General features: G+C 51.3%; 5 protein-coding genes and 1 non-coding gene across 16 annotated transcripts; all 6 read right to left on the reverse strand.

The window, feature by feature from the left end:
* Window positions 1–20,823: 20,823 nt before the first annotated feature.
* ARRDC2 (arrestin domain containing 2) lies at window positions 20,824–27,791 on the reverse strand. Of its 5 annotated transcripts, none has more exons than XM_072947386.1 (8): window positions 27,382–27,791; window positions 24,333–24,491; window positions 23,967–24,184; window positions 23,336–23,438; window positions 22,995–23,251; window positions 22,658–22,820; window positions 22,261–22,400; window positions 20,824–22,009 (listed from the first exon to the last, which is right to left on the reverse strand). In XM_072947386.1, exons 1-8 carry the CDS (start codon window positions 27,638–27,640, stop codon window positions 21,956–21,958), a joined length of 1,353 nt encoding a protein of 450 aa, XP_072803487.1. In that variant the 5' UTR covers window positions 27,641–27,791; the 3' UTR covers window positions 20,824–21,955. The 5 variants fall into 5 exon arrangements, with proteins under 5 accessions (XP_072803487.1, XP_072803488.1, XP_072803489.1 ...); XM_072947387.1 differs by having other exon boundaries at window positions 20,825–22,009; window positions 23,967–24,114; window positions 24,333–24,399; XM_072947388.1 differs by having other exon boundaries at window positions 20,825–22,009; window positions 24,333–24,399; window positions 27,382–27,520.
* A 1,646-nt stretch (window positions 27,792–29,437) lies between these two features.
* Window positions 29,438–58,541, reverse strand: KCNN1 (potassium calcium-activated channel subfamily N member 1). 7 transcript variants are annotated; one of them, XM_072946970.1, is made up of 10 exons: window positions 53,032–53,212; window positions 48,012–48,494; window positions 47,189–47,284; window positions 43,927–44,345; window positions 41,019–41,160; window positions 37,599–37,709; window positions 36,886–36,988; window positions 33,447–33,517; window positions 32,368–32,437; window positions 29,772–29,901 (listed from the first exon to the last, which is right to left on the reverse strand). In XM_072946970.1, exons 1-9 carry the CDS (start codon window positions 53,197–53,199, stop codon window positions 32,417–32,419), a joined length of 1,614 nt encoding a protein of 537 aa, XP_072803071.1. In that variant the 5' UTR covers window positions 53,200–53,212; the 3' UTR covers window positions 29,772–29,901; window positions 32,368–32,416. The 7 variants fall into 7 exon arrangements, 5 of the variants coding, with proteins under 5 accessions (XP_031545286.2, XP_072803067.1, XP_072803071.1 ...); XM_072946971.1 differs by lacking the exon at window positions 29,772–29,901 and adding an exon at window positions 31,890–31,967; XM_031689426.2 differs by lacking the exons at window positions 33,447–33,517; window positions 53,032–53,212 and adding an exon at window positions 58,462–58,541 and having other exon boundaries at window positions 29,438–29,901; window positions 36,861–36,988.
* Window positions 58,542–66,791: 8,250 nt separating this feature from the next.
* CCDC124 (coiled-coil domain containing 124) lies at window positions 66,792–75,047 on the reverse strand. The gene is made up of 5 exons (XM_006199065.4): window positions 74,998–75,047; window positions 70,452–70,621; window positions 68,035–68,224; window positions 67,373–67,487; window positions 66,792–67,240 (listed from the first exon to the last, which is right to left on the reverse strand). Exons 2-5 carry the CDS (start codon window positions 70,608–70,610, stop codon window positions 67,033–67,035), a joined length of 672 nt encoding a protein of 223 aa, XP_006199127.2. The 5' UTR covers window positions 70,611–70,621; window positions 74,998–75,047; the 3' UTR covers window positions 66,792–67,032.
* Window positions 75,048–95,726: 20,679 nt separating this feature from the next.
* SLC5A5 (solute carrier family 5 member 5) lies at window positions 95,727–107,425 on the reverse strand. The gene is made up of 15 exons (XM_006199066.4): window positions 106,259–107,425; window positions 105,335–105,400; window positions 104,944–104,995; window positions 104,693–104,760; window positions 103,705–103,859; window positions 103,126–103,266; window positions 102,914–103,043; window positions 101,937–102,025; window positions 101,103–101,215; window positions 100,958–101,028; window positions 100,484–100,570; window positions 100,208–100,401; window positions 98,185–98,309; window positions 97,322–97,437; window positions 95,727–96,193 (listed from the first exon to the last, which is right to left on the reverse strand). The coding sequence occupies exons 1-15, from the start codon at window positions 106,613–106,615 to the stop codon at window positions 96,029–96,031; spliced, it is 1,929 nt and encodes a 642-aa protein (XP_006199128.1). The 5' UTR covers window positions 106,616–107,425; the 3' UTR covers window positions 95,727–96,028.
* Window positions 107,426–112,533: 5,108 nt separating this feature from the next.
* RPL18A (ribosomal protein L18a) lies at window positions 112,534–116,085 on the reverse strand. The gene is made up of 5 exons (XM_006199067.4): window positions 115,991–116,085; window positions 114,501–114,680; window positions 113,753–113,882; window positions 112,891–113,000; window positions 112,534–112,679 (listed from the first exon to the last, which is right to left on the reverse strand). Exons 1-5 carry the CDS (start codon window positions 116,006–116,008, stop codon window positions 112,587–112,589), a joined length of 531 nt encoding a protein of 176 aa, XP_006199129.1. The 5' UTR covers window positions 116,009–116,085; the 3' UTR covers window positions 112,534–112,586.
* On the reverse strand, window positions 113,172–113,304 carry LOC116285127 (small nucleolar RNA SNORA68). The gene has a single exon (XR_004194809.2). It is a non-coding gene; the product is annotated as a small nucleolar RNA SNORA68 (small nucleolar RNA).
* Window positions 116,086–121,896: the final 5,811 nt, after the last annotated feature.

Raw genomic sequence — 121,896 nt, forward strand, 5'->3', positions numbered from 1 at the left:
GCCCGGCGGGAACCGCCTGCGGGCATGGCGGTTCCTGCCGAAACCAAAACGCCCAGGAGGAGAGAAGAAAAACACTCTGCGGGCGGGCGGGCTGGGATGGGGATGGGGACGGGGAGAGGCTGGCGCGGGAGGAGGGGCAGGTTTCTCCTCCACCAGCCGTGGTGTGCCTTTCGGTGAGGGGCTGGACGGATGCGTGTCACAGAGTCGGTGCACAAATGTCTCCTGGCTTTGCCGCCAGCTAGCTGTGCAGCCTGGGGCTCTCCAGCCTCAGTCTCCCTATCGGTGGAATGGGGGTAGTTAACTCTCCTTGGGGGCTGTGAGACGCGAATAGGGTGCCTGGCTCCGGAGGCTCCCACCTTAGGGAGCTGTGTCTCTAAAAACATCTTCAATAACACTGATGTCTCCTTTTGCTCAAGAGCACGCAGAAATTTGTTCCAGGAGGGGCTCCTCCCGCTGCTCTTGCATTCCCAGCTCCCCAGGATCTGCTAGGTTGTGTGGAGCTATGTCTCTCTGATTGGCCCCTGCATCTCTTTTGTCTCTCTGCCTCTCCTTCTATCCTGTTTCCCCCTCTTTCTCTTCTGTCTCGTGTCTCCCTATTTCTGTCCATCCCACGCCTCTTTCTCTCTCTGCCCCTCCCTACCACTCTTGACGTGTCTGTCTCATTTCTCTCCCTATCTTTCTGTCTCACCCTATCTCTCTGTCTCTCACTGCCTATGACTCTCCCTCAACTCTGCTCCAGATCTAGACTAGGTCTGTGTCAGCCGGGTCAGCTCAGGCCTGGCCAGTGTCTTAAAGTCCAGATTTCCTGTAACAAGCCAAGATCCTAATCTCCCCCGAGTGCCCCTTTTATGTCCTCAGAGTCCAGCTCCAGGCGACCTAGGGGACTCACCTGCTGCCTGGAAGACCCAAACCACATAAGAATCCCTCTCTAACCCTGAAACTCAGCAGCTCAAAACCCATAGACACAGGGGTCAGCTCTGATTTTTTTAAAAAATTCTTCTTTTTTCAATCGAAGTGTAGTTGATTTACAATGTTAGTTTCAGGTGTACAGCAAAGCGATTCAGTTATGTATATGCATACACATATACATATATTTTCAGATTCTTTTCCATTACAGCTCATTACAGGAAATTGAATATAGTTCCCTGAGCTATATACAGTAGGTCCTTGCACTCCAATTTGTTTTTCTTTCTTTCTTTTTTGTTTGTTTTTCCTCTCTTTTTTTCTTTTTATGTATTTTTGTGTGTTTGCTTTTTTTTTCCCTGGCTGTGCTGTGTTTTGATGGGGAAACTAAGGCCTGTATCATGCAGAGTCTTGTCCAGAGCCCCCAGCTTCAGTGCCATCACTGGTCACCCTGGTCCAACCAACAGGCTCTGTGGCTCTCAGGCTGCCCTCCAACCTACCCCCGCACCCCACCCCCGAAGGCTGGACCCATAAATGGTCACTGCAGATGGTTCCACCCAGACAAGCTGGGCGGAGACACCCTCACCTCCCAGAGCTGGTTTCCCAAGGGCAGGTTTGGCGGGTGGCCCAGGCTGTGTCCCAGTGGCATTGGCAGCTGCCTGGTGCCAGCTGGGAATGGGGACCCGAGGGTGGGGTCTGAGGCGAGGCCTCAGTCCCAGGGAGTCTCTGGGGTTAGGAAGCCCCACAGTGTCCCCTCCCTCTCCTCACTTTCATCATGGTAAGGGGGGCAGGGAGGAAATTTCTGGGCTTCTCACAGGCTGAGGGTCCTTTCTTCAGGAAACACCCCACCCCTCACAAACTGCCTCCAAACCTCTAGGGATCCCCAGTTCTGAGTACCTTACTCTGGCCCAATCTTGACTCTATGAAGCTGGAGGTATCTATATTGGGCCCAGACCCCCCTAAGTTGGACATCTCTCCACACAAGGCAGACACCTGAAGGTAGCCAGGAATGAGTGAACAAGCGAGTGAACAAACACGAGATATACCTGCATCCTAGAACCACAGAAACTAAAGCCAGAAACATCGAAATTGGAATTTTTAGCATACCCCTGGGGGGCTTCCACCCCTGCCTGCATCTAAAGCCAGGGACTGAACAATACATTCCAGGGTGCGACATTTGATGATGTGTGTCCCTCCCCCCAGACAGAATGCGGCTCTGGTGCCCAACGTCCAGGGTTCACATCTTGCCTCTGCCACTCATTGGCCTGAATGACCACTTCATCTCTCAGAGCCTCAGTTTTCCCATCTGTAAAACAGGGATGATGCCCTGGCCTTGGGGCTGTTGTGGGAGTAAATGAATCTGTGTGAAGCTAGGTCAAGCCTAATTTTAACTGTGAGTGGTGAGCCTCCTCCCTCTGACAAGGATTGAAATTAGAGAGAGAAAATCAAAGAAAGATAGAAGGAGATTAGCTTCATCAGGAGATAGCTGACTGCCCTGGTCAAGGAAAAGTCAAGGCCAAAGTCTTCCTTGGGGCTGCAAGGCCAGGCTGGCCTTGCTGCTCCTACTTTCCCCTCTTAACCTTGCTCAGACCACATTGGCCTCCTTAAAGTGCCTTCAACAAGTCTGCCACTTTCCTGCCTCAGGGACTTTGCACAAGCTGTGCCTCCACTGGAGACCACCTTGCCCCAAGACACCCAGATGTTTCCCCTGCCTCCTTCAGGTCTCAGCTCAAAGTCCACTCCTGCCCACATGCCCTTTCTTCCTCTCCTACCATCAGGAGTCTAGATTTTGTTCACAGCAGGGTCAGTCAATGAGCTCACAAATAATCACACTGATAGTGAATCATTTATCAGATGCCTACTGTGTGCCAGGCCCTGGGCTGGGTGGCTGGGGACATAGCTGGGGATAATTGAGACATCCCTGCCCTTGTGGCACTCATGATCTGGGGGCCAGGAGGGAGATGGGCAGTACAGATAATGTGGGACACGCAACCAGATGTGACAGAGGAAGGGTCTTTCCCAATATGTAGTCACAGAGGCCCTCCTGGAAGAGGTAGCACTGGGGCCCAGGGCCAGAATGAGCCAAGGGAGAGAGCAGGAGGTGTGGGTGAGAAGGTTCCAGGCAGAAACAAGAGCTCCAACTTGGGAATGAGCTTGTTTGCCAGGAGGTAGTGGAGGGAGATGATGGGGGGAGGGCAGCAGGGCTGGACCCCATGGGGCCTTAGGGGAGGGTGATGGCCTCCAACTTAGAAACAGTTCAGCACCCTGGGAGGATGTCTAAGCGGATGATAGGACTTGATTTATGTCTCCCAAGGGAAGGACATGACCACATGCGGTCACTCTGGTGGCTGCGTGTTTCTCACTAGTTCACAGATGGAGAACCTGAGGCTCAGAGAGTCTCATGGAGAACCTGAGTCATTCACTCAGCATCCCCAAGTCCAATGTGTCCTGCTGGGAGCCTGAAATCTCCACCCGCACCCCCATCCCGGGCACACATTCCATGCGCCCACTTGCAGATGGGGAAACTGAAGCACAGAGGCACTGGCACTCCCCGAGATCCCCCAGGAACAGCCTTCAGCCCCCTCCCCGTTCTCTGCCCTTCTCCCGCGGCGTCACTGGGGGACTTTCTCACAGGGCGGAAGCAGCAGCCCTGGTTTCACAAGTGGGTGACTAAGGCCGCAGGTCCGGTTTTGATTTGCAAATAGCGTCCGGCTCCAACCGCCTGTTGCTGCCTTCTGGACTGTGTCTGTGCTTAAGAGGAAAAGGCTGGACACAACGTGCTGGCTGGGGAGGCAGGGCGCCCCCGGGGCCACGGGAGAGTTGGGGTCCGGGGTCTGAGATTGCACTGAGCCCTCCTCACTGTTAGCTTCCATCACTCATTCAGTCAACAGCCAATGCTTAATTCATGCTTTATGCTTTGTGCTTTAGCACATTTTATTCTCCCAGGGAACTTATATTAAGTGCATACCAGATCGTGTGTCAGGTATTTACTCACTGAATCATCCCAGCAGTCCTATGAGGCACTGCATGAGTTTCCAGGGAATGCTATAACAGATGACGATAATCCTGGTGCTTAATACAACAAAAACATACTCTTCTGGCTTCTGGTGGCAGCTAGCGACCCTTGGTTGTTCCTTGGTTTGTAGTCAAATCACTCCAGTCTCTGCCTCCGCCAGAGAACTGAGGAACAGAGAGGTCAAGTCACTGATCTGAAGGGCTAGGACTTAAACCCCAGCCAGCTGGAGCCTAGATCTACGCACTTCTCTGCTCTGGAATCACCTCCAGTCTGCTGTGTGCTAGGTCCTTGCCAGGAGCAGTAGACACAGAAAGGAACAAGAATTCCAGCATTAGGAATGTGGCTTTTGAACCTCAGGCTGATGACTGTTCTGTTTATTAGGTTATGATCTTAGGATCAAGGGTCTCCCCTATAGTGGGCTGAATGATTACCCTCCAAAAAACGTGTCCACCTGAAACCTGTGAATGGGACCTTATTTGGAAATAAGGTCTTTGCAGATGAAATTAAGGTAAGGATCTCAAGATGAGCTCATCCTGGATTAGGATGAGTCCCAAATCCAATGATGAGTGTCCCAATAAGATAAGAAAAAGGATGAGATGTGAGACAGAGGAGATGGCCACATGAAGACAGATGCAGAGACTGCTGTAAGCCAAGACATGCTAAGGGTTGTAGGCACCTACCAGAAGCCAGGAGAGAGGCATGGGACAGATTCTCCCTCAGAGTCTCTAGAAGGAACCAACCCCACCAGCACCTTGATCTCAGACTTTTGGCTTCCAGAACTGTGAGAGAATACATTTTTGATGTTTTAAGCAACCCAGTTCATGGTACTTTGTTTTGGTAGCCCTGGGAAACTCCCACACTTCCTCCCATCCCAAATAATGATGCCCCTGTCTTTGTCCTCTTCATGGAGTTATAGGATTTCTTTATATATGTTTGATACTATTCCTCTGTTAGTCAAGTATATTGCAGATATCTTTCCCTAGTTTGTTTTTCTTTTCAATTTTGTTTAAAATTGAAATATATAGTCAGTTTATAATGCATCGATCTCTGGTTTTCAGCATAATGTTTCAATTATGCATATATATATACACGTATTTGTTTTCATATTCTTTTTCATTATAGATTACTACAAGATATTGAATATAGTTCCCTGTGCTATACAGAAGAAAACTTGTTGCTTATTTTATGTATAGTAGTGTGTATCTGCAAATCTTGAACTCTCAGTTTATCCCTTCCCACCCTCCTTCCCTCCAGTAACCATAAATTTGTTTACTATGTCTGTGAGTCTTCCCCTAGTTTGTAATTGTATATATAAAATATATATATATATATTTTTTTTTGCACATAACCCCTCACCCACATGGGCTTGAGTTTTGTGTGATGTGGGAATCCAGTTTAATAATTTAATTGTTTTTAACATGGATTCTCACTTCCCAGATCCTTTATAAGATAGTCTCCCCTTTCTACTGCTGGGACAGACCTTCTCCATCTTGGAGCAAAATTCCTAACCTGCATTGGGTGTCTGTGAGTTGATCAATGTGTCTCTCCTGTGCCAACATCCCTCTGGTTCAATTACAGGCTTTGTAATGGGTCCCAGCATCTGGTAGGACAGGTCACACTGCCTTGTTCTTCTGCAGAAGCATCCTGGCTATTTGCAGCCTTCTGCTTTTCCAGATAAAAATTTGAATCATCAAGTTCCGGGGGAAGAGCTCTGTTTTGACTTTGATTGGGGTTGTGTTAAAACTTTGGAGGGAGTCAGTGTCTTTTGAGCCTCAGCCTCCCTGTCCAAGGATATGATACATCCACCATCCCCATTGCTTCCTTCTTATCTCTTATTACAGCTGTTTTTGTTTCCCTGAAGTGTTCAGAGCACCATTTCCTTCCTTTATTCCTCTTTTCTGATGCAGGGTCCTTTCACCAGATCTTCCATTCACCACTGCATTTTTTTATGCTTTGGATTTATTTTTTAGTTGAAATATAGTTGATTTACACTATTGTGTTAGTTTCTGATGTGCAGCGTAGTGATTGAGTTATACATGTATTTTTTATATTCTTTTTCATTATAGGTTATTACAAGGTATTGAATATAGTTTCCTGTGCTATAGAGTAGGACCTTGTTGTTTATCTATTTTTTGTATAGTAGTTTATATCTGCTAATTCCAAACTCCTAATTTATCCTCCCCCTGCTTTCCCTTTGGTAACCACGAGTTTCTTTTCTATGTCTGTGAATCTGTCTCTGTCTTGTAAATAAATACATTTGTATCACTTTTTCATATTCCACATATAAGTGATATCAAATGATATTTGTCTTTCTCTACTTACTTCACTTAGTATGATAATCTCTAGGTCCACCTACATTGCTGCAAATGGCCTTGTCTCATTCTTTTTTATGGCTGAGTAGTATTCCATTATAGATCCTGCCTGTTTGGAGATGCGTGTCAAGCCCATTTTAAGCTCCTGACTTATCCGTCCTCATATTCTAACTCCTGGTGGAAGCCATGGTTCAGAGATTTTTTTTTCCTGGTGAAATGATAGGTTTCTCTAGATCTAGTCATTTTGATCCCAGCCCATTTCCTCAGGACCATCAAAGATAAGGCCAACCCCAGTCCCTGAATCTCCAGGAATGAGATGAGTCCCCAGGTCCCCTAAAACCTCAGGCCATCATTTCTCACTTCCCCTCACTCCCCCAGCCCCAGCTTTCCCCCAGCATCTCCCAGGGAGGTGGCCCATGGGAAGGGAGGTCACTCTATGTATTAGATGTGCCCCCTCCCTCAGGGGTGAGGAGGGGCAGTCACTGCTCGGGTCATTCTGCCCATGGGTGTGGGGGTGTGCACATGGCGATGGTGGGGTAGGGGGCAGTGTGGGTGTTGGGGGAGTTGGGATGCTAGGAGCAGAATTCCCAGCCGCCCACTCGAGGCTGCCTGGCACCTCTTTCTCAGGCCTGGGCCATTCCCAGAGTTTTCTCAGCATCCCCCACTCTGGTGCCCCTGGGCCAATCTCCAGGAAGAGCTGAGATTTCCCTCAGTCTTGGACATCAGGCCTGGGATCAGCCTCAAGAGCCCAGAGGTCATTTAAAAATGCTCTGTGTCATGGAAAAATTTCAAACACACCCTGCAGTCAAGAACACACAGTGACCCGTGGGCCATCCCCAGATTCACAGTGACCCCGCTGCTCTCACCCTGTGTCCACGACACCTCTTCTCCCTCGACCTTATTAGGTTTGGGCTAATCCCAAGGTCAGGCTCCTCACCCGAGATGCAGAATTTTTCTTACAGGACAAACTCGGTTCCAAAACCAAAATCGCCCCTGAGACCCACCAGAAGCTCGAGTCCCTTTCATCTGTTGGCCTCCAGCCTTCAGAGTCCTTCCAGCATCTCTCCAACCTGAGGGTCCCAACCACTGTCATAGCCTTGGAGCTGCTGGTTGGGAGCTTGGGATCTTGGTTTCTCCATCTGTATGTCAAAGGGGCACCAGTCTCAGGCCAGGGAGGGGTCCGCAGGGCAGACCTGAGGGGTAGGACTAATGGCGCTTGCTTTCTATGCCTCCCCAGCCCCCATCTCTGCTGTTGTCTCCCTGTCTCTCTCTCCATCTCTCTCTCTCTCTCTCTCTGTGTCTATATCCCTCTGCTTGTCTCTCTCCCCTATTTTTTCTCTCTCTGTTTCTCTTTCCCTGTCTCTCTCTCTCTCCGATCTTGCTGTCTCTGTCTCCCTATCTCTCCCTATCTGTGTGTGTGTCTCTCTCCCTGTCTCTCACTATCTCTCTCTGCCTCTCTGCTTGTCTCTCTCTGTCTCCCTCGTCTCCCAATGTCTGTCTGTTGGTCTCACAGGTGTATCCAGTCCGCTGTCTGACTTCCCTGCAACCCCTGCACCTACTGCTGGGCCTCCAGTCTGAGGGGCACAAGCTATTGGTGAACCTCCAGTGAATAGTTGATGGGCTGAACTTTCAAATGAGGTCAAAATTGCACCCACTGGGCCCAGCCCAGGTCTGGCCATCTTGCTCTGAACCTATTAATCCCCCTAACCTGGGGGTCACATGGCTGGGTCCCCAAAGCAGCCCGCTAGGTCCCCTTACCAGGCCATGAGCTCCCCCATTGGTCACCCTGAGTCCAACTTCTTAGTGACTTGGGGACTCTAGAGTCTCAGGATACTGGCCTGGGCTCCTCACTCTCCCCAAGATTGTTCTAGAATAGAAGCAGCCCCAAGACTGGCCTTGTCAAGGGGCATCTGTGCACTGGGGCGTGGCTAGGACAGTGCTGCTGCTCCACTGGGGTGGCCCAGGCCACGCAGGGAAGGCTCCTGCCCTGTAGATTAGCAACCCGAGTATTTGGACAACGGTGAGATGTGCCATCTAGCCTTTACGTTGACCTTCATCAGCGTAAAACAAAACAGCAGCAGAGAGGGCAAAAGATACTAAATCCAACCCAGGATTTATTTATCCTACGTGACAGTACCTACCACATCACCTCCAACCTACTTGGTCCCCACAACAGCCCCCCCAGCGAGGGGGTTCTTACCTCTATAGTACAGATGTGGAAACTCAGGCAGCATCTCTGTGCAACTGTAACAGCCAAAATACCTCCATTTCTAAATGGACTGATCTTTGACCTCCTTCCTGTGTTTATATAATGGTACACTCACATATCTTTCACGAATGCTTTGTGTATATCATGTTAATATTGACACAACTTAAAATACAAATGTGGAGGGAGGGTATAGCTCAGTGGTAGAGCAAATGCTTAGCATGCATGAGGTCTTGAGTTCAATCCCCAATACCACCATTTAAAAAAAATAAATCTAATTACTCCCCCCCTAAAAAAAGAGGGAAGGTGAGTGTTGCTATAGACTGAATGTATGCATCCCCCCAAAATTCATAAATTAAAATTCTGATCCCCAATATGATGGTATTAGGTGATGGGGCCTTTGAGATGTGATCAGCTCATAAGGGTAGAGCCCCCATGATAGGATTAGAAGAGACATGGGAGAACCCACTTCCTCTTTCTTCTCTCCACCCTGTGAGGACGCAGCAAGAAGACAGCTGTCTCCAAACCAGGAGTTCTCACCAGACTCCACATCTGCTGGCACCTTGATCTGGGACTTCCCAGCCTTCAGAACTTTGAGAAATAAATATCTGTTTAAGCTCCCCAACCTTTGAGATATTAATATATATGTTAATATCTATACATATTAATAATATGTATTACCTATAGATAGGTAAATAGATAGATAGATAGATAGATAGATAGATAGATAGATAGATAGATATTAATGGAGGTACTGGGGATTGAATCCAGGACCTTGCGCACGCTAAGCACATGTTCTACCACTGAGCTATACCCCAACCCTCTCTGGTATTGTTGTCATAGAAACTGAAACTGACTAAGACTGCATCCTGGGGTCACCACAAGTCCTTGGCCAGCAGCTTCTTCCTCCAGAGTCTGTTTCCCTGTCTGTAAAACGGGGATACTTATGGAACCAGACTGGTGGGCTTTTTTTTGTTTTATTGAAGTATAGGTGATCTACAATATTATGTTAGTTTCAGGTGTACAATAAAGTGACTCACACAACATTGTAAAATGACCATAACTCAATTTAAAAAAAGTTTTAAAAAAATAAAGTGACTCAGTTATATACATGTATATACATTCAGAGTATTTTCAATCATAGGTTATTACAAGATACTGAGTATAGTCCCCCATGCTATACAGTGGGTCCTTGTTGTTTATCTATTTCATATATAGTAGTGTATGTATGTTAATCCCAAACTCCTAATTTATACCCCCTCCTTTCCTCTTTGGTAACCAAAATTTTGTTTTCTATGTCTGTGAGTCTATTTCTGTTTTACAAATAAATTCATTTGCATCATTTTTTAGATTCCACATATAAGTGATATCATAGGATATTTGTCTTTCTCTGTCTGACTTACTTCGCTGAGTATAATATTCTCTAAGTCCATCCATGTTGCCACAAATGGCAACATTTCATTCTTTTTTAATGGCTAAGTAATACTCCATTGTATATATATACCACATGGTCTTAAACCAATTGTCTGTTGGTGGGCACTTGGGTTGTTTCCAACTTTTGGCTATTGTCAATAGTGCTGCTGTGAACATTGGGGTGCATGCATCTTTTCAAATTCGATTTTTGTCTCTTCCAGATATATGCCCAGGAGCGGGATTGCTGGATCATATGGTAGCTCTGTTTTTAGCTTTTTTTAAAGGAACCTCTATAGTGGCTGAACCAATTTACTTTCCTGGTGGGGCTTTTGTGGCTATTAAATGAGGTCTCTCCCAGCAAGGCCTGGCTGGGCGCTCACCAGGGTTAGTGGTGCTATTACGGTGGTTGTCCTTGTTGCCACCCCAGCCCTCATTCTTGGCCCTGAGACTTCCCAGCTGGGCATCTTGAAGCTCTTCTCTCTGCCTCCTGGCCCCACCCAGCAGCCTATGGCTGTGTCCCATTTCCCCTGTGTGTGTCTCCTGAGATGGCCAGGGCCTTGTGGGAGAGGAGGGTGTACCCGAGAGGCAGGCGATTGTGGAAATTCCAGGGCAGAGGGGATGTTGGGTGATGTTTGTCTTGCTCCCGCCAGGGCTGAGGTTGGGCTGGGGATTTCATCCTTCCCTCTGTGGGCGATTCAGGACACAACGTCCTGCCCAACTTGCCACGCAACCCTGGTCATCCTAAACTTAGCCTAGCCAGCCTTGCTTCTGGAGCTGGAAAATTGTCAAGAGGAGCTGGGGGTGGCATGAAAACAGCCCTTGAAACCATCATGTTCCCTGCCATCCCAGACCCTTTGCACATGCTGTGCCCTCTGCCTGGAACTCTCTGTCCTCTATATCTCCCCATCCAGGTTTCCATCAGGTCCTCCAGGAAGCCCTCCTGGACTTCTAGCACCGAGGATCTCCTTTGGCAGGTCTTGTCCAAGCTGTCAGTGGGCACTTATGGTGATGGCTGTGTTAATATCCATCTCCCTTGTTGATGGAGAGCCCTGGGCAGGCAAGGATTGAGGTGCCTGGCATACAGTAAGTATTCAATAAAGAGTTGTGGGATCAGTTACTGAATTCAGTAACTACTTATTGAATCCTATTTTCCATTCACTCAATAACTCTTTACAGAGTCTTGCAGGGCACTGGGCCAGATTCTGGTTGCTGGGAATACACTATAAATGAAAAAAATTAGGACCCCCTGCCCTCCTGTGGGACCCCTGTGGTCCGGAGCTCTTGCTGATGTTCTAGTGAGACTCTTGAATAATGATACAATTCTTATCACTCAGGCCCTGGTCCTCAGAGACAGATGGTGCATGTATGAGTCAATCATCAGCCCTTACTCAAGGCGCATGCGCATGAGCTCCTGGGCGAGAAGGACGGTGAATGTCAGTGGTACACACACCAAGGACTTCCTCTGTGCCTGGTCTGGAATTCCGTCTGGATCTTCACAACCTTCTGTAGGGGAGGCTTCATCAAAGTGGGACCAGATTTGTCAAATAAACATCACGGCACCCAGGGCAATACATTTTTTTTTTTTAGTATATCCCCAAATGTTGTGTGGTCTATATTTATACTAAAAGAAAAATTTTATTGTTTATCTGAATTTCAGAGTTAACTGGGTGTCCTGTATTTGTTTTGGCCACCCTGTTCCATCCTTGTGCCTTTTTCACATATAGGGAAGCAGAGGCCCAGAGAGCTTAAGTGATGTGTCTAAAGTGGCACAGCCAAGGATGGACAGAGGGAGAATCCAAGTGGGACCACGGGACCCAGTGCCCTCAGTGCTCAATTCCTGCCCTCACCAAAGAGCCCAGACTGAGCCCTGGGTCCTTTGAGTGAGCAAAAGCCACACCTCGCCTGGACTGGGAGCACCCTCACTCCTGGTGCTGGAGGCAGCTACAGGAGAAAGGTCCCCAGAACCAGGGCCCTCTGTAAACAGGAGGAGCCCATCCCACCGTCTGGATTCTGGCATCCGGAAGCAGGGCGGATGGTCTCCTGTAAATAGCCGGTCTCATGTCACTGTAAACAGCTGGTGTGTAGAGTTGTCACAGTGCCCAAGTCTCAGTGTGACTGCCCTGTGACTCGATACCCTGCCACCGGCCCCTGTCATTGGATACTTGGTAAACAGTGTTCTGAGAATAGGCAGCAGCGCCCCATCTGGTGATTGCCGTGCTGGGGCCAGTGGCTGCGTCCAGCTTAAACCCAGGTCCTGTCACCCTGTTAGCCATCCACACTTCCTTGGTTCTGAAACTTCGTAAACATCAAGTCCAAACCTATTACTTGTCAATAGTTAAACACTGTCAGTCATCAACTTGCCCTAAGATTTCTTAGCTGGCGACCTGGAAGCATTTTAAACCTAGTTCTGTTACTTTATAAACAACGAATCCTTATACTTTGTTACCCAGGGGGGTTGACAAACAGCTCTGGCCAGATCTAGAAATGGCTTCCACACTTTTCGATGACTGAAGATGTATCGAAAGAAGATGATTTTGTGACACATGAGAATTATATGAAATTCAGTGTTGGGGGTGAGTATAGCTCAGTGGTACAGCACACGCTTAGCATGCAGAAGATCCTGCATGCTCAGTACCTTCATTCAAAAAAAAAAAAAGAACTGTATGAAATTTAAATTTCAATGTCCATGAATAAAATTTTATTGGGTTACCATCATGCTCACTCATTTGAGTATTGTTTGCAGCTGCTTTCAAGCGAGCTGAGTTGACTAGTTGCAACAAACACAGCATGGCCCACAGAGATGAGATTATTTATAAACTGGATACTTATAGAAAAAGTTTGTCACCTCCCGACCTAAGCTCTCAGGCAGTCCCTGCTCCGTATATTATGCTTAGTATCCTGTTAGTAGTCAGTGGTCCATGATGTTCATATATTGTGCAAACAATGAGTTCAATGGTCCACGATGTTCATATATCATGTAGTGAGTCCCCTGACTTTAAGAGTCACATTCAGCCTGATGTACTGACATGCTTGGTCTAGTGACTATGGTCTCTGAGAGCAGTTAATGTTTCCTGAGATTGTCTCAACAGTCAATCCTGGGAAATGCAACCAAGATGAGACCCAAAGGGTGACTGAGAATTAGGCAAAGGATAAAAGAAGGATCTTGACACACTTGGGCAGGACCTTGAACCTGAGTGGAGGAGCTGGACTTCCTCTGTAGGGTGATGGGAAGCTGTGGCCAGAGTGTGAGTAAAGGAGGGGCATGATCAACGGAACCTCTCCTGACCTTGGATATCCCATCCATGCTATGGGCTGAAATGCCAAAATAAGGACCTGTGTAGGCCTGGAGTCTGGAAGGGAAAGATGCTCTGGATTGTGATGGGTAGGGTTTCAATTCTGCTCCCCCCACCCCCCCACCTCAAACACCAAGCAGACTGTGGGAGGGAGGCAGCAAGGATCTGGAGGCCGGGGGTGAGGCCAGAGACTCTCCCTTAGGGGGATGTGCTCTGGGTTCCCGCAGTCTCCTTTGTTATTGCCTGTTCATTGGACACTCACTGGGTGCTGCAGCCCTGCCCTCTGCGAGATCCCATTACAGAGGGGAGGTGGAGGATGACCGAACCCATCAATACATTGTAATTGTGAATTTTCAGAAGTGCAAGGGAAGGGCTGAGAGAGAGAATGAGGCAGGGCAGCTTAGGTCAGGGAGGCTGAGGGGCCTCTGAGAATGGGGATGTTTGAACTTAGACCTGGAGGAGAAGATGAGGGCCTTGTGAGGCGTGAGGGAAGGGCTAGCCGGGTAGAAGGAACAGCCAGTATAAAGGCCCTGAGGTGGGACTGAACCTGTTGTGATGGAGGCTGTGGAGGCCAGGCCACAGGGGACCTTGTGGGCTTAGGGAAGGGTGTGTAAATGTTGGGATATGAGCCCTGTTTCAAGTTCTCATGGCTTCCCTGGGGCTGGGACATTGAGACACCAGCAAGAAACCCCCATAGCACTGGCTGGGCCTTGGAATATCTTTGGTCTATTTCACAGATGAATCAGTTGGTGTGGCACTGATGTAAGGCCAAGACTAGAGGGGCTGAAGGCCTGGGCAGGGGAGTTTCCAGAACACATGGGCTCTGGGTGGAATGGAAATATCTTGCGTTTCTTTCTTTCTTTCTTTCTTTCTTTCTTTCTTTCTTTCTTTCTTTCTTTCTTTCTTTCTTTCTTTCTTTCTTTCCTTCTTTCTTTCTTTCTTTCTTTCTTCCTTCCTTCCTTTCTTTTCTTCCTTTCTTTCTTTCTTTCTTTCTTTCTTTCTTTCTTTCTTTCTTTCTTTCTTTCTTTCTTTCTTTCTTTCTTTCTTCTTTCTTTCTTTTGGTATAGTCAGTTACATTGTGTCAATTTCTGGTGTATTGCCTGCCCTTCTAAACTATAGAGCTTGGCAGATCCTGAGGGTGATAAGGCAGTAGGCAGTACATCCTGGGAATCAGGCATGGGAGGGGGACCTGGGCCAACTCCAAGAATTCAGCATGTGAGAAACATGGTCCCATGTACCTGCCTGGGTGATGCTAGGCTCCTGAGAGGCCTCAGCCCTGGTCTGTCTAGAGGGGACACAAATGCCTTCAGCCCATGAGGTCAGACCTGGGTCAGAGAAAGCGGGTATTGGAGATGGGGTTTTGGAGGATGAGTAGAAATTTGCCAGCAAGAAGGCATTCCAGCAATGTGACATGCAGTAGGCCCCAATTTGGCCCCATCTGGCCCCTGTGGTTGAGTGACCCTAGACTGTCCATGACGTTCAGGTGTTTCTTCCACTAAATATGGGCAAGGACAGAGCCTCTGAGATTAGGCCAGCTCAGGTTTGAATTCAGGCTTTTCCACTTTCTGGGTGACTCTGGCTGAATGAGGCCACACCAAGATTGGCCCCAGTTTACAGGAGAATAAACTGAGGCTTACAGAGGGAGGCCACTCACCCTAGGATGCCAAGGGAAGTGGTTAAAGCTGGGGCCTGTGGTCAGGACTTGGGGAAGGACAGGGAGACAGTTGAGAAGGAGGAGAGGGGTGAGGCACCCAAGGCCAGTATCCTGGGACCTGAGGGATGGAGAGGGAAGACCAGCCAGGCAGCCTGGCTATGTTTTGCATAGCAAGTGCAAAGGTCCTGAGGTAGGATCACATTTGGGAGCCTCCAGAAACAATAAGGAGGCAGGTGAGCCAGGGGCTGATATGTGAAGGGCAGACAGAAGGAAAGGAGGGCAGAGCAGCCACAGAGGCTATGCAGGGCCTTAGGGAGCAGGAGGACCATGGTGGGTTGGGAACAGGGAGAGATGGAATCCAGAGTAATCATTGGCAGCTGAATCAGGGCTTACCTGGGGATTCAGAGGTCTAGGGAACACCACACAGCTCCTATCTGTCAGCACATATCAGCACATGCCAGCCCGTAGCAGCACAAGCCTGCATAAGCCAGTACACTCTAGCACAAGCTAGCTCTTGCCAACACACACCAACATCCACTGCTGACCAACACCCATGTCTAACACCTAGACCCGGACTCACAAATGCACCAGTCAGCCTGTACCTGCTTCCCGTATTGACGGGAGATGTGTACCATATTCGAGTATATATAAGGAGTATGCACACACCTCTGGGCAACTCCAGACAAGACGGACACACAAACATGTAGGCACACACTGGCGGTTCCACCTATTTCCAGGCCTCCTGCAAACATACATGGTGTGCGCACACCCTCCAGTGTGCGTCACGAGGAGGCTCAGGAAGCGCTGCTGGGGGCTCCCTTGAGAGCTGGTTTCCTGTTTTCAAAGAGGCTGGGAACTGCTAATGGAATGTTCTCGACAGACCCAGCCCCTCCCCCACTGCCTCCGCACCCCAACCCCTATCCAGCCCCACAGAACCTGCACCCCCTCTGTGCCCAGAACTGACCCTTTCTGACAGTGAGATCAGGCTCCAGATGAGGAAACTGAGGTTCAGAGAAGTGCCTGAAGTCCAGACCCTGAGCTCCAACCTGCCTCCCTCTGGAGCACCATTCTTGGGGTCCAGAGTTCACAGATGGGGAATCACCTCCTTCTGCCTGGACTGTGGCCCAGCTTCTCGTGGCTCCTGGGACCACCGCCATGCAGCCCAGACTCTCCCACCCCATGAATCCAGTCCCCCCATTTACCACCCACCTTACCCATCCCATCCCTCTGTGTCCCCAAATGAGGGCCACCTAGGTCACAAACATTAATGATGTGTCAGTCAACAAAGCAGTCCTGGTCTCACCCTCTGGCGGTTGTGGAGGGGAAGGATACAGTCTGGGAGCAAATAAACAAACACATCTGCATCTGTCCCCTCTGTCCCCATCTGTCCCACCAGGATGGCTGAGGACACATTCAACTCTCTCTTGCCTGCTGTGGTTGCACCGGCTGTTCCCTCTGCTTGGAATGTGATCTCTAGCTCCTTAGTGAACTCTTCTTCATCCTTCAAAGCCCCAACACCAATGTCTTCTCTTGGAAGCCCTCCCTGAACCTTCCAGCCCTCATCCTTCCCTCTGGCCCCACCCCGACTCCATGGGGCTGGGGTGTTTGTGGATTCCATCATAATGCCCTCGGGACCTTATTCTGCCATCCTTGGCATGGTGGCAATGATGGTCCCTTATCATTACCTTCAGGGTGTCCCCAGACTCTCACAGTGATTGGCCCAGCCAGAGTCACATGTCCATCCCTAAACCAATCCCTGAGTCTGTGGTGATGAAAAAAGCTCTCATTGGCCAAGACCTGATTACATGTCCACATCTGGAGGCAGTAAATGGACTTGTTTTTTTTTTTTTTTGTCCACTGAAAGGTGGTTAGGGAGAGTAGATTCCACCAAGACCCTTTTACCAAGGACTTAGGGGTCCCCTGTCTGCCTCATTCTGTCTGGGAGTCTTTGGGCAAGTCATCTGTTCTCTTTGCCTCAGTTTCCCCATCTGTGGATTGGGCTCAGCATGTCTGAGATGTTGGCACGCAGATGGCCCATCCAGGCACACACCCCCATCCCTGTTCAGAGGCCCTGTTTACCATGCATCAGTCCCCCATCCTTTCTTGTTCTCTGTGAATCCTCCCGAGTTGGGGCAGCCCAGCGTGGCATGCACTGATGGCCACCAGCTGAGTCACCACTTCCTCCTGGGCCCCTTGCCCAGCCTGATGCTTTCTGGGGACTTTCCTAGCCTTCCCTGAACATCAAAAACAAGGTAGGGGATGACTCCCAGGTGGGGGAAGCCAGGGCAGAGGCACATGTGGACTGGACTTGCATACACTCTGGTGTGGGTTCAAATCCCATGTTCTGTCTCCACCTGTAAAGACCTCATAAATGTTCCTCCTCAGAGTTGGTGGACTCCAAATGTGGACACCCCACAAACTCTCAACCATGGGCCATGGGCGCCCAGAGCTGGAGGGGTTCATGGTCATTACTGTTGTACCTGTTTGGACAGGTGTTAGCGGTCATGTGGGTCTGTGCTAGCTTCTCAGTTGTGTGTGCCCGAGTTCACTGGCCTGTTTCTGGGTCCCTGCACATGTGTGTGCATTGTGGCTGTCCCTGTGTGTAGAGTCCAGTGGGCTTAAAAGACAGACCCAGCCCCTTGCTGGAAAAAGAAGTGCATCTGGTGGTACCCGGAACTCCTTGACCAAAGGCAGGCGGGCTGGGAGATTGCTGGTGTAGGGATCGTGGGGGGCAAGAAGCAGCAGGAGCAGCACACTCAGGAGGAGGCAGCAGGGCACGTAGGTCAGGCAGGCTGAGGGGATGGGGAGCTCCATGTGTAAGCTCGGTGTCTGGGGCAGAGCTGAGCTTTGAGAGGAAATGACATCAGTTCTAAAATATTCACCAAGTGCCTAATGGATGTGCCCAGCACTGTGGATATAGTAGGGCACTCGGGGAAGCAGACATGTAAATTAGCAACATGTAAATATATAAGTCTGGGAAGGGGAAAGATCTAGAAGCAAATTGCACGACAGCAGAGGTAGGGGAACTGAGGAAGCACTCTGCTAGGGACAGGGAGGCCTACAAGGAAGAAGGTTCCAGGAAGATCTGGGGAGAGGGAGGTCCAGGTGGAAGGCGCAACAGGTGCAAAGTTCCTGAGGTGGGGCTGAGCTGGCAGTAGGGCCTCATTCAGGAAGATCTAAGCCCAGAGCAAGGAGGGGAGGCATCAGGGGGCAGCGCTGGTGGGGAGCAGGGCCACCAGGACGGGTTGTCCTGTAACTGGAGCCCAGCAGGAACACATCCCCCAACCCACCCACCCCCAGCACTCCCTGCTCGGGACAGAATGTGCCGGGAGGAGAGGCTGGTGGTGGCTTTGCATGGTGGCTGGAGCAAGGCGGCTGCAGGATTCCTGAACAGCAGCCCAGCTGGGCTGGCTGCCAGCGAGGGCGGAAAACAAGCAGCAGGCGCCAGGCCTGCCTGTCACCCCGTGCCCTAGGCTTGGCCTGGCCAGGGCAGCGGACAGAGATGGTGGAGTCAAAGACTGAGAGAGACAGAGAGGTGGTAACCCAGAGAGATGGTAAGCGAGAGACAGAGACCGAGAGATAGTGAGAGAAACAGAGATGCAGAGATGGTAAGTCAGAGATAGGGGAGACAGAGACAATGAGAGACAGTGACAGAGAAACAGCTAAAGAGACAGAGCAAGAGGCAGAGATGGGGGAGAAAAAGATGGTGAGAGAGGCAGAGACTCTTAGTGAGAGACAGAGAGCAATATGGCATTGACTTTGAATGGGTGACAGGTTTGATTTTAGGGGGGGTCCTAGGAACAAGTGAGAGGCAGTGACACTCTCACCCCCATCAGAGACTTTGCTCATATCAGAGTAAGTGGAGAGTCCCCTCCAGTTACTCAGTCACCTCTCCTTTTGCCTGCTGTGTGCTAGAGCCAGAGACACAGCTCTGACCCAGGCCTGCTCTCAGACTCAGACAAACAAGTGAATATCTAAGTAAGAATTTCAGAGACTGATGAGGACTATGGAAACAATAGGATGGGGGATAGAAGGAGTGATGCGAAGTGGTGACTTGAGGTCGAGGCATCCCTGAAAAGATGAGGCTAGTGGGTAAAGCAGAGCCAGCCATAAGGGAGAGACTTTCAGCAGAGGGAACCACATGTGCAAAGGCCCTGAGGTAGGAACCAGCTTGGAGTATTTGAGTATCAGGGAGGGATAGAGTGGGAGCTGGAAGAGACAGGTGGGAGATCTTAGGAGGAGCGGGGCTTTTATCTTAGAAGAATATTTGTCCACCCTCCTCTACACCTTATGGGCCTCTATGTTTAGCGAGTTCCCCAAATTCTGAACTGCCTGAGCCAGCTCCATCCTGGTTGTCATTTATCCGAATCAGAAAATCTGCCTCCTTTAGGGATCAGGTTCCAGATAGTTGCAGACGCAGGATTCCTGGGGACACGAAGTGGCTTGTCCTCCCAAGTTCCCCAGGGGAAACTTTCACAGAACTGTATGCACATCCGCTGTTGCAATAAACACCTTAGATTCTTCTCAGTTTGGGAACATGGATCTGGAAATTGGCATCTTGCATTTCCCATAACCCAGTTGATGGGGAACTCAGTCCTTCCTGAGGCTGCTTCTTTGGGGTCTAGGTGGCTGTGCTGTGGTAACATCTCCCCTCTGCTGGGCCCCAAGGAAGCCCAAGTCTGACATGCTCCAAGCTTGGTGACAGATCAGTGGGAGCCGGGTGAACCCCAAAATCAGGAGACACTGGGAATCAGGGCCCAAATTTGAACTGGGGAGGGGGGAGATTGAGGCTGTGGAGAGGGGGTGTCTCAGAGTCTCAGATGGGGAAACTGAGGCCCATGGTCACACAGAGAGAAACGCCTGAAACCACATCCCCCAGTGTCCATCCCCTGGGTCCCTAATCCTCATCCCTGCCCTTTGGCCTGGCCCATGGACACTCTGGGCTGCCAGTTAATTTCCACTGCCTGGGAAGGCTGGTGAGCACAGCCAGGGCTATCAGAGAGGTGGTCTAATTTGACCCCACCCAAAGTGGGCAGGGCCTCAGGTCTGGGGTGGAACTTGAGCTACCAGGGAGTGTCATGTGGGTGTAACATTACCTGTGGGATATAGATTACAGAGTTCTAGGGGCAGTTTTGAGTGGCAGCTTCATCAGTCCTTACTGTGAGAAAATGGGTGAGTCACCTGACTCTTTTGGACTCACTTTCCCCATCTGCAACTCCAGGAGAATAAAAACCTCTATGCTACTGTGGCTACCTTAGAGCCCAGTGAGGATTCAAACAACTCCTTGGACATGCATAACCAGAGGAACACAAGTCACAATTGCCATAAGGTGGAAATGACCCAAATGTCCATCAATGGGGACAGTGAGCGGACAAATAAAATGTGGTTCATCCACACAATGGAATATTATTTGGCCATAAAAAGAAATGAGGCACTGATTCATACTGCAATGTGGTTAAATTTCTGAATACATCATGCTGAAGGAAAGAAGCCAGACACAAAAGGCTGCCTATCCTATGATCCCATCTACACGAGCTGTCCAGAACAGGCAAATCAAGACAGAAAGCAGATTAGTGGTTGCCTTGGGCTGAGGGAGGGGGAATGGGAAGTGATGACAATTGGGTCAAGCATTTACCTTTGGGGCTGATTAAAATGTTCTGGAACTAGATAGAGGTGATGGTTGTACAAAATTGTAATTGTCCTAAATACTAAGGAACTGCACACTTTCAAATGGTATATGAATGAACGTCAATAAAACAAAAACAGCCCAGACGCTGTAGATAGGCAGGATCCTCCTGCATCCGGCACTCCCCTGCCCTGCAGCATCCATGCGCCCAGCCTCTGTGACTGCACGAGGTGAGGGCATCGGGCTCCAACCTGCGCTCAGTCTCCCCTGGGCCTCACTTTCACCTTCTGGACAATGGGTCCCTCAACCCTCCTCAGCCTGGAATTCATTCTGAGATCCTGACCCACAGTGGTGTTTAGGGCCACCCCGGCTTCTTTGGCACCTGGGGAGAAGTAAAACACTAAGAACACTAAGCCCAGTCTCTTCCTCCATGCTTTTATTTTTAAAAAATTGTACAAAAGAGGACAATTTAAGGCTTGTCAGAAATGCAGAGTCCCAGGCGGGGGCCCTGCCCCAGCCGGGCTGGGACTCTGCCCTTGGGGGCTCTGCCCCATCATGTTTTGTTCCTCCAGGACACAGGGGGTGTCCAGAAACACCCTGGCCCTTCTGTGTCATCCCAGGCTAACCTCCGTCCCCCTAGCATAGTTTAATGCTCTGCTGTCCATCTTGAAATTCTTAATCCTTGAACAATGGGCCCCACATCTTCATTTTGCAAGTTATACAGCTGGTCTTGTCTGTCCCACTCTGAACCCGGGTTTCTTGGTCCATGCAGTACCCAGGAGTATGCAATGGAGTGTGTGGAGGGGCCCCTGGGCAGCCCAGCCTAGGCTGGGAATCTCTGGCTTTCAAAGGTTTCAAAGGCTAGAGCTGCTGCCCCTGCCACCCACAGGCCCCACACAGCTCCAATGACTTGCTTCCCTGAATGCCTCATTCCTGGGCCCTCTCACCTGCCAGAACTTGCAGTGCGGCCTCGATTGAGGTACTTGCTTTCTGAGCCCCAGTTCTAAGATGAAGGGGGCAGTCTCCAAACATCACTCAGCTCTGACCTTCTTCGACTTTTCCTTCTTGCCTGCCCGCATGCGGAGCTCTTATTCATAGGCCAAAGCCTCATCTAAAATGCCCTTTCCTCCAGGAAGCCTTCTTTGCTTCCCCTTCGGACTTTCCCAGATCAGGGTCCCTTCCTCTGGTCCCACAGGACTGGAAGTATTTCTGTCTGGTTCTGTTCCTGCCAGACTAGAGGCTTCTGGGGGACACCATCCCTGCTCACAGGTCAGCACAGACAGGTTGAACAGTCTCTCGGATCCCACGCTGGGCACCTGATACCTTATGAGGACGGGTCCAGATTTGTCAGATTCCAGATTGGCTCTTCCTCTGTTCTGTGTGATGTTGGAACAGCCCTGCCCACTTCTGAGACTCGGTTTCCCCAACTTCAGTGCACTCAGGTGGGTATGCTCTTAATCCAGCCGCTCCTCATGGCCACAGGGGCTCAAAGCACATGTGCAGCCTCATCCGTTGAAGTCTCCACTGGTCCCTCAGCAGGTCCTGCAGTGTGGCCTCATGGCCTCTGAGGGCGGGTTTGGATCCTCCTGAAGGAAATGATCCCATTAAGTCTCTGGATGCCCCCGCTCAGAAACACCTCTCCCTACCCTCAAATCCTCCCCGCCCTCATCTCCACACCCCCTCTTAGCCAGGGGTAGATACCTAGGATCAGACAGAGATGCAAGCTGGGTTTAGGCCCAGAATGAAATTAAATTTAAAATTCATCTGTGTCTCCCACCCTCACCTTAGCTCCCAGGGCCTGGAGAGGCACAGGGGCTTCGTGGACCCCCAAGCTCACCTCAGAGTACAAGGGTGGAGGGCGGAAGCGGAACTCTTGGATGTAGGTAAAGAAGGGGCCTTCAACACTCATGTCAGTGTCCTGGAGTAGTGGGAAGGGGCTCTGCTCCACGGCCACCACCTCTGAGTAATCGGGAGGGGCTGGAATCAAGAGACACGGTGAGTGAGCAGGTAAAGGAGGAGAGCCTCAGAATTGGAAACTATGGCCAGGAGCCAGCTTGTGCCAGTTCAGAGGCTGTGGAGCTGTGTGCCCTTGGGCTGGGATTCTGGGGGGACCCATGGCTGCCAACATAATTCTTACTAAGCACTTTTACAGGCATTGAGGCTGGCAGAGGGAGAATCAGCCTGGTAGCCACTTCTCTGTCCACCCCCCACCCACAGCAGGACGGGGAACTCACCTTCAGGTTGCTCCGGCAGGACCCCCAGCCCCCAGTCCAGCAGGAAGCTGGCATGGCTGCCCACGCTGGACGAGCGGCTGCCGAAAGGATGCAGAGGGATGGTGCCAATGACCAGCGGCAGTTCCAAGAGCAGCTTGGATGAGCCTGGGATGTCTACACAGACCTGGAGGAATGAATCATAACGGAGGGTGCCCAGGCAGCCTCGGTTGCACCCTCCTTCTACAGAAGGAGGACTTTCCTGGGCCAGGGGGATAGAGGTCCCAGCCCCAGCCTCAGGGGGATCCCAGTCTAAGGGATAGAGCAGATGCAGCCACCCTGGCCTCCAAGGATACTCTACCTTGAGGGCGTAGTCCACATGTAGTACACGGCAGTGCAGGATAGAAGGACCCACAGGTGGGATCCGCAGCGCCCGGCCCTGCCACAGCACCCGCCGCCCGGGGCCCACAGGCTCTCCCGAGAGGCTAGCCACCACTGCTCGTTTCTGTTTGCGGGCACCTCGTGCCATGAAGGTCTGTGTCTGGACCACGGCCGCCCGAGGCAGCACTGGGCGCGTGGAGCTGTTGTCGATCTCGGCAAACACGGGGATGACCTCACCTGAGGGGAGCAGCAGGGCCTCAGTTTCTCCACTTGCAACCCCCAATACTGGCCTTCTTCCCAGTCCAGCCTCCCCCATGCTACCTGGCGTGTAGCCCTTGCGGTCGATCTTGGCTGAGAGGGAGACAAGGCCACGGTTGCTGTACCAGGATCGGGCAATTTTCTCCCGAGCTCCTGCTTGAGGGGCCTGGTAGGGTGGAGGAAAAGGAGGAAAGGGCATGAAACGGGTTCCTCTGTGCAAACCACAGACCCTGTGTAGCTTTCAACCCCCTCTCCCCCCGCTGAAGGAGGACTTGGGGCACGACCTAGTTTCCTCGTTTCTTTTTAACTATCTAGCAACTATTCATAAAATGGGTCCAGGCATACGACCCATCCCATTAAATGAAAAATGAAATTAACAAGCCAAGCGCTTAGTGCCTAACTAACATCCAGTAAACCATTATTATTGCAAACTCTGATTGTGCCCTATTTCACAGATGAGACTTTGGAAGCTCAGAGAGGGCGTTACACTCACCCGGAGCCACACAGCAAATTGGAGCAGCTGGGATTTACACCTGGCTCCAATGGACTCCACAGGCATTCCCATGTCTGCCTCCCTCCCTGCCAGGGCCTGGCTGTGACCCCCACTTTGGGAAGGGAGTGAGGAACCAGTCACCAAGTAGCCAGGATCTGCCTGTGATGCTCCTATCCCACCTCCCCAAGGGCAACCACTCACCAGCAGAGCAGGCGTGTTGATGTCCACTGGCTCAATAACAGTAAACACCTTCCTTGTCCGACAGGCAGGGATCCAGGGCCGGTGCAGGGTGGCCTTGATGCAGTATCGGACACTGCCATGTTTGCCTTCAAATGAAGTCACTAGCGTCCTGTGGGTGGAGAGAAGAAGGCGCTTCAAGGGGCGAGATCCAGAGACAAGCCGGCAGGGATTCCCAAAGACTTGAGGGTATGAGAGACACAAGAGGGTATGAAAGAAAGTCATGCAGCTCAGAGGTCCCCAGATACTAAGCAGCGGAGTCCCAAACCTGGGGAAGGGGGTGCTGCAAGCTTAGGGACTCCCCCACAATCCTGCACCCATATGACTTACGGTGGCAGCTGGAAGCTGAATGGGAACTCATGGCGCCCAGGAGGCAGTGTTGTGATCTCTCCAGTGTCTGCAGGTAGAAGCAAAGAGGGAGGCTCTGTGGCTGCGCCGGGATCCCGAAGCGCCCAGCACGTGCGCCGTGCAGGGGTTCCCCGCCGGTACCTGGCGTGAGTAGCATGGTACGGTGGCTCACAATCTCCACGCGCTCGCTGTAGCTCTGCGTGTACGCGGTGCTCGAGCCCGCGCTGCGGGACTCGGTCCAGTGCACGTGGGCGCGGCCCCGAGCGCGTAGCTTCAGGGAGCCCACGCGCGCCGGGCCCGCCAGCTCCAGTAGCACCCGGCCAGCCACGGTCTGGCCGCCGCTGAACACCGGCTCGGCGCCTGCGCTCGAGCCATCCAGCTGCACCACGAACGCCTTCACCTTGTCAAATAGCATCGCGCCCGGGAAGCGAACTCTAGGTGTCCGGAACCTGGCTTCGAACCGGCGACGCGGCGGCGCGAAGTGCGGACGCTACAGCCTAAGGACGCGAATCAACCTGGCGCGCGCAAGCGCATTTACCAACCAGGCCGGAGACTCCTCACGGTTTGCGCCGGCGCTGCCTTTATACGGCAGGCAGAGGCGGGGCGAGACGCAGGGCACGCCCCCGGAAGTGAGTACGCCAATGGCGCGGCGAGAGGCGTGGCTCCGCCCAGGCTTGGAGCAAAATAACAAACTCCCCAGCTCTCGGCCGGCTGCCCTCTACCCTCATTGACCATGGGGTGAAACTGAAGCACCGAGGGCAAGAGCATGTATCTCAGACTCCCTAGGTAAAGAAAAACTGAAGCCTGGAGGCGGGACCCGAGCCTGAGGTCACCTAGCAAAAGCATTCTACCCATCGGCTTAATCATCAACCGGTCGCCACTTGCAGACGTGACTCGAGGCATGACCAGCCCTAGCTGGAGAAGTGTGGAACGGTCTGACCCTGGCCGGAGCCTGAGCGCCTAGGACTACCTCGGACCTCAGTTTCTCCCCTTCTGTGCAATGGAGGAGGAAGGAAGAAGTGGATGCGGCCTCTTTCCACTAGGGCACCTGCTGCCCCCTCCTCTGATTCGAAACCCGCTCAGCTGGCTGACCCGAGCTAGTGACAGTCTCCTGGAGTCTGAGTTTCCACGTTTGTAGAGCCAGAAGAAAATCAGTCCCGATCTCAGGGGGTTGTGCATGAAGCACTGTGTAGCTTGACTCCTCCCAGAGCCTCTCGGATCAGCAACCCGCTCCCGACACACTGCCACTCGGCTGCGCCTCAGCTCTTTTACCCAAGTTGCTCCTACAACCCGTCGTTTCTTTCCCATCTTTCAACATCGTCCCCCCTCCCCCCGCCCCGCCTCCTCCAACTCCTACTTGCCCTATAGGCCTAGCTCGTCCCCTCACAGACTAGGCCGAGTACCGGAGAAGCTAATGGCATCCCGGGATCCAGTGCTACGGCGTGTCTTTGGGGCTATGGCCCCTCTCTGGGCCTTAGTTTCCTTAGAGTTGGGAGCTGCCTGCTCATGATCTGTGGGACGCCTGCGCCCTCTAGTGGCAGCAGTATGCACTGCTGCTCGAACCCACTCCCTACCTTGGCCAACCCCTTTTAAGTCTGGCTCAGGCCACGCAGGAACCTCCCAGAGACCTCGGCACACCCCGTGGGTGGCGGCCATAACCAGACACGGTCAACCAGTGATAAGGCTCAGATCAGGCCTAAAGAACAGCCTAGAGGCTGTTCACTGAGTGATCAGCCTGGGGGGCTGCCTGGAGGAGGGGTCTATGGGACTGAAATGAGGGGTTGGGACCTTCTCCTAGGGCCAAGTGGAGCCTAGAAAGAGGACAGGAGGCCATAATCCCAGGAGGAGGTGGAGAATAAAGTGACCCTGGGGGGATAGGGAGTCTCATACTGAGCCAGTGCCCTCAGTCCATTTCACAGATGGGTCCCCAGAGGCTCAGAGAGAGGCAGGGCCTCACTGGAGGTCACAAAGCAGCTCCACAAGCTTCACGCTGCCAGTATCTTAAGGAACCCACCAGTGAACGGGACCAGGGAGAGTAGGGTGAGACCAGACCCAATTTCCCTTGAGTCACAGGGAAAGGGAAGTGTCTACAGGGCCCCTTCCTGCCCCACCCCATGCCCAATACGCCTTGGTTTCCACAGCTGGTCAGGCCACAGCTCCCACACCTGGGGGCTGCTGGGACAAGGCTGCAAGTCTGTAAGCAAAGCATCTAGTGTGCACAGTGCCGGAAAAGAGGGGGCTGTGGGTGGGGAGCCGGGTCTGAGCTGCTTCCTGCCTCTGCCCATTTTGCAGACAGGTATAGTAGGGTCTGCCTTCCCCCAGAGGAGGTGGCTAGGGCAGCCAGGGAGGCCAATATCCTCCTCAGCCACATTGCACAGTGCTGGGGCACAGACTTGCTCTCTCTTGCCCCTGTTTTGCTCCTGACTGGCTATATGGCCTGAGGGCAGGGGACTGAGGTTTAGAGCAAGGTAGGGACATGCCTAAGACCTAAGATTCCCAACCTGACCCCACCCCAAGTCTTCTCTTTCCTGGGATGCATTCACACCCCTTCATCTGCAAACACCACCAGAACCCCTAACCCAGGGAAGAACTGGTTCCGTGAACACTGGGGAGGCGCACTGGCGGAACGTGTGACAGGGGCCTTCTTTGGGAATCAGGAACCCCAGGCCTTGGTTTAACGAGGGATCCTGGCTCCAGAGAAGAGGATCTCCCAGCTCCACCAGGGATTCCCCCAGAATCCATACGGGGGCCCCCACCCCACAGCCTCTAGATCAATGGCGTTCCGGCTCTGCAGGGAGGGGCACCCAGGTCCTGGGAGTGGTTCCTGGCAAAAAGGATTTTGGAAGCGGGTAAGTGGGTGAGTGTCCCAGTAGGAGGGTCCACACCCTAGGGAGGAGGTCCCCACTTCTTAAGATGGGTCACCCGACAGCACAGCCTCTAAGTCGAAACTCTGGCTCTGGAGAGGAGCGCCCAGACTTGGGTAGAGGGTCCCTGGGAATCCTGGCTCGGGGGTCGGGGCTGAGCGGCTTACCTCGGAGCAGCAGCTGCCGCCGCCGCAGATACGTCTCCGCGGCTGCGAAGTCGCTGGACACCGCGTTCACACCCACGCTTCGGCCCTCGAGCCAGTGCGTGGCCGCCCCGCCGCGCGCCGCCACTTCGAGCGCTCGCACCCGCAGCGGCGCCGCCGCCTCCAGCAGCACCCGGCCGCACAGCCGCTCCCCGCCGCGGTACGCGCCGCCCGGGCCCCGCGCCAGCTCCAGCGCGAAGCTGCGCACGGCCCCCGGGCGCATGGCGCGGGCCGGGACGCGTGGCGTGGAGGACGCGCCCGGCTCGAGTCCGCCCGGCACGCGCGACCAGGCGCACAACTGGGGGCGCGTCTGCAGACCTCCCTCGTCCTCGCAGCGCCCGGCGCCCCCGCCGAGCTTTCTCCTGCTTCTGCGAACTTGTGCCGGCGCCGCCGGCCCCAGGCCGGGGCGTCGTTGGCTGACTTCCTGGTCCTCTGCCTCCGCCCCCGTGACGCGCCCTGGCCTCCAGGGACGTACCCGCGCGGTTGACTTTGCTACCCGTCAAAGCGGGGCGCGCCTTGCTTTTTTAGGGTAGGCACTGTTGAGTCAGAGGCGGACCGGGGCGGATGTGGCTGGCCAGGAGCAGAGGCAGCCACTCACCCGACTGTGTCTTGTGGTCTCGTTTGTCCCCTACCCGGCACTTTTGGACCAAGCACCTCCCTAGCCTCCTGCCTGGTCGCCCTGCCACCATCTGGTTGTTTCCAAAACACACCAAGCTCGGGTCTTGCTCCTCGTCCTTTGCACTGGCTGTTCTGGGGCTGGAAACTTCCTTCCCCAAATCTACTTTTCCACCCCTCATCCCCACGCCCAAATGTCACCCCCTCAGAGTCATGCTTTGGACTTGTTTATTTCTTTAGGGCTCTGGTCCCTATATTTGTGACTACTGTGTGTTTACTGTGGCTCTCCATCAGACTGGGTGTTCCCAAGGGTGAGCACTGTGCCCTGTTCCTCGAATTTGATCTTACAGAAGAGGAAACTAAGATTCCAGAGGGGCAGCTACTGCCTAGAGTCCCTAGTGGTAGCAGAGTTGGGTCTCGAACCCAGGTCTGACCACAGCCCACCCACACCTGCCCAGACCCTTCTTGTTCTTGTGCCCAACCTATCACCCCCAGCCAGGTGGCCCATGGCCTTATCAGAGGCTGCCAGGGCCTGGGCTCTCAGCGGGACCCAGATTAGCCAGGGCCCAGCATCTGCCAAGCACCACGAGCCCAAGGCCTAGAGGGACCTTTCTGATTCTACTTATGTCTGGAACCCTCCCCTCCATCCTGTCCCAGAGGGGTCTCTCTAACCCCAGGATCACACCACTCCCCTCCCCATGGACTGCCCTCCACCCAGTCCATTCGTCCTTTTGGCCTGTGGACCCCCACATTTAAGGAGGAGGCTCACCCCTCCTCACTCTGTAGCCCCAGATAGGTGGCTTCACTTCTCTGAGTCTCCACATCCTACCCTGGTCAGGTTCTGGTGAAGAGTCAGTATGATCATTTACATTACATTGTCTGTATGCAGCGGGTGCTCAGCCTGTGTCCAATGAAGACTGAATGGCCCTCCTCAATCATGTCACCTCCCCTGCTGGACAATGACCCATGGCCCTGCTGGAGCCTGGCCCATAGTCGGTATTCCAGCAAAGCCAGCTGGAAGGATGTCCTGATGACCTGCTGCCTCCCACAGGTCCAGGCTGGGCCATGCATGGTCCCTCTATGGGTGTTAGGTGGGACTGGAGCAGATGTCCTCCAGGAGGTGTCCCTGACTAAGCTCAGGCCCGGGAGCCTACCAGGCTAGGATGGGGATGGGCTCACTTTGATCCTCTACATCCAGTCTGAGACCTTGGGCCAGGTGTCTACCTCCCATGTCATGATGATGAGTGCCCCCCAGCCACGTATAACAGGCAGCAACTGGGTGGGGTCCTGCTTTATTCGAAACTGGCAAGGACCCCTCTCCTGGCTGCTCCGCACCCACTAGGGGTCAGGGGGCCAGTGGAAGCTCCGGGCTCCCCCAGCTCCAATCAAGGAGGAAGCGGGCAATGGCCCACCCCTGCCCTAACTGGTCGTCCGGCCCTGCCCCGTGCCGTCTGCCCGGATGGGCTGGGTGGGGCGGGCTCCAGTCCACTCAGCCCAACTCAGCTTCGGCTCCTTGAACTCCAAGAGGCGCCACTGTACAGGGCTTCCTGGGTGGCATGGAGGTGGTGGCCACACGATGGCCAAGATTGAGGGGTCCGGTGGCAGGTAGGGCTGTCACCCGCAGTCCGAAGGGGCCACGGGTGGCCACCAGCGTGGGGGACTCCAGGCCACCTGGTCCAGGGGGCCAGGGCCAGGCTGGGGAGGAAGGTTTTGTTGGGGCAGGTGTATGGCTTGGGCGATGAGGCCAGGCAAGGCCTGCAGAGAGGTGCCCAACGCATCCAGGCGGCTTTCAAGGGCAGCCAGGCGGGCCTCGAGCTCCTCGTGCTGGGCGTGCAGCTCGGACATGAGGTCGTACATGACATTCTGGGTCTGCCACAGACAGAGAGGGTGGGAGAGAGAGGAGAGGCCAAGTGAGAGACAGGGAGCGATGGACACACAGAGAGACAGCTGACCAGCTCCGGTTAGGTGGGGGCTCACTAAGGAGACCCAAGTGGGGGGCAACTGTGAGGGCATCCCCCAGCCCAGCTGAAGGGAATGGTGGGAGAATAGGCGAGAGAAGAGAAAGGTCTTGAATGCCAGGCTCAGGGCCAGCAGGCCAGGGGATGGTCAAGGGAGGTCCTGAGGCTGAATGGATGTGATCAGAACTCCCATGAGGGGATGAACCAGCCACATGGCCCGTTTAAGCCAGAGGGTGGTCTTGCGTGATTCTGGGACAATGCTGCCCCAGGGCACACTCGAGGGGGAGGAGGCTCAGTTGTGCTTCCCACATTAGACTGGGGAGGAGATAGGGGCCTGGGGGGAGAGGTTACCACCCCAAGGATCTGACCTGGTCACAGACTGGGGAACACGATAGGCACAATTACTGTGACAGCAGGTGGTGGGGCATCCCTGCCATCTCGACTGCTCCCCGCAACCCAGCAAGCAAAGACTGGTTCTGCCACTGTCCAGGTGGGGCCGGGAGTTGCCGGGGCAGCCAGCCAGGCAGGGACAGCCTCGGTGCAGACGCCGCTCTACCCACCAGGTGGCGCTAGAACATCGTTCCGTGTCTGGGCCCAGCTCCGCGCAGAGCAGACCCCTAGGCGACCGCAGCTCACCGCCCGTCAGCCCAGATGGGAGGACTGAAGGGGTGGTACCCCAGCCCCGCCTCGCACCCCAACCTCTTGCTCTGTGGGAGACAGGTCATCCTTCCATACCACAGCTCCTTACCACACTGTACACTCAGCTTCTCCCTTCCAGCCTCCACGCCTTCACCTGGGCGTGCCTTCCACCTGCTACTGGTAGGCCAACCCCACTGGGGATGAACACATGCCTCTGGGCACCTCCTAGGGCCACAGATCCTCACCTCAGCCTGCCTCACAGGGCCACTCAGTCCCCAGGGCTAGAGAGTAACATCTGGTAGCATCCAGCCCTTGGATGGTTCCTTGTGGACCTCTCTGAGGTTTAATTTTTTTTACATTAGAATATACATTTAATTTTTGTTGGAGAGAGACCAATTAAATCAGCAACCTTGGAAAGCATTAAAATTTAATACCGAAAAACATTTTAACCTCGTTAAGTTAAAAAAAATTAGAAACCCTATAATCCAATCCAGTGAAAGACTTACTTCAAAGAAGCCTTTGTTAAATGTCTTTTGAGAGTACATTGCCGTGATTACAAGGATTAAATAACTTAGAAATTCAAATTTGAATCATGTATATTAATGAAGGAAGTGTGATATGGAGAATCCAAAGTATAATGTCTAGTACCTCAGTTTTTCAAGGGTATTTTATATGTATTCATAGCTGTAAATCTCATCTGACATCAAATTAGTTGGCCAAGGATTTCTATATGCTCTTAAGACTATGCTCCTCCTACTCCCAACTGAATGATTCATTCGGGGTTCTAGAGTATTTTTTTCCTCTGTAGTGTTCTCTTCCAAATTAAGTTTATGTGGGTTAATATCAAATTACATTGCATTCTCTTGCTAGTTATAAGGGGGGTGAGTCCAAAATGTGATGAGTTTCAGCAGTAAAATAGAAGAATTCACATTTTCTGAAGGTAATATGAAATTTGGCTCAGATTGATTAATTGATTAGGGATGGAGCCGATTAGCAAAGTTCACACATAAACTATTTATTAAAGGTCAGGAGAGAGTTCAGGATAGTCTGACAAATATTCCGAGAGCTTGCCTAACTGGAGTGGGGTCAGTTGACACCTTCTAACGGATGAATAAATGCAGGGAATAGGTTGGGACTTGGCATTAGAACCAACAAACAGATCCATTTATAACACAAACTGATCTTACAGAACTCTTTGCAATCAACTTTAATCTCCTGAAAGATGTTTAATTGCTATACAAATAAGCTTTCTCCTGATGCTGTAATTTGAATGTCTATCCACAGCAAAAGCCGTTCGTTTTTCTCTTAAATTTTAGAGCTTGTGTGTTGATGACATTCCTAAATGTAAAAATACCACTTCATCAATTTAGCCCACTAATTACTTCTTCTTATTAAAGCGATTTTATTAGCTATTCATTAAAAAATAAAATAGCTGCCAACATTAAAAAGTAAAGATTTTACACTCAGATGTAGATTTCTAGCATCTCTCTAACCATCAAAGCCTCTGGTCACAGTGGACCTCTACAGACAGGGCCGACGTCCCCTGGTGGCTGGTCCCTGCCCACCCTGCATCCCTTGCCTGTGTCACCTGTCTGTACTATGGGCACCAGCACTGTCCCTCCCTCTGTGGCTGGAGATGGGCTCTGTCCTTTCCTGAATACCCACCATCCTCCTCTGAGGGCCAGACCAACCCCTTCTGGCCCAGGCTGCTGCCCCAACCGCGCCCAGCCCTGCTCACCTTAGCCAGATCTGCAAGCGTATTGGTCTGGTCATTCAGCTTCCCTTGCTCAATCTTCACACTCCGGAGCCTGGGGGACAGGTGGTGGACGGGGTTGAATGGAGGCTGCAGTGGGGCCATGGGTCCTTCCTCCAACCACCCCACCCAGAGGCACCCAATGAGATATGCAGTGGGGGATGAGGGGCAAGTTGGAGGTCAGCCCCCTTGCATCCCCCTTCCCTCCTAGCATGCAGGCGGCAGTGGGGCCTGGGGGGCGGTTCAGCCACCACCCACGGTGCCCACATGCACTCACCTCCCCCCCCCAGGAAGAGACTTACTTCTGAGCTCTGGCAGGACCCGGCGGAGCAGAGAGAAATCACAAGGCAATTTTAATCTCAGCACAGCTGGGTGGCATGTGCCCAAACCTTCCCGCTTCCCATGTGTGCCACCCCAGGGCCAGGCTGGGACCCTGGACAGCGGAAGGGCTGCTGCCCTTGCTTGAGGAGGTCTAGCCTCTGAGGGGGCGGGGTCACCCCTCAGGGATGCACTCTCCCTCCAGCAGCGCCTACCCAGCAACTGCAGCTGCCTTCAGCCTGGCAGCTCCACTATATGCCACCCTGTGCCAAGTTCCTGGCCCCGGAGGTGGCGTTTAGTCCAGAAAACTATGCCTGCACCATTTCCCAAGGAGGAAACCAAGGCTCACAGGGGCAAAGCTAGTGCTCACTGGCATCCCAGCACCTGCCACTCAGCTTCCGCCACCTCGGCCCCCTGGACAGCAGCCTATGGGGTGTGGGGGGAGTTGGCCAGTGTGTGTCCTCACCCCTTCTCTCCATCCCTTCTGTAGCTCAACCAGCCCAGGGAGGCCGTTCCAGGTAGGACTCTCCTCCTCACTGGTCCAAACTGAACCCCTGCACGCCCACATGTGATAGATGCTCGGGGAGGCCTCTTGGGGCGCACCCATGCTGGGTGCTGCCAGGACCCCTGGGAGGACCTGGCCCTCAGTCTGGAGAAGTGGAGGTGGATACAGACACCTCCAGTCCCGGAAGTCTGGGGGTGCCCTGGAGAGGAAGCAGAGGCTTGCCAAGGAGTCATTGACATACCTTCCCCATGGAAGTCATTCTTGGCATCTCTGGAACCTTCCTGTTATGGGTTGAATGGTGTCCCCCTTCCCCTAAAAGATACATTGAAGTCCTAACCCCTAGTACTTCAGAACATGACTTTATTTGGAAATAGGGCCTTTGCAGATTTAACCAGGTTAAGATAACTGATGTCCTTATTTTTTTTAAAAAAAGGGAAATTTGGATGCAGACACACATAAGGAGAACATCGTATGAAGATGGATTGGAGCGATGCTCCTATAAGCCAGGGAGCTCCTGAGTCTGCCAAAAGCTAGGAGAGAGGCCTGAACAGATCTAATGCCTTAGAGGGAGAATGGCCCTGTTGACACCCTGATTTCAGACTTCTGGCCACCAGAACAGTGAGATCATAAATTCTGTTTTAAACCACCCAGTTTGTGGTACTTCGTTAAAGTGGCCAGTAGAAATTCATACACTGCTCAAGCCCATGCTGTGTGCCTCAATCCGTCCTCTCTGAGACCATTTCTTCCTTTTCATTGGCTGTTCATACAGTGCTCCCATCGTGGGACCTCTCCAGCTCAAGAAGATGCCGTGGCTCCCGCATACCTGTAGATGGTACTTCTGGTCTCCCTGGCACTGTGCTCATTCCCACCTCCCTACCTTTGCCCAAACTGTGGACACTCCTTGGTATGCCTACCTACCTCTCAGTTTCTCATCCAAATCTCATCTACCCTTCAAGCCCTGGCGCAAACTTGCTTGATTGCATAAGCTGTAATCGTAAGGTCACTTTTTGGTGAGGGGGTACAGGCAGACCTGAGGGTGAGTGAGACAGTGTTGCCCCAGAACAAAGGGACACAGGTGACTCCCAAAGCAGATGCTTTCTCCACAGACCTGGCTCTCCTCAACTCCTACCCTCCCACTTCCCCCAAAGAACCTTCTGGGACATCCCTTGGGGCAAGATCCAGTGCAGGGCCATGCCTGTGTGCCCCATGCCTGACACAGCAGCTGGTGCCGGAAATGTTTGTGGAGTGACCAAATGAACATACAGAGGGTGGTATTATCAACAACAATGCCAGTTCTCATTTTCAGAAAATACTGTGTGGCAGGCAGGGTCCGGTCACCCCAGCTGTGTGTAATCCATGCTCTTCTCCTGGAGAAGAGGCAAGTTGCTATTGTCTCCACTTTACAAATAAGAAAATGAAGCTTGGAGTAGTGGAGTTGCTTGCTCAGGCCCCACAGTTAGGTGACAGAGACCAGATTGGGACCCAGTGGTCAGTAAACATCTGTTGAAGGGTCAAAAAGGAAGGCCTTGGGGTCACGTGAGGAGACAAGACTAACACCTTGGCACAGTGAAGTCAAGTAAGTGGGGTGCCAGTTCCCTGCCCTGCTTTTTAGGTAATATGGAAGCAGAGGCAAGAAGCAGAGGTTTGGGGTGCCATGTGTGCCTGAGTGCTTGCTCCGTGCCAGGGACTGTGCCAGGCATTTCCACACATGATTCCATTTAGATCACCCCACAGTCCTGTGAAGCAGGGACTGTAATCATGAAAAAGTAACCCAATTATAACAGTAAACATAATAAACGCAAATGGACTAAACTCTCTAGCTGAAAGACAAGGATGACAAGGGGCTCAAGGAGACTTTTGGGGTGATGGATCTGTTCCTTATCTTAACTGCAGTGATAGTTTTGTGGGTGTATATCTATGTTAACACTGATCAAATTGTACCCTCTAAAGAGCTGCTTTTGACTGTATGCCAATTATACCTTAATAAATCTGTTCTTTAAAAAGAAGCAAAAGTGATTAAACAGAATTAAAAAATTAAAGTCCAGCTGGCTGAGCTTTCTTTCCCATGGCTGGTCTCTCCATGTCCACACTCCTTTACCCTCTGGTGCCCCAGGAGTTGGGCCACCCCAGCCACACGCTGGGATCTCCCCTGAACAGCTGCCCTGCTCTATGGATCATACCAAGGTCCTCTGTGCTGCCTCTAGCTCTGTTTCCTAGGGCTGACTTCGTTGTCTTCCTGTTGTACTAGTTCAGATCCTAACACTGTTTACCTCACTTTCCGATTCATCAGCCCGTGAGTCTGGCCTGGGAGGTCTTGGGGCAGGGATCTATCTGGCTCACCTAGGGCAGCCAAATTGAGAATGGGGTTTTCCAGGATGTAAGAGATGGGAATGTATTGGCTCATTCTGAAAAATGCCTAAAAACATATTTTTTTCTATTTTAAATCAGGTACCATCTGGCTTAGCTATAATTTATATTTGAGTGCTTGATCCCACAGCATTCGGAGCTGTTTAAATTCTAGACTGGGCACTGTCCCATTCATCCTATATGTGGCCACTAAGCATTGAAATGTGGATGGTCTGAATAAAAACAGGCTGTAAGTGTAAAATACACACCAGGCTTCAAAGATTTGGTACAAAAAAGATTTTCTAAGATATCCTGTTAATTATTTTATATTAATCATATATTAAAATAATATTTTTGATATATTAGAGTAAATTAATATATTAAAATTAATTTCACTTATTTCTTTTCACTTTTTTTTAATGTGACTACTAGGAAAATTTTAATTATATACGTGGCTCACATGATACTTCTAGTGGACAGTGATTGGCATTATGGTCTATAGGCCAAATCTGGACAGCTGCTTCTTTTGGAAAATGACATTAGAGCATAGTCACACCTATTCATCTTTGCTGTCTTCCTGCTTTAACAGCAGAGTTCAGTAGAGAGTGACAGATACTTTTTGGCCCACAAAGCCTGAAATAATTAATATCTGGTCCTTTACAGAAAAAGTTTGCCAGCTCTGGCTGCACACTGGACTTACCTGAGGAACTTAAACTTGAACTCAGGCTGCACCCTAGATGCTACTGTAACTGGTGCTGGGCATGGCCCATGGGGTTTTAAAAAGTGCAGCCCCCCCCACCCCCACCCCCAGTGACCTCAATGAGCAGCCAAGGACGGGGACCACTTGATTTAATAATTCTCAGGACAAAAGGACAACAGAGGAAATTAAGTCACTTCTAATTACCCAACATGATCACATGAATCAGGCCACAAATTTAATTTTGAGCTTCCTGGAAGCCAATGCAAAAAGGGAACATTACTTCAGTGTCCAAGGGGAAACTCATTTTGGCTATTCCAGAGAATAAAATATGCTCCTTGCCACTTATGTTGGGTGGTTTGCATGATTTGCCAGAGGTGATTGTCTTGGACAAGTGCTGGGCCCATCACCTGCCTCCCTCTGTCCACCCCACCATTCCACTCAGCACAGAAGCTGCAAGCCACCACCAACTGACCACCCAGCATGGGAATGGCCATGAAGAGGCCATGATGAGCTGCCTGGCCTGGTCTGTGGCCTCCTCCCAGCAGGGGCCATGGCTGCCTCCACGCCAGGCGGACACAGAAACGCGAGCGGGAAAGGTGCTGGACTTACTGATGGATGGCTTGGAGGAACTTACGCTGGTGTTTCCGAACCCGGGCGTGGTCTGGCTTCTTCACCAGCCTGGTATGTTTGTAGATGAGCCACGTCTCCCTGAGAACGTTAGCAGCGGCGTTTTTTACCTGAAGCCAGAGAAAGAACAGTTCCTTAGGGTGGGCACAAAACCACAGAAGGCTCTGAACACTTCTGGAAACCTCCAGAAACTCCTGAATATGCCCCCTGGGGTCCTGAGACTGTAAGGCAGGGCCGTTTTCACATGTCCACATCTGTGCTGTGTGTGTAAGTGTGTTTCTGCCTAATACACATCACTCACCATGGGCCAGACCCTTTCTATATACCTTGCAAATGTTAACTCAGGAACTCTACACACACTGGTATTTCTCTTATTTTAGACATGGGGAAACAGAGGCACAGAGAGGCTGACCTGCTGAGGTCACACAGCTTGTAAGTTCCACCTGGCTGCCTGGTCACAGAACCCCTGCCTCTTGCTGAATGGCTCATGGCTGGGCTGCCACTCAATACAGAAGTGGACGCCTGTGGCCATCGCCATGTCTTATGCATGGCTCATGAATGTCCACATGGTGGCATAGCCCAGGGCAGTATGGGCACGCATAGGCAGCACAGTGGCCCACGGGCACATGAGCATCCTGACATGGGTAGAAGTCAGGTGGAGAGGGTCTGCCTTTGACGATTAGGAAGCAAGGTGGCTGTGATGGGGGCTGGTGTCCTTACCCGCTTGGTGAGCTGAGTGTCCATCATGAAATTGTGCACGTGTTTCTCTGCCTTGGTGAGTTCCAATTTCCGGGCCACCACGGCGACCACGAGCGCTGTGCAGCCGGCCCCCTGCATTAGAGGGCAAGGGGTCACATCAGGGTCCACCTCCTATGAGTCCTGGGTTGTAAGTAGGACACCCTCCCTCCTCCAGGAAGCCTGCCTGATTGCTTCCTAACCTTTACCCTCCACGCCCACAGGGTGGGCATATCCTACCTGCTGAGTTCATTGACTGCCAACCCCACTTGCTTAATATACATCAAACATCCAGGGAGCCTGTGCCACAGATTAGTTCATTTGATCCCCAACATCCCCAGGAGGTAGGGCCACTCATCCCCATTGGGCAGAGGGGGAAAGTGAGGCTCGGGGATAGGAAAGGGGACAAGAAACAGGTGGGATCTGCATGAACATGTGGGACTGATGCCCATGGAGGTGGGAGAATTTGGAAGCATTTCCATCAAGGTTTTGGGGTCTGGATGATGAGGGCAGAGACCTAGCTGACATGTTGCTGACCAGTAAGGAGGATTCAGCTGGACGGTCAGAAGGGTGGCAAGAAAGAAGGGTCAGGCCAGCTGTCTGCGGTAGGGTACTTGCAGGAAGGAAGAGGCAAAGTATAGGTTCCAGGATGTGGGGGAGTAAAGGGCAGGGACGTCTCCCTAATGATGGGCTCACTGCTCTTAGCAACTGCCCTCCCCAGTATGCCCTGAGTGGCAGCCAGTCCCCTGGCTAGGGAAGGAGGCCAGAGAGGACTTGCTTGTCCACATGTGGGCTGCTTGAGAGACAGAAAGGCAGGAGTGAGGACCCAAGGTGGAGGGCAAGGCTGAGAGGTAGGGACGGGGGGAGTGGGCAGCAAAAAGTGACACAGGAGGAGGGAGGGGAGAGGGAGGTTCTGTCAGTGAGAATTAGGAGCCAGGGACCCCAGGACATCCTGGTGTCATCAGCTGCAGGAGTGGCTGGGAAGCAGGTGGCGGGGGCCAGTGAGGGGGGCTGTAAGGCTCTCTCTGGCAACTCTCCTGTCCGCTGCTTCCTCCTGCGGCTGCTGCCTGTAGGATGGAAGGAAGGAAGAGATCCAGGCTTGGCCCCTGGGGGCCAAGGTAGTGGCTAGTTTTTCTTACTGATGGAAGGAAACATTTATGGGAAGGGTGGGCAATGGCTGGGGACACTGTTGGACCAGCTGGGGTGGGGTGGATGCAAAGTTGCCCCCTGAGGAAACCCCATCATGTATTCCTGGCCAGGATGAAGGTCTTGGGAGGACTTGAAAGTTCATGTTCAAAAAAACCCTGTCAACCAGGGCCAAGAAACAGACTACCTCCGTGTGGAATACTATGCAGCCTGGAAAAGGACTGGCCAATGACTCTGCACAACAGCACAGATGCCACGTTCAGCAAAAGACATGAAATTCAGAGGAGGCCATGCTGGGATGCCTTGAAGTTCAAGAATGAGCAAATATGTGCTTTATAAGTGTCTGGAAGGGGGTGAGTCCATGGGCAGTGACTGGGTGGGGACACACTTGGGCAACGATGAGGGATGGGACAACAGAAGAATTAGAAACGGAAAGTGGGACTACAGTTAATAATTGGGTGTTGAATTTTGCTAAGAGGGTAGATTTTAAGTGTTATCACAACAGAAAGGAAGCGGTAACTAGCTGGGCTGATGGATACGTTAATTACCCAGATTGTGGTGATTGTTTCACAATGTTTACGTACATCACATCATCAAGTTGCACACCTTAAATATGAGTAATTTTTAACTGTCAATTATACCTCAACAAAGCTGGAAAAAATTTTTTAAATAAAAACATTTTTTTTAAAAGAAGAAGAAGAAAAAAAAAAACAAAAAACAGAGAGTGGCTAAAAAAGACCAAGGTATGACTTCATGTGATACCAGGCTGTGTGGTGACAGCAAACAGCAAGACACATCCCTGGGTGTAAACACTCCTGCACGTCCCAGGGTTGAGGGCAGGGAGTGAGCTGCAGGCTAAGCACAGAAGCAGTTTTCTGGAAGGAGGTTTATCCAGGAGAAGAGAACTTGGCTTTTCTGTTTTGCTGTGGGTTTTCTGGGTTTAAAGCCATCATCTTATCTGAGTGTTTTTCTTTATTCATTTGTAAAGTTCATTTGCTGGGGGTGGGGACAGGGGGAGTGGACTGTGGCCAATCTTACTAGTTTTTTCCCCTTCTATTCTTGCAAAATAACATAAGCAAATATGCAGAATGCCTTTTAACAAAGAGGGGCCGTGACAGCTTGGCCAGGAGACGGTCATGGACCCCCAGGTGGTATCCAAATAGGAGGGGACAAGAGATAAAGAGGGTAGAGAGCCATAGACCTCAGGAGAGGGTGACAATGGAGGATGGTCTACCTGCAGTGAAGGGGGCTGGGCTGAGCCCCAGAAAGATAGTCCCTCCCTCTGCAGAAGGGAAACCATGGTGGGCACGGCATCGTACTTTTGCAAGAACAAACATATCTCTCTGCCAAGAGAAGGAAGGACCCACTTCAGGAAGTGGCCTGGGGTGGACCCTGGTGGGGAAATCAGGTTGGTTTCTTTAGGCCTGTGGGTGTTCACTGATGTTTTTCACAAATGAACGTGTTACTCAGGGGTTGGGGAGAGGAGTTCCCTACCATGCATCAAACAATTCATAGCAATCCAAAACACAGAAAAGCATTTGTGGAGGAGATAAAAGAAGCTTAAAAAGGAAGAAGGTTCCAGAAGAAAGGGATGGGCAGGGAACCTAATGATCGAATCAGGGTAAAGAGAAGGCACCAGAGGTCAAAGTTTGCTCACACAAGCACACGGACTTGAGAAGGCTTTAGTGAAGATGAGTTGCTGCCTGGGCCCAAGGAGTCACACGAGATAAACTTCACATGCAAGGGGTTCCGTGGGGTGCTAAAGACACCCTGGTAGTCAGGCAAGGATGCAGAATTGGCCTATGATGGCTGGCTCAGAGGCCACTGATGGGGTACCTGAGGCATTCATGGTTCTAGGGACTTCATATAAATGAACAGACTCAGTCCTTGCAACGAGCACAGAAGTGGGCACTGGTTATAGCTGGGGAAACTGAGGCACAGAAGCATCAGGCACATTCACATCCAAGGGCCATGAACTAAGCAGGCTGCGGAGCATAAAGGGGCAAAGATGCCACTTGGTTCAGAGTGGACCACAGCACCTGGCCCGGCAGGCACAGCAGGCGCTGCTTATCTCAGGCTGGAAGAGCCCTAGAGGAGATGTCCCAGGAAACCTGAAGGTGCGGATTCCACGTCACATCTGAGGGAAAGAACAGGGTGGCAGAGGGGTGGGCTGACACAGGGAGGAACTCTGAGCAGGTGCAACTAGGGATGGGGTGAGCTCCTCATCAGTGGGGAGTGTGCAAGGGCCCTTGCTCTTACCATAATGCCAGTGAGCAGGCACACACCCTTCCCGCAGTAGGTATGGGGCACCATGTCGCCGTAACCGATGGAGAGGAAGGTGATGGAGATGAGCCACATGGCCCCCAGGAAGTTGCTAGTCACTTCCTGCTTGTCGTGGTACCTGGGGGGAGCCAGGGAGGGCCAAGTCAGTCCACTCTGGTCCCTCTTCCTTCATCATACCCCCTAGGGCAGCGCCAGGAAGACAGGGCCCTGGGTCCCCCTAGCTGCATGAAGGGCCTTGCAGGAAGTTGCTCATTCTGGGGGCTCAGTGTCCAAGGCGCTGCTGTAGGGCGGGGTGGATGAATGGTTAGCGCCTGGGGCAGCCCCATGGTCCTCCTGAAGATACCCACACCCTCCTCCCCAGCATCCCTTCCAACCTTCTACTTTCGCCTGACCCCCAAGCTGCTGGTTATGGGGCAGAGAAGGGTCCAGGTGAGGGTGCGTCCACATGTGTCCACACATGTGCACAAGATCCCCGTCCCAAAGACAGACACACAGACAGATGCGAACATGGGTGGCCAGGGGCACCAGAAGCGGCAGGAAGTAGAGGTGAGGATTCAGGTCAGATACCAGGAAGAACTTCCCCAGCCAGCAAGGCTGAGAGGAGGGAGGAGGATTCAACAGGGAGACAGGAGACTGGGGGACCACACCCTGGGACTTGGGAGTATAAGGGAAGTCAATACCTAGAGGGCAGTACCAGTGGCCCCAACCTCAGGCCTGGAGTTCTTCTGGGGGTCATGAGGGATGGGGCAGCTTGCTTAACCCTGGGGAGAGGCCTGGGGCTCAACTTGTGTTATTCAAGGGGACAGATCTCCAAGGCCTTGCAAAGGATGTGATTTTTGTCCCGATCACAGCTGGTTCTACCTATGGTCAGCCCAGGCTGGGGGGCTGAGGGATTACTTCTCTGAGTCTGGGGCTGGCTTGATGTTCTGCTCCAGCCCGGCCCCTTCCTTCCGCAAAGCCCCTCCAACTCAGGGAGGTCAGGGAGCCTTTTCCAGCTAATCCCCTCCCTCCTAGGCTGCAGGGGCAGGGCAGGGGAGCTGGGAGGGAGGGCTGTTTCAGGCAGACAGCGCTGGGATCAGGGGCTCAAGATGGGGAAGAGATGGAAACCCAAAACATGAGAAGGAGGGTTGGAGGCCTTCCCAGCAGGTTTGGGATTTGGGCATCCCTTCCCTACCGGAAGGTCAGGTGTCATTCCAGGCTGTCTGCTGGATGAGGGGGACCAGAGACTGAACCCTATCTTTCATTGAGGCACCTGAGCCCCAAGCTGCACCAGCCTCCACCTCTTAGAGGATCAGGGCCCCCCACCCAGGAGGCAGGAGGAGAGGGGAACCCACCAGCCACGGGCGGGGAGGCTTCAGGCCTGGCTGGAGCTATGGTGGGTGCTGCAGGACCACCCATAACCAGGGAGTGGGGGACATGCAGGAGGTGGGGTGGGACAGAGCCACAGGGGCAGAGGAGGAAGGCGAGGGGGCGTCAAGCAGTGTCACAGGGCTCAGAATTTAGGATTGGCTGCCCCACCCCGGCCCTGCCTCATTCCCCACCCTCACCCGGCACCCCTGCAACAACCCGGCCTGGACCTCAGGGGTGCCTTGACAAAGGGCACCCTCTCCCAGTTCCCAAGCTCCAGTCCTGAGATCTGTGGGAGCTGGCATGGGGGCACATCAGAGGTCCGAGGAGCCCCTGCATGATCCTCAGACAGTAAGCCCTGGTAACAGATCTCCCTCACCCCCACGAGCCCCACATCAGTCTGAGGCAGCGGCCGTGGAGGGGGAGTCTGAAGGGGTGAGGACTGGGGTTCTGGGGGTGAGTTCAGCCCAGGGACCTCCCAGGAAGCCCAGTCCCAGCACCACCTACCACAGCCCCTCCAGGGCCTTCCCCAGCTTGGCACGAGGCAGGAGAGACCTCCCTCCCAGACAAGCAGTCCAGTGGGACTCCTCCCTCTCCTGGAACTGAGATTGGGCCCTCAGGGACGCCCTTCTGCTCCCAAAGCCTCAGTTTCCTCATCTATAAGTTGGGTTGATGGCCCTCCACCTTCCAGGGCTATTCAGAACAAGCCCTGTACGGGGGTCTTAAAAGCTGGGCCGGTTTTCATTCACCCCAGACCCACTTAACTCTCAGGAGGAGCTGTTCAAGCCTCCTGGGGCCAGCTGCCCCAACAAGGCACCAGAGCTAAGTTCTTTTCCTCCTCCTCCCCACTTTGGAGACAAGGACCCCAGGGATGCCATGGGGATTTGGCCTGAGAGTGGCCTGCCTCCCTGCTGGCCCGGGCTCAACCCAAGACCCACCTGCCTGGCTGCACAGGGACAGGCTCTCCCCACAGCCCCGTGGGCTCACGGCTGGTCCCGGCCCCCCGCCTCACTTCCCCGCTCCCTCCCCTGGTGGCAGCTGATCTTAAATTCCTGGCGGGCAGGACAGCTGGCAGCTCTGTGCACACAGCTCGGCTGAGAGTAGGACTCACATGTTTTCCCTACAGTCCAGTGGGGCGGGCAGAGGGGGAGAAGGAGAGTAGGTTAAATTGTGGGGGAAACAGGTGGTTGGTGGGGGGCATCCCTGTTCCTGCTGCCTCCACCACCCTGGGCCAGAGGTTAGAGGTCCAGCCCATGGAGGGGCCCCCCTGGGGGAAAGGGAGGGGAGATACGGATGGGCTCCTAGAGGGGTGTGGGTCGGGGTAGGGGCTGGGGGTAACTGGGGACACAGGGCTAGAGTCCTAGGGAGGAGGGAGTTGCACATCAGAGTCACTGAGGCCAGGAACTTGGCAGAGGGGCAGTCACCAGGGTCAGGGGACGTGAGGACAGAGTGATGGCTGAGGGAATCCCGGGGTCACTAAAGTCATGGGTGGGTATGAGGGTCATGGGGGTCAGGGGTCAGGGGGTCAGGAGCGCACCTCTCGCAGACCCGCACGGTCCAGGCGGCGATGATCCAGGAGGAGATGCTGAAGACAAGAAGCACGGTGCCCGGGCAGATGGTCATGAGTGTCTTCATGACGAAGCGTGTGTTGAAGGTAATCTTGTTGAGGGCACCGATGCTGCGGCTGGAGGCGTCGGTGAAGATCTTGCTGTGCAGCAGCATGACGCGGCCCAGCAGGTAGAGACGCAGGAACATGGGCACGGACAGCAGCACGTCCACATCGGCCTCAGCCGCCGATGGCGCGTAGGTGAAGGCCAGCCGCGCCGTCCACGTGAAGCGGTAGTGGCCGGGCACTGGGTGGATGGCACACACGGCCAGTTCCAAGGAGATGAGGAAAACGCGCTCGCAGGTCATTGCGATGCGCCAGTCATCTGCCCCGTTATCCACCATGAACAGCTGCAGAGGTCAGGCAGGCGGGTGGCGTGGGTCTCAGACACGTGGTTAGGCCCGGGAGTGAGATCCCCGCCCCAAACCCCATCCGTTTTTTCAAGACACATGGCCTCAGAGGTAAAACTCCCTAGTTCTCAGCGTCAGCCACAATTCAAACTAAACGTGGCACAGGTGTTTCCCCAAAAGTCACAGCGTTGCCAATGACATAACCATCCCATTCCTATGATTATAGGCACAAGGGATGAAAACAGTTGTTCAAGCACATCCTTATGCCCACATCATCCCAGCAGCACTGTTCACAGTCACCCAAAGTGGAAAGAACCCAAATGTCCATCAATGGATAAATGGATGAATAAAATGTGGTCCCTCTATACAGTGGAACATCACTCAGCCATAAACAGGAGTTCTGACACATGCTACAGCGGGGATGAACCTTGAAAACATTATGCTAAGTGAAAGAAGACAGTCACAGAGGCCACCAGCCAGGGTCAAGGGGCCAACGCTGCCACGCCAGAGGGCCTGGAAGGTGGAGGAGCACTGAGCCAAAGGGGGTGATTCTCCCACCCTCAAATCTAATGGACCTTGCCTGGCCAGGTCTGAGACCTGCTTAGGACCTGTCACCCCTTACTTCTTTCATCTTTCTCCCTTTTGGAACAGGAATGTCTATCCTATGCTTGTCCTACCACGTTTTTTGGAAGCACACAACTTGTCTGGTTCACAGCTGGAGGGGAATTTTGTCTCAGGAGGAATCATACCTCGAATCTCACCCATATCTGATTTAGATAATATTGATTGCTTGATTGATTTTATTGACATATTTGATTTACAATGTTGTGTTAGCTTCTGGAATACAGCACAGTGATTCAGTTATACATATATATATCTTTTTGCGTATTCTTTTTCATTATAGGTTTTTACAAGCTATTGGATATAGTTCCCTGTGCTATATAATAGGACCTTGTTGTTTACCTATTTTATATATAGTAGTGTATATCTGCTAATCTCAAATCCTAATTTATCCCTCCCCACTCCCTTTCCCTTTGGTAACCGTAAGTTTTTTTCCTACGTCTGTGAGTTTCTTTCTATTTTGTAAGTTCATTAGTGTCATTTTTTTTAGATTGCAGATGTAAGTAATATCATATGATATTTGTCTTTCTCTGACTTCACCTAGTATGATATCTCTAGGTCCATCCATGTTGCTGCAAATGACAAATTTTCATCCTTTTTCATGGCTGAGTAATAGCCCATTGTATGCATATGTGTGTTATTTTTCATTTATTTCTTTTTTGTTTTGTTTTAATTTAAAAATTAAAAAAAAATTGGGGGGGAGGTAATTAGGTTTATTTATTTATTTATTTAAGAGAAGGTACTGGGGATTGAACCCAGGACCTCATGTATGCTAAGCATGTGCTCTGCCATTTGAGCTATACCCTCCCCTCTACCACAACTTCTTTATCCAGTGATTTAGATGAAATTTAAATGACCTGGACTTAGAGTTGATGCTGGAATAGGTTAAGACTTTGGGAGCTGTTGGGATGGGACGAATGCATTCTGCATGGGAGAAGGACATGGATTGAGGAAGTGCGCCGGGGGCAGAGTGTTATGGACTGAACTGTATCCTCTCAAAATTCATCTGTTGAACAGCCCTAGCCCCTAATATGACTGTATGTGGACACAGGGCCTTTAAAGTGGTAATTAAGGTTACACGAGGTCATAAGAATGGGGACCAGTGTTCTTATAAGAGGAAGAGACACTAGGGATGCGTGTGCACACACCAAAGGCCATGTGAGGACTTAGGGAGAACACGGCCATCTGTAAGCCAAGAAGAGAGGCCTCAGGAGAAACCAACCCTGCCAGCCTCTTACCTTGGACTTCAGGAGAATTGGGAAAGAATACATTTCTGTTGTTTAAGTCACTCAGTTGTGGTATGACACAGTATTTCATTCTTTTTTTGTTTGGCTGAATAATAATAATGGATGGACCAAGTTTTAGTTATCATCAGTTGATGGATGTTTGGGTTATTTCCACGTTTTGGCGATTGTGAATAATGCTGCTATGAACATACGTGTATAAGTTTTTGCGTGGATGTAGGTTTTGGCTTCCCTGGGATGTGAAACTAGGAGTGGATCGCTGGGTCAGATGGTAACTCATGTTTAACTGTTAGAGGAACTGCCAGAATGTTGTCCCCATCTGTACCTTCAGAACTGCTTCCTTCTAGTTCAGGGGTCACTGTCCTTCTCCCCCTACTCCCAGCCAGATGGAGGACCCCTCCAGTGTGCCAGACCTTGGGTGTCTCCTTGTAAGCCCACACACAGTGCAACACAGGTAGGATTTTCGTACACCTGTCTTCTGCCAGATTATAGAGATAAAGGCTCAAAGGCCAGAGTCAGGAGCCAGATCTGACACCTTCTGGTGTTCCCAGGCCCTGGTGCCAATCTGCTGTGGTAACGTCTGTCTGATAAGCCCTGAGCTGGTCTTGATTAACCCCTGAAATAGGAGAACAAACTCCCTGGCACGTGATCAATCATTCAAAAAGAAGAAGCCCGGTGTCACAAACACTGGACTCCATGGCTGCAAAAACGACCCATGTGCACCAGAACTAGCCCCCACCTCCTGCTCCCTCACTGTCTTCTTTACCAAATAATCAAATGAAAATTAAAATAAAGACTTGCGTTACAAGGAAATTTAGAGTCATCTAAACAGTGTGTCTCTGTGGAGATCTCTTTTGTTTTTTCCTATAAAGAGGCTACTGGTCCTCTTAGTTTTCAAGGGCTGGGGTCTCAGATGGCTGGTGTGAGGGGCTCTGAGGCGTGGGGAGGAGAGCTGCCCCAATCCCACCTGGCACTGACCTGGATCTCCCGGGCATGGTAGAGGACGACCAGGCCCAGCAGGATGACGGTGGAGAGGCTGATGAGGCATTTGAGTGCAAAGGAGTATAGGGACTCCTGGGCAGAGAGAACAGAGGGCAGGACAGACGCTGGGGGTGGGGGGGCGGGCAGCCCTCCAGACCCCCCACCTGGTTGTTTCACGAAGGAAGTGATACTCCTGCCCTTACTCCTTCGGCCCGGGCTGACAGTAAGGTGGGCCCAGCCCTTCAGTTTATAAGGCCTGGCCTCACCTGGGTATAGCACTTCACAGTTTATAAGTCCTGGCCTCTTGAAGGCCCAGCATGCCACAATTTATAAGGGCTGGCCTCACGTGGGCACAGCACTGCACAGTTTATAAAGCCTGGCCTCCTCTGGCCTTGACACTTCACAGTTTACAGGCTAATATGGTTCTGATCTCACTCTAGGCTTGTAGTCCAGCTCTTTAAAGGGGGAAAGCTCTTTTCCGCTCCTCAGCACAGCCTTTCTCTGGGGCTCCCTCGTCCTGGGCCTGACCTGGGAGGCAGTCCCCTCCCTGCCTTCAGCCAAGACGCAGCCCCTTGGTGCAGGGCAGAAGGAATGGGCTGGAGCCATCTGCCCCCACCTGCAGCCTCCCTGTCATACCCAGGGTGTGGACACAGCAGGAGGTTCAAGGCTCCCCGTCTTCCCACCTTCAGGGACCCCCCCAGCATCCCCTACCCACTTCTCAGGGCCAACGTAGCCCCCAACCCCATGCCCAAGGGGCTGCGGGGAGCCAGGTGGGCCCAGCAGGGCCTCCCCTGGGTGACCAGGGAAGGGCCATGCATACCTTGGTGTAGACCCCCCAGGACAGCTCTGTCTCCGTCACCATGACAACGATGCCGAACATGCCAAAGATGAGGGCGTAGTCGCTGAGGCGCTTCCGCTTCTCGAAGAGTGCCCGCCGATGGCCCAGGCGGTGACCTACACTTGGGGGCTTCCTTGAGGCCCTCTGCCTGCCTGCCTCGTCTTCCTCTTCATCTTCCTCCTCCTCCTGGTCCTGGGGCTGCCCCCGGGGGCTGCTGGGTGAGGGCTGGGTTGGCTCACTCTTGGCCACCACCACCTGGATGCCTGGGCCATTCGGAGGCTGCGGGGGGTGGCCGGCCTCAGGGTCCAGAGGGTCTCGGCCCAGGGCACCCAGCCCGCCACCCAGCGGCCGTCCCCCGCAGCCACGGTGGTTGTGGCTGTTCATGACTATGTGGGCGCCGGGGTTGGGCTTGCTGCCGGCCGCCCGGGGCCCGGCATGGCTCAGCGACTGGGCTCCCTCGCTGACCTGCAGGTACATGGGGAACATAGTCATGTCAGGGCCTTGCCAACTAACCAGAGGGCTAGGGACACCCCCCACCAAAAACATTCTGAGGCTGGAGAGGCCATGATCCCACTGCAGCTAATATGTGGCTTGGCCATCCTAGAAATATTCAAGTTGGCCTATGTTCCCCTCCTCTGCTCAAAACCTTCCCAGGCCTCTCCACTGCCACTGCACAGAAACTCAACTCCTCATTGTGGCTGGAAGCCTCTGTGATCTGGCTCCCAGCCACCTTATCCTTCTCACTTTCCCCAGAGTTACTCCCTTTCAGCCACACTGGCCTCTTCATTACCAGACTGCGACAAGCTTGGTCCTGCCTCAGGGCCTTTGCACCTGCTGAGCCCTCTGTCTGGAACACTCTCCTGCCAGACCTGTGCCCACTGACTTTCTGTGTCTCCAAATACCCAGAACAATGCTGAGCACACAGGTGACACACAGTAAACACTTCTGAATGCCTCAAGATGGAATCTGCTGGCTGATTTGCCTGGGAAGACTAGAGACCATGTAAGTGAGCAATCAGGAGGTGGTTCTGATCCAGGCTTGTCTCCTTCTAACCTTCAGGCTCTTGGACAAGTTAATTTCACTCTAGTGAGCCTCCAGTTCCTCCCACAGAGTTGTCCAGAGGCCTGAACACACTTACACAGTCACAGAGTGTAGCGAGGGACATATTAGGGGCCGTGGCTGTGGCTATGAGACCCTCAGCTCCCTCAGTGATCTCCAAACAGATTCTAGGACCAAAGCAGCAATCCAGGATTGTACTCTAAGATCTCAGAATTGATTCTACAGGGCCTTGGGAGACATGCTCAGCCCGGTCCTGTAATATCGGGCCAGATCCAAGTTTTCCCACAGAGGAAACCGGCTACTGAGGAACAGACTGTGATCTGCATCCTCAGATTCTGCCCCTGCACAGGGCAATGTCCTGTGGCATCACATGCAAAAGCAAGGACCTTGAAGACAGTGACATGCACATGCTGCCTGGAGTTCAATCTCCTGGGTCCCCAATTGCCAGACCCCCCACTCCACCCCAGCCCACTACCTCTCCTCCCCCTTTGCATGTACCCTCTTCACACAGATTTTCTCTTTAATCCTCACAAACTCCCAAGCAGGGGGTCCTGGGATTTGGGCAGTTTTGCCAATGGGGAAACTGAGGCACCATGTGGTGAAGGGGCCATCTCCTTACAAGATAGCTTCTGGACCAGGCTACCTTGTGACATTCTCTCAACAAGCCAGGTGGCGGTGGGCTTTGGGCCAAGCGTTGTCCCCTTTGAAGAGGCCAGGCAGGCAAGTACTGGAGGCCCAGGAATGGTGGCTGTGTGCACAGACAGGACACCTCCCTGGCCCTGAAGCCATATTCCTGGGGGTGACAGACTCAGAAAATGTCACTTCAGGACAAGTCAAGATGAGCCATGCTGCCAGGCGGGACATGGGTGACCTTGGCCAGGGCACCACTTACATGCATTGCAGGACCACCTGTGCCCTGGTCTGGCACCCTCCAGACAGGATCTGTCCTACTCACTATATGTCCCCAGATGCTGGTGCCAGCACACAGTAGGGACACAAGAAATATGAGTCTTAGAACATGTCCCACTCCCATCCATCACACCAACCAAGCCGTGGCTACCTGTGACCTGAAACTTCACAGTTTATAAGAGTTGGCCTTACGCAGGTCCAGAACTTCAGTTTATATGGGCTGGTCTCCTGTAGGCCCAGCACTTCATAGTTTATATGGGCTGGCCTCCTGCAGGCCTAGTACATCACAGTTTATATGGGCTGGTCCCCTGTAGGCCCAGCACTTCAGTTTACATGGCTGGTCTCCTGCAGGCTCAGCACTTCAGAGTTTATCTGGGCTGGTCTCCTGTAAGCCCAGCACTTCACAGTTCATATGAGCTGATCCCCTGCAGGCCCAGTACATCGCAGTTGATAAGGCTGACCTTGGCCCTGATCTCTCTCTTCATCCTCACAAACACTCAGGTGCCACTCTCCTCCTGGGCTAGAGCCCCTGCCTGCCCCTTTAAAGGGCTGTCAGCGCTAGGCGGGGCTGAGAGCTGACCCCCAGGACACACACAGCAGCCCCAGACCCTGCCCTTGCCCAGGAGACAAGGACACCCCAGGCACCTCTCCTGCCTTCCCTCTGGAAAGTGCAGAAGGTCCCCGCCCAGGGCTTGGGGAGCATGGGCAGGAGAGGCGGTGGCCTGGCAGACAGGACTGGGAGGGGTGGGGGTGCTGCAAACGACCTTCTGAAATGCACGGATGAAGATGCAATTTGGGGATGTGACTCAGCCACCCAACACACAGGCCAGATTCGGCCACATGTCCGCCATGCTCCTCCTTGCCTGGCAGCCACATCCTAAGGTGCCCGGGCAGGGAGGAGGCAGAGGGGACGGACACATAGACAGGCGGCGGCAGGTGGCTTCCGGGAAGGCAGAGATGTGGAGGGCCTTCCTAAAACCCATGATGTTAATGTGTACCTAGCACTTATTGCAGGCCAAGCCCTTTATCAGAATTGTCACATTTAATCCCTACTGCCACTCAGCGAGGTAGGTGGCATTCTTACTCCCACTTTACAGATGGGAGACAAGGTTCAGAGAGATTCAGCAAGTTGCCCAAAGTCACGCAGCCAGGAAGGGCAGGGACTAAGTGTAGTCTGGGGGTGGGGAGGTGGTAATGAGATCTGGCCAGGTCCCTCTTGATGAGCAGCCATTTGGAAAGGGAGCCAGCCTGGCCCTGCCCTTGAGGGATCACAAAGCTCAGGACACAGGCATGGTGGGTGTCTGACCCCTCCCATGACATCATAGGAAAGGGAAGGACAGAGTGGTCTGCAGGAGAGTGCAGACAGATTCCACAGGAGAATGGGGCAACCCATTTCTAAAGGCTGGGTGGGACCAGAGGGCCCTGGGGACAAGAGACCTTCCCCTCCTTACTGCAATTTGGGCCTAAAGCTGGGTTGCAGGGACCCTCAGAGATTCCTAAAGAACCAGGAGCCCCTATGAAAACCCAGCCAAGGTTTAGATGTCCATGAAAGGGTGTGTTTTTCTAGGTCAGGGCCCTGGGTTCTCCAAGGAGTTCCCCTAAAAGGTAAGAAACACCCTGCATTTGGTTTTGAGTCCCTGGAATTGTCCAAATTGTCTAACATGTTTGAGACATAAGACTTCTGTTCCCTGAATGCTGGGGTAGGGGGTGAGCAGAACCCTGCCTTCTGCACCATCCTAAGAGATACTGTCAGAAACCTGTGGGCCAAGCGGGGCAGGGGGTACCCAGGAGGGCGCTTGAGGAACTGAGGAAGGTGTGCAGGCAGCAGGGAGCAAGGAGGTCCGCTCCTCCAAACTCTCCCTTTCAACAGGAAGAGAAAGAAAATGGCCAGACCCCAAAGAGTGAACCCTCTTTCAAATGGTGGGTTGATTGTAGTGGCTTTCTAAGAGGCACCTTTGGGCATCCCAGTCAGGATGGTCACTTCCCCCCCTCAGCTGCCTCTTCAGTAACAGTGTGTCTCAGTGCCCACCCAGCAGAGTCAGTAGCCAGAAGGGAGTGAGATCTCACATGGAAAATGCTTAGCACGCAGCCCAGCTACTACCTCACACCAAGCTCCGTTCTTTAGAGCTGGACCAGGAGCAGGTGCCCCCTGCCTCCAAGGCAGAGTCCCCTTGGGGTGACATGCTCATCCTACCCCTCCCAGGAATCATGGCCAGAGCAGCACATGGCAGAATCTTCCAGGATGTGTGGGTGAGCTGTGGGTTGTGTGTCCCTGTGGAGCGTGGAGAAAGACCCCAAGACACCCCCCCAGCACTCATGGGGCCCTAGTTCTGCAGGGCAGACAGGATCTATTTGCCCTCCCACTCCATGGGCTGCCAGAGAGTGGGTGCAATGAGTCGCTGGTTGACTGCTGGATCCCCTAGGCATTCCCTTCATCACCACCGATCAGGAACCTGCCAGTAGCCAGCAGGGGGCAATTAGCCTGCCCCCCCCTCCCCATGGCTGCCTCCACCAGTGCCCTCCACTGTGATCCATCTTCATCAGCATCTCTGGCTCACCCCCAGCCTCCAGCACTCATATTTGCAGCTCCACCCTTCAGGACAGTCCGGACAGTGCATTGTGCTGGGTACCCAACCTCTGTCCAGGGAGAGCTGGGGGACCCGGTTTTCCATCCCCTGCCATGCTACCCATAATGACTGGATACCAGGGCCAGTGGTGAGGGTCTCCTTCCTTCCGCTCCCAAGTCAGTCCTGGGTCACTGCCTCCACCGGGAGAGCTCCCCTCACTGTATCTATGGAGTTTGGGGACTCACTGCCCTGCGCCTGCCAAAGTGAACCCGCTACCCACTCCCTCCGAGATGGGGGTCTGTGAACCTTTACTCACTCGGGCAGTGCATATACACATTTCCCCCATCCCCGTGTACTCTAGGTTGCAGACCCCACGAAAATCCTCCTTTCTGGCTCTTGCCCCAAACCGCATCTCCCTCTGGGATGTGCCTCCCTCCCTGGGTGCCCCTGCCCATCCCACTCCGTACCTGCGGGACTTGGCTCGGGTGGGCGGACGAGGCTGGAGGAGAGAAGGTCCTGCGCGGCCGCGGACCCCCGGGTGGGGGCCGGAGCTGGGGTCTCGGGCGGGGAGGCCGGCAGCGGGTGGACACGGGGCCCCGGGGCTTTGGGGCCGGGGGCGGCGGCAGCGGGCGCATCCCCGGCCGCCCTGTCCACGGGCCCGGCCGGGGGGCGAGCGCCCGCCCTGGCTGGGAGAGGAGGGGGCGGTGCGACGCCGGCGGCTCGCCTATTGGCCGAGCCCAGGTTGGCACCGCCCCCGGCGACCCCGCAAGCCCCGCCTCCATTTAAAGATCCCTCATTCTCTCGTGCCCCCTTCGCCCCCCAGCGTGCGGCTGGTTGTCAAACTCGCCCTCTTGCCCCGCTCGATGGAGAGGACCTTGGAGAACCGAAAACTCCGGACCTCGAAAGTCTTTGGGAACTCCTGACCACTCCTTTTCCAAAATCAGTTTCCCAAACTCCAACCATCTCTCAACCTTTGCGTGCCTGGGGTCTGATCAAACCACGCACTTGCTGAGGGGACAACTTTGCAGTGACTGGACACTTCCCTTTTGAAATCACCTCATCAAACGTCTGTTCCATGTGGGGGACCGTTGAAGTGGAGGAGCAGGATGTTGGCAAGTGGAGGTGCCTAGGATCTGGGCATGGGGGCTTCCAGGGGTAGAGGAGATGACTCCTGGGGCAAGACTGCCTTCTTTGGAAGGAGAGAGCCCACCTAGATTAGGCCCCTCCCCCAGTCCTAACTCCCAAAATCAATGCCAAGATGACAGGACAGCAGGAGACTATTGGGGAGGGTGCCCAAACGGTACCCCTTTCCCCTGGCACTGAGGGTGGCCTTGATCAACATTCTTTCAATTGTTAAGGGCAGCTCAGAGAAGCCTTGGGGACTGGGGGAGTGGGGAACCCTTACCTCCTCCTTTCCCAGGCAGCCTCATTACCTCAGCCTCACCCTTTCCCCACCCTGTCCCCCTGTCACCCGGGTGACTGAATCTGGTTCTGTCCTCCCCAGCCTGGGGGCTCCTGGGGGCAGCAGCTCTCCCCATCTCTCTCCCAGCTTCCCATCTGTTTTTTCTTCCTGGCTCTGAGCTTTGGAGCAGGTCAGGAACATCTGATTGCTCATCATGGCCTAAGGGCAGCTGATCTGTTTTGTTTCTTCTGTGGTGTCCAGGAAATAGCTGGACCGAATGAATGAATGAGTGGACAGCTACTTGGGCAGGGGGTGGTCCTGTGGGCCAGTGACAGTGGTGAGGCTGAGCAGAGCCAGGTGATGGCCAGAGGTCAGCAGATGGGACTCCTGTTTCCTCCTCTAGAAAGTCTGTTCTTTATCTCAGCCTGTTGGGGACATTGTGAGGAGGGCCTAGCGGCAGTGTCAGTGTGCAGGTCTGTGATGGTTGGGAAGTGGAGGCCTGGGGACCACCCATGCCCTGCTGTGTCCACAGGGACTCCAGAGTGGGGTTGTGGGGGCCCAAAAGGGATGCATTCTCAACCACACTCTATCCCTACTCCTTCCCCCCATCCAGTCTCCAGTCCCCTGCCCCAGGGCTCCTCTGACTCTTCTCAGCTCATTCCCACCTCTGGGCCTTTGCACTTGCTGTTCCCTTGCCTGGGTCACTGCGGACTTTCTAAAGCACAACAGTGAAGGAGCCACCCACATCATCTCCCTCGGGGTCTGGCACACATCCCTGCACTGCATTCAATGCCCTGGCCCCTGACAGCCTGAGCCAGCCCCGGGATGGGTCCCTGACCCACAAGAAGCATTCTCACCATACCTATGGGCTGACCTCAGTCTTCACAGACTGCTGCAGGGTTCCTGTAGCGTCTGACGCTTTCTGAATTCAAGTCCAACATGTAAACATCCAGAAATTCACAAAAGCATCAGCCACAGCCCCCAGAGGCCTTTCTAGCTTCTCCACCCTACCAGGCACTGCAGACTCCGCACCTACCTTCTCCCTCTGGAAAGATCCCTCTTTCCCCTTTGGGCTCACTTGCCCTGAGGAATCAGGGACCTTCTTCAAGGAAACAAACTTAGGATAGTCAGTCTGGTGACTGATCGCCTCCTGCCCAAGTTGATCCTGCTCTCTGCTGGAATCTCACCCCTCTCAGACAAGGCTGGCAGTGGCAGACAGGGATCAGGAGTGGATGAAGGTGGGGCTCTAGGTGGGGAATACCTGAATCTCCACTCCAGACAGAGCCTCATCGGCCCGCAGCTGGTTGGAAGGGACCTGAGGACGTGCAAATGAACGAAAGCTAGGATGCCCTCTGGACTCAAGCCCCAGAAAATGGCCTACAGACTGGGTGTGGGAGGGGCTGGCAGCTAAACACAAAGCCCCTCCCCCAGGGGCCCGAGGGCGGGGTCCCAAGTCCAGGGCAGTGGTGGTACATCTAGGTGCAGAAGACCTGGGAGAACATCACAGGAACTGAAGGACCCAGAGGCAATGGCCTACATGGGGCAGAAGGGTGCACCCAACGGAAGGCAAAGGCACTGAGAAGGGTGTGTTGGAGGAAGAGAAGAGAGACCAGGGGGGCTGGAGGGAAGGAGGAAATGAGGCAGGGCGAGTCACAGAGGTGGACAGGGGCCCACCGGCAGGGCTGTGTGCCGGTGGACTCTGAGCAGAGTGGAAGCCGTGAAGGGTTAAGCCCACTAGCAGGCAGGAAGCGGACAGGAAGGCCCGGGGGGAGCTGGGCTTGTTCCTGGGCTCTCCAGGATTGAGAGGCCTAGAGAAGCTTCATTCATTCTATCAGCATTTATTGAGTACCTCCTGTATGCAGGGCTTGTACCCTGAGGCAGGGAGACTGTGGTGATGAAGACAGATAAAATCCCCCAAACTCACCATTTCAGGCCAGCGGGCAAGATAAGACCTTGAACCAATGAATAGATACATCTAGCTCTTATAGATGGTTCACAGATGAAAGGAGGCCACTGCGAGTGGCAACCCCCCCGCCCCACCTCTGGTCCTCCCCACGAGCAGCCCACTGAGCCCTCAGTCCCTACTCTGGAGGAGGTGGGAAACTGGCGTTGACACACTGGCAGGGAATTGGCTCTGTCATAAGCATAAGCATGGAGCTCCCACAAGCAGCTGAGGTCTGGAAGCCCCTCCCTCATCCACCAGGGGACATGCCCTGGGGCTGTCTTGTTCATTCAGCCGGCAATGGCATTCCTGTTTCAGACCCTCCCCTCCCTTCCCCTCCCTCCCCAAGCTGAGGTTGGAAGGCTCCAGACTAACTCTTCCTCCCCAGAGACCCTCACACCTCTAAATTCGCTCCAGACTACCCTCTTCCCCCATCCCTATAGCCCCTGCCTTGGCACAAGCCCTGGGGCCAAAGGCTTGACAGCGCTCTGCTGCATGGTGGTATAGCTGGAACAGTATCCTCCTCAAATTCCAGTCCATCCAGGACTTCAACATGTAACCTTATTTGATCACATTATTGGTCTTTGCAGATGTAGTTAAATTAAGATGAGGTCATACTGGATTAGGGTGGGCCCTAATCCAACGACTGGTATTCTTATAAGCAGACTACTGTGAAGACACAAGTGGGCAGAAGGCCATGTGAAGACAGAGGCAGAGACTGGAGTCCCACAGCCACAAGCCAAGGAACATCTGGAGCTTCCAGAGAGGGGAAAAGACCTCTCCTAGAGCCTCCAGAGGAAGTGTGGCCCCACCAACACCTCGATTTCAGACTGCTGGCCTCAGAAATGTCACAATAAATTTCTCCTGTTTTAAGCCACTTAGGCTGTGGTCATTTGTTATGACAGCCCCCAGAAACTCAAACAGTGGTCATGGACAAAACACCAACCTTCTCTGAGCCTCAGTTTCCTCTGCAGGGCAATGAGGGCCCTCGGAAGGCAGTGGCAGGGGCCAGGGAGCTACTCCGCATTAAACGTGCCAGGCATACTGTGATCGCTCACTGGATGCTCTTAGTTGTTACTGGCCTGATCATAACCTGGAACATTTCAAAAGCTCCTTCCTGGACTCTCAGGATCCAGTCCAGTCTCTGCCAGGCCCCCCAGAGGAATCTTCCCTTGCTGAAATATGATCACGTTGCTCTTAATTACAAGTGCCCAGTGGCTCCCCACGGCCCTCACAGCATCTGTATAATTAGATCCCGGGCATGGCTCCAGTTGGCCACTGGCAAACTCCTATACACCCTTCCAGACCCAGCTCAAAGAGCAAGAACCCCTACTCCAAGATGCCTTCTGAGATTTCCCCGGGCACAGTGAATCCCTCCTTTCCTCCCCATGGTCCCTTAGCATCAGGCAGGAACCTGGCCACAGTTCATCCTCCGTGCCCAGCTCAGTTCCAGAATTTGCCCGCTCTTCTCCATCTCTGAGGCTCTACCTTGGTCCCAGCCCAGCCAACTACTCAGTTGCCTCCTTGGCCTCCCCTCTGGCCTTTTGTCACTTCTGCTCCTACCCTGATGATCCCAGCTCTCCATGGCAGCAATAGGGGCTTTTGAAAATCACAAATCAGACTATGTCTTTGCACTGCTCATACACCCTCCATGGCTCCCCATTGTTCTGCAATCCACTCCTTCACCTCAGCCTCTGCCTGCAGACCTCGCTGCCTTTACTTCTGCCTCTCTCCCCCTTGTTCATTCTTTTTTAGCCACACCAGCCTCCTCACACATGCCAAGCTCATTTCTGCCTCAGGACATTTGCACATGCTGTTCCTTCTGCCTGGTATGCTGTTCTCCCAGCTCTTGCCTGGCCGGCTACTCCTTCTTCAGGTCTCAGCTCATGGTCAGCTCCCTAGAGAGGCCCCTCTGCCCAACTACAGAGCCTCCCCTACCCCCCCATCCCCCCCCCCCATTCTCTAATACTTCACTGTTTTATTTTCCTCCCATCACATATCACAAGGGGGGATCAGGGGCTGCCTCAGTCCTCACTGTGTTCCCAGTGCCCAGCCCAGGACCTAGCACACAGTAACTGCTTAGTCTTTGTTGATTGACTAAATGACCCCACACATCTGGGACTGGCACCTCTGTCCTCTCCCTACCCGCATTGACAGCTCACTGCCAGCACCCAGAGGGTCAAAAGAAAAGAAGCAGCAAAATCTGTCCCTTGCCGAGGGATATCTTCAGGAAGTGAGACCATGGAATCTAGGTGGTGGATACTGCGGGTCTTAGGGCCCTTCCAATCTGGTTCAACTTCCCCCTTCTGGCTGTCTGACCCTGGATGGATCACTGAGTATCTCTCAGCAGTTTCCCCACCATCTGTGATCAGAGAAAGTGTATAGTGATTCTCTGGGGGGTTCTAGAAAGCATAGACAAGCATTATAACAATAATTATTATATTATTAGTATTATTTCAAAGGTTGGCACCTTTTTCTTAAGTCACCAGTTTTTCTATCCAACTCTTGGGCACCCCCATCCCCAAAGGTGACCTGACGCTGGGATTCACTCACCCTGGGGTGCAGGGATCTTCTCAATGAGCCACCACCAAAGGGCCTGTCCCCTTTGGTTCTGCTGGGTTACCACTTGGCTGACAGGGGCTGTGGCCACCTTTCTTTCCCCCTCAACCTGTAAGGACCAGAGATAAAGTATAGGGTTGGAGGCAGGGCCCCAGGAGGGTGAGGTGTGGACAGCTGCAGACTACAATGGTCTTTAGTGATCTGAGCTCTGACAAGCTGGGTTACCTTGTAAGTTTTAAGGAAACTTTGGATCAGTGGCATTGTCTGTCCAGTAAGGCCCTGTTTCCTCCCTCAGGCCCCTGGGTGAGCCCCCACTGATAGCTTCCCCCATATCAGGCCCCCTCCCTAGAGGTCTCCTTCCTTCCACTGGATAGTGAAGACTCTATCTGCCTTTCCCCATGCTATTCCCCATCTTCCTCCCCACCCTCTACCAGGTCCCCACCAATTCCTTTACCCCAGGGAGGTCTGGGTGGGCTGGGCTGGGCTGGTATGAGGATAAAGGAGTCGGGAGTCCCTGCCTTGACCAGCTCTGTTCTTGGCTGCCCCCAAATCCTCCCTCTGTCTGCAGCTGCCCTGAGGACTGTAGCTCCCTCATGGTATTCACTGTCTATACAGGGCTGTCTCTGTCCAGAATCCCCACATGAGCACAGAACCCAGGTCCTGCCCTGGAGGAGAGGGCAAAAGGGGACGCAGGGCAGCCCCATGGTGCAGAGGGGTGGGGGAGCATGGCCAGACCCCAGAATGGGATGAAAGGGAAAACACAGCAGGCCGTGAACATCACAGCTGTCCTTTCTTTCACCAGGGGTCTGGGGTGGAGGCCTATGGCCACCTGCCTAGCTCAGGGGCTGCCTGTTCCAGCCAGGGAGACTTTGGGAGCTGACTCTGGTCCTGGGAGGGCAAGAGGACTGTCGAAGGTCAACCAGTGGGTGGGTGAATCAGAGTGGAGATTATTCTACTGGAGTTCAGCTTGCCCATCTGGAATCACTCCCCCCTCCCCCGGGGATTTCCTTCCAGGTCTTGGGCAGGCTTTGGGAGGGGGAATTATGGGCCACGAGAGATCTGGGAGCTGAGGAGCAAGCCAGGTGGGGGGCTTCTCCACTCAGTCCTGCCTGGGCCTCTAGCGGGGCAGAGAGACTTAGGGAGAGTGAGAGAAACCCTCCTCCAGTTCCAGGACCCCTGAAAGGGCCCTCACACCTGTGGTTAAACGCAGGGAACAGAGGGCCCTAGAGCTGACACCACCCGCTGGATTCTGGGGCCAGTGAGTGAGCCACCAACCCAGTTCGGTCCCTGCCCAGCTGCGTGACCTTGGCTAGGTGCTAACCCTCTCTGGGCCTCTCTCCCTGTCATGGGGGTAGGGGTAAGAGAAGAAGCCTAGGGAACAGAGAAGAGCGTGAGCTCCAAAGAGCATGAGCTCAAACGCACAGTAGGCTGGCAGGCGGAGGGTTCCCTTCCACTCAGCAGCAAGGCTAGCCGGGGGAATCCCTGCCACACACTGGGAGAGAAAGGCCTGGGCGGGGGAGGGGGAGATAAAGGGGAGGGGGCAGTGGGACCAGTCCGCTTCCCCCCTCTACACACTGAGGGCCGCGCGGGAGGGTCTCCACGTCTCCACCCTCACCTCGGTGGGAGGATATCTCTGCATCTCAAATTCTGGGAGCGGGAGCCCCCTTCTCCAGGGGTTGAGGGGGTGCCTGAAGCTGACTCGGGGTTTGGTGTTGAGGAGGGATGGAAGGGGTTTCCTTTCCTTCCGCAGCTCCCCCTTTGAATGCCCAGAGTCTGGCAAACCCTGACCGATACTCCCCCACCGAGGAGAAGGGGAACACCGCTGAGACCTCCACCCGGTAACCCACCCCTCAACTGCCTACTCACCAGCCAGAGTCGGCCGCAGCAGCTGGAGCCCAGCGCCTGGCCCGAGCGCGAAGACAAGTGCACTGCCGGGCAAGGGCGTGTGAGCCGGGAGGGTGTGCGCGCGCCGCCGCAGAGCTGACCCCCTCCCCGTCGTTCTGGGCCCCGCCCCGCCGCCCGGGGAGGGGGCGCCGACTGCGCGGAGGGAGGCGGCAGGCGGCAGCCACAGCACGACCCCCTCCCCCGCCACGCTTCTCTAGAAGTGAGGGGGCGGGAATCCCCGTCCTGGTCTCGCGCAAGCCCCCTCCCCGCAGGGGCGTGCCAGCAAATCTTTGAGGATGCTCAAAGAGCCGGGAGGACCCTTTGCCAGCGCTCATTTTACAGATGGGGAAACTGAGACCCGGAGAGGGGGAGCCCCTGGCCAGGCCCAGGGCCCCAGCAGCACAGAATACGGCTGCACCCCTCACTCTGGGGGCCGATCTCCAGGATCTGGGGAAGCAGCAAAGCCAGGGAGCCAGAGGAAGGCAATTAAGCGCCCCTCAACACATACCCTGAGTAGGGCCTGAGGGATCCAGAGAGAACCCGGAGGTTTGGGGAAGCTGGTGACGTTGCCCCTGCTGGAAGGTCCCAGTAGGGAGGGGGACCTGCGGTGGCCAGAAAACAAACCACAGAAAACTTCTCTGCTATTGTTGGGCCGTGATATTTGCCCTCTTCCCGCACGACTGGGGGACCCCGCTGAATGTGAGTGGCAGAGGCCTGGATGGCAGGGTTTGTGAAGGTCACTCTGCCAAATTAGAACAATGCGGCTCCCGAGGTCTGGGTCACGAGGGGATAGGGGGATTGAGCCTAGGGCTCAGCCCCTCCGCTAACCTTGGCTTTGCCCAGGCACCTCTCCGAGCTTGTTTCTGGACTGGACAGCGCCCACCTCTCGGGTCCCTCCAGCTCTCGGGAGTCTGTAGGGTTGCAGGCTACGTTCTGCTGTCTCCTCCTCACTTCCAGGAAGCGTGGCGCCCTCCCAGACCTCTGTCTTCGCCCTCTTCGCCCCCTGTCCCCGCTGCCCTGCCCGCCCCGTCTCTGAACCCCCACCCACCTTCTGCCTCCGCCTGAAGTGAAGGGGGTTTCCTCTTGGGAGCTAGAAGGCTACGAGCTTCATCCTTTTTTTTGTTGTTTTTTTCCCCTTTTCTTCCATTCATTCTAAAAATAGCCCTCCCCCTCCAACCTGCTCCCCCCTCAACCGGGCCGGGAGCATCTCGTGAAAGGTAATGCGCTCCCGGGCGGGGGCCCGAGGCGGGGATTCCGGGGTGCGGGCGGGGCTGGGGGATGCAGACCGCGGGGATGGATGAGGGGGCGGCTGGGACCGCTTTCCCCCACTTCCATTATGTGTGTAAGCCGTGCTCAGAGGGAGCCGCCAGCGTGACCGTGACCATGTGTGGAGGGAAAGCGAACAAAGCGGCGGGGGGCCTCCGGGGTCTGCATTGTGGAGGCACAGAGGGGGAGGGATGCGGGAACCGCGAGGACTAGACAGAGGAGGGGCCTCTCCCAGCACCTCCGTTGGGGGGACTCCACCCCCTAAGCCACCGTGAGGGGAGGCTGAAGGCCGAGCGAGGGCGAGTCGAGAGCCAGGGATGACAGGGCACGGATCATTGGGGGATGTCTCCCGCCTTGAATTCCCACAGTTGCCCTGTGTTGCCCCCAGAATGCCCCCTCCCAGTCCTGCAGTTCACCGTATCCCCAGCATCTCCCCACAGTCCCTTCTCTGTGATGCAGCCACAGAACTCTGTCCTCACCCATGTGACTAGTCATGTCCTTGCCCCACATTACTGGCACCTTCCTCCTTGAATCAGGAGGACGACCGACTCATGCCGCCCCCTCCCCCAACAAAGGCCCACATGGTCTGGCCCCTACGTCCCTTTGTCACAGCCTTTCAGCTGTCTCCCTGTTCAGCCTCACGGCCTTTGCAGCTGCTGTTCCTTCTGCAAGGATCACCCTTCCCGGTCTCTCTTGATCTCCTGCTGTTTTTCAGAGCCCAGTCCAATGTCACCTCCTGCCTAGAGTCCTTCCTTCTCTGGGCACATCACCCTAGTTTACTGTCCTCAATCCCTGGTGAAAGTGGTCTGTTCACTTATGCACCTTCTGCTTCCCCCAGGGAAATGAGGGGCCTGGTACAGCTTGGGCCTAGAGAGGAGGGGGGCCAACTCTGACCCAGCACCACCCCATGAGCTTCCCATCTCCAGATAAAGGGATGGTGTCACACTCTGCCCAGTGAGCTGCGCCAGAAGCCACCACTAGGACATGGCATAAAAGATCCAGGATCTGATTCTGCAGGGGCATTGCCTAGGACAGTGATCTAAATACACAGCCAGGGGCCCAGATGTTCCCCACCTGAGGACACATATTGATGAGAAAAATGATCCTTGGGGCTGAGTTTCCAGTCTGTTGAGCAGAAGCCAGGCTGGAGGTCCAACGGTTTGAGTGTTCCAACAGCAAATAAATATGAAGAGCAAACATGAGAAGTGAGGAGAAGGGAAAAACTGGGGGGCAGCCTAGGGCCAGGGGCCCTTAAGGGCTGACCTTTCAGATTATTAGCTTTCTCTAAATGTTTTATTACCTTATATTTTTTGAAACCAAAGTGGAGGAAAAAAGGAAAACTGCTTAGTTGGAGAGTACAAAGTCTCAGAAAGGGTGTGTGTCCCTAAGGGATAGAAAATGCAGCTGTGCTGAAAAAGCAAATGCCCCCCTTAATGCTTGCCTCCATAAAATTACCCTTCAATGTTTTTGAGCATCTACTATATGCTGATGTACCCAGAGATTAAGGGGGAATCCAGTGTAGGAGTTCCCTGGGTCGCAAGCTGAGAGCAGGGAGCCCTGGAGGTTCTGGGAGGAAGTGAGGGCGACTGCGATGAACAGGGACATGATGGGCAGGGCCAGGTCCATGGCAGAGGGTTTGGAGAAGATGTAGGGGTTGAAAGGTGGGGGGGGGGTGCCCTGAAGGTGGGAGTGGGTATGAGCCTTTGCCCATTTCACTGCCTGGCCAGGACTCCACCTCACGGTGGCACTCAAGGCCAGGAGGACGGAAGATGGTATGGGAGGGCACCCCCAGGGGGATGGCATGTGCAGGACTGTGGGGGAACCAGGGAGGTGAGAGACAAAGGCATCATTTGAGAGGTCCCAGGGGCTTTCAGAAAGGCTCAAGGGACAGGCTGGGGGGGGGGGGCAAGGAAAGGGAGATGCCCAAGATTAGGGCTGCCAGCAAAACACAGGGCACGGAATGTGACATACTTACAATAAAAATTATTCGTTAACTGGGTGTCCTTTTTTTTTTTTTTATTCCTCTCCTAAATCTGAAAACCCTAGACCTGGATTTCCCGGCCCTGCGGTTTCCTGGTTGAGGGGTGTCCTAAAGGTATCCGTCCTCTCCCTCAGGCATCCCTACAACCCATCGAGTCCCCTTCATAACCTTCTTTGTCCCCTTCATATTGTCCATGTCCTTTAACTGCTCCCCAAGTTCCTCCTCCTTTCCTTCCTGTTGTCCCCCTCCCTCTATGCTTTTCCTCATTACCCCCTCCTCCGACCCCTCCTCCTCTTGTATTCCTCTCCCCATCCTCCCCACCCTTCGCGTTTCCCGCTACCTTCTCCTGCATCCACCTCTCTTCACCACCATCCTCGTTTGACCCACAGCCCCTCTCTCCGCGTTCACTCCCCCTTTCCCCGGCGCCCACCCTCTCCAGTCCTTCCTACGCCGTCCCCCCATGGATCCCCCGGGCGCACGAGGGGGAACCCCGGCCGCAGGCGCGGAGCCCCACGCAGGCGCAGAGACGCCCGGCTTTCCCGAGACTGCCACCGCCCCCGCACTGCGGCGCCCGGTTGCCACGGTGACGGCTAGGACCGGAGCGGGAACCTCGGGAAGACCCTGCACTCGCTCCCTCCCCCGCCGCCTCCTCAGTGAACCCCACTCCAGTTTGAGCCGGTTTCCCCTCCCCGCCCCCAGTGCGCACTGCGGCAGGTGAGGATTCCCTGGCCCACCGGGCGGGGGGCCCGGCCGGGTCGACGCATGCGCGCCGGTCGCGGCTTTTCCCTCCCCGATTCGCGCGCGACGGGAAAGCCCTGGCGCGGCGAGACAATCCCAGCGCAGGCGCAGTGAGCGCCCGGCGTCCCCGCGGCCCCGCCTGGTCGTCCTGGCAACGGGCAGGGACGGCTAGGAGCGCACGGAACTCCCGTCTCACGCCCCCTCCCGCGCACTGCGGCGAGGCCGGGGATTCCCTACTGCCTGAGCGCACGCGCAGTCCTGGGATTCCGCGAGGGCGGGGCCAAGAGAGGAGAGGCTTTTCTTTGGTACGAAACGATAGAAAAATCGTTGTTACCGTCATCTTTCTGTCTGAGAAATGAAGGCGGTCCTCTCAGCCTTTGTCCTGAGTTTTACCTTCACTCTCTGGTCTACCAACCATCCCCATACAAGTCCCCAGCAGAGCTTGCAACGCGCTCCTCTGATACTCTTCCTATCCACTGCTCACACACCCGCTGTGGCTCCCCATCGCCCTGGGGTCAAGCCCCATTCCTCAGCTTCGCGTCTGAGCCTCTGCACTCGCAGCCGGCTTCTTCCTTCGGGTTAATCACGATTGGTCCCCGACCTTCCCTAATCCCCGGCCACAGATACCCCAACGTGGCCATGCAGGAGGCTCCTTTGCCAAGCCCTTCTTTAGGATATGCTCTTCCTAGGGACCATGCCGTTGATTCTCAAGACAGCCTAGAGTTAGATACTGTTTTTAGTCCTATTTTATTTAGGAAAAAAACAGGCTCAAAACTATTAAGGCGCTGGCCTAAGGCTCCCAGAAGAGGCAGAGGCCTCTATTTGTCAGGAGCCATCTGGGCTCCTCCACCTGTTATTTGGCCGACACCTCCACCCCTAATTCTGGGCCCCACCACCACCCCTGCTGGCTCACCAATAGCTCTGGGTGCTTCCTGGCTATGTGACACAGGCAGGTGACTTAGTTTTCCATCTAGAAAGAGGATCAGTATACCACAGGGCTGTCCCCAGGGCTCGGTTAAATGATACTAGCATGTAATATGCCAGGGATTAGCATCCAGTGGATGCTTCTCACAGCAGTCCAGTCACCTGAATCCCTGGTGAGGACTCTGCTCATTGGCACCCCATACAAAGCTCCTTCCCCTCTGTCTCACTTCCCTAACTTCCAAGGGGTCTTCCTAGTCCTTGTCTGTGAATCCCCAAGCTAAGCCAGTGCTCAATATACATTGGTTAATTCCTATGCCAGCTACCAGCTTCAGGCTCCCACTATGCTGCACTTCAGTTGTACCCAATTATTAATGGCATCCTCCTCCCTTGAACAGGCCTTTGCATGTGTGGTTCCTTCAGCCTTCTGTCCTTTGGCTGTGTAGAGAACTCCTATACATCCTTCAAGGCCCTCCCTCCATGAAGCCTCTTACCTCCCTACCTCTGGACAGAGCCTGGCCCATTTTGGCCCAGCCCTGACCCCACACAGTTGGAGACATCTGTAAGGATCTGCATCTGAGACTTGACACCTGGGAGAATAGCATACTTGGCAGGAAGAACCAACAGGGCATAAGCTCTGAGGAGGAACAAGCTTGCTGCATTGGACAAGTTGAGAACAAGGAGACAGGTGGGGCTGGAGCTGAGGGGGCATGGAGAGTGGGCAGAATCGGCACCAGAGGTGCAGGGGCAGCATTATGAGTGCAGGGAGGGTGTCATTTGGGTGGGAGCCATAGCAGTGAACAGGTAAATTCTTGGACCCCGCACCTGACACGTGGGTCCACCTCCCAGCTACCCTTCCTCTCTGCAGACTCCCTAAAGCCAACTAAGTTCAAGGAAGCCAGAACCAAGTCCAGATCTCACCCAGCAATTCCCAGACATGTGGCCTTCAATGGGACACTCATTCCTGCCTGAATCCACCTGCCCATCCTAGCATCCAGGCCCTTGCCTGCCTAGTGCCCTGCCTCTGCGATGGAACCTGACTCATCTCCCACTAAGGCCTGCCTGCTCTAAAGAAATCCTCCCCCGGGAAGCCTGCCCAGGACTCGACCCAGATACCTCCCATGTTGGAATAACAGCAGAGCAGCCAGCACTTCCTGACACCAAGCACAGTATGTGACCTGGCTGCTGACTCTGAACCAGAATCTCAGGATGCCAGCAACTCGCTTCCAGCTCTGGTTCTACTTCTGAAGTGCTGTGTGACCCACAGCCAGTGCCTCGACCTCTCTGAGCCACCCCCTTGCAGCAGCCCAGCAAGATTTCCAGAGGATAATAGTACAGGTCTCCTGCTGGACAGCTGGCCCAGCCAGGAGTGGGCACTGTAGGAGCCAGCGCAGTTCTTGGCTAGCTTGCTAGGACAAGGGCACTGTTGGGGCCCCTTGCCTTCTCTGGCTGTGGCCTATGCATTCCTCCTCATTCCAGCCCTCCTCTCTCCACCACCCATCCACCCTCCCACATAGACATCAAGTGCACACTCTGCCTCACCGACTGCCTTTATTGGGCACTCAGTCCCAGGGCTCTGGCGCGCACCGGAAGGGGATGGGGGTGTTACTGGAGCAGGGACCCACCAGCGCAAGGTGTGGCCGATGATCCCACCTAGCCCCCAGGACACGCGCCACGGCCTCGGACATCTCTGTAACCCTCAGAGCCGGCCCAGCGGGAGGGCGTGCGGGATCGTGACCCTGACCGCCGGAGGGGAGGCTCCCCCAGTTCTAGGCTCACTTGGGGGTGTTGAAGGGTACGGCCCGCTGGTTCATGGGGTTGTCCGGAGAACGCAGCCACTCCTTCTTGAGCAGCTGCTTCAGCTGCGAAAGCCGCATGTTGGGGTTTTCTTGCTTGAGCCGCGGCAGCTGCGCCTCCTCGAAGGCGGTGAAGGCCGCCCGCATGCGGCGCTCAGGATGCCGGTCAGCCGCCTCCTCCGCCACGCTGGTGAAGGACAAAGACGTCGATGGGGCTGGCTGGCGGCCCGCCCCGCCCTGAGAGACCTAGTCCCACCCAGAGGCTCAAGCCCCGCCCCGGGTCCCAAGCCCCACCCCAAAGCTCTAGGCCCTCTAATACCTGAGCACTGCGATGGCATCCTCGATGGTGCGCGCCTCCAAACTGCCCTCCTCCAGCAGGCGGCGGTTCACGTTCTCCTCCAACGGCACCTCCAAGTGGCTCTTGGCTTTCTCGGCTGGAGTGCGGGGCGGCCGGGTGACAGAAACGTACACAGAAACACACAGAGAGAAGCAGAGATGCAGAGCTCCAGGGAGATGAGAGAGACACCGTGGGGAAGAAGCAGAGGAGAGAGGGAGGCAGGCAGGCAGAGAATGATAGGGGCGGAGAGAAACACGACTTGAGCTGGAAAGCTGTCCCAAGACCTACCTTGTGGGTATGCCAGTCCTGCCCACCCAGCACCCAGCATTCTAACTTTCTTGCAGCCCGGCACACAGGAGGCGCCTCACATGGGCTCCTGTCCTCAAGATGGGGCCCCATCAGCTGCGGGGACCCCGGGGAGCACAAGCCAGGGTGAGGTCAGAGTAGTACACACGTGTGTGCCCATGCCACCTGTGCTCAGAGTGAGGCCTGCTGGGACACCACCCACCCACCCTTTGCCTTGCAGGGCCCAGGCAGCTTCTCTAGGGGGGTGGAGGCGGGGCTCTGGACTCAGCTCAGCGGCAGTCCCACTGCCTATCCTTTATCGGGTAAAAGGGGAACTCTGAACTGGGTGGAGACCCCACCTGGCTCAGGGGTTTCCTTGTGCTGATGTTCTCGGCGGAGAGTCTCCTCAATCTGGGCGCGAGTGACCTTGCTGGGTGCGGCCACCCGGGGGGCTTTGCCGCCCTTGAGCTTTGAATCTTCCTCCTCCAGCAGGCGCTGCGTCTCCTTCTTGCGCTCCAGCTGCTCCAGGCGCCGCTTCTCCTTCTCCTCCTGGGGGATAGGGAGTCAGGAGTGGACCCCACTCCACCAGCATGGGGTCTGGGTTCTCATCTCAACCAATGTGGACTGAGGCCCTGCTGTGTGCCAGACCCTGTGCTGGGCATAGGGAACACGGCTGGGAGCACAATAGGCCTACCTAGGGGCTCCCATCCTATGTGATTATGGGAACAACAGGGAAGTTTGGCCATGGCAAGTGGATGGCTCTTGAAGGAAAAGTGACACCTGGGACAGAGGCGAAGCCAACCGGAAAGAGAGCTGGGGGAGGAGTCCTTAGTGACAGGTGCAAAGGCCCTGAGGCAGAAAGCACCTAACATGACAGAGGCTGGTGTGCTTGGAATGGGGAGGGGAAGAGTGGAGGGAGAAGAGGGTGGAAGTGGGACCTTGGGGAGCCTCAAGGGTATGGGGAGGGGTTTGTACTAGATTCCAAAGGAGACAGGAGTCACTGGAGGGTCTGGACCCATTTGCCAGCTGGGGCAGGGATTTTGCCTTTATGGGCCAGGAGACCTTGGGGAGGCACGGAGTGTTCCCAGCCGAGTGTCACAGGGGCTGGGACTAATCCCACCTTAGCTCCCCAGGAAGGTCCTGATGCCAGCTGGATGAGGGGACACCTGGCCTGTAGGACTTGCCCTTGGCCACTGTCCCTCCACTGCTCCAGGAGCAGAGCAAGGTTCTGGTTCATTTGTAGTGCAGTGTGGCAGTGTGACTGTAGGTGTGGAATATTCTGCTGCCTCCCACCCAGCACCCCCATAAGGCCCTGCAACACAGGCACCCCCACCCACCCACCCCTACCGCCTGCAACTTTGCCATTTGCCTTCCATGCCTCAGGGATAGTCCCTTTGCCTAAACTGCTCCGTGTGACACTCTCACAGGACTGAGTGCCCCCAGAAGAGGGGTCCCTGAGGACACCCACTGGGCCTCTGACCTCCAACCTGCCTGCATGACAAGAAAGGAGGGGTGTTAAAGGTCAAGGGTGTTTGGGCACAGATGTTGGGCTCCCAGTTCTATTATCAGGCACCTCAGGTAGGGCCACTGTGCTCTGAGCTTCAGTTTCCCCATAGGTCAGAAGTAACTTCTTCTTGAGGCTCTCTGACCACTGCGTGGTACACGTACAGCCCATGCTCACTCTCCCCTCAACATGGCCCTGCCTCAGGGCCTTTGCATTAGCTGTTCTCTCCTCCTGGAGCGCCACTGCCGGCCTCCTTCCTTGGTTAACTCTGGCTCATCCTGAGCTCCTCGCTTCCTATACCTCGGCTCCCTACCACATAGCTCTTTCCTGTGCTCCACAAATCCCTATTTTCTAGTCTTCCGATTATCTGCTTTATCTCAGTGGCAGGAGGCAGGCCCTGGCCCAGCACACAGTAGGTGCTTAGTAGAAGTGTGCTGAAGGAATGAATGAATGAATTCCAGAAGGCTTCAGTAACTCAGGAAGGACATGCAGCATGTGGCCATTAGTCTCTAAGGACATGGGACTGAGGAAGGAGTGTTATTATTTACACTTTGACATTCAGCGACATTTTTTGAAAAAGTCACTCATGGTTTTTTTAAAAGTGCAATTAGCCATTGGCAGCATCTGGTGATGGATGAAGGATGAGGACACTGGTGGAACATTCTGGAGCCATCAAAAATGAGTCTCATAAATAACTGAAATGGAAGCCAGAGAGTCCGGCGCTTGTCCCCGAGTTGCATAATATGGAACAAATGGGAACAAAAAATGCCGACCTCCGGGTGAGGCCATGAATTCCGGCCCCACCTGAGGCTGACGTCTGGCAGCTAGGAGGAATCTGGCTGCGGGAGCCCATTTACTAAGGAGGTGGCCTTCAAGCTGTGGCATCAGGTGAGAAAAGCCTTTGGTGTCACGTGGCGGGGAGGTGTGTTGTTTCTTAGTGTTTTGAATAAACACAGATTTGCTTTTTCCCTAGAGACTATCTTTTTAAAGCAGCTGTCACATAAGGAAAACCAGAGGGGGCAGGCATGCTGTGTAGACTATGGGCCCCACTCGCCCATCAGCAAAAAGAGGGCTAAACAGAACCCAGAAAACCAGCCAATGGGGAAGAACCATCTGCAGCTCCATGTAAAACACACGGGAGTGGGGACTGCTTGGGAGGGGCAATGGCTACTCACTCTTCAGGCCAAAGCCCCAGGGGCCTCCCGCCACCTTCGACTCTGTTGACTGCCTGCCCCACCCACTGGCGTGGAAGCCCAGGGCCCGCCCACCCACCTTGCGCTGCTCCTTCCTCATGACGTGTTTGTCCTCATCCTTCCAGTAGGCATCCTCTAGCTCCTTCTGCTTCTTGGCATCAGCGGCTGCCTTGGCCTCAGCCCTCCGTGCCCGGGCCGCTGCCGACTTGGTGTTCTCGCCCTGGAACTTCTTGGGCATCCCTCAGCAGGCTGCAGGGGCAGGGGTGGCAGGGACCAGTGAGTGGGGGGCACTCAGCCTTGGCCCCCCCAAGACTTACATCTGTGCAGCCATGACCTGTCTGGGCCCTCAATGGTTCTGTCTGTAAAAAAAGGACTTCTGATTTATTAATCTCTCTTAAAAAAAAACTACTGAGATGAATTTCACATAAACAAAATGAACCATTTTCAAGCACACATTTCAGTGGCACTTAGTACATTCACAATGCTATGCAACCATCTCCTCTATCTAGTTCCAGAACATTTCCATCACCCCAAAAGAAGAACCATCCCCATTAGTGGTCACTCCCCAGGCCCCCTCCCCCAGCCCTGGCAACCACTGATCTCCTCTGTGACTCTATGGATTTGCCTGTTCTGGACTTCTTTCCCTCAGCATCATGTTTTCGAGGTTCATTCACGTTTTCGCATGTGTCAGTGCTTCATTCCTTTTTATGCCTGAATAATATTCCATTGTATGGATGGACCACATTTTGTTTCTGTCCGTTGTGGCAGACTTTTGGGTTGTTTCTACTTTTCAGCTCTTACAAGTCATGTTGCAGTAGGTCCCTGCCCAGGCTGGCACAACCAGATGTTACAACAATCATAAAGTGCTGTCCAGTGGGTGCCTAGTCTACATGAGTCCCCCCGAGGCGCTGGGGAAATGATATACTCACATGGGAGGTGCCACCCTCCTGTTTAATATGGCCCAACTTAATTGAATGTTCCCAAAGCCTTAAATGCGGGGACTGTCCTTATCCCCTTTCTAAGGTGGGGAAGTCAAGGTACCTGGCCAAACTGCATAAGGCTTAGCCGGGAGTCTCACCTCCAAAGCCTGCCTTTCAGGTGAGGAGAGGAAGAAAAGAAACTAATAAGTGTGCCCCCTCCAGAGTGCTGACTGAGGACACCAACACTGTGTGGTCCAGGGCTCAAGCCTTCAGCTCTCTGGGCCTCAGTTTTCCTTATTTGGGAAATGGGCTGATGTGCCTCATTCCTGGGTCATTCACCCTCCACTGAAAATCTTCAGTTCAGTCCCTTGATGAACCTTGGAGAAATAGGCCCAGCATCCAGGAATGAAGGGGAGAGGCTCTGGGGGCCATCCTGACTCAAGACCACTAGGCAACACCCCCCAACTTCCTAGCTGTGTGACTTGTGGAGGAGGGGGCTCACCTCTCTGAGCCCCATTGGAAACTCTCAAACTAGCTTGTTTCCAGTGGTTGTGTGCACTGGGCTAAGAGCTTTACACATAGCATCTTAATGAATTCTCACAACCTTGGCAGGTGGCAGCTAAGCTGAGATCTGAAGGATGGGTGGGAAGCCACCCTGTGAGGATGAAGCACTGAGATTTTTCGGCAGAGGGCATAGGATGTGCAGACTCTGTGACAGGAATGAGGCCATGGCTACAGGAAACATGGAGGCCACTGGGGCCAGAGTGGGTGAGCTGAGGGGAGTAGAGGGGAAGAGGGTGAGAGGGCAAGAGGCTGATAGGATGGGGTCTTATGGGCTGAGGAAGGGCAAGGATTTTATTCTCTGGGCCCCAGGGAACTGTTAGGCAGCTCTGAGCAGGGTATGAACACATTTGGATTTAGGTTGTTCCAAAGCCCCATCTGGCTGGCATGTGGATGGGCGAGGGCCAAGGGTGGGAGCCAAACGCCGAGGAGTTACAATGGTGCAGTGGGCAGAGCCAGAGGTTTGGAGTCATTCAGAGCTGGGCAATAAAAAAAACTGAAGCGCTGATGGACTGATGTTGTAATCTAAACCATCCCCCAGCAGCAGCAAAGCCAGGTACTTTTCTCCCCACTTTTACAGATGAAGAGCCTGCGGCTTTTAGATGGTAAGTGACATGCTCGGGGCCACACCGTGTGTTAGTGGAAGGGCCCAGATTCCCACACAGGCACAACCCTCAGTCCCAACTTCGTCCTCTTAACCACTGCCCGACCCAGGGTCCCAGTGGGCCCCTCAAGGAACAACAATGCAGATCAGGACTTTGAGAGGCTCATGGGGAACCTCACTTGGCACAGAGAAGCAGTCCCTCCAGGCTGAGATGGGGGAGTGAGTCCCATGGGGCAGAGCAAGGCAAAGGAGGGGAGATCAGTAGACCCAGGAGACTCAGGGTTGGGTTCTGGCTCCGCACTCATGGCTGAAATGCTCCCCTGAGCCTCAGTTTCCTAATCTAAGATGTGAGGTTGATTTCAGTTCCTCCCCACACAGGATGGAAGAGATGCCACAGGAGAACCAGATATGCCAGCTGATCCTGAGCTTCCAGCTAACCCTGCCCCCAAACATTCATTACTGAGCATCTACAATGTACCTAACAGAAAACCTCTTCAGAATTCCCCAGGAGAGCACCAAGAAATGGGTGGGGGTTGAAGTTTCAGGTAAGGAAACTCCCCACCCCATCTCCCTCCATCTTCCCCTCACTCATTCGACAGCAGCCACACCAGCCTCCTTGCCTTTTTTCAAACCTACCAACCAGTTTCCCACCACAGGGTCTTTGCAGTTGCTGTGCCTGCCACCTTTGCTCCTCTTTTTACCCAGTTAATTCCTATCTAATCTTCAGGGCCCGGCTCAGGTGTTGCCACCTCCAGGAAGCCTTCCATGAAACACCCCCTGACTCTCAGGCCACAAACTTTTCTTTGGGGGTATTTGTTTGGGCTGCTAGCTTATGTTCATTTATATGATTATTTGACAAATGTCCACCTTCCCCACCAGGCTGGGAGCTCTGTGAGGGCAGGGCTGGGATTGCTTTGGTCAGTGCCCTGCACAGTAAGGGGGCTTAAAAAATGTATTGAGCAAATGGATGAAGAAACATCTATTTCCATCATTCCCTCAGTATTTACTTCCCACTCTGTGTCCAAACTCAGCTTCTCACTTCTCTTCCCACTCACCTCCCTCTCCAGCCTCTGAGCCTTTGATCTTGCTATGCCCTCAGCTGATACACCCTTTCCTGTCACTTCCTCCTGTGAAAACCCTGCCCAGTCACAGGGACTCTGACCCAGCATCCCCTCCTCCTGTTGCTTAAGATCCCCCAATTTCATCCCAAAGCCTGACAAGGCTTTTTGGACCCCCTCTCCAGGCTGGGACTGAATATTTATATCCCTTCAAAATTTGTATGTTGAAGCCCTAACTCTCAATATGACTGTACTTAGAGACAGGGCAAGTGAGGAGGTTAAATGAGGTTTTAATGGTGGGACCCTAATCTAGTAGAGCTGGTGCCCTTATAAGAAGAGAAAAAGATACCAGAGTTTGCTCTCTCTCCACCCTATGAAGACACAGTGAGAAGGTGGCCATCCACAAGTCAGGAAGGGAGCCTGCCCCAGGAACCAGATTGGTTCGCACCTTGATCTTAGACTTCCCAGCCTCCACCACTGTGAACCCATAAACTTCTGTTGTCTAAGCCACTCAATCTGTGAGATTTTGTTAAGGAAGCCCGGGCTAACTAATACAGGCAGCTCTTCTCTGATAAACAAACACACACACACACACTTTGTCATCCAGTAAACATGCGCTGAGCACCTAGTATGTGTGGGATGCTAGGGGAAAAGGCAGTGCTGATGGGCTTGCTGATTGAATGGGATTCCCAGGTTGATTGGGAGACAGAGTGGTAACTCGAGATCAGAACTGTAATGGGAACATGCAGATACTGTGAAAGCGCAGAGAGGGCTTCTGACCCAATCTGGGGAGGAGTGGGGAGAGGTTGTCAAAGGCTTCCTGGAGCAGACATCTAAAAAAGAGGTCTAAGGGAGTGGGGCCAAGCCCCCAGGAGTGCTGGGGAGGCAGGCTGGGAAAACGGGGTTTGTATTCCAGGGTGATGGGAAGGTGTAGAGGTCTCTGGGGTTGGTGAGGTGAATTGGAGGGGTGAGACAGAAGCAGGAAGCTCAAACAAGGGTCTAAGGAGCAGCTCTGACTAAGCAGGGGGGTCGACTTCAGAGGGAATCAAGATCCACGTGGTTGACTGAATGTGAAGTAAGAGAATAAAAGATGAAACTCAACGCTGCCTCCCCCAGGAAGCCCTTCCGCGATCCCTTATGGGCTCCCCCCACCCGACGTCCCTCTCCCCAGACCTGATCTCATTGCACGAGGCGGGGAACGTCCAGACCCAGTTCTGTCACCCCGAAGCCTGTAAGCTGTACAGGGGCACAGCCAGAGCTAGGTAGCCTCAAACACTACTCTGTCCCTCTGGGTCTCAATCGCCCGATCCGGGAAATGGGCATAGTCCTCGGGGAAGCCCTGGAGACTGGGGGCCTGATGTGCCCCCATCTCTGAGAACCCTATCGCCAGCCCTTCCGGGGTGGTGGCCCCAAGTCCAGCCGCCCCACGGAGCCCACCTGCACCCCGCCCCCCGGCTCCGCCCGCGCCGCTGCAGCTCCTACCTCCTTTCTTCGGCGCCGGCCCAGTCGCGCATCCGTGACGTCACCGCGGGGCTTGCGCGCTGAGCACCCCGGCGGCGCGCGCTGATTGCGTTTCGTCGCCGTCGCCATCTTGGTAAAGGAAATGCTGCCTTGACCTCCAATCCAAGGCAAGGGTGTTAGCCTTTTTTTTTTTTCGCTTCAAGAACCAGATTTTTTATAAACCTTCATCCCTGCGCTCACTTCAGATATTAGCGAGTCAGGAGAGGAGGGTAGAAACTACAAGCTAGACCATTGCCTTTACCACGATTGCCAATGTCCGGATGAAAAACAGCGTCCTCGACTTCACACATGGGTCTGGTGGTGTCAGCTAGGAGTTGCTTGGCCGCCAGGGCGCGCCAGAACCCGCCAGAACCAGTGAACCACGCGTGGTCTGTAGACCTGCTTTGCTGGAGGAAACCTCTTAGGCCCTTCACTATCACTTTGAAGACGCTCTCCTAGTCCACATTCTTCGCCTCCCTCCTGCGAAGCTGGAGAGGGAGAGAACAGAAGAAAGGGACAGAGAAATTGAAACAGTCTGCACTGTCCAGGTCAGGAAACAGGCTCAAGGAGACCAGGAATTGGATTTGACCAAAGTGTAATCGAGGGACTCAAATTCCTCGCCGACCCCTCCTCCTGGATTGCTACCCACGCCCCTACCCAGTACATGATTTCCTGCATTTACTGAGCTTCACTATCAGTATCAGTAAAAATGGTAGTACTAGGGCTCTGAGGATTCCACTGGACCTGGCTATAGGGAGAGAAGCAGGTCATGGATTTGGCAGCAATTAGAGGGGACGAGTTGACCACTGAGTCCATTCTCCCAAAAGGCCCAAGTCATATCGTCTGCCTCCCCTGCTCAAGCCTCAAGTGGGTCCCCCCACTGCCCTGCAGGACTCTGTCTTCCCATCTCCCTTCTCTTCCCCATTCTCCCTCAGGTCCAGCCCATCAGAGACCTTTCTCCTTATTACGAGGCACAGTCGTGCCTCTGAGAATTCGCCGGTGGTGTTTCCTCTGCCCCCAGCTTTTCCCATGGACCACTCCTTCACTTGCTTCAGTCCTTGGCTCAAATATCCCTTCTTGAGAAAGACCTCCCTGACCTCCTCAAGTAGTTGATGCCCCACCCCCAGCCCTCTTTTTATTTCCTTCACAGCGTCAACTTGCTTTACTGGTTTAGCTGTTTATGTTCAGTTTACCCTATGGCTGTGATGTCTGGAGGATGGAACCTGTGCACCTGGAATGGTATTTGTCATCAAGAGGGAGGATCTCAGCCAACATTTATTGGTATTCTTTGGGGTTGGGGTGGGGTGTAGAGGTGCCAAAGGCAACACCTAGTTAAGCCTCTACTGGTAAAGAGCCAGGCTTGTCACACCTTTCTGAGAGCAGGGAGCCTCTTATGTCTATTGACATAACTGAGGGGAGAAAATCAAGTGAATCATTCCAGAACAAGCTAAGTCTTCTGCAAGGTGATTTCTGCCGCCTTCCAGGCTATAGGGTATGGCTCCCATTTCTGAGGACTCTTGACTTCTATCGTTCTGATAGTCTATAGCTCTTAGATGCTCACACTTGCAGATAAATACTGAGGGTCTATTGTGTGCCTATACTGAGAACACAGCAGCAAACAAGATAGATGGAGTCTCTGGTCTCTTGGGGCTCACAGTCCGGAAGTCATATAAAAAATTATGACCAGAAGATGTGCTCCCATTGAGAGTGGGCTATGGAAGCTGGCAGGCAGATGTTGTGACATATACATTTTAATTTGATACAATGATAAATTCTACTTCCCTATTATCTATTTGTATTTTCATATATCCCCATATGCTGACATACACACACATAGAGATATATTATGAAATCCCACACTGCAAATTCTTGCATGAATAATGTACACAATGAGGAAAATTCAAATTTGGGTGTTTTTTCTCTGAAAAAATGGCTATTACTTCATGTTAAGGTGAGCATATGTTGCTTTTTGTCTCGCAGAAGTGTTAACGCTCATCCTTTTTGAAATGTTCTTAAGTTGTTTTTGGAAAATATCTCTTAGTTTGGAAAACAAATTAAGTCCCTAATAACCATTGTTTATGCTGTGAAAATACTTCCTGTCTGTATGATAAATTTTTTCTCCAGCAACCATCATGGTTTTACCTTTCCCAAATTCAGGGTCCTAATTCAGAATAATGCAACTCTGAAGATATCTTTTGTGCCTCAACTCCCGTTGGCCATCCTGAAATTGTCATTAGGTAATGCAGATATTTGTTCCTTCACCTATAGAAGCAAGAACAAAAGGACTGATAATCTTTGTCTAGAATTTTCCAAATTTTAATTAATTTCAAACCGTTAGGAGAGCTTTCTCACAGGCACTAGGGGTCTTGACTCTCATATGGGAATAGTCCAGCACCATTGTTTATTTCAGTCTTTTATTGAATTTGGTAGCCAGGGCCTGTCACTTTGTATAAGAAATAAAGCAGCAGTAGCAGAACTTGTGGGAACTTCAGTGATTGGGTTCTGGGGACTCCACTCAACTTATTGGACCCCACGCCTTCAGACTGTACTTCGTACAGAAAACCCTCAGCACTTAGCTCCTGTGACATATTCCTGCTTCTTCCTTCACATATCACTCTCCATCACCACGACACTCTCAACCCAGCCACCCGCCTTCCTTCCCCAAAGAAGGAGAGTCCAAAATTGCCTCCCTCTGTTAAAGAATTATCCAGAGTCTGGGAAGATCTTACAGAGCTGTGTTGTCCATTAGAAGCAACTATGGTGGGCCACTCACCCAGTTTAAAACTTTCTAGGCACCACATTAAAAAAGTAAAAGATGAGAAAGGGTATAGCTCAGTGGTAGAGTGCATGCCTAGCATGCACAAGGTCCTGGGTTCAATCCCCAATACCTCCATTAAAAAAATAAACCTAATTACTTCTCCTCCCCCAAAAATAAAAAATAAAATTTAAAAAAAGTAAAAAAAAAATAGATGGATCTATTTCATGATAAATTTCACTTAGCCCAATGGACCTGGAATATTGTCACTTCAACAACTAATGGGATTCTAAAACAAAACATAGTGTAGTAGGGAGGAACAAATCTGACTCCATATTAGCTCTGTTCTTTTAGCTCTAACCCTGTGCTCTGTTTCCTGTGCTTAGTCATGCTGGTTCTGCACCTTTTGTAAAAGAATGTGGCCTATAGCCTGAAATATGAAAGAGAGCCCTCCTCAAGGCTCTGACCTTTAAGGACATAAGTTTTCCATTCATATAGAGAGAAAAAATTGCAGAACAGACAATAACATTTGTCTTGTTGCACGTTTACTGGGAACATCATGACTTGACCTATGTGGACAGCTGCCAAGACCAAAGGATTCCAAACACCAAGAAGTTGGCAGCAACCAACCACATCCCCTGCCCTTTTTAGTATAAAAGGAGCCTGAATTCTGACATGGGTAAGATGATTCTCTAGGACATTAGTCCCCCACCTTCTTGGTCTGCTGTTTTTTCAAATAAAATCATTATTCCTTGCTCCCAACAACTCATCTCCTGATTTATTGGCATATCCTGTGGCAAGTGGAATGAGTTTGGACTTAGTCACAGTAGCAAAGGTCTCAGGAACCTTCCATCTTCCAAGGTTTAAACTTCCTGATAGCCTTTCCGACAATAAAAATCAAACCCTTCTGGAACTCGCAAGTTATGTCATTGTGAGTAAACAGTAGGCTGTCATGTATTTGATGGTTTCATTCCAAATTTTGAAGTCTACCCTGTCACAGGCTAATGTAGCTAAATACTGCAGGAGACTCACAGAAGGCCCACACAGTATCGCTGTCATGTGCAAGTTGCTTTTCCACATCGCCCGCGTAAGCGATCCCAGTATCATCTGAAACCTCAAGAGATGGTGTTCTGAAGAAGTCGTTGGAGGAAATCTGCCCTTGAGTCTGGATGGAAAGGGTTTCATCAGGCTTTGTGAATAACTAGCACAAAAGTAAGACTCTATGGTGCTGACAGTAGGATCTGTGTTTCCCAATTAAAAGTACTTATGTCATCCTGACCACTGGATTCCATCAGGAGACCTTAAATTGAGGATTCTTGGAAAACTCAAGAAACCTACAGCTGCACTAGGTAGACCAAGTTCCTGTGGAAATTACTAAAGGGAAATCTCCTTTAAAATGGAGTCGGGAAGCCCTGAGCTCTCATACACATACCTTCTGTTGCAGCTTACTTTTACACACATGGACAGGAAGAAGATTACTACCCCAGCAGGGGGAAGATTTTTCCTTGCCCAGCAATAGCCCAGCAAATGAGAAACTACCACCACTCAGCCAATGAGAAACTGTCACCAACTTGAACTCTCCTCTTTCCTCCAATGGACTTTCCCTCAAAGCAGCCCCTCCCAACTTCACCTTTTTCTCTATAAAGTAACGTTCCTCTTCTTAGTTCTCTGGGCTTGCCTATGGTTTGCCGTAGCTCGCGTGTGCCGAACTGCAATTCCTCTGCCATTCCTGCATAAACTCATTTTGCTAGTAAACTAAGTGGCTGTTTTATTTTCAAGGTTGACCTCCATCCCCCCACCCCACCCCCATAACCATCAGATCAAGCTGAAGACTTCCACTGCAGACAGCTTCCACCCAAGAAGACAGGATTAATTTTCTGCAGTCCTTTTTCACTTTGCTTTCACCCTACTCATCTTGCCTGTTATCGCATGTTGACAGTCTCCATTAAATGGCTACAAGTTTTCTCAATATGCCCTTCCTTATCTTTATCCTGCACTAGAGACCTCCTACAGTTTTCTTCTGCCATTTAAGCAAGAATAAAACTCTAATGTGAGTGTTTCACAGACCAGAGCTGCTCCTCTGGATAATAGTGGATTGTATATCTTCATTCTCCACTTGATCCTGCTGACAAAAATGTAATAGCTGTTTGTTTAAACAATTTAGAAGGTTGATGTTGAGGCTTGAATTGCATCTCCCCAAACTAGCTGTTCAAATCCTAACCCCTGGTACCTGGGAATGCAACCTTATTTGGAAATAGGCTCTTTGCAGATAGAATCAAGTTACGATGAGGTCATATTTGATTAAGGTGGGCCCTATTGAAATGACAGTGTCCTTATGAGACAAAGAAAACTTGGACACAGATGCACAGAGGGAGAAGGTCATGTGAAGACTGAGGCAGAGATTGGAGAAATGCAGTTATAAGCCAGAGAACTCCAAGGATTGCAGGTAGCCACAAGAAGCTAAGCAAGAGGCATGGAACAGTTTTCTGTCTCAGAGTCTCCAGAAGAATCCAACCTACAAACACCTTGACTTCAAACTGAGAAAGCCAAAATAAATATCTATTGGTTTAAGCTACCGAATTTGTAGAATTATGTTACAGCAGGCTCAGGAAATTAACATAGTAGATTTCCTTCTGTAGGCCCCTCCTGCTGTGTACACTTTTCTCACCTACTTAATCCCAAATTCTGTGAAAACGAGATCTTAACCTCAGGTCAACAGAGGCTTCTGCTGAGGTCATTGCAACCCTATCAACAAACCCAGCCCATCAACAGTGGAAACAAATATTGGGGTTATGTTCCCTATAATAATCAGTCTTTTCCCCTTAGAGACACCCAGCCTGCTCAGAAAAGCTCGCCCCTTAGGAGAGCCATGTTTGGCTCATGCCTGCTGTTGTTAAATAATACTTGTGTTCCCATCCAAGTCTCTCCTTTTCTATGTTACTGCTTCTTAAGAGGTCCAGCTTCTGGTCTGAAAGTCCCACAAACCTGCTGAAATTCATTTACCAGTGTTGATTTCCTTGTAGCCAGCCCAGGGGAGTCTGGTGAACACTTCCTGCTGCACAAGATAAAACTGCAAGTCAAGCAGAACAATCTGTGACCAGAAAAAAAAAAAAAAGAAAGAAAGAAAGAAAAAAGAAAAAGCTCCTTGGATCTCTAAAACTGATCCCCAGCTGAATTTAGGGCACGTTTTCTTTGCCTGGATTTGGTCATCGAGGCTCCTGGCTTTGGGGCCCCTGAGGGGAAGCTTTCAAGATGGTTCCCAGCAATCCCCCACCCCCCAGTATTCATGCCTTTGTGTAATTCCCTCCCTTTGGAGCAGGCTGGACTTACTGACTTGCTTTTAATGAATATCATGCAACACAAATGATGAGATGTCACTTCCAAGATTAGATTTCAAAGATTATGAAACTTAATGTGTTCCTATTCCCCAAATGCCTAGCCTCCTTTGCAGTAAGGGTGGCCGTGTATGGAAATATGCTGTAGGGATTTCTAGGAAAGCTTCTATCCCCATAAAAGGGAGATGCAGCTGGCATCTCTTTCTCTATTCTTTTTGTCTTGAATGTGGATGTGATACCTGGATGTACAGCAGCCATTTTGCAACCAGAAGGCAAAAAGCCTGGGGATAGAGGACATGCTAAACATGGTGGAGCCAAAAAAGAAAAAGTCTATAGTATTGTGGAGCATGTGAAGGGACACTTGTAGCTTTCTAGTTCTGGATTCTGGACTTCTTGTTACATAAGAAAAATACATCCATGTGTTTAAGCCAAAAAAAAAAAAAAAGACTCTGTCTTCCATCTTGGATGTTCTCTTGGATCACTGGGGCCGGTGGAAGATAGCTGCTATGTCATGAGGCAGCCATGTGGAGTAAATGAGCATGCAAGTGATCCTTCAACCCCAGTGGAGTTTTGAGCTGACTCTAGCCCTGGCTAACACCTCAGCTGCAGCCTTGAAAGAGACCATAAGCCACAAGTACCCTGAATAATGGAAACTTTATTTAAAATGGAGGCCAAAAGGGGGAGCTCTCATACGCTACCAATTGATGTCAATTACAGACCCCAACAGGAAAAGACCTACCTTGCATTCCCAGCAGGAGAGTTTCTCTACTCTACTACCACAGAAGGAGAAAGGAAGATTTCTTTTTGCCCAGCAATAGGTCCAGCCAATGGGAACCGTCATAACTCAGCCAATCAGAAGCCATCCTTGCCCTGAACTTTTGCTTTCCTCCAATGGACTTTCCTTCAAAGCCACCCCTCCCAACTTCCTCCTTTTCTCTAAAAGTAACATTCCTCCCCTTTGTCAGACTTGGCTATGTTTTTGCTGTAGTGTGCTTGTCCCAAACTGCAGTTCTCTGCTATTCCCAAATAAACCCATTTTGCTGGCAAAATAACTGGCTGTTTTATTTTTAAGGTCAATGCCAGCTAAGCTACTAAGCCACTCCCAGATTCCTGACCCACAGAAACCGTGAGATGAGTGTTCAACTGCTAAGCTTTGGGGTCATTTGTTACACAGCAGTAGATAGCTAATATAGGGCCTATTATAAGGACTAATAGTTTTTTTCTGGGAGTTGCTATGGTGCAGTTAGTCACTGTAGACGATCCAGAGGCCAGTCTTAAACTCTAGTGTGGAGACAATTGTCTCATCAGATGATCCAACAGCTGGTAATTGGCAAAATGAGACAACTGTCAACCAAAAGAGCAGAAGAGGTTAACTCCATCTGACAATGTTTTCTGGACAACCTCCTGATCAGCAAGATCCTGGCAGTGGTAAAATGTCAGATATCATAAATTAGTGCCCTGACAACCTGACTTCATGTGTTCTTAGCCAAAAGGAAGGATTGAGGAAAAAACACAATCTGAGTGCTGTCAGCTGGAAGTTTATCTGGCTCTATCAGCTTGGTTATTCGACAATGTCACAGAACTTCAAGCAAGGACACTCAGTGAGCAACAAGATAGAAGGAAGCAAGAGGCCTGAAATCGAATACCACCATGTGAAGTCTAGTTAATTTCATGGTGAAATCTACTTAATTGTGCTGTGTCAACATCAATCCTGGTTTGGATAATGTACTAAAATTACCTAAGATGTTACTATGGGAGGTAGTTGGGTGGTAGGTACATGGAACCTCTACTATTTTTGCAACATCTTGTGATCTATAATCATTTAAAAATTGTTTTAAAAAAGAAAAATATTTATCATCTTTATAATCATGTTTGAACAGACCAAAACAAGAAAACTGTACAAACCAAAAATATGGCCAAAAGTCACACCCCTTGGCTACCAGGAGCAACCATCGCTTCTCACAGTTACTAGGTGTAGCCTCGAGCCACTCCTCCTGTCTCCTAGATAAAAATCAAGATACTCAAATAGAGAATTGTCCCACATCCTCTTTGTGCCCAGTCCAGAGCAAAACTGCACCTCTTGAACCCAAGTATAAAAACAAGCCTCTTCTCAAACTCTAGCTAAGATGCTCACAGGTTCCCATGGTGTGTGTCTCCCGTTACAAGGAGCCAATAACCTGACACATCCAGCATTGTTCAGAGCTCCTGGCATTTCTGGCCAGGCCACTGGAAGAGGGTGCTGCAGACAACTGGTGCTGTCTGCTGTGGTCAGAGCCTGGATTGTGGTCAGAGGGGAAGTTTTCTGCCCCTAAAATTCCCAAATTCTAGGAATTTGACACTTGAAAAACTCTAGATTCTTTTAATCTTAAGTTGGGGTAAAATATACATGAAATAAAATTCATCATTTTAACTAGTTTTCAATGTTCAATTCAGTGGCATGTTAAGTATATTCACATTGTTGTGCAAAACCATCACCACCCTCGATCCACAGATACTTTTAATCATCTCAAACTGAAAATTGTCCCCATTAAACAGTGACCCCTCATTTTCTCCCCACATCCCCTGGCAAACCCCATTTTACTTTGTCTTTATGAATCTGAACACTCTAGGGACCTCATATTAGTGGAATCATACAGTATTTGTCCTTTTGGTATTGGCTTATTATAATTAGCATAAAGTACTCAAAGTTCATCCATCTTGTTTATCTCCTTTATTTCCTTTTTTTTTTTTTAGATTCCACACATGGGTGATACCATATGGTATTTGATCATGTCAGAATCTCCTTCCTTTCTTAAAGGTGAATAACATTCCATTGTATGTATATATTGCATTTTCTTCATCCATTCATCTGTCAGTGGACACTTGGGTTGCTTCCATCTTTTGCCTATTTGAATAATGCGGCTTTGAACATGAATGTGCAAAAATCTGTTTGATACTTGCTTTCAATTCTTTGGGGCGTGAACCCAGAAATGTGTTGCTGGATCATATAATTCTGTTAAATTTTTTAAGGGATGGGGTTTGCTTGCTTGCTTGCTTTTTCACTTTATTTTTTAAGAGGTGGTTTTCACTTTACTTTTTTTAAGGGGCGGTCACTTTATTTTTTAATAATTGAAAAAATTTTTTGATTCTGTTAAATTTTTTGAGGAACTCCTAAATTGTTCTCCAATACTGGCTGTAATTCTTTTTTAAATCAATTTGTTTTATTTACCTTTATTTCTTGAGATGAAATGCACATGACATCAAATTTACCATTTAAAATGTAAAATTTAGTGACGTTACAGTCATGATGTAGTGCAACCACCACCTCTATCTAATTCTAGAACCTTTCTATCACCCCAAAAGAAACTTGGTCCTCATTAGCAGTCACTCCCTGTATCCTTTTCTGCAGCCCCTGGCAACCACCAATCTACTTTCTGTCTCTATGGATGTGCCTGTTCTGGACGATTCATATGAATGGAATCATACACTCTGTGGTCTTTTGTGACTGGCTTCTTTCACTGAACATGATGTTTAAAGGTTCATGGAGTGGGTGAGAGTATAGTTCAGTGGTAGAGTATATGCTTAGCATGTGTGAGGTCCTGGGTTCAATTCCCAGTACTTTCATTAAAAAAAAAAAGTTCATCTAAGTTGTAGTGTCTATCGGTACTTCATTCCTTTCTAGGAGGAGGGCTTGGAGATTTTGAGTCCATGCCTGTGCTCTGGGAGGTTTGTGTTCACGGCAGGACTCTTGGCCCCAAGACACAGGCCTGGAGAGAAGCCCATGGGTCCAGCCACATGCAGCCCGGGCCATGTGCCTCTGTCCTCCTCCACCCCAGCTGTGGGCTCTGACCCCGGCTAAAGGGCAGGAGCCTCTGCAGGCCTCTTGTCTTGAAAACAAATGTTTGAACAACGACTGAATTCAGCAAACACTCTCGCTGCACCTTCATGTGGATGTCGGCAACCAAATGGGCTGGGGTGGGGACCAGGCGTTAACATGTGACCAGCCCCCTTAGAGACGCAAAGTCACTGTTTGCTTTCTGGGGTTGACCCTTCTCCCCAGTAGATGCAATCTGTGGGCTCTCTGCTGTCCTTGCACACCTCGAGTGTGTTTTCACTTTGCCCAGATAGCAGCTAATCTGGTGCCTCCTTCCCTACATCAAACATGGGCCTCCACCAGCAACCCTAGGCTGGGGTTCTCTCAGACCCTGTGGCCAACCTGGCAATGCCTTCTGTCAAGGGCAGTGCTTTTACACTGCCTTTGGAACATGCACCCATTTTTATGGACTGGAAAACTGAAGCTTCAAGGGAGTGAGCCACCCAGTCACTTTAGCTAGTAAACAGCAAAGTCAGAATTTGAACCCTACTCTACCTGACTCTACACCCAGAGTTCTCATCATCCCCCTGGGGGTGGGGATGAGGATGGGAAGGAGGAGAAAGAGCAAAGAGTCAGAATTGGCTTTATGTTGCCAGATGGATTTTGTTCCAAGGCAATAGGGAGCAATGGAGTGTGTGTTAGCTAGGGTGGGAGGTGGATCCTAGATCACTCCAGAGTGTGGTGGGGTCAGGAGTGCTGGGAAGGGAGTCAGAAGGGCTGATTCAGAATCTGAATGAAAGGAATCTGGGGGCCAATGGGTGCTGGGAGTGGGTGAGAGAGAGGGTCATATTTCTCCCCTGATTGTGCTGTTTTCTTGATTTCATCAAACATGAGCGCAGTGGGGGGTTGCAGATTGTCATAACAAGTCTTCCAGAACAATCTGGCTCTTTAAACTTAATATTGTGTGTTAAAAGATGACCAAAGAAGCCAATTTAAAAAAAAAATCAAAAAATGAATAAAATTTATCATTACTGCTTGTGAAACATTTCTGTGATTTACTCTTGAAGATAAAAAGTAAATTTCAGAGTAATGTCAATAATGTGATCCAGTATTCAGTTTTTTAAAAAGGGAAAGAAAATCTTTCCCTCTCTAGATTTTCTTTTTTCTTTTTCTTTTTTTTATGATGTTGGGGCTCTGCATTGCTGGGGCTACTGTGAGTTTGACCTGTTCTTTCAGTGATTCACTGTCAGATCAGGATTTGGAGAAAGCGATGTGGGTGACCCAGAGAGGGGTAGCAGACTGCACAGCAATTTCATCAGGTTTCTATACTGGTGGACAGTATGGTGTTAGGTGAGCTGCCTCCTGAGGAGCTACTGCTTTACGGGCATCCCAGATCCCAGTCTCAGTCTGAGACCTGGCCCTGGAAAGGACAGGGTTAAGGGTAGATCCTCCATTCTTGCCCTGCTGTGCCTTAGGTAAACCTGGAGCCAGGTGAGCCTGAAGCTAACAGAAGTAGTAGACCTGGGGAAGAGGTAGGTGGGGCCGTGCCAGTGGAAACTTACCTGATTCCTGTCCCAGGTCCTGTCTTCTGCTCAGTCTGGCTTCTTGACAACTCTCCCACCGCACCAGAACAAACAAGAATCTGGGGCCTCTGTCTTGGCCTCAGCTGCAGATGCCAAGATCAGCAGGAGAGACGGAGACATGCCTTGGGTCCTGGGGTGTGTGTGGGTAGTGGGGGCAGGGAGCTGTATGGCCCACCCCTTCCCCCATTTAGGAGAATAAGTCAATAGGACGGGTGTGGGGTGTAGAGGGTGAGGAGGAGCAGAAGGTAAGAACGTTTCCTAGAGTGCCAGGGTGGGCATCAGAGTCATTGGGAGGAGGAGCAGTTCTTGGAGGGCAGCTGGGAGCTGCTGGCTGGAAGTCACCCGGTTGAACTCATGCAGATGTTCTGCGCAGACCCTCCCCTGTACACTGTGGGAATCAGCTCAGCTGCAGGCCATGGAGATGCCAGGAAGGGGTCAGGAGCCCGGGTGCATGCAAAAATGCTAAATAAAATATTAGCAAATTGAATTCAGCTGCACTTTAAAGGACAACATACCAGGGGCATGCAGAGTTTTAATTCCAAGGAGGCAAGAAAAATTCAGCCTTGGAAAGCCTCATTTACTCAATGAAGAGATGAAAGAAGAAAAATACCAAATGATCATCTCACCATGATGGAAAAACATCAGATAACATTCAGCAACTACTTCCAATCTTTTAAAAAGTTCTTAGTAAAAGGGAAATAGGAAGGAATTAATCTGATCAAAGATTGTAATTAGAAAGGGACCATCTGCATTGTGTTGGATAGTGAAATAGAAGAGGTAACATATTCCAGAATGAGACATCACTGCTCACAATCATGGCTTATATTTAATGCTGATGCAGAAGTGCTGGTCAATGCAATAAGAAAAGAAAAAGGGTTGAGACCAGACCATTCATCTGTAGAAAATCTGCCTAGTTTTCTGTCTCCTGTAAGTATTATATCCTAGATTCTAGGTTCTCAAGATGGATACCTGGATTTTTTTTTTCTTTAACCTCAATGGTTTTTCTGAACCACGATGTGTTCCCCATTCACACTGACCCATTTCCTTGGACGTGGGTTGAGCAGCGTCATTCAAAGGTTCAGAGTTTCTGAACTCTGCTGATGTCGGGAGGTCTTACTATAAAGCTGTGGTAATCAAGACAGGGTGGTACTGATAGAGCAGACATCAAAGGTTCTCATCCAGGAACATTTTTGCCCTCAGGGATATTGGGCAATGTCTGGAGACATTTCTGGTTGTCAAGACTAGGGTGAAGGATGCGTTCATGGCATCTACTGAGTCAAGGCCAGGGATGCTGCTAAATATCCAGTACAATGCTCAGGACAGTCTTTGTCACAAAGAATGGTCCAGCCCTAAATGTCAGTAATGCTGAAGATGCAACACCCTGGGATGGAGAAACAGACCAGTGGGCCGAAATAGAGAGTCTGGAAATAAACGCACATATGTACTGGCCACTTGATTTTTGATAAAGATGTCAAGGTAGTTCACTTGGGATTAGAAACAAAAAGAACACTTTTCATACAAAAAGTTTAACTCTTAAAACAATATAGCTCCTAGAAGGAAACAAACGCAAATGCCTTAGTGATTTTAGGTTAGGCAAAGATTTCTTAGATTGAACACAAAAAGCATCACCCCCCACCAAATTGCTATACCCTGATACCAAAGCCAATCAAAGACATAACAGAAAAAAGAATACTACGGACCAATATCTCTTACAAACATTGATGCAAAAATTCTCAACAGAATACTAGCAAACTGATTTAAGCAACACATTACAAATATTAAACGTCATGATCAAGCAGGATTTATTCCTGGAATACAAGGAAAGTTCAACATGAAAATATCAATGTAATATACCACATTAACAAACTGAAGGGAAAAAATGGTATTATCTCAGTTGATGCAGAAAAATAGCATTTGACAACATTTAACACACTTTTGTTAAAAAACAGTCACCAAACCAAGAATAGAAGAAAACTACCCTGATATAATGAAGGCCATATATGAAAAACCCATAGCTCACGTCATACTCAATAGTCAGACTTAAAGCTTCTCCTCTAAGATCAGGGATAAGACAAGGATGTCTGCTTTTGCCACTTATCTTGACATAGTATTGGAAGACCTAGCCAAAGCAATAAGGCATGAAGAAGAAATTATAGGCATCCAAATTGGAAAGGAAGAAATAAGATTATCTCTTTGGCAGATGACATGATCTCATATGTAGAAAACCTTGAAAATTCCATAAAAATCCATTAGAATAAATAAATCAATTCAGCAAAGTTGAAGGATACAACTTTGTGGGACACAAATCACACTCAAAAATCAATTGCATTTCTTTTTTTTTTCTTTTTGAGGTATAGTTGATTTACAATATTATATTGATTTTTAAGTGTACAACATGGTGATTCAAAATTTTTGTAGATTATACTCCATTTAAAGTTGTTATAAAATATTGACTATATTCCCTGTGCTGTACAATATGTCCTTGCATCTTATTTATTTTATACAAACTAGTTTATACCTCTTAATCCCCTACCCCTATCTTGCTCCTTCCCATTCCATCTCTCCACTGGTAACCAATAGTTTGTTCTCTATAACTGTGAGTCTGTTGCTGTTTTGTTATATTCATTCATTTTATTTTTTAGTTTCCACACATAAGTAATAACATGTAGCATTTGCCTTTTTCTTTCTGACTTATTTCACTGAACATAACACCCTCCAAGACTATCCATGTTGTTGCAAATGGCAAAATTTTATTCTTTTTTATGGCTGAGTAATATTCCTGTGTGTGTGTGTGTGTGTGTGTGTGTACATACACACACACATCTTCTTTATCCATTCATCTGTTGATGGACACTTAGGTTGCATCCAGATCTTTGCTATTGTAAATAATGCTGTTATGACCATTGTGGTGCATGTATCTTTTTGAATTAGTGCTTGTGTTTTCTTAGGATATATATCCAGGAGTGGAATTCCTGGATCATATGGTAATTCTGTTTTCAGTTTTTTGAGAAACCTCCACATTGTTTTACATAGTAGCTGCACCAATTTACACTCCTACCAACAGTGTACAAGGGTTCCCTTTTCTCCACATCCTCACTAGCATTTGTTATTTGTGGCCTTTTTGATGATAGCCATTCTGACAGATATGTGATGATACCTTGTGGTTTTGATTTGCATTTCTCTGATGATTAGCTATGCTGTGCATCTTTTTGTGTGCCTGTTGGGGCCATCTTATGTCTTCTTTGGAAAAATGTCTATTCATTTCTTCTGCCCATTTCTTGATTTTTTTAATATTGAGTTTTATAAACTGTTTATATATTTTGGATATTAACCCCTTATCAGTCATATCATTTGCAAATATTTTCCCCCATGCAGTAGGTTGTGTCTTTTTGTTTTGTCAGTGTTTTCCTTTGTTGTGCAAAAGCTTACAATTATGCTCCATTTGCTTATTTTTGCTTTTGTTCCCTTTGCCTTAGGAGACAGATTTTAAAAATTGCTATGATTTATGTCAAAGAGTGTTCTGCCTATGTCTTCTTCTAGGAGTTTTATGGGTTCTGGTCTTACATTTATGTCTTTAATCTATGTCGATTAATTGATTTAATTTACTTTTGCACAAGAAAATGTTCTAATTTCATACTTTCACATGTAGCTGTCCAGTTTTCCCAGCACCATTTATCGAAGAGACTGCATTTTCCCCATTGTATATTCTTGCCTCCTTTTTGGATTAATTGACCATAAATGTGCGGGTTTATTTCTGGGCCCTTTATTCTCCTCAATTGATCTATGTGTCTGTTTTTGTGCCAGTACTATACTGTTTTGATTACTGTAGCTTCATAGTGCAGTCTGAAGTCAGGGAGCATGGATACCTCCAGCTCTCTCCTTCTTTCTCAAGGTTGCTTTGACTGTTTGGAGATTTGTGTGTTTTTATGCAAATTTTAGAAGTATTTGTTTTAGTTCTGTGAAAAATGCCGTTGGCATTTTGATAGGGATTATACTGAATCTGTAGATTGCCTTGGCAGTGTGGTCATTTTAACAATATAGTATCTCTTATTCCATGAACATGGTGTATCTTTCCTTTTATTACTGTCATCTTCAATGTCTTTCATCAGTGTCTTATAGTTTCCCAAGTACAGATCTTTTAGCACCTTAGTTAAATTTATTACTAGGTATTTTATTCTGTTTGATGTAATGGTAAATGGGGTTGTTTTCTTAATTTCTCTTTCTGATAATTTGTTGTTAGTGCATAGAAATGCAACATATTTCTGTATATCAATTTTGTATCCTACAGTGTTACCAAATTCATTGACATGCTCTAGAAATTTTTTGGTGGTGTATTTAGGATTTCCTATGTAAAGTATCATGTCATCAGCAAACAGTGACAGTTTTTACTTCTTCCTTTCCAAATTGGATTCCTTTTATTTCTTTCTCTTGTGTGATTGCTGGGGCTAGGACTTCCAGTATTATGTTGAGTGAAAGTGACAAGAGTTGGTATCCTTGTCTTGTTCCTGATCTTAGAGGAAATGCTTTCTGCTTTTCACCATGGAATATGATGTTAGCTGTGGGTTTATCATATAAGGGTTTTATTATGTTGAGGTATGTTCCCTCTAAACCCACTTAGTGGAGAGTGTTTTTTATAAATCATAAATTGATGTTGAATTTTGTCAAAAGATTTTTCTGCATCTATGGAGATGATAATATGATTTTTATTGTTCAGTTTGGTAAGGTGGTATGTTACATTGCTTGATTAGTGGATGTTGAACCATCCTTGAATCCCTGGGATAAATCCCACTTAATCATGGTGTGTGATCTTTTAAATTTATTGTTGAATTTGCTTTGCTATTATTTTGTAGAGGATTTTTGCTTCTATGTTTATCAGTGTTGATGGCCTATAATTTTCTTTTTCTGTTTTTGGTATCAAGGTGATACTGGCCTTGTAGAGTGAGTTCGAAAGTGTTCTTTCCTCTGCAATTTTTGGGAATAGATTGAGAAGGATTGTTGTTAACTCATCTCTAAATGTTTGATAGAATTCACCTATGAAGCCATCTGGTACTGGACTTTTGTTTATTAGTATTATTATTGTTATTGTTATTGTTATTATTACTGATGCAGTTTCATTACTGATCTATTGATGTTTTCCATTTCTTCCTGGTTCAGTCTTGGGAGGTTGTATATTTCTAGGAATTTGTCCATTTATTCTAGGTTGTTCATTTTATTGATGTATAGTTGTTTGTAGTAATCTTAACATCCTTTGTATTTCTGTGGTGTTGGTTGTAATTTCTCCTTTTTCATTTCTGATTTTATTGATTTGAGCGCTCTCTCTGTTTTTCTTGGTGAGTCTGGCTAAAGGTTTATCAATTTTGCTTATCTTTGCAAAGAACTAGCTCTTAATTTCATTGATCTTTTCTTTCTTTTTTTAAGTCTCTATTTCATTTATATTTGCTCTGAATTTACAATTTATTTCCTTTAGTAACTTCGGATTTTGTTTGTTCTTTTTTTCCTAGTTCCTTTAGGTATGAGATTAGGTTGTTTATTTGAGATTTTTCTTGTTTCTTGAGGTACACTTGTATCTCTATGAAATTCCTTCTTAGAACTGCCTTTGCTGGATCCCATAGATTTTTTTGTCGTGTTTTTGTTTCACTTGTCTTTTGTTTTTTAAATTTTTAAATTTCTTCTTTAATTTCTTCCTTGATCCATTAGTTGTTTGGTAGCATATTGTTTAGCCTCCACATGTTTCTGGTTTTTGCAGTCTTTTTCCCTTATGATTGCTTTCTAGTCTCATAGCATTGTGGTCAGAAAAGATGCTTGATATGATTTCAATTTTCATAAATTTATTGGAACTTGCTTTGTGGACTAGCATGTGATCTATCCTGGAGAATGTTACATGTGCACTTGGAAAGAATGTGTATTCTACTGCTTTTAATTTTTTTTAAATGGATGTACTGGAGATTGAACCCAGGACCTCCTAAATGCTACACAAGCACTCTACCACTGAGCTATGCCCCCTTCTGCTGCTTTTAGATGGAATGTCCTATCTATCTATCTGTCTACCTAACATCTATCTAGTCTATTTAGTCTAATGTATCATTTAAGGCCAGTGTTTCCTTATTAACTTTCTGTCTGGATAACCTGTCCAATGATATAAGTAGGGTGTCAAAATCCCCTACTATTTTCGTGTTACTGCTAATCTCTCCCGTTATGTGTGTTAATATTTGGTGGGAATATAAAACAGTATTTAAAACTTAAGCAGTATTTAAAACAGGAATGTAAAACCGTATTTAAAAATTAAATAGAATGATCATATGATCCAGTTTTCCACTTCTAGGTATAAACCCAAATGAATTGAAATCAAATATTGAACAGATATTTTGACATCAGTGTTCACAGCAGTATTATTCACAGTAGGCAAAAGGTTGAAACAATCCAAATGTCGATTGATGGATGAATGATAAACAAAATGTGGTATATAGATACAATGGAATATTAGCCTTTTAATGGAAAGAAATTCTGACTCCTGCTACAGCACGAATGAATCTTGAAGATATTATGTTAAATGAAATAAGCCAGACACAGAAGGACAAATAATTTATGATTCCACTTACATGAGAGTCATAGAATAGTCAGACTCATAGATAAAGAAAGTAGAATGGTGGTTACTAGGGGCTGAGGGGAGAGGAGAATGGGAAATTAGTATTTATGGGTATAGAGTTTCAGTTTCAGATGATTAAAAAGTTCTGAAGCTAGATGGTAGTAATTGTACAACAATGTGAATGTACTTAATAACACTGAACTATACACTTAAAATTGGCTAAAATCATAAATTTTATGTTATGTATATTTTGCCACAGAAAAGAGAAAAAGAAAAAAAGTGATAATTTTTGATAGAACAGAACTACAATTCTGCTCTTTCAAAGGCAGTCTTAAGCAACTGAGGAGGCAAGGCATGGCAGAAAATATTGGCAATGCCTGTAACCAATGAAGAACTTGTATCCAGAATATAGAAAGGATTCTTACAATAATAAGAAGATATCCCAATTAAAATTTGAAGCAACCAGAACCTAACACATTGTAAATCAACAATACTTCAATTTTTTAAAAATTTTGGACAAAAGATTTGAGCAAACACTTGGCTAAAAATACATGGATGGACAATAAGCACAAGAAAAGATGTTCAACATCGTAAGTTATCAGAGAAATATAAATCAATACCACAGTGAGATACTACCACATACACCCTAGTGTGGCCAAAATTAAAAGGACAGGCCATACTAAGCGCTGCAAGGATGTGGAGCAATTAGAACTCTTATACATTGTTCGTGACACTGTAAAGGGAATCAACCACCTTGGAAAATGGTTTGACAGTTTCTGAAATAAACATACACCTACCATTGGATCCAGCCATTTCACTTCTAGGAATTTACCCAAGGGAAATTAAAGTGTCTCACACAAAAACTTGTACACTAATGTGCATAAGCAACTTTATTTGCAATAGCCAAAAGCTGGAAATAACATGAATGTTAGTGAATGGATGAACAAACTGTGGTCCCCCTATACAGTGCAATAGTACTCAGCAAGAGTAAGTGATGAGCCACTGATACACATGAAAACATGACTGGGTCCCTAAAAGGGCAGCCAAACCAGTTTGTTCTGCCTGCACTGTGGGGTTCTAGCCCCGCCCACGCCCCCGTCTCCCCTCCACATTTCCAACTTGGACTCTGCTCTGAGGAAGGACCATCCATCAGTGGAAGGTCTGTTTCCCACTTTCCTCAGTAATTGACTTAAAATTTGTGATGGCCGCATTTAAGTCCAAATCTAAAGGTCTCCACAAAACAGCCTGCACAGAGGGCCAGGTCTCTGAATGGGAAAGAAGCCAGATCTGGAGGGGTGTTTTAGCTTCCCGAGGATGCTATAGCTTAAAACAATGGAAATTAATTTTTTCACAGTTCTGGAGGCCCAGAGTCGAAGTCAAGATGTTGGCATGGCTATGCTTCTTGTTTTCTTCTTTTTTTAATGGAGGTATGAGGGATTGAACCAAGGACCTTGTGCATACTAAGCACACACTATTGCTGAGCTACATGGACCCCCGCCGAGGGCCAGGCTTCTTCTGAAGGCTCTGAAAGAACTCTCCCATGACTTTCTCCTGGCTTCCGGTGGCTCCAGCAATTCTTGGCATCTTTTGGCTTGCAGAGGCATCCCTCTAATCTCTGCCTCCATGTCCACATGGCTTTCCCCCTGTATGTCTGTGCTTCTTCTCATCTTCTAAGGACATTAGATGCAGGGCTTATCTTAATCCAGTATGACCTTATCTTAATTTGACTAAATACACCTCCCAAGACTCTCCCCAGTATGGGTGTGATCACCTTGCTCTGATGCTTTATTTTTTAAAGTTTTAAAAATTGTTATCATTTTTTAAACATACATACAGTTTGGTGGGGTAGATAATTAATTTTACTTAATTATTTAATGGAAGTACTGGGGATTGAACCCAGGATCTCAGGCATGCTAAGCACATGTTCTGCCACTGAGCTATACCCTCCCCTCTCACTCTGATGCTTTAAATACTTGGGTTAATCCTTCGCAGGCTTGGGGCAAGGTATACAGAGATTTGCACTCAGATCTGACTGAGACATCTGAGGCAATGGCCAAAATGTTTTCAGAGAAGACAGAATATCAAGCTTCAGAGTCTATTTATCTGATGTTCGTGGATAGAGTCTCCAACCAAGGCTTAGTTGTGTCCTGGTACATGAACTCGCCTGGCCCATCTGACCCTGTATACCAGTGACATGTCGTCAATTGAGCCTCAGCAACATGCAGCATCTAGGCCTGTCCCTGCTCTGACCCAGTTCGCTGTCTGACCTTAGGCAATCTCACTGAGCCTCAATTTCTTCCTCTGTAAAGTGGGTTCACGGTCTTCAATGGATAAGATGGGTAAGGGTCCAGGCACAGAAGGAAGGATGAAAATCTTATTTCTCCTTTCTTCTCCCTTCTTGTTGCCAAGATCAGGGGCCATGTGATGTCTGTCCCTTCAAATGGATGAACACAGGGAGGGGATGAAGGAAGGAGAGCTGGTGTCCAACTCTTGATGAGTCTCTGGTTTGCTCTGTGACCTTAGCCAAGTCAATGCCCTTCTCCAGGCCTCAGTTTCGCCACCTGTGAAGTGGGTACAGGAGGTTGGGCCTGAGGACCTCAAAAATCATTGCCAACGTTCAGAGCTGGGGTCTTTCTCAGACCCCAGTGTTGGGCCTGGGGGTTTCTTGTGTTGTTCAAAGAAGACTCCAACATCTTTTTTTTATAGGTAGAGAAAAATTTGGCCTCATTTTGGGGGAGCAGGCAGGAGTGCAGCATCTAAGACTAGGGGCTGCCTGGAAGCAGGAGGCAAGATAAAATAATCTGCAAGCAGGGCTTCACCACTTCCCATAGGGCAAGGGCATGTAGTCCCAAGCTTATTTGCATATGATGTGGTCCAGCCAATTGGAGCCTACGGCCATTGGCCCATGGCCTGGGATTGCCTCCCTGAGGTTCCATCCCAGGCATTTAGTCCCTGATTGGCTTAGAGGTCCGTCTCCCGCAGGTCACAACCTTTGTCATGTTCACTGTCAGGGGTCCTGGAGCTGGCTCCATTCACCTCCTTCTGCCCCAGGAAGGGCAGATGGTCCTCAGCATTGGGCAGGAAGTTAGGAGGGCTCTTGCCTCTGGGGGGCAGTGCCTCAGCACCCTGGAGGGAAGAGAGGAGAATGACCCTATCAGGGAACCCATTTCTGCTCTGTGTCAGCTCAGATGTCCTCCAGATAGGGATAGAGGGTCTGGGAGGACAGAACCTGGGCAGAGTTGCACAATATCCCCTTGTCCAGTGCATAGGCCAGTTCTGTCCCCTCTGACTCCAAAACCTCCATCCCACTTTTTGTCTCCTATGCCCATGTTACCTATAGTCCAGCATCAATACTTCCATGGATGCCAGCCTGCCTCCTCTCTCTGACTCTGCCTGTTCTGCTTTAAGAAAATAAATATTTCCCCACAGCAACTGGAGGAAGCTTTAAAATACCTCCCTCCCTAGCCCTCCCCCTATTGAGCTTGTTCTGGACTCAGAGCCTTTGCACCTGCTGTGCCCTCCACCAAGAATGGCTGGCTCTTTCTCATTCCAGGCTCTATTAATGTCACTTCTTCCAAGGGGCCACCTCCATCACAGTATAGTATCCTATTTTATTTTCTTCCTAATACTCACCACCTGCTGAGATGCTACTCCTTTCTCAGTTTACCTTTCTTCTGCTCCTGCTAGACAGTGGGCTTGGACCCCAGACCAGACCAGGGCTAGGTACACAGCAAGTGCTTAATAAATAAGGGAATGAAACAAGGAATCCAAAGCAGGGGCAGGCCTCCATCCGGCTTCCCAGGGACAGTGTTTCCCAATCTCAGGGCATTCACATTGCAACCACATGGCTTTGGCCAGCGTTGTTCTACCCCCTGTCGTGTTTCTTTTGTAAGACTGTCTCTACATTGACTCACTTTTGCATGAAGTAATTTTATTTTCAGGAGAGACTTTTTAAAATCAATAACCAAAAGGCAGACCAGTTTCACTTGCCATAGATTGGAAGTAGTTGTAAAAACAGATACAATGAAAATGAATAGTATGAAAGTCTGCTCAGTCTTTGTTAAAGGGGATAAAAGAAAGTGTTGAAGATGTGCTAGCTCCCAACAGACACTTTCCACTGCAGGTAATGAGAGGTTGAGAAAGACAAAAATGGTGACTCACCATGTCAGTTCCCTGAGTTATGGCCACACCAGAGCACCTGAAGCCACTTCACTGCCCCTCCCCCTGCTCTGGGAGCCCAGCCCTGAGACTGACCTTCATCAAACTGTCATCCAGGGTAGCCACTTCTTCCTTGGGGGCCACCGATGCTGTCTGCCGCATGAGGTCCCACCAAAGCAGACCGGGACCCAAGGCACTGCGCTTGGTGGGGCCTGAGAGGCAGAGAGGAAATGGGGTCATTTAGTAAGGGGTGGTGGGAACTGGAGACCAGACCCTCTGGAGGAGAAGGGAGAGCTCTGGTGGGTTCCAATCTCAGATCCAATAGTGACCCAGTGGGGACACTGGCAAGTCTCTGCCCCTCTGTGGGCTTCAGTTTCCTCATCTATACAGTGAAGGATTGGAATACAACAACAGTGGATAAACAGGAGGGTTCAGCATGTGGTTCTGTTCACTGCTCCAACCCCAGCATCTAGGACAGTGCCCAACACAGAGAAGGACTCAATAAAAGCCTGGTGAATGTAAAGTCTGAGTCTCAGGAAGTGAGAACAGGTACTGTTATCACTATTTCTCTTGTTCTCTTTTCACTTCTCCACGGGATTCAGAATTCCTGGAGGGGTGCAGAGTTGCCACGGCCCTGATGAGAAGATATTTCAGCACCAGGGACAGCGTCTTCTGGCCCAACCTCACATCCTCTAGCAAGGACTTAATTTTTGGGGACAGGGAGAGGGACTAGAGAGGTGAATAAGGGATGCCTCAGTTTCTGCCTTTGCAAAATAGGACAAGTCCTGTGAGGTGCAGGGCTGTCTTGAAGGCGACACAGCAAAAAGGGTGCAAATGCATCCAGCACACAGCGGCCACTTGGCTGACAGAAGGGTCCTTCCTCCCCTCCCTGCCTAGTGGGTCCTAGAGGCAGAGGGATGGACAGGGTGGCCTCTAAGGAGGCCACACCCCCTCCTTACCTGTCAGGCAGCTGATGAGGGCTCCACCTAACAGGGTGCTCAGTGTGCCCAGGGCACCGTAATAGAGGTAGGAAATGGCATAGAAGCTGTCAGCTAAGGTGGATTGATCAGGATCCATTTCAAGGCTAGGGGTGGGAGAGATGAGCATGAGTCCAAAATCTACTCCCAATACATTCGTTTCTTTCTGTCTCCTCCCATGGCCCAGCTCAGTTGTCCATTATCGCTCACCCAGACATGCACTGTAGCCAATTCTTCCCTCTTGCTATTCTACCAACACCCTCAGGCATCCCCTACACACAAGCAGAGGGAGCGTTACTAAAACGTAACTCAGATCACCTCCTACTCCTGCTCATCAACCTCCATGTATCCCTATTGCCCTCAGAAACAAACCAAATTAACCTCTAAGAAGAAACCATAGCTGTGAATCTTTATGACCTTGAATCTGGCAACCATTTCTTAGATATGACAGCAAAAGCACAAGCAATCAAAGAAAACATAGATAAACTGGACTTCATCAAAATCGAAAGCTTGTGTATCAAAGAACACTATCAACAGAAAGAAAAGACAACCCACAGAATGGGAGAAAATATTTGCAAATCGTACATCTGATAAGGATCTTGTATGACGAATATATGAAGAAGTAAAGAGTATGTAAATTACAACTCAACAATAAAAAGACAAGTGGCCCAATTTAAAAATGAGCAAGGGATTTGCGTAGACATTTCTCCAAAGAAGATATAAATATGACCAACAAGCACATGAAAACATGATCAACATCACTAGTCCTTAGGCAAATGCAAATCAAAACCACAATGTCCAAGAAAAAGAAAGAAAGAAAGAAAGAAAGAAAAACCACAATGGGATATCACTTCATACCCAATAGGATGGCTAGATTTTAAAAAAGGGGAAAGCACAAGTATTGGTGAGGATGTGGAGAAATTGGAACCTCATAGATGGCTGGTGGAAATGTAAAATTATGCAGCCACTGTGGAAAACAGTCTGGTGGTTCCCCAAAAAGTTAAACATAGAATTACCATATGATTCAGCAATTTCACTCCTGGGTATATACCAAGAGAAATAAAAACAAATGTCCACGCCAACACTCATACACAAATGTTCATAGCAGCACTATTCGCAATTGCCAAAAAGTGGAAACAACCCAAATGTTTATCAGCTGATGAAGGGTAAACAAGACTTGGTCCAGCATACAGTGGAATATCACTCAGCTATAACAAGGAATGAAGCACTGACACACGCTACAATGTGGATGGACCTTAAAAACACCATGCTGAGTGAAGGGACCCTGACACGACAGGCCATATATTGTACAATTTCATTTATATGAAATGTCCAGAATAGGCAAATTCATAGTAACCGGAAGTGGGTTAGTGGTTGCCAGGGGCTAGAGGGAGGTGGAAATGGGAAGTGACTGCTAAAGAGTACAGGGTTTTTTGTTTTTGTTTTTGTTTTTGTTTTTGTTTTGAGGTAATGAAGATTTCTTTGAGTTAGTGGTGATGGTTGCATAACCTGGTGAATATACGAAAAGCCACTTTTAAAAGGCTAATTTTATGTTCTGCACACTACATTGCAATTTCTTTTTTTTTTCTTTTTTGTGGGGGTGGGAGGAATTAGGTTTATTTATCTTTAACAGAGGTACTAGGGGATTGAACCCAGGACCTCCTGCATGCTAGGCACTAGGCATCATTCTACTACTGAGCTATACTCCCTCCACCCCCACGCCATCTCAATTTTAAAAGAAAAGAATCTGATTCCTCTGGCTGGACCTCATCTCCTATCTTTTCTCCTCCCATTAAATCCACCCCAACCTCACCATAGTTGGGATGCGCTAAACGAGAAACACTGGTCTCAGAGCCTTTGCACATTACCTTCCCTACGCTGGGAATGCCCTTCCCTCACCTTTTCCCAAGCTTCGCTCCTACTTCTCAATTGGGACTCTGTTCAAGGGTCCCTCCCAGTCCACACCTGCTCTGGCCACGCCTCCCCCTCAGACCTGCCAGCTCACCTGGAAGCCCTGCTGGAGGCGTTGGCAGCAAGAAGTGGGTCCAGGAAGCCAGAGGCATTGGCTGACAGCACAGCACAGCCAGCGGCCGATGACGGCAGGACTCCCATGGACTGCGCGCTCGGCGGGTACAGAGTGGCGCCCACGGCCACCCACAGCGACAGCGCCAAGCCCACCGCCAGCCCGGACAGGACGCCCTGCGGGCGGACCCAGAGTCAGCGGAGCGCGAGGCTGAACCGGGCGAATTCCCAGCCCCCCGCCTCGCCCACCCCGACTCACCGGCGTATTGCAGGAGGGGAAGAACATTCCCAGCATGAAGGCTCCGAGGAGGGGACCGCTGATGACTCCCATGACGGTGAAGGAGCCCTGGGAGAATGGGTGAGGGTGGGTCTGAGGACAGAGCCGTCCTACTTTTCTGGCCCGTTTACCCGCTGGGAAAGCAAGACCTGAGGAATTCCACCCCTCGGTACCTCCATTTCCCTAAAGGGGAGGGGATTCCTTGTCCTTGTCATTCTCCCAAAGATGATCCTCTTTCCTGACAAATCTGGTCCCACCTCTAAGCCAGGAGGAGGCCCTTCTTGCCCCCAGGCCACCACCCGCACCTCCCAGCTCTCCAGTTTCCAGCCAGGTGGTGGCATCAGTCAGAACTCAGTTCTGCCACCGACCCGTAAAACCCTCTCTAAGCCTCAGTTCGACACGTACGATGCCCCACCTCTCAGGGAGATTGGGGTGGGGTACGGGAAGGGGGCTCACCTGGAGGACGCCGCCCCCCAGCAGGGAGGACAGAGCTGCCACGGTGAGACAGGCAGAGCCATAGATGAGCGCTGTAGCGGATGGGGATGGCACGGTCAGCATGGAGAGGCAGCCCTGGTCCCCCACCCTGGTCCTACCTACTCACAGAGCCCCTTGGAGATGATTACGAGTCTCCGGGGGGACAGATTTGGCAGCCGAGGTTTGATGAGGTCTTCCACAGTGACAGCAGCCATGGCATTGATGCTGGTGGATGCGGTGCTGGAGGCACAAATGGGGGAGGGGTGTTCTCAGGCCACATCAAGGGATGGGCCACACCCCCTTTGGGGCCCACCCGCTGGGTGAGGCCCTCAGCTGCCCACACCATCTGACTTGCCAGGACCCCACCCAGCCCAAGAGCAGAGGCACAGGTGACAGAATCCCTCAATAGTGGAGATGTCCACCCTCCCATTCCGCCCACAGACCTGAGACACTACCATGGGAACAAGGACACCCATGACCAAGGACATGAATGACATAAGTTCTCATTACAGAGCAATAATGGGGAGAACAGCTGCATGGGACTCTGGTCACATCAGGAGCAGGGATGTGGCCAGAAGTCACGGAAGATTCGAAACCAGCTGAATGGGAGGCCCCTGAGAGCAGGAGTTGGGGACCACTTGCTCATGGTTGTGCTCCAGGATTTAAAACAGCAGTACCTGTCACACAGATGCTCAAGAAACATTTGTTTGGGGGAGGAAGGACAGAAAGAAGGATGGGAAAGGAGTCAGGTGTGGCCCTGTTGGGCAATAAGAAGGTGAAGCTCCCCAGCACTGGGGTCCTTATGCCCAGGGTGTGCCCGCTGCCAAAGCCCACCCACTGAGGACTGAGCAGTAAATGGTGGACACCCCCAGGACATTCCATCCCACAGTGGGGTGGCTGTTAGGGACAAGGAGGCCCCAGGGTCTCAGATGTGGCCAGGTGAGCAAACAGGGCCACTCACCTGAGGGTGCCGCTGTAGGCACAGGCCAGAAAGAGCCCAGGGACTCCAGGCAGGTCCTTGAAGATATCCAGCACCAGCAGGGGCATGTACTGGGGGGAATCGGAGGTCAAACTCCAGGACAGCAGGACCCCAAGGGCAGGGGCTTCTGTCTAGACTCACACTGCATGTCCCTGGCACCCAGTCCAGACCAGGCTCACAGTGGGCACTGAATGTTTGCTGATTGACTTTGTGGACCCATGCCAAGAGCCCTGAGATCTGAGTGAGGCAGGGTCCTGTGACATCTTCACTTTCCTGATGAAGACAGCGAGGCCAAAGAGCTGCAGTCCTTGCTTGAAGTCAGGCAGGCAGGGATCTGACCCCAGAAGAAGATCAGATGGGATGGTCTTGCAGCCTTGGCCAACTCTGAACCCCATTATTAGAGTTCCAGCCAGTGTGTGACACAGGCATGGGTCCTGGCCCTGGTGCTGCCCCTGACTTGGCTGCGGACCCCAGGCAATTGCTTTACCCCAACCTCCAGCCTCAGTGTCTTCATCTGTAAATTGAGGGCCATGTCAGTCTTGGCCTCTTCCCATGTTGAAGAATTTGGTGGGAAACTAACTGCTCATGAAGGAAACAGCATGAGGCACAGAGTAGGCACTTGGGACATGAGAGCTGGTCATTATTGTTCATGTCATTGTTTTATGCTGGATCATGGTCCCAGCTCTTCCTAGATATCCCTCAGGGAGTCTCTGACTCCAGATCTGAAATGAACTTCCCCTGCTCCCATGGCTTCCCATCACCTTCCAGCCTCATCTTCCCCATTCCTCCCAGATCCTTCTCTGAGCCAAGCTCTTTCCTGCCTCTGGACCTTTGCACAGGCTGTCTCTCTGCTAGGAATGCTCTTCCAGCCTAACCCCCCCCCCCGAGACTCATCCACACAGAGGTTCAGCATAGGGGTGGGTAGATAGGAGTGGCCTAGGGGCCTGGACCAGACTCACCTGATCTGGGGCGGAGATACGCCCTGCAAGGAGAGGGTCACAGTCAATATAGAGTGTGAACATGACGATACCACAGGCAGCAGCGCTGAACACAATCAGGAACAGGCCCAGTTGGTTGACGAGCAGGGCCCTGCAGGGGAGAGTTGGCCTCAGGGTGGGGAGGAGGGTAGCACATCCCAGAGGCGCCCACCCTGATCCTCCTAAATACTCACAGCTTGGCCTGCTTCTCTGTGCGACAGGCTACATAGCGCTGCACCTGTGCTTGGTTCACGCCATACATTGAGAGCCACACCAATGTGCCACCCACAACAAAAGTCCAGAATGTGTAGCGGCTCCTTGGGTCCAGGTCAAAGCTGGATGAGGACAGGGCACATTAGCCATGTGGGTATGCCATACTGACTTTACCTTCCCAAAGTGCCCCCAGTGGCCATTCTGGACATTATGGACCTTAAAGGGACCATTTGGGGTGGGTTCTGAAGTGTAAATAGGGGTTTGCCAGATTAAAGAGTCATTTATTTGTTTATTGAGCAATCCATATATGCATTCAAAAATATTTTTTGTGCCCACCTGAGACCTCAGAGAGCTTTCTGGGCTAGGGGGTGGGGTGCTGCAGTAGTCTGGGCCAGCTGGAGGGATGGGGGCTAGGGGAGTACAGAGAGAGAAAGTCAGGGCTCTGTCTGTGGGGAGTCTGGGAGGGCTTCCTGGAGCAGAAGTCATTGGCTGGCTTCTCTCAGGTCAGAGAGATGTCGGCTCCATCGTTTCACAGTATCCCCCTCTACATGTTCACTCACTCCATCAGGTTGATCCGGGAATGGTTCTTGGCAAGCTCAAGCACGTGCTCAGGCCCACCCATGAGCATAGTCCCACGGACCAGGATGACCCAGAAACCAGTCAGCATCACTAAGACCTGAAACACGTCAGTCCAGATCACAGCCTTCATGCCACCCTGCAAGATGTGACAGAGAACAGGAGATAGGATGTCAGATAGGGGGCTTGGCTGGTGTTGACCTGGTCTGGCCTCGAGTAGTGGCCAGGACCAATGCCCCTCTGCCTGTTTCCTCATCTGTAAAATGGGATTAATAACAGTACCTTCCTCAGGGTATCATTGTGAGAACTAAACCAATTAACACAAGAAATATATCTGGAACAGCATCTGGCACATACAAGTATTCAGTGAGTTATGGCTGACACTATTATAATTATTACTGCTATTGTTATTATTTGCTGCTGTTTTTACCCATCCAGCCTTCATGTCTTTGCTTTCCCTTGGCAGCTCCTGGATTTTCCTGTGGAGAAGCCCCTTCCCCACTCCCAGGTCATTCATGTGAGGTTAACCCTACTCCCAGCTCCAGGAATAGCCAATCAGAACATCCTAGCCCCTCAGACTTCTGTGGAGGGCTCATCCTGCACAGAATACCAGTCAGTCAAAGCCCTTCTGGGACTTTAGCCTGCCCATCCTGAAGTAGGAACTCACTTTCTGCTGGAAGAAAGCCAGAGGGGATGGAAACCTGGAGCTGTGGGACCCCTAGAGATGGGAGAGGGACCCAGAGGATGCTGTTGTAGCTCCTGGATCCAGCCATGCCTGAAGCTAGCTTATACTTAGACTCTCAGCAATAAGCCTTTCAAATCACCTTTCATACTAGATGAGGAAACAGGCCCAGCTGGGAAACAGGATTCCTTGGAAGGAAGGGAAGGTAGGGAGTGGATGGGCCTGCCAAGGGTCTCTCCCACTCAGTGGGCAGGGAGCCCCCCATTGGGTGGGGGTAAAGGGACATTCACCACAGTAGTGTAGAAGGTGCAGATGGCTCCGGTGGACAGGAGCGACGCCCAGATGTCCAGCCCGGTCACTGTGTAAGGAGACCCCCGTTAAGCCGATGGGCAGGGTGTAAACTTGGCCTCCGCAGTCTTGGGCCCTCCTTTTTCCAGGAGGATCCTTCCCTCCCAAGTCTCTCCTAGGGCCACTCCTCTCCCCTCCCCTAGTTCAGTCTCTAAGGCTTTGCCTCTTTCGGTCACCCTCCCCTCAGTCAAACCTTGGTTCAGGATGAGAGCGGGAGCGTAGATCACGATGCCGGTGTACAGGGTCTGCAGGTAAAGGGTAGGGGCAGGTGAGTCAGGGCTGGGGTGGGGGGAAGGGCACCTGGGCGAAGAGGGAATTAGGAGATGGAGGGAGGAGATTGGTGGGGGCTGGGTCTTGTAGGGTCGGGGCGGGTGAATGGGAGAGGCCTGCGGGCCAAACTTGTAGATGGGGCCTCCAAGAGGCGGGCGAGAATAATTATGGGCGGGGCCTAGGCAGGGCCTTGCAGGGTCAGGAGGGACGCACGGGGCAGGGTCGCGAGCGAAGAGGGAGGGCTGTGGGCGGGATCGACCAAGAAGGGACCTGAGCTGGACCCTGCAGGCGAGGACAGGGCCGAGACCACTCACTGTAGCCACCAGATACTGCAGGGTCCCGCAGAGCCGCACAGCGCGGCTGAAGCGCAGCTCCAGGTACTGCGAGAAGGAGCCGAGGGCTGGTGGTTACTTAGACAGGCCCTACCCAGGGGCCCGAGGCCTCTGGGGTCCTTCACCCGCCCTCTTGGCTTCTGCCCTTCCTCGAGAGGCCAGCTGTGCTCTCTGCACTCTTGCCCGCGGGGGATCCTGCCAAACGCTCACACTTCCACCTATTTGCACACACTTGTGCATACGCGCCATCTCCGCACCTGTGCACATGGCGTGTGCCCCGGAGGACTGAGCCACCAAGTTTGCACACATTCGCTCCCCGCCCCCCGCACTCGTGTCTGATCATCCCCCGGGCTGCCACCGCTCTGAATCTACTTGCGCATGATACAGACAAGTGCCTGTGGCCAACTGTAATTGGCCGCCTACTGTACACTGGCCACGATTTTAATCACTTTGCCCACTGCCCTGCGGGGTAAGTCCAGTAATTAGCACGCTTTGGCATTTGGGAAGCCTGAGCCAAGAGTCAGCCCTTCGCTGCAGGTAGGAGGAAGCTGGGATGTCGGATTTAGAATTCGGGGCCCGCCGCCCGGCGAACACTCGGGTGTACGCAAGCCCAGGCTTGTTGGGGGCAGGTGTCCACACGTGAGCGCGCCCGTGGCTCCGCCCTGAGAGAGCTTCCACAGAAGAGAGCCTGGACGCGGGCTCCTCTTCCTCCTTCCTTCCCCTGGCCCCACTGCCTGGGGCTTCTTCCCAGAACCCTCCCCACCTCTCTGCCTGGGGGCTCTCCATTAAAGCACCAAGGAGCCGACCTGCGGCGGTTGCACAGCAGTTCAAAGCCCCAGGGCCTCCCGCGCCGCCTCCCTGCATTCCCAACCAGCCAGATCCTGCCTCCTGGCCTCTGCCCGGTACCTGGTAGGTGCTGGTGAGGCCCAGGCGGTAGAAGACCGGCAGGAAGAACAGAGCAGTGAGCAGAGAGTTAAGCAGCTGTCCCAGGCACATCCAGAGGAACTTGAGGCCGTAGCGATAGGCCTCGGCTGGCACTCCCAGCACCTGTACTGCCGACATGAAGCTGGCGGCCAATGAGAGGCCGACGGGCAGGGCCGCCAGGCGCCGGCCCCCGGTGAAGAACTCCTCGGCGCTGCGCTGCCCGCCTCGCGCTAGCCCGACCCACAGCCCGATGCCGGTGGACACCAGCAGCATGAGGGCGAAGACTCCATAGTCCCAGGCTCCGAACGTGGCCCGCACTCCTGCCTCGACGCCGGCCATGAGGTGCAGGTGCAGGGACCAGGCAAGTCCTCGACCCTTCCAGCCACCCGCGAGCCCCGGTGAGCGAAGTTGGCAGCGGCCGAGAAGGCAGGACTGCACGGAGGTGGGAGGATGCTCAGCCTCCTCAGCGAGACCTCACTCGGGTCCCTTTTGGTCCCCGGTGGGCTGGGCAAGGACTCTGTTGATCCTCTCTGGGGTCGTCTGCCTCCCTGCCGTCCTCTTCGTTTTCACGTCTGTTTCCGCCGTCTGTCTGTCCGTCCACCTGGCCTCCCACTCGGTCCGGCTGCTCAGGGCGGCCGAGTATCCACCACCCAGCCGTCTGGTCCTCTTCCTGGGTGATATTGTCAGCGCTGACTGCTGGAGGTCTTGGTGGGGCTAAAAGGGACAGCTGACGGCGGCGGGCTGAGGATTTATCGGGCTCCGGGGTCAGCGAAACTCCGCCCCTAGACTTGGGGGCGGGCAGGACCCGCACCCTTTCCGCCCTGGACTGGGTCACAGAGACTGGGACAGGACACGTTGGTGACTGTTGGGGATTGGGGGGAGGATCCCAAATGCTCCCCTTGCCTCAGCATTCAAATCCCCACTGTTTGTGTCTTGAGTTACCGGGAGCTCACTGACATACAGGACTGGGGTTTACTTTCAAGGTTGCACGGTCTCATAAGACAAATTTGCTCCACTTGAGCCCCTCCTCCAACAGGCACCTTGACCCACTACCTTTCTCTAAAGCCCAAGGGGAGGGCATCACCAAAACCCGCCCTCAGGTTAAGCTGAATGGGAGGCAATGGGGTTCTGAGGGCATACAAATTTGAGGAAGACTGCTTCTCTCTGGGCCTCAGTTTCCTCATCTGTAAATGGGGATAAAATAGCCCTTGCTTCAGAGAAATAAACTGACTCTGCGTAACAGGAGCCTGGCACAGAGTTCACTCATTTCTTCATTCATTCATTCGTTGGTTCCATTACCAAACATGCATTTAGGGTCTACCCAAAGCCAGGTATTAAGTGTATCATGGAAATCATGGGGGAGGGGCTGTCAGTGGCCATAAACCCGAATAAGTGGAGAGACTGCAATGTCCCTATCCCACAAATGAGAGACTGAGGCACATGGGAAGGGGAAGTCTCTTGTTTGGGGTCATGTCATCAAGAAACCCAGCCACTTTCATCTTGGGGCCCTTTGCTGCTGGACCCGCAGGGACTTCGGCCTCTGGAGGCTCTGACCTCTGGGTTTGAGTCCTAACTCGACCTTCAAAGGCTCGGTTCCCTCAATGGGGAGGGTATAGCTCAAATGGTAGGATGCATGCTCAGCATGCATGAGGTCCTGGATTCAATCCCCAGTACCTCCTCAATAAACCTGATTGCCTCCCCCCACCAATAAATAAATCTGGGTTCCCTCCTCCGCAAGCGGGAAGAATCTAAGAATCCACTGGGTTGAATGCTAGGGTACCGGAACCCTCCCCAGCTTCTGCCGCCCCCTAGTGGCCGCCTTTTGCCTACACGTGCCATCCAAGCTGGGTCCAGCATCTGCCAGGCTCCAGGCTTCCTCCTGTGTCGCCCGGGACTGTCTTTTCTCTCTCCCTCTCTGTGCACGGGTCCAGGGCAGGTCCGCTCTTCCTTGGGGCTGCGATACCACAGCTCCACATGGGCACCTATTGCCTGCTGGCATGCACCCAACGCCAGCGTCAGGAGGGTGGGGAGGACACCGAGTTCTTCCTCCTTCCACCTCCTTGCTGCATCCTTCTGGAAAATCTTTGTGAAAAAGGGGAAATCCGGGAGTTTTCCCCGCAAACCTTAGCAAATATGCAAATACATGCAAATTGATGTGAGTACAGGCGTAGCCGGCTGTCTCCTCCAGCAGGGGTGGTAGGGGGATCCGTCCCCTGCCAGCTCATTTCTTCTTCATTGGTGGAAGGAGGGTCCAGGCTGCAGACTGACATTTGGGCTGAGTCCCGTTCATTAAGCACCTACTGTGTGCAGGCGCCTGCACCCGGCACTAGGAACACAGCAGGATCCAGATGGACCCACCCTGCACAAGGGCTCAAGGCTCTGACAAAGCCAGCAGATGAATATCCATTTCAGAAGCTGATGGATGACAGGAGATGGTCCGGAGTGGGTCACCTTATGTGGGGCCTCAGGGAAGGGATCAGCAAGCAGAGAATGAGACAGGCTTGGCGAGAGATGGAGGGGAAGGCCATGCGGTGGGAAGGAGCAGGACAGAGAGGGTCATAAAGGACCTTAAGCCTCGATGAGGGGTCTGGATTTTATTCTGAGGGCGTTGTGGGGGTGAGAAGGGGGGATTGGAGAGTTCGGAGCAAATGAGGAACCCAATGAGAAATGCATGGATTTAGAACATGTTCTGGACTTCCTGGACGTGAGAGGAGGTCGAGTTGGGAGCCTTGAGAGGTGGAGGTGGAAGGTGGTGGGGAACAGGGAGGAAGAAGCAGTCCCACCTTCCTTGACTGTATGATTCCAATTATGGAATGGGAGGAAGGCAGGCAGGACCCCAGGACCCTCCACTGATGGGGGAAGAGGAGCAGGGTGATCCCTGAAGGCCCAGCAGGGGCAGAAATGTCTAAGAAGTCTAAGAAGGGGCAGAAATGTCAGGGTACTGGGTGGGTATCTGTTGCCTGGGCATCCCCAGCATCCCCACATCACCCTGGAGGGGTCAGAGATGAGAGGTTGTGAGCTACTCTAGCTCCAGCATGATCTGCTGGGTAACTGTCCTTGAACATCTAATCCTGCATTCAGTAAAAGCAAACCACTTTTACTATGGGTGGCTGTCACTGAGATTCCCTGGTTCCAAATCTGGAGATTCTGATCCCATGATTCTGAGTTTCTCTGGGTTTCAGGATCTAGTATGGGTCTCTGGGGCCCCCACTCAACTTGCCTTGCCTTAGTACTTGCCCTTGCTCCCATGGTCCTGATTCAAGAGTAAGGTGCAGCATGGGTCAGGGAGGGGCAGCTCTCCCCCCGGGCTCCCAGCCATGCCCGGGCCCTGACATGTGGCACCTGGATAAGCCCAGGGACAGGACCTGGGAGCGCCTCTGTACCTGAGGAGGTGGGCGGGGTCTACCGGGCTTCGCAGGTTCCAGATTCCTGCCCTCATCATCCTTGGGCTGGCTGTGAGCCCAGGGAAGGGCCTGTTGCTCTCTGGGCCCCAGCTGACCAGTGGGGACTCTGTGATCCAACTGGCTGATCCCGTCACACAGGCCCCAAAGGGAAGGGCCCATTTCCTCCTAGCTCCAGGCCCTTGCTCTGGTTGGTCCTGGCACCTCCACTCCTGCCAGAGATAGAGGGCTCAGTTAAATGATTCTCACCTCCAGCCAGCGTCCCAATGGCTGCTCTAAGCAAGGTTTATAAGGAATTACCAGGTGGGTGTCTGTGGATAGTTATGAGTAGATGGAAGGGTGGCCGGCTGAATAGGCTTATGTTAGTGAGCCGGGGGCTCACTCATTACTTGGTTTAGTCTCCTCAGTAACAAGATTGACCCTGTCCCCCAGCTGGTTGGGACAAAGCCATTCCAGCTGGTTCTCAGGCTGTAACAAGGATGAAGTCTTGGTGGCTTCAAGGTGGAGATGGGGGTGCATGGGGAGCCTTTGTGGAGCCCTGGCCTTCCACTTTCCAGGCAGTGCATTCTCTCGCAAGACTCCTGGCCTCTTGACCTCTAGCTCATCTGAAGCCTTCCCCACCCCTGCCCCCAGACCTAGGGGATCACCAACCCCACCCTACACAGGAAGAAAGTAAGGCTGAGAGGGCAGAGACTTGCCCCAGCACAGGCATCAAGGCCCACCTCCAGGCGATGAGTGACAGTTTTAGATCGTAGCCTAGAAATGACTGGTGTTTACTTCTCAAGTTCTATTCATGCAGACACAGGGTCAGGCATTCAAGCTCCTCCCACCTTTTTGCTCTTGGGTATAAGTTCATGGCCAAAGACAGCTGCTGAAGTGCCAGCTATCATGCCTATATTCTAGCCCAAATGGTAGTTCCTAGAAATAGCACATGTCACCTACTGCTAATATCACATGGTCATACCTAACTGAAAGAGGGGCTGAGAAACTTTTCTGGGTGCCATCTAGATACGGAGATCCCTATTACTGAGGAAGGAGGTGATTATTTGGGGGCAACTAGGAGTTTCTGCCAGAAATCACAAGATTAAATTGACTAGGCAAACATCAAGAAAAATTTGGCCTGGCTCCTGAAAATATACTTAAACATCAAAAAGTATCCTGAGAAAAAGTATTTGCAACATATGTGGGGAAGTATTTTTTCAGGCTTTCTGCCCCACATACATGAGCTGTAACAAAAAACAAACCCAGCACCCCAGTAGACACGGTTCACGTTCATTTTACTTTTCATGTGAAAAACTTTGTATCAGGGCCAAATGCCTCTTCCACAGAAGGCAAAGCAAAATCAAGTCCCAGGGTTTTTTTCAGTCACGAGCTTGCTAACTTAACTCATGGTGTTAAGGCTGGAGAAAAATACGACCCCTTCTTAAACGGTGTTGAGTGATTCAATACATCCATGGAAGGCATCTTGGCAGTTAACATCAAAAACTTGACCCAGCAATGCCAGGCCCAGGACTCTACTGTCATTATCCAATGTGGTGCAGATACAGGAAGAGGGCTACCCATTACCCTTTTCTGGGTACCCCCCACACTGAACTCTTCCTGGAGACAGTGTCACATGTGGTCCTGACAGGTTGGGGACAGAAATCCAACCAATAAACATGAGCAGACGTGTGGTTTACAAACCTCAGTGAGGCCAGTACAGCGATCTGTGGAGACCAATCTAGGCAGAGCCCTCAGCAAGTGCAAAGGCCAGGAGGTGGGAAGAGCCAAGGATATTGGAACAGCGGACAAAGCAGTCAGAAAGAACCCACGGTCTTTCCTGTGAGAACAGCTAGCTGCATGTGAGCCCTGCCCCAGGTATATGGGCATCTCTCCAACAGATGGGGTCTGGAGTGAGCTGGTTTTCTGGAAATCGCCTGGGCTCATCATGCCAACTAGCCCCACAGGCTGGGGAGGGGAGGCTGTGCCCTTGCTCAGGACCCTCCAGGTCAGGCTGCTCCCCTACACTACCCTTTTGTGTTTCAGCTTCTTCCTAACCCATGGCTCTTTGGAAAACAAGGCAGGTCCTCACTGACCTTGTCTCCACTGCCTGCACAGTGGTGACTCCCCAAGGCTTGTTAACGGTAAATGATTGATACCTTGATCTTCTGAATAAGACACCAAGGTCCAAAGGGCTAGGGCTGCCCAAAGTGAAACACCAAGGACACACTCCAGCCATCTGAGCCTCAGCCTTCTGGGTGGTTACTACCCGCAGGGTGGGATTAACTTCATGCCTGGAATTCCCCAGGCCTCAAGCAGTTTGCTGGAGACAGATGCCCACTGTGAGACCTTTGCCTCCTTGGGCAGGATTAGGACAGCGTCATTCATTCAAGGGCCCCCAGTTGGTGAAGGGCAAACAAGTGCAGCAGAGCAGGCCCATGGCCCTCTTGGGTGCCCGCGCGCGTCTGCTCTGAGGATCCTGACCAGGGTTGTAGGCTGGGGGTAGGCGCAGACCCCAGAAGGAATGAATCAACCCAATTCCCTTCAGAATCCAGCTGTCATCTCACCACTGCAGAAATGCAGGGAGATGGGGACAGTGTCTAACAAGGCAGGTGAGACAGATCTGGGGGCCAAACCTGTGCCTACAGCACACCCTGGAGCTCATAGTAGAGGGGTGCCTGATGGCAGTGAATGAGCCAGAGAGCTGGGGGAGGAGGCCGGGGAGGGCATTCGCTATTCCTAGGGCTCCCCTTCTGGAGAATCCGGTGTTCGGGCTCCACTTAAAGAGGGCCCCTCCCAGAGCAGAGAACTCACAGCTTGGCTGCGTCCTTTAGAGTTCTGCAGGGCGTGCAAAGAAAATAAGTGTGTCTGAGCACCTGGTTTCCCCAAAGAGTTTATTTGGGCAGAAGGGGGACAGGAAGGCCCTGCACCTAAAAGAAGGTGTTGGGCCTCTTGGTGGTGAAGCGTGGCTTGTGCTGGCGACGCAGGACCCGGTGGGGCAGCGGGAACTTGATCTTGGAGTCCTGTGATGAGGAGAGGCAGGTGAGGGGGGCTGAAGGCTCTCAACATGGTCTTCCAGGGACCACTGAGGTGTGGCCACCCCCCACTGGGCTCTTGCGTCAAACCAGGTACCTTCCAGCAACTTCTAAGGCTGGGGGAGCAGCCAGGCCAGCTTGGTGTTCCAGGGAAGCCCCCTCAGCCCAGCCCACCCAGCAGGGCCCCCAAGGCACTCACGTGGAACTGCTTGACCGCTGGTCGGCGGCACTTGCTGGCTGCGATCTCCTCCACCTTCATGATTTGGATGGAGTGGGCCCTGGCGCGGTGCCGGGCGCCCATGTCTCGGTCTGCAGGGAATGGGAGGGGGCAGGTGAATGGGTACTCCTGAGATGCGGCACTTCCCAAACCTTCTCCAATCAAGTGCTGGAGGTGGGTGCCGGGAGAGGGGATAAGGTGGCAGCAGTGACTTGGGGACTGGGTGGCCACAGCATATGGTCCCAGCAGGCACTGGCTACCAGCGATGTAGAACCTCCAAATTCACTTTGAGGGGCACGGTTGCAGCCCCCCAAAGGCGACGAGATCCACTTGCTGTTAGCACCTCTGTTTAAACCGCTGCCACGAGAAACAGCAGTTCTTGGGTTTAGGTGCTTGGGTTCTTGTCCCAGCAGGTGACCCTCCCTGGGAGCACCGGGGGTCACTAATGCCAGGTCCCAACACTGGATACGGGCTGGACTAGGTTCTGGGTGGGAGCTGCATTCTATACAAGGGGTGGACCTCAAGAGGAGGGTTCTAGATACAGAGGTGGTGGGTGAACCCGTTTGAGGATGACTCAAGGTCCCTCCCTCCAATCCCCCAAGTCCACTTGCTGCCCAGTTCCAGAAAAAGGTGTGCTTAGAGCACCCTTTCCCACTCTGCCCGCCCACTAAGCAAACACCTCCCCTGTATCCCAGGTCACCGTCCCTGGGACTCCCACTTGTGCCCCAGAAGCCTCTTGCATCTGTCCTGCCTCAGTCTGGCAGGGAAGCAGTCAGACTGAGCCACAGGGCCCTGCCATGTGAGTCTAAAGGAGGGACCGGGCTGTGGAGCCCTGGTGGCTTACAGCATTGAGTGACAGCGCCTGCTGTGGTCAGGTCCCGGTACTCCCGATACATGTTGTGGGTACCGCTGCGGGAGTCATAGCGCAGCCAGATGCCGAAGTTCTTCACCCGCAGGGGAGATTTCTCGAACACCTGCCAAGAAACGACTGGGTGAGGTGAGAGCAGCAAGGGGCTTCAATTTGGCCCCTGTCATCCCTGAACCTCTGCCTCAAAGAACAGCCCAGAACTGCCAACCCCTCCTCCCCGGCCTCTCTTATGCCTGATTCTCAGTCCCTGCACCTTCAGGCGTCTGAAGGGAATCTGCTGTCCAAGGGAAATTCCCATGGCAACTGCAGGGGGTACAGAGCAGTCCAGGCCTGGACCAACACAGCTCCAAATTCCTCCCTAACCCACCTCTCCTGGGATCACCTGGGCTGAAAACCAGCTGCCACCCACTGGAGCCTGACGGTGCAGAGTCCAGCACCCATCACAGCAAATGTGCCCAGGTGACAGCACCTCTCCTCACTTTATAGATGAGGCCCAGGGAAGGTGATAGTCTCAGCCAAGGTGTCCCAGCGCACCTTCCCTGGGCCTTGGGCTTTCTCCGTAGGGAAAGGGCACTGAGGCACCCATTCCATCCTGACCTAGGGCCTGACCACCAGACGGGAACAGGACCAGGGGTTGTAAAGTCTGGTAACTCTGTGGGGTGACTGATGCCCCATGGGAAGGTGTAAATCCACTCCAAGCCCCACTCAGCCTGACACCCCATACCTGTCCACAGTAGACAATCTCCCCGGAAGACTTCTTCATTTTTTTCAGCTGAGACACAAAGTACCAGAAACGGGACTTGGCAACAACGTGATTAGGCGCAAAGATTCGCATGCGATAGAGAGGCGGTGTGCGGCATTTGGGGGTGGGCAGGCAGCGCCCCACCACCTTGTACTCTCGCAGCTGCAACAGAAATAGGGGTGAGGTGGGACCAGCACCCAGAGCCAACCATGGAGACTCACCCCACTCCCTTTCTCAAGCTTGTTGACAACTGGATCGGGGATGAAAAGGGAACATCCCCCGGACCCCAGGGTCTCCATGTGAAATCTCGGTGACTGTGGGGCACACCACTGTCCAAACCTTCCCCATTAAAGAGAGTAAGGGAAGGGACGATTAACCAAGGTGCCTGTGTGCTCTTTGCCCTGGCTCAGGAAAACTGGGTGCAGTTGTCAAATTCCCTTCCCTTCCTCTCCCTTTATACTGGCCAGCACTTAACAGCCAAGCTGCCTCCTTCCCCCACAACATCTCTGCAGCTCACATCTTGCTAAAATCCTCTTTCATCCAGGATCTCAGAGATAGTGAGCAGCCTGGGATCTCATAGCCAACTCCTGGCAGAACCAGGACAAAAGTCCAGTTCCCTCCCCAGTCTTGGGCTCCCTGCACTGCTGTCGTGACTCGCAGCTGCCTCAGTTTTCCCAGCAGCAGTTCAAGGGTTTGGACTCCCAAATAGAAGCTCCCTGTTAACACAGATGCAAAGCGGCAGATGTTTGCCAAATCTAAATCCTGTGATATTAGAGAAAGGAGCCACTTCCACAAATGACTCGTCATCATTCTAATACCGAAAGAAAACGGTCCCAAACATCACAATCTAGCTTCCTACTTCCAACTCATTTGACTTATCGGCCTCACGGACTACCCACTCGGGAAGGGACCGATGTAGTCGGACACTTTTCAAGTGTGGAAACGCGCTGGAAAACTGAAAATGATCCAACCGTACTGCTTCACCCCAGGGCCTGCTCTTTCATAATGCCCTCTAATTTTGCCTAGCACTTGCCACAGCGAAAAGGCTCACACTCCCCATGTCAGCTCGGACTTAAACTTCTCTTCTACTTCTCACAGCCACGCGAGAACCAAAGTACTACTGCTTGCCCCCCCATCCCCCCAACCACGTCCACTTTGTCAATGGAGAAACTGAGGCTCGGAAGCTCAATGAGGTCCCTGAGCGCGTGTTTCAACGCCGAGCACCTTGTCCCTTCCCTTGGAAAGGAGACTCAGCCTTCCCGATCCCCGCCGTCCCCGAGGCCACCCGGGCCATGCACCGGCCTCCCCACGCGGCTCCCGCAGTGGCCGCCATATTGGCGGCAACTGGGGAGGCGGCGCGCGGGGTCTAGCCAGGAGCGCGCACTCCCAACGTGTCCCATGCCTCCTCCCGCGGCCCCCGATTCGGCCTGCGTCCCGTTCCCTGACTCCCTGGCCCACCGCGCTCGCCTTACCGTGCCCGAAGCCTTCATAGCGCTCTATCCGCACTCGCCGCCACCCACGAAAAGGAAGTAGCCGCCCTCGCGCAGCCGCTCACCTTGACTTCGTTGACGGAAGTCCCTCCCCTTCGAGGACGCCAGTCTATTGGCTCCTCGGCCTCGCGCTCAATAAGAACTGCTTCTTCATTGGCTTCGGATCCGCCAACCTCTCACAGCCCCGCCTCTCTTCGCGGCGAGACTACAACTCCCAAGAAGCAGCGCGGCTAGACCTGTCTATTACACCGCGAACGTAAGGGAGCGTCAGCACGCGCGGCAAGCCGGGAGCTGCCCAAGAAGTCTCGGTGGGAAGTTCCGCGAGTGTTCCTCATCCCCGTGATGCTTCTGTATATAGAACCAGACCTTGGGTAATCGCGATGTTTATGGGGACATCGCGGGACTTCCTCCCACTCCGGGTCTCTTTTCACCCCGGAGCTCTCGAGCCACGGACCTGAGAATTCTCATCTGTAAAATGGAAATACTAGTGTTTTTCTCCTAGAAATGTTGCAATAATCAGATAAAATAACCCGTGTGAAACGTCAGGCACAGAACAGTCAACAATTAACGAGCATTAACATTCATTAAACAATGGAATGCTAGTTATTATTGTGATTATTGGGAGGAGGTCTGGTTTGTGTTTCAAAGTAGCAGATTCAAACTCCTGCTTGCTTCCAGGACAGATCCTGGCGCAGCGTCTGACCGGGGCAGGGAGGGTGGTGCTAGAACTGATCTAGGTGCAGCCCCACCTTTGAGGGCCTTCGGGCTCAGCAATTTGCTCGGTCAAAAAGAGGCTCTCCTGGAGGGGAGACCGAGGGTGGAAAAGGAAAGAACTCACTATGTCAGGCTGTGAAGAAAAACGAAGAGGAAAGGGGATAAATTGGAGGGTTTATTTTAGGAGGGAGGGCTCTTGGAGGAGGTGACAACTGAGCCCAATTAGAATCTTTCTTTTTCAAACTAAATTAATAACAGCTTAATTGATAGACTTCACATACCATACAATTCATCCATTTAAATTCAATGGTTTTTACTACAGTGTTTTTTACATTCACAGACACATTCATATATATATATACACACATATATACATACACACACACATATATATATTATATAATATGCACAGTTGTGCAACATTACCATAAGCTTTAGAACATTTCCATTATCTCCCACAGAAACCCCTTACCCTTTACAGTCACTTGCCATTCAAAACTCTGCCTTCTCCAGCCCTAGGCAACTAAGAATCTACTTCCTGCCTCTATGGATTTCCCAATTCTAGACATTTTACATAATTGGAATCATACAAAATGAGATCTTTTGTGATTGGCTTCTTTCACTTAGCATAACGTTTTTAAGGTTCGTTCATATCTTCCCCTAGTTTGTTTTTCTTTTCAACTTTTTAATTGAAGTATATAATCAGTTTACAATATGTCAATTTCTGGTGTACAGCATAACTTTTCAGTCATACATATACATACATATATTCGTTTTCATATTATTTTTAATTATAGATTATTACAAGATATTGAATATAGTTCCCTGTGCTATACAGAATAAATTTGTTTTTTATCTACTTTCTATGTAGTTAATATTTGCAAATCTTGAACTCTCAGTTTACCCCTTCCCACCCCCTTCCCCCTACCATAAGATTGTTTACTATGTCTGTGAGTCGTTTCTGTTTTGTAGATGAGTCCATTAGTGCCTTTTCCCTTTTTTTAGATTCCAAATATGAGCGATATCATATGGTATTTTTCTTTCTCTTTCTGACTTACTTGAAGTGACTGTTTCCTAATGTAACATTTTAATTCATTTAATGATTTTTTTCACTGTATTTTTGAGTTATTTCTGTAGTGGTTGCTCTAGAGCTTACTGCTTACATCTCAGCTTAGAATCTTCTGGGATTTATGCTGCCTTAGTTTTAATGAGATATAGAAATAGTGCTATATAGCTCATTTCCTCTTCCCCTTTTGTCTTATTATTATTATTATTGTTATACATAGTACATATACATATGTTACAAAACAAATGATACATTGTTATAATTATTACCCCATACAATTCTATGCCTGTTAAGGAATCTGAGAAAATAAAAGAGGGCAAGTATATATTTACAGACTTGTTATAGTCATTTTCTCCTTTCGAATTTCTGGTTCTCTTCCTTTGTTTTTGTTGATTAGAGTCACTACCTGCTGTCATTTCCTGATTCCAATACAGCTTTGTTCCTCTCGTTTCCTTTATGCTATTATTGTCAAATATATTACATTTCTACATGTGACAGGCCCCCAAATAAAATTAATATATATTTTTAGTGTTTTTTTAATCCTGAATTTGAAAAAAATTTGGGGGGGGTGGAATTAGGTTTGATTGATTTATTTACGTGGAGATCTGGAGATTGAACCCAAGACCATGTGCAAGTTAAGCACCCACTCTACCACTGAGCTATTCCCTCCCCTAATATATATTTTTATACAACTGCTTCTTAAAGTCAGTTAAGAGACAAAAGGAGAAGAAATATGCATGTACGCTGTTTTTGATAGTTACAGAATTACCTTTATCTGCAGTCTTTAATTTTTCACGTGTGTTGGAATCTGGGGTCCTTCTGTGCTGAAGTCATGAACCCCACACGGAAGGAGATTGGTTAGTGTCCACCGCCATCCTGGCGGAAAATCCGGAGACTTGGTGGGAGAGGAACATGATGGAAGAAGGGCGGTCAGGGCATCACGCCTGCAAGCCCTGCCTCTGGCCTCCTCCCTGCGCTGACTACCGGGCAAGAGGCAACTCCATCCGAATGGCGCTGCCGTGAGTGTCCACTAGGTGGCGGCAGAGCCCCTGTTAGTCTCTGCCGGGCGGAAGCCAATAGCCGGGACAAAGGAGTGGGGCAGAATTTAGGTTTAAATCCCATCGATGAGATGGTTTCCTGGCGCATCACGGCTCTGGGCCTCAGTTTCCTCATCTGTAAAACGAGGCTAATAGTAGTCCCCAGCTTGCAGGATTGTTGGGAGGTTTAAATGGCGTATAATTGTTTGGACTGCGGTGGCAGAGGTTCTGCCATTGCTGGTTGCGCCTCTCCCTCTGTGCATGAACTCACTGCTCAGGGATCCAGTGTCCCCAGGATGCGAGGAGGAAACAAGCAGTGGAAAGAGGTCCTGGAGCCTGGGGCACAAATCGAGTCCTCCGAGGGCAGGAGGGGGTCCAGAGAAGGGGAATTTCTCCTCTCTCGCAGACAGAGCCCTGGTCTTGAGGCCTGGCCCTTCTATCTCCAAAGCCTGGGTCAGGGTGACCCCAGTAGCTAGAGAGGAGGGACAAGCACACGTGTGTGTGTGTGTGTGTGTGTGTGTGTGTGTGTTCGTGTGCGTGTCCTGCCTAATGTTTGTTTAAAGGTTTTCTTTCTCTCTCTCATTTATTTATTTATTTTTTTGACGTTTTGGCCCTGCCTGGCAAGTGCTGCTGTGGACCCCGCGGCACCCCTGACCCACCCTCTTGCTCCCCTGTGCACCCCTCCGGGCTGCCCCGACCTCGGGCCACAAAGGAATCTGAGCCGATAAGCTGGTCCTGGACCCGGGTTTCAAGCTGGGCGTCCCTCTGCCTCTGTTTTATCACCAATCAGGTGCAGACAACTTCCTGGTTAGATAGGCGCTGGGATCCAGTTTGTTAATCCCGCATCTCTGCCGCACCTCAATCACTGGCACCATGCTACCCTTCCTGGGCTATCTTGGCTGTCATCATTGGAGCTCCCCTATTCTGCTCACTTCCTTCCCCATCTCTGCTACTGGCACCTCCATCCTTCTAGGGCTCAGCTGGTCGAAGTCCTGCTCCTGTCCTTTTGGTCCCCCAAACGTCCCCAAGACACCCATTCCCCTGTACCCTAGGTACCACCTCATCCAGGACCTGGCCTCCTGCCCCCATCCTCCCCTCTTCCTAATTGTTCCTGCTTTCAACCCTCCTAAGGTTCCTCCTCCAGATTCATTCATTCATTCATTGTCTACCGTGAACCAGACACTGGGAATACTCCCGGCAGCAGGATAACCAAAAACTCCAACCCTGAGGGAGCTGACATACCTACCAATCGGAGAAATGGACAAAAGTGATATAAATAAGAAAAACAGTTGCCATGGCAGAGCGAGACATGCGCTCGGGAGAAAAATAAAGTGAAGCAGGCGGTCTCCTTCGGCTCCAGGAAGCTATCTCCTCCCACTCACGCCTAGGGGCCAGACCGTCATGTTTTTTTTCAGCCTAGGTTTGGCGGGAGGAGTCCTAGGGAACTGTGAGGAGGGGAAGCAAAGCAAGAGGGAGGCTCTTTCTTCCTGTCACTCACCCTCCCCCAGCTTCAATTCTTCCGCTCTGTGAATGGGGATCACAGTCCACGCGCTAAGATTGTTTTGAGGATTAACTGAGTCGCTGCGTGTAAGAAGCCTTGGTGGGCACCTGGTGTACCTGTGAGCACCTGATATGTGTTTTCTGTTCTCATTATCAATGATTGTTCTGGTTCATGGTCAAGCTCTGAACAGCAGCTCTGATAAATCCCATTTCCCCTCCCATCCTACGTAGCTAAACATGTTTCTTTTTTCGAGCAAGTAGTTAATTTTTATCTTTTTTTTTTCTTTTTTACTGAACTAGAGTCAGTTTACAATGTTGTGTTAATTTCTGGTGAACAACATAATGCTCCAGTCATACATATATAATACATATACTCATTTTCATATTCTTTTTTCATTATAGGTTACTTCAAGATATTGAATATAGTTCCCTGTGCTATGTAGAAGAAATTTGCTGTTTATTTTATATATAGTAGTTAGTATCTGCAAATCTCAAACTTAACTTTTTAAAAATTGATTTTATTTTTTAAATTAGGTTTAATATATATATATATATATATATATATATATATATATATATTTTAAGGGAGGCAGTGGGGATTGAATCCAGGACCTCGTGCATGCTAAGTATGCACTCTACCACTGAGCTATACCCTACTCCACCTCGAACTTCACTTTTAAACACTATTAACAGATACAAAATTCAACAGGCACAAAAAGTAAACAACATAAACTACCTTCCTCTTTCACCCATCATGGCCCCCTAGTTGCCTTCCCCATGGGAGCAAGTTGTTTCTGTTTCCCTGCCAAGAGCATCTTTGTCCATATGAGGAAATCCTCATTATCTCTTCTTTTTCTCTGCAGACTGAAGCTTCCTGCCCAGAGAGATTTGCACCTTGCTTTTTCCTTCACAAAGTATCTGGAAGGTCTTCCCACACTGTCAGCATTGGGATGCCCTATTCTTTTGCATAGCCGTGTAATATTCCATGCTGACAATGGCCATTGTTTATTCAATGAATCCCCTGTGGCTGGACATTGAGCTTGCTTCTAACTGAATGCTGTTACAAACAGTGCTTTAAAAAATCAGTAACATGATATAGGTATCATTCCTGGAAGGCTCTTTTGCTAGAAGGAGTCTTGCTGAGTTTCAGGGTAATTTCTTCAGCTTCATCTGATCCCCTCCATAGGGCTGGGTCATTTCCACTCTTTTTTTTTGGTTGTCAAATAACCCTTTATTAAATCACTTTTCTCTGTAGTTCTTTACTAGCTGGGCATCCCACCACACCACTGTTGATGTTATCTATGGTGTCATGAGGGTGGTGGCCATCAACATGGCTGCCCACAGACTGGTCAGGATCTCTTTAATGGTTCCAGAGAGTTCTCTTGCTAAAGATCAGTGCCCCATCTGTCAGGCAATATTGACAATCTCATTAAAAGTGATGTGTCCACGGTGCTTAGTGTTTTTCTGCTTTTTTCTGTCTCTTGGTGGTTCCCTGAGGGCTTTGATGATCAGGGCAGAGGCGGAAGGTACCACCTCAATCTATGTCTGTCTGTTCTAAATGGTCAGTTTCA

This window comes from Vicugna pacos, chromosome 22 (genome assembly GCF_048564905.1).
Source record: "Vicugna pacos chromosome 22, VicPac4, whole genome shotgun sequence".
Lineage (NCBI taxonomy): Eukaryota > Metazoa > Chordata > Mammalia > Artiodactyla > Camelidae > Vicugna > Vicugna pacos.

Bases quoted from the DNA above. Each gene is read 5' to 3' on its own strand.
- RPL18A (XM_006199067.4), bottom strand. The intron at 113,001-113,752 runs GTAAGCCACCAG...CATTCCCTGCAG, and splicing joins AGGCGCTGTCACTCAATGCT to ACCGAGACATGGGCGCCCGG. The intron at 112,680-112,890 runs GTGAGTGCCTTG...TCCTCATCACAG, and splicing joins CAGCGGTCAAGCAGTTCCAC to GACTCCAAGATCAAGTTCCC.
- ARRDC2 (XM_072947386.1), bottom strand. From the start codon at position 27,640: ATGCGCCCGGGGGCCGTGCGCAGCTTCGCGCTGGAGCTGGCGCGGGGC. The intron at 22,401-22,657 runs GTGAGTTCCCCG...TCTTGATTCCAG, and splicing joins CCTGCCGGAGCAACCTGAAG to CCCCTCCCGATTACTCAGAG. The intron at 22,010-22,260 runs GTGAGCTTGGGG...CATTTCCTTCAG, and splicing joins CTCCACCCTTGTACTCTGAG to GAGGATCCAAACCCGCCCTC.
- CCDC124 (XM_006199065.4), bottom strand. From the start codon at position 70,610: ATGCCCAAGAAGTTCCAGGGCGAGAACACCAAGTCGGCAGCGGCCCGG. The intron at 68,225-70,451 runs GTGGGTGGGCGG...CCTATCCCCCAG, and splicing joins TGAGGAAGGAGCAGCGCAAG to GAGGAGAAGGAGAAGCGGCG. The intron at 67,241-67,372 runs GTATTAGAGGGC...GTCCTTCACCAG, and splicing joins GATGCCATCGCAGTGCTCAG to CGTGGCGGAGGAGGCGGCTG.
- KCNN1 (XM_072946966.1), bottom strand. From the start codon at position 53,199: ATGCGCCCGCTGCCGCCGCCCCCGGCCCCAAAGCCCCGGGGCCCCGTG. The intron at 44,346-47,188 runs GTCAGTGCCAGG...TGACCTCTGCAG, and splicing joins ACCATGCCCGGGAGATCCAG to CTGTTCATGGTGGATAACGG. The intron at 36,989-37,598 runs GTAAGGACACCA...CTCTGGCTTCAG, and splicing joins ACACTCAGCTCACCAAGCGG to GTAAAAAACGCCGCTGCTAA.
- SLC5A5 (XM_006199066.4), bottom strand. From the start codon at position 106,615: ATGGCCGGCGTCGAGGCAGGAGTGCGGGCCACGTTCGGAGCCTGGGAC. The intron at 103,044-103,125 runs GTGAGTATTTAG...TCTCCCCTGCAG, and splicing joins ACAGAGAAGCAGGCCAAGCT to GGCCCTGCTCGTCAACCAAC. The intron at 102,026-102,913 runs GTGAGTCTGGTC...GATTCCCCCCAG, and splicing joins GTATCTCCGCCCCAGATCAG to TACATGCCCCTGCTGGTGCT.